Source organism: Diabrotica undecimpunctata, chromosome 1, assembly GCF_040954645.1.
Source record: "Diabrotica undecimpunctata isolate CICGRU chromosome 1, icDiaUnde3, whole genome shotgun sequence".
NCBI lineage: Eukaryota > Metazoa > Arthropoda > Insecta > Coleoptera > Chrysomelidae > Diabrotica > Diabrotica undecimpunctata.
The window spans coordinates 153,757,212-153,901,390 of record NC_092803.1 but is presented as its reverse complement, the minus strand read 5'-3'; the positions used below and the strand labels follow the sequence as shown (position 1 = coordinate 153,901,390).

At 33.4% G+C, this 144,179-nt stretch overlaps 2 protein-coding genes and 2 long non-coding RNA genes across 4 annotated transcripts; 3 read left to right on the top strand and 1 right to left on the bottom strand.

Moving 5' to 3' along the window:
• The first annotated feature begins 42,711 nt into the window (after positions 1–42,711).
• On the top strand, positions 42,712–43,939 carry LOC140440928 (uncharacterized). The gene is made up of 2 exons (XR_011950953.1): positions 42,712–42,896; positions 43,613–43,939. It is a non-coding gene; the product is annotated as an uncharacterized lncRNA (long non-coding RNA).
• An 11,605-nt stretch (positions 43,940–55,544) lies between these two features.
• On the top strand, positions 55,545–69,406 carry LOC140440921 (uncharacterized). The gene is made up of 3 exons (XM_072531280.1): positions 55,545–55,701; positions 60,939–63,583; positions 68,564–69,406. The coding sequence occupies exons 2-3, from the start codon at positions 63,573–63,575 to the stop codon at positions 69,195–69,197; spliced, it is 645 nt and encodes a 214-aa protein (XP_072387381.1). The 5' UTR covers positions 55,545–55,701; positions 60,939–63,572; the 3' UTR covers positions 69,198–69,406.
• Positions 69,407–71,070: 1,664 nt separating this feature from the next.
• On the top strand, positions 71,071–143,272 carry kdn (citrate synthase). The gene is made up of 7 exons (XM_072520274.1): positions 71,071–71,228; positions 111,938–112,099; positions 121,521–121,907; positions 128,273–128,605; positions 135,605–135,808; positions 142,346–142,450; positions 142,530–143,272. The coding sequence occupies exons 1-7, from the start codon at positions 71,181–71,183 to the stop codon at positions 142,692–142,694; spliced, it is 1,404 nt and encodes a 467-aa protein (XP_072376375.1). The 5' UTR covers positions 71,071–71,180; the 3' UTR covers positions 142,695–143,272.
• Positions 105,702–110,581, bottom strand: LOC140440915 (uncharacterized). The gene is made up of 3 exons (XR_011950952.1): positions 110,524–110,581; positions 109,550–109,683; positions 105,702–106,065 (listed from the first exon to the last, which is right to left on the bottom strand). It is a non-coding gene; the product is annotated as an uncharacterized lncRNA (long non-coding RNA).
• Positions 143,273–144,179: the final 907 nt, after the last annotated feature.

Below are 144,179 nucleotides of genomic sequence, written 5' to 3'. Positions count from 1 at the left end.
AATAACACGGCGCCCACTCCATATCCTGAGGCATCACATTGGACAACAAAAGGCAAATTGTAGTCAGGACAATTAAGTATCGGAGCAGAAACTAGACATTCTTTTATTTTCTGAAAAGATTCTTCACAACTCGGGGTCCAATTGAATTTTCTTCCTTTCTTCAATATCGCTGTAATTGGAGCTAGTAGTGTCGCAAAGGAAGGAATAAATCTTCGATACCAGGAAAATGTGCCTATGATGCTACGAACTTCCTTGACGGATGTGGGTGTTGGGATACGTAGCATAGCCTTGACCTTATCACCATCAACATGTAGTCCATTCCTATCAACCACATGACCCAAATACTTTAGTTCCGGTCTACAAAATTGACATTTATCCCAGCTAACGGTTAACTTAGCTTCTCTCAAGCGTCTAAAGACTTCCTCTAAGATCCTTACATGTTCTTCAATAGACTTTGTCACGATGACCACGTCATCCAAGTAAGTAAAAACATAGGGTTCCAACTCCGGACCGAGGACACGATCTATCAACCTCTGCCATGTAGCCGGGGCATTATGTAATCCAAAAGGCATTCTGCAAAACTGAAAAAGACCTCGACCAGGAACCGTAAAAGCAGTATAAGGCCTGGAAGCCTTAGCAACAGGTACCTGCCAATACGCCGACTTAATGTCTATGGTGGAAAGATAATGCGCGTTCTTCAATTTATTTAAAATATTAGAGATGTACGGTAATGGGTAGCCATCCCTCTCTGTTACGGCATTAAGCTTTCGATAGTCTACGCAGAACCTCCATTTTGGTTCTTCACCTTCTGGAACCTTTTTTTTCACCAAGAGAATCGGGGACGACCAAGCACTATTCGATCGCTCCACTACTCCTTTCGCCAACATATCTTCTAGCTCTTTATCAATATGGCTTTGGATTACTGGGGATACAGGATAGTAACGTTGTTTTATGGGTGCAGATTTACAAACAATCACATGCTCAGTGACATCAGTACAACCAAGAGAAGTGCCCATTAGTTCACGACTTCTATTAATAACTTCCTCCAATTGCGACTTCTCTGCATCGGTCAAAATAGTTTGACCTCGGAGATGATCCACTGAACCTACCATTGCTGGAGCGTCCGAAAAATACCATTCGTTATGCCTCAAATCTGGAACGATACCCATAACACGCCAAAAATCAGATCCTAAAATCAGAATGTGCGGTACGTCCAAAATAACTAATACTGGCAAGACATGCAAGCGATCCCTAACCATGAAAGGTACTAAACATTCCCCCAACGATTCACACATCTGACCATTCGCCACTCTACAAACGGTCTTCTTCGAAGTATCCAACTCTAAACCCAAGTTTTGTAAAAATTTCCAACCAGTTCTTCCTACAATGGTCTTTGAAGCACCAGAATCCAATAATCCCAAAATTTCCTTTCCTAAGACTTTAACTTTCAAATATGGACGTTCATCTCCTTCGGAATGATGTAAAATAAAGTCTAAAATAGGACGTAGGTTGGTCGAGTCAACGTCGGCAACACCTCTTCGACCAGTTAGGTGCGCTTCCTTCCGTTTCCCGAATTACACGAAGGACAAGTTCTGACTGTAAACCCTTCTTTCTTACACTTAAAACAGTGAACAGCCTCCTTCTTCATTAGACACCCTACTGCCTTATGGCCTGACTGATTACAACGATAACAGATTAAAGTCCTAAACTTTCCTCTAGCGGACTCCGATTCGGATGAAACAACAGGACCCTCACTAACACTACTACAACTTTCAGCATCCACACTGATATAAGCTAGGTCCTTTTCCAAAGTATTCATTTTCCTACTATTCGGTTCAACATAGTTCCTAATACAATCACGTCTTTCCTCCATACTGCGACATAGAACACGAAGTTCCTCCAAGGTAGCTGGCAAAGGATCACGTAATCTATCTTGATAGAACGGATGCAAATTCCTAATAACTATAGACAATTTAACTTCCTCTGGAACATGACAACGCAAGCGATTAAAGTAACTATTCATTATTGCCAAATAAACTCCAATAGTCTCAGACGAATGCTGAGTTCTCCTCCGAAGCTCTTCAAAAAGCGCTTCCCCATGGTGAGCTGACAGGTACTCCCTACGAAACTCTTCAACTAATTCAGCCCAACTCCCTACACGTAGACGAACATCTTTATAAAACTGATAGGCTTTATCCGAAAATAAATCTATACCTGATTCCAAAAGTATACTATCTGGTACATGACGAGCGAGACTCAATTCATTCACCATCTCAAAAAATGCAGAAATAGACATACCCCTAGCAGAACCTGAAAACTTTTCTATTCCCCATTTATGAGGAAGTATCATCCCAGAAGAAAAACTAGAGACAGACCCTGAAAAAACATTATTACCAGCTTGTGACATCGCTCCAGGAGAAGAAGCATGAACTTGTCCTACCCCTGCCTGAAAAGACTGATTTAAAACCGAAATCACATCGAGCGCTACTGGTACCGAACCAGATCCGATTGGATGCTGCTTATCATGTAAATCCTGTGACAACTTCAAAATCTCAGCAAGAAAGTCTGACTTAACAACCTGGGCTGCGTCTGCATCATCACCTGTTGGCAATGCCATAAGATCAATTCTCCCCAAGACATGGTTAATCTGTGTCCGCAATCTCAAGGACTCAGCACAAGTAGGAGTTCCGGCAAACTTTCCAACAGCCGTATTCAGCTCCGCAAGTTTAGTCTCGATTGCAGTTTTATCCTGTGAAAAGGTGAATGGGTGCTCAGGATATCTAAAGCTTTCATTTGCTGCCTCACGACTAAGTGCATCAGACAGACTAGACCTCATAGACTCAACAGTGCCAGTAGACACTCCACGAATTTTGAGTTCATATTCCAGTTCCTCTTTCCTTAAGTAGTTGGGTACAAGTTTTCGCACCATCTTGCCAAAGTTCAAAATTTAAAAAAAATGTATCAACCGAAAGGAGCAAATATTCAAACAAAATCAAGATATAAGTAAAAATATTAACACACAGGTACAGTTTATTTTATTAATGGGAGCAAACCAAAAGCAAAATAAAAGTAATAGTCGCTTTATTCAATCTATAAAATTTCACAAAAGATTTTCAAAATTTCATTGTTTCAGAACAAATTACAAGTCACAACATAATCTCAAAAAAAGATTTTACATTCCCTAACATAAGTAAGTTAAACCACAATGTAGAATTTCGAAGTCCAACTTCTCAAAAAAATAAATTTGAACTCCAACTGAAATAGAAATATTTCAAAGTCCTAATATATCCATAATTCTTCTAAGTTCCACAACACCACTTCAAAGTATCTTCTTTTAAGTTCCATTTTTGGCTTCTTCCAACTTCACGTCACACAAAAAAAAAAAAAAAAAAAAAACTAGTAAGCACTTCTTGGCATACACTTCCACTAAACACGAAGTTCTAAGACTACTACAAAGTGCAAAACCAGTGGTAAAGTAAATAAATCAAAGTTAGTCAATTAAAGCCCAAACACGTTAGGTTAACTAATTAAAAGGAATCTACACAAGGGGTTGACAAAAAAAGGTTAATTAATTAAGGGCCCCACGTTGGGCGCCAAAATATGTGGCGTACAAAACCGAATCTATAAAAAAAATTATAAAATGTACCAAATATAAATCAGACGTACACCCGGAAAGAAAAGTACTATACGGTGACAGTCTGGGAATGGCTCGCGGCTAGACAAAACAGTGGAGATGGTCGTGCGGTCCACAAAACAAAAAAAATCCGAAGTTATATCAGGGGCGCCAGGTAAATTGGCCCACAGCCTTCCCTACGTTATTATTCAATAAACCACCAACTTACCAATAGGTTTACTACTAAAATACTAAGTAACAGTATACAACCTGAATAAATAAAAAAAAATAAATGAAATTGTCAGATTAGAATTTAGTCAATTTTAATAAATAGATTCCCAAGATAGTTGAAAATAAATACATACATACTACATATTACAATATTATTTAACTTTACCATAGGCTTAATAAAAAAATAATATAAAAATGCGGCTTCTACTTGCCTAACAAAAATTCATAAGTTATTTCTATTTAACAGAACAAAATGAAAGGTAAGACGTATCAAAAGTACCGGACGCTAAGGGGTGTGCGGTTCAATACCAACCAAAAAAAAATAATTAACGCAAATAGGACACCACGTGAGCTCAAGTGCGTGCGCAGAAAATAATATAAAAAAATAAATCTCAAATATATAACCCCCCCCTTAGACGCAGTTTACAAAATTAAAATAGGTATGTGTAAATGTTGAATTAATAAAATAAACCGCAAATTATCTTTAAAAAAATCTGTAAAGTATTGGTAAATATGAAAATAAAAACTAACAGCAAATAATCTTTAAAAAAAAAACTATTGTATTCCGCAAACCAAATTAGACGGCGCTTAAATCTTCCGTTGAAAATTAATTATTATCGATCCATACCTCGAATTTTCATATACTTCACCGCGTGGAATTCCAGTTATAGTTCAGCGTGTCTTCAATCCAAAATCCCATACGATTGCCGATGTACATACATAGACTTGTGTGACAATGTTGAAAAGTTGAAAATTACAGCCAGACGGAAAAATACGAAGAAGAAGAAGCAGAAAAAAACAAACAAACCAACCCCTTCTTAGCCAGATTAGGGGTTTGAAATATCCCAAATTGGACCGAAGCGTAGCCGGCTATTTGGACTCGTGATTAAGGCTAATTTCTTGATCTAAATACGACTCCCGGTATTCACGTGTACTGTAGATCCGCTTTTTTTAGCGAAATTGTGGATATTCCAAAAAAAAACCCTTCCACGAAGGCAGCAAATCCCCTTGAATATCCACACGGTTCGGACTAGTCCAGATCCCACATGGAACAGCAGCAAAAGCAAAAAACAAAATGCCGTTTTTAATCTAGCCCAACCTTTCAGTTACACCGTCAAACCTGGAATCACTTTCTTTCCGTCGTCTTTCCGAACACTTGACAACTTGACACACGGAGGTCACCGAATAATACCGAGATTCAAAAATTTCAATTTTATGATCCCAATTCTTCCAAGATAACTCTAGAAAGAACGATCTAAATTAGTTTCTTCACAAAAAAGAGGACGTGTTCCCTTAACTTCAGCACAATTTGCCAGACATTACCCCTATTTGAAAATTACTAATTTTATTTTCGCCACCTTGCTTATAATATATTATAGGCAACCGCTCTTACACGTCCTGAATTATTTAAATTTTGATAAAATAGAGGTGGGACTTTTTACTTTAAATTTGGAACGTAACAAAACTTATGACACGAAATCTCAATTTTTCAGTTGTGGTAACGAGATAAAAACGCAGAATTTAATGTTTTAAGAAGACGGTTTTGGAAGTAGTTTATAGCAAAAGTTTTAAACATTTTAGATTGTTTGTCATGTGAAAGTTTAAATCCAGCGCTTTTTAAGCGTATTTCAAATGAGTCACATTTGTCAATACTCAAAAATTAAAATTTCGTGCTACATGTTTTAAAGGTTATGCTCCAGTTATCGAAACTTTATAGTGGCTACTCAATAAAAGGGGTAGATTGTATTGAGCTGATGAAAATCATACAAAATGGTAAAAATCGATCGTCGTTTATTTATTTAACACTTTAAAAAATCTAAGTTTAGTTGCGGCAAAATACAAAAATTGTATCCGAAAGCTAAACTCTTAACCTTAAAAACGCAACTTGTTTTTTGTCGATAGGACACTCGGATCAAAAGATATCGAATTTTTACATTGATTTCACGCACGTAAATGACATTCAAAATCGACAGTCGCTTCAAGCGGTGTTTCTGAGAGAATTATTTTATAAATAACTTAGCTACATTTTTCAGTTGAAACATTTTTTCTGCGGCGTACAGATTCTCGGTAAATCGATTTTTTTGCGTTTTTACCCCCCTGCAAGGGGGGTTATAGAGGGAAGCCCGGGGGACTTTGTGGCATCTTTTTTTGGGTCCAAAATTAATACTCTCAGCAAAATCAGCTTGTTCGAATGAAATTTATAGGTTGAGTGGCATTTTCGTCTCTGGCGACTGGAATATGAGTAGTTTAGTGAGGTTATGGTTCAAGCCAAAAGTGTCAAGAACTATAAAAATTAATAAGAGGCCATACAAATATTACAAAATGGATCTTTATCGTTGAATTGAAATTTGTAAAGCTATTCGGTTAATAAATCAGATGAGAGGTAATGATTTACAGTTCAATTACATTCATTCATTAACCTCAACAATGGTTAACAATGGTCAATTAAAAAAAAGTTATTTAAACTTCACAACATTTATTTTGCCATCTTTGTTAGATACATATAGGAATAAATTATATATATGTACATATATATGCTTTAACATCTTTCTACACATTTCCCACTTGATGTATTTCTGATGTATCCCGGATTACAAAAGCAACCAATACTGCATGCTTGCAAACAATTTCGTTTAAATAAAGTGCTGGGAACCTCTTCACAAATGTTTTCTGAACAAGCAGATCCGCATGTTGTAAATGTTTCGTTGGGACCACATTTCGCTAAAAACAAAACGAAAATAATTAAAATATACGGTAGCGTACCTATTGTATTATAGCTGAAAAAAGGTATCAATGAGCAAATAATGTATAAGTTATTGTTAAGAATATTACGATAATTTACAGAATATAAACATATGAATACGATCCCAGTACACTCCTACAATTTTTTGTAAATATCAATATTTTAATAAGCTTTTTATAAAAAATATCCCAGAAGGTTTTATTATACATGAAAATAACCATCAGATACACAAGAAAAGATTTTCACTGCTGAAACAATGACTGCATTCTACTCGAACTGAAGTTCAAAAAATATATACATACTGGCTGACCTGACCACGCTTTGCTGTGGCTTGGTTATTATATGACTAATTTATTTAACTAAATGAGTTAAGTAAATATGTAAATATCATGAAATTCGTAATGGCATCTCCGGTATATCCAGAGATATTAAAAACTCTTTTGGATAATTTACGGCTTCGTCTTTATTAACAATACTGTCTGCTGATTTAAAAGATATTAGATCACATCGAAACAACTGTTGAATCTGAAAGTTAATTTCGTCAATATAATCATTTTTTGCCACCAAAATTGCGTGCTCAATAAGCCAAATATGATTCAAGTAAATATTCAGTATAGCTGGAAAGACACTTACCATTAATTCATGTTTGATCTCAACAAAAGTGCAGAAATTATCTAGAAGTTTAATGACTTATGTATTTGGATGCAGTTTTATTTTACCGTTTCCAATATTTAGCAAATGCTTGGAAAATATTTGCGCGGATAAATCATTTTGCATTTGTACTCTTATCTTAATGTTCAATCGAGCTGTTTCGACATTGCGCCATAAAAACATTTGTGTTAAACATGCATTAATCTCATCCACATATAAAAAGAGGGAAATATCCGGTAATATCTGTCGAAAGTCACCAGATGGTAGTAATACAGCATCTCCATGTAATGCTTCGAGTGAATCTTTATGAGCCATGGTATATTTATCCTAGATAATAACTGAACTCGTTTGCATCACTGCAATCATTACACTTCTTTTTTAATGTAACATATTGCGTTTGGTTTGTTATGAACGTCTAATGCTGTTCGCCCACCATCTAACAATTTTATGAATCAACAACTGTAATTTGTCTACATTTGGCTCAACTCGACGGCTGTATATTATTATAAATTACGATTAAAATATATTAAAATTAAGATAAAAATTAATATAGAAAATTTTATGAATTTCGTATACTCAGTATACTCAATTAAATTTTAACATTGTTTAACATTCTCAGTAGATTTTAAAACTTAAGTTTACCTAGAATGCTTTCATTAAATTTATAATTATTAAATTGTATTGAATTAATGCACAGACTTATACTTTTAACTTTATTGCAGAGAAAATGTTGAAAAATCGTTTTTTATTGTAAATAAACAATGTTGAACATTTAAAATTATTTTTAATTCTAATGATACCTATTATAATTCAAAAATAAAAATATTTTGCTCTCGAGTAAAAATCACATCTTTTAAAACAGTGTTTCACAAAGTGGGGGTCGCGACACCCTGGGGGGTCGCCATGAGGTACTAGGGGGGTCGCCGAACATTTCCAAAATAAGACAAAAGCACCACTTTGTTAGATCATGTATTTTTATTTTAACAACGCCGTAAATAGAAATTAACAACTAATTATCAGACGAAATAGATAGATAGATAGATAGAACGTTTATTGACCACTTTACATAAAGTTTGAAGTCCGTATAAAAAATACAATAAAAGATATAATAATGTAAACTTAAAATTAACTTAACCATATTGGCTAAAGTAATATACATATGTAAGTATTAGCAAAAGAATTAAAATTAAAAATTTAAGATAAAAAAATCTCTAACCAAAAAAAAAACAAACCTAAACTGTCACATAAAAAATCTTTGAAATATGGAAGTAACAAAAATGTGCAAATAATTAAGAATGTTCCCGAATCGATGACTACATAAACTAATACATAAAGCTTAGTACATTTTAATAGCAATAATACAATGTGATATGTAGATAGTAAATCGACAGTATTCTGACCAAACTGGGTACACGTTATAAAGGTGTATTGAGGTATTCTGTCTTTGAGTAAAAACAATATGTTAAAAAATGCTTTCTGATCCTATTTTTAAACAGTGGTGGAGACAAAATTTTTATTTCGTTAGGCAGATAGTTAAATATAAAACTAAATAATAAAGTCCGTAAAAATAAAAGAGTAAAACAAAGTCAAATATTATAATCTTAATGAGAGCTATGCGCCTGTTTCTGTGAAACTAATCTTTTAAATCTAGGCTGTGTATTTGAGACACACACAATTATATCATTTTCAAGTACGAGACGATTTCTAACTCTTGTTTTAATGGCAGTCATAGGCGAGAAACTTACCTCACACAAATATGATGTTACAAATGAAACCAAACATTTTACAGCTTCACTCGCCAACTGGGGGTATTCCTGCATCTTTTCGGTCCAAAATTGGTCCGAATTCTGGGAAAAAAATTGAAGCTTCAACATTCCATCACTTGATATTTCAATAAGTTTTTCTTTCATGTTTATTGGTATTTCAACATGCTGAAAGGAATCGGCTAAAAACGGATTTAGTATCCATCTGCAACTGTCGTAACTGTTTTGAATTTCTTCGGGGAAATAATCACAGAGCTGTTGTTTTAAATTGAGCAAAGTAACATGCATGTCAGCAAAAACTTTTAATCTCAAAATTTTTAGCACTGTAATTGGATACATTTTCCATAATTTCCTGAAGGCACTGGAATGAATCGAGTTGTTTTTTGCCAAGTAAGGTCGACCATAAATCGATTTTTCTTAGAACGCCTTAATTTTATATGTGGCTGTAATTATATTAATGTCGCGACCTTGTAAATTACTGTTCAAAATATTTAATTGCTCGAAAATATCAACAAGGAAACCTAGTTTTAGAAGCCAAATAGGATCGGAAAATTAATTTTCATATGGGGACTTCTCATCTTTCAAATACAGTAAAAGCTTTGCTCTTAAGTGAAATACTCTTTTTAAGACGTTGACCCTTGAAAGCCACCTTACTTCGGTGTGACAGAGAAGATTTTCAAATAAAGCACCCATGTCTTCGCAAATTTTTCTAAAAATACGGGTCTGCAAAGCTTTTCCTTTAATGGAATTTACAACTTTAATGATGGTTTTCATAACACAGTCCATTTCAGGAGGTAAAGCTTTGGACGCAAGAGCTTCTCGATGTAAAAAACAATGTCTCCATTTGGCATTAAGCATTATTACTTGTAATTTGACGACAAGACCAAATTTGTGTCCTGTCATAGCTTTAGCGCCATCAGTGCATATAGCAATACATTTACCCCAGTCAATATCATATTTACTTGTACGTTTCACAAGTGTCGAGTAAACATTTTCCAGTGGTATTGGTCTCCAATGGGGAACAAAATAAAATATCTTCTTGAATGCCATTATTTGTATCATATCTTACAAACGTAATGAATTGGGCACAGTTAGATATATCTGTAGATTCGCCTCTCTTTCCCCACACATTATATGTACCATTTCAACAGCTGCTGGAAAAATCAGATTTTCAGCAATTGTGTGCGGATTACTAGTTTTGGCAACACGATAAGCAACTTTATAACTTGCTAATAATGCTTTTTCATTAGTAGTGGTTGCCAAGGGAAAACTGCCTTGCTGTTTGTGAAGGACGTTCAGCTTTATTTCAAAGAATTCTACGGGCTTGTCTTTTTTATCTGGATGTTTGCTATTTAAATGTCGAAGTAACTTTGATGGCTTCATGCTTTCTTTTGACAAGACTTGTCCACAAATAACACATTGTGGTTTATTGGAAATAACGGTAAAACCATATTTAAGATATTTATCAATGTACAATCTGTTTTTCTTTTTATTGCTGTTACTGCCACTTTCAGACGTAGATGGTTCTGCACTTATTTTTAAAAACTTATCCATAATTTATAATTTATCGTAGACGTAAATACGTAAACGGGAATACGTAAGTCGTAAAATATTTACTCATTACTCAACACCGCGTTCGCCACCATAGGCTGTTTGGATTCGAACTGAGGTTTCGTTGCGCATCGCCGCTTATATAAAGCCAAAACAAGTAGACACAAGCTAATATGTCGCGGTGTACAATGTGCAGTCGACTTCTTATTATTTATTTTTATTGTAAATGCTACTCTGGCAGAAGTACCTACTACAAATTACTAATGGGACAGATCGCAATAATTAAAATAATTGTTTTTGATTTAAACTTAAACAGTAAAGTAAAATTAAATTTGAGAAACCATCAGATAATTGTAAATTAGGCACGCTATTTCTGTCAAATAATATTGAATAAATGAGTGGGGGGAAATTGGGGGTCGCGAACAATTTTGTTAGCAAAAAGGGGTCGCGGTTTAGATAAGTTTGGGAAACTCTGTTTTAAAACACTTCATATTATATACAACTAATAAAAGTTGATGTCTGATGGTATATGATATAGATCAGTACAGTATAACTAGGCAGCGGATTATATTTAAGTTACATATTTTTACATATATTATATTACATATTTATAGATTTTTTGAAAAAAGTGCGTATTTAAGTGATAAATACATATATTTACATATTTTCGTCACTTTACTCTGCAATGGAAAACCCGAAAATCATTAAGATGTAATTATGCAGGACCTGCAAATTTATTTCTACATACTATTTACCTGAGCTCTTAATAATTCTTAATCTTCGCAAATTGAGTTGACCGACTTGGATGTGGGGCCTGGCATTAACCAGAAATAATCATAAAATGAACTATTATTTACTTTTTAATTTATAATTTGAATAGACTTACAGCTTCCGGAACGAATTGTGGCCGATGACAAACGTTGTCGTCGATCGTACACCCACCAAAACTTAACATGTTCAGGGTTACTTTTAGTTGAGTGTAAATGTGTTTAATAAATTGTTAAGAAATTGCTCAAAGTGAAATTTATTGTGCTATGGATTAAACCGTATGCAGAACTTCAAATGGAAGGTGAAAATGTGTTCGGCACGGCATGTTTAAAAATTTTAACTAACTTTTAATGAAACAAAAGTTTGCATTTCATTTATTCCTAATTCGCGTATTTATAAAACATACATCACTTTAAATATTTATTCAATTTCTCCTTGATTCAGATTAACGTCGATACAAAATTTCACGTGCATCAGCATGTCAAATCAGCCAAACATACTGCAAATATAGAAAAAATTAGAAATCGAGAAAAAAGTCAACAATCATAGAAAAACTGTTTTAATTCGGGTTCATTAAGCAACGATAAAACAAAATTTAATGAAGATCTGTGCAAGGCAATGGTTGCTTCTAACATTCCATTAAATATTAATTACACTAAACATTAAACGTTAATAACGTCAATCTAAGATCGTTTTTGGAACAATCTTGCAAGTTTAATATCCCCGATGAATCCACGTTGATTAAATCAAGTGTTGACTCTGTATATAAATCAACAATGATCCAAATACGGAAAGTCATACTTGATAATTACTTTTGTTATTGTGGACGAACCTATAGTCGCCTGTTGAAGATATATTGTTCATTTGATAATTGTCGCACTAGAGGAACCTGGTCCAGAAAACTCATTTCTTATGTCTTCAAAACAACTTGAATAAGCCAACAATTTGACCGTTACATGATGCATTCAAGACACTTTGACAAACTTCTTGTTGTCAGATGCCATTCAATTAAATAAATTTGTCATTTTCTTATCGGATGCTGCACCATATAAGGTTAAGCTAGGGCAAAATTTAAAAATATTTTATCAGAATCTTTTTCATATTAATTGTTTAGCTCATGGAGTTAACAGAGTTGCAGAGATTATCAGAGTGTTAAAGAAGGTGTTCCTTAAGGCTCCTTTGCGAGTTCAATTATACAAAAAGAGACTTCGCGACGTACAGCTACCTCCCCAACCTGTAGTAACTCGATGGGAGACTTGGCTAAGTGCAGCTATTTTTTATACACAAAATAATGATAGAATAAAGGATGTAATAAACGACATATCTGACTCTTCACAGCCTATTATATCATCAAAAGCAGTTTTCGATAATAAGGAGGTACATAAAAGTCTGATATTTATTAAAACGAATTATACTTTTATCCTGGAAACAATTACATTACTAGAAAAAAAATCGCAACTTCTAGTTGATTCTGTGGAGCTAATTTAAAATCTTCGAAAAGAATGCCAAAAAGTAAAAGGGGACATTGGTATAGTTTATTTCACGAAAAATGGTTGAGTGCTTAATGATTGCAATAAAACCCGACCGCAAGTACCCCAGCTTAGTCAACATTAGTTGAGCAGGTAAGTATTCAGGTAAAATTGAAGCTACTGTGGAGTGTCGGGTTCTTGATTGTATAATAAATTCCTGGTAATATAAAAACGATTAAAAAATCGTATAAAATTATTAAAACGATTAGAATACATTTTATTTCATAAAGTTGTAAACATTTTAACAGTGAGTTTCACTATCAATGGTTGATCTTTTAATGACCACAATAAATTTGTTGATCGTTAAGTATTTTCTAGAATAATTATGCAGGTTCCCTTTATTCTGTATAATTTGTAAAAGTATATAAAACTGATGAGAAATTTTTAAATGTGCATTTTGTTTCATTTAGTTGAAAGTGTTACAAGTGTTACCAGTGTTATACCTATAAAACAGCATTATGTGGAGTCCGTGGAAAAACATTGATGGTGCTTCTTCCAGTGTTCCAGCAAAGAAAAAGCATTTATCTGCTGAGGCTAGAGAAATCGTAAAAACAATATATAGTCCTTTACTTACAAGAGGACTTACTGCTAATACTGCTGCCAGTGAAATATCTGATTTAACGAAAATACCTCTAACCACAGTGAAAAGAATTACATCAAATCCCATTAAGTCAAGAAGGAAGCGTAAGGATGCCGGTTCTACCAAATTTATTGACGAAAGTGACAATGACTTAATAAGACGAAAAATTTACACAATGTACGAAGAGCAACGGATACCTACATTAGATGCTTTAAAACAACGGCTTACTAATGATGATACACAAATAAACTGTAGCTGCATTAGTCTTTGGAGGATTTTGTCTAAAATGGGCTTCAGATATCGTACAATTGACAAAAGGCAAGTGCTTATGGAGTCCCATCGTTTACAAAAGTGGCGTACTCAATATATAACTTCCATAAGAAAGTACCGTACAGAAGATCGACCAATAATTTATCTGGCACTCATGAAACACCATCCAAAGGATGGTCTGATTCTTTCAACAGGCGTCAAACAAATGCTCCATCAAACAAAGGGAAAAGAATAACAATTTTACATGCAGGATCAGAAAATGGTTGGGTCCCAAATGCCTTATGGCTTTCTGCAAAGAACATTAAAGACTCCTGCGTGGACTACCATGAGGATACAATGGCAGAGCTTTTTGAGAAATGGTTTAAGAATTGTCTTATACCTAACCTTCCTCAAAATAGTGTGATAGTAATGGACAATGCAAGTTACCACAGTCGTCAATTACATAAGTCTCCAAGTGCAAATAACACGAAAAGTGAAATTCAAAACTACCTGTTAGAAAACGATATATATTTTGAAGAAAGTTATTTAAAAAATGAACTGTTAGAAGTGTTAAAATCATTTTCTATTAAAAAAGTATATGTTTGTGACGCATTGGCCGAGGACATGGGACATACAGTGTTACGGCTTCCGCCCTACTATTGTTTATTTAATCCCATAGAGCATATGTGGCACCAACTAAAGTCAAATTGGTCATAAAATGTTTCTCTGACTTTAAGTGGTAGTGTAGTCGAATTAATAAGGAAATGTGGTCATGATATCTCCCCAGAAAGTTGGAAAAATTCAGTACGCCATGTAATGAACGTAGAAAATTCATATGTGACTTTGAATCACATAATTAAACCAATTGTTATTAATCTTGAAGAGGATAGCGACAGCGAAACAGAATTAGGTATTTAGGAATTCATAAATATATTTTGGTTATTTTGGGTATTTTTTTTGTAAATATTAACTTGTATATATTTTTCTATATTTTTTTTGTAGATATTTTTCTATATTTTTTTTTCAATTTATCTATTGTTTGTACATTATGTATTTGTTTGTATGTATGTACTGTAAATAGAACTATTATTACTGTACATTTTTAACGATATCCGATTAGGAAGAGCAAAAACTTTTAAACACGCCAGTTTTTTGCTGACAGTCCTAAGCGTGTAAAAAGTGTGAAGGAAAGTACCTTTCTGAATTTAGATCCATATACTACAATTATTCACGTAGAACAAAAAAACTACTTTCTTCATGTTCAAAATTGTTTAATTATCAAGTATATTTACTTAAACAACCTGAAAATACCATATGAAATAATTTAATGAATTTTTATAATCGTGTATTACACAGCTACCAATGAAATATATTAAATAACAAACTTTCTGAAGTGCAACTCTGTGTACTTCAGAAGTTTATTGAGAGACTCTTGTATACACAATAGGATCAACTCAGGTAACCATTAAGCACTCAACCATTTTTCGTAAAACAAACTATACAAAAGTTTTGGGTAAGTTTAAGCAGGTTTTGTGTCATACTTTTTTTAAGGCTATTTTGACATAGAAGCGTGTATTGGTGAAAATCTGTTGTCAAAATTAAAATATGTCCCTATTACCTCAGTAGATGTGGAGCAAAGCTTCTCTTTATATACCGTAATTTCGTCTGACTTTGACTCACTTTCGAAGTTTAAATGTATATTTCAGTATTCTGAATATTAAGTAGATTTCTTTATTTATTTTTATTTGAGTTTTTGACTACTTTTTACAAAAATTACACTAAAATACAAAGAAGTGCTTACTTTATTATAACCTGCTCTTGTCGGGTAACTTTGTCTCAAGCTACATTTTACATTTATTCTCTGTGATTATTATTGTTTGGGCCAAAGTCACCCTACAAGATTGAGTCAGAAACAAACATTTTGTTAGGTATAAAAAATATTTATTTAAATTTCAAACAAAAAAAAAACTGAAACTAACATGAAACTTTACATAGGGCCCTAAGTTCACAAAAAACATAATTTCCTAACAAAAATTAAACAATAAAACGATTTACAAGCTTTTTTTAAATCTGGAAAGAAATATTAGTTATCTTCAAGTTCCAATGGCTCTGTGAAATCAATATTACCCAAGTGGTAGGATTTTCTTACGGTGACTTCGGGCCACTGCCATAAACTTCTTTTACCCAGTGCCATTACTTGCACCGAACCGTAACTACCTCTTACAAATCTATCGAATTTTCCTGGACGGCCGTTCAAGTAGTCGGATATAATTACGAAGTCTCCAACTCGAATGGAAGACTCTTGTAGATCTGCATTATTCCTATAGCTCTCATTAGATGCCGAATTAGACGTGGTATCTGCAGTGTTTCCAAAAGCTTGTATTTTATTGAAACGTTTTGTTTTTTTACCATCTTATGTTTAGGCGATTCACTAGAGCACTGCAGCAATGGTCGCTTGTTTAGAGATTTCTTGTTCTAGGCTACTGCCAAGTATAACTTCGTTATTAACGTCTCCGAGGACCTTATTTTGTAGATTTTCTTTCTCTGTTTCGCAAATCTGATTATTGGCTTGATTGCTTGCCTGTTCAGTTTTTCTTTTAATGTTACGTTTTGCTGCCATTTCAGTTTTCGTTTTTGATTTTCTTGTAGTGCCATTTTCTTTTACTGGCTTCTTCTTAGCCGCTTTTTTCGCAACTGCAGCATCTTGTCGACTTTTAACATCTTCAGCACAGATACTTTTTCCTGCTGCAATTTCTATTTTTCTTTTTCTTTTAACAACTCCACCATCTGTGGACTGTAATCCCTTTTTTTATGCAAGAAAATTTAAAACAGCGTCACTTACTCTCGAATGTACTTGCGCAACATCAGTTTTATAGTTTGGAATTCTGGTTAGTACTTCCTCTGCGTTTAGGGGGGAAATGCCACATTTTCTAAAGCCACTTTCCAAATTTTTTTCGCCAGTTACCCTAATTATTTCAACCAGTTTTTTCAAAAGGGTGGGAAAGGTGCTTTTTGGGATTAAGTTTGTGTTAACATTCAGTGTTTTATATTCTACCAAAATATTTCACCAAGCTATTTTTATCGGTCGAAAGTACATAGGCGACATCTAATGGCTGTGTTAGCTGCGTAGAATTGGCAGGAAGACACACGAATTTAATGTTTTCTGCTTCACAAAGCTGTAAAACTTTTAATGATATATGGGACGATAAATTGTCTTTAATTAACACTCTAATGCCAGGAATGTGTTTTAATTTTGGCAATAAAAATGAAGTGAACCAGTCTTCGAAACAAGCTGTGTCGAACCATCCGCTTTTCGATCTGTTGTACCGTACACATTTGGGCCATTTTCTACTCAAGTCGACCACAGTTTATTGGATTTATATACGACGTATGTAGGTAGCATTTTTCCAGTCGCATTTCCACAAAACATTATTGATATTGCCGATTTACTAAAATTCATCAGGATATTTAGTCCCAAGTTTTGTTAAAATTTTGTTAAAATTGGCAAAATGGAAAAAATAATTTCAGATTTTATTTTATCAAACCTGCCCTTACCTGAGAGAAAAGAAAAAATTGTTTTGTACAGCGAGGGCTGTTCGTACCAGAACCGTTCCTGTACACTAGCCAATGCGCTCCTTCATATTGCATCTACGAACAATGTAATGATTGAACTAAAGTTCTTAGAAGTCGGTCACACACAAATGGAGGCCGACTCAATGCACTCCTGCATTGAACGGAAGTTAAAAAATAAAACAGTTCGTGTACCAGCAGATTATATATCAATCTGTAAAGAGGCCAGAAAATTTCCTTCTACATATACAGTGAAGTATTTGGATTACAAATATTTCAAAAATTTTGATAGTCATTTATTTTATAATAGCATTAGGTCAGGCAAACTATTTACGTATTTACCTAATCAAACAATTCAATACAAATTGAATTTTTCTGATGAATGTGAAAATCTATCCCAAAGAAAAGACAAATTAATTAAAATCGGTAAGATAGTTTCGAAACAAATTCAGATTTCTGCTTTAATCTGAACCTTCTATAAATGCAAGGTATAACAGACGTTGATAAAGATGTTAATAGAGACATGGGGAATCTAAAATTTGCATTCCACGACATGTCTATCAACTAAGCAGAAATCCTTAACGAATTTGTTTCTTGTACTCATACAGAGTAGATCCGAATAAAATGAAAAAGACAGCAAAGATTTGATTTCACATACAAAGCGTCTATGTATCTGTTGATACGTATTTCGACTTAATAAGTCTCAGCAGAACAGTTATTCATAGCCGTTCTTAACGTGAAAAATAATCTCTTCTGTCTTTTAGGAAGCAACAATAAAATGGCTTCGTTATGGACGCAATAGCGACATCTGGTAGAAAAATCGGTAAGATAGTTTCGAAACAAATTCAGATTTCTGCTTTAATCTGAACCTTCTATAAATGCAAGGTATAACAGACGTTGATAAAGATGTTAATAGAGACATGGGGAATCTAAAATTTGCATTCCACGACATGTCTATCAACTAAGCAAAAATCCTTAACGAATTTGTTTCTTGTACTCATACAGAGTAGATCCGAATAAAATGAAAAAGACAGCAAAGATTTGATTTCACGTACAAAGCGTCTATATATCTGTTGATACGTATTTCGACTTAATAAGTCTCATCAGAACAGTTATTCATAGTCGTTCTCAACCTGAAAAATAATCTTTGCTGTCTTTTAGGAAATCTTACCGATTTTTCTATGAGATGTCGCTATTGCGTCTATAACGAATCCATTTTATTGTTGCTTCCTAAAAGACAGAAAAAATTATTTTTCACGTTGAGAACGGCTATGAATAACTGTTCTGATGAGACTTATTAAGTCGAAATACGTATCAACAGATACATAGACGCTTTGTACGTGAAATCAAATCTTTGCTGTCTTTTTCATTTTACTCGGATTTACTCTGTATGAGTACAAGAAACAAATTCGTTAAGGATTTCTGCTTAGTCGATAGACATGTCGTGGAATGCAAATTTTAGATTCCCCATGTCTCTATTAACATCTTTATTAACGTCTGTTATACCTTGCATTTATAGAAGGTTCAGATTAAAGCAGAAATCTGAATTTGTTTCGAAACTATCTTACCGATTTTTCTATCAGATATCGCTATTGCGTCCATAACGAAGCCATTTTATTGTTGCTTCCTAAAAGACAGAAAAGATTATTTTTCACGTTGAGAACGGCTATGAATAACTGTTCTGATGAGACTTATTAACTAGAAATACGTATCAACAGATACATAGACGCTTTGTACGTGAAATCAAATCTTTGCTGTCTTTTTCACAAATTAATTAATTCAACGACACTTTACAATCTTCCAAGTCTTTACACCAAAAGACTATCGATTAAATATAGGTGATATATCATATATCTTTATTTACAATCCTTAACATCCATTTTGGAACCAAATTTCTATGCCTTTTATGCTGCAATTCCTCACGATTAAACACCTTGTTTGTGTTAAACTTTACTGTAGTTTATAAAATTTATGTTTTTTATTTAGTATTGTAACTTTAAATTTGTTGGGTTAAAAATATATTTTTGTATTTTAATAAATTTAAAAAAAGACTTATTTTCTGGATCACTCTTTTTTCCATTTTAACAAATAAATGTTGGAAAATCACGTATAAAAAACTATCATCATCATCATCATTGGTGCTACAGCCCTATAAAAGAGCCTCGACCTTCCCAAGTCTATTACGCCAGTCAGTTCTATCCATTGCCAACTGTTGCCAGTTTGCTGCGCCTATTTGTCTACCATCCTCATTTACACCATCCCTCTATCTGAGTTTTGGTCTACCCCTACTTCTACTTCCCACAGGTTGTGACATAAGGATTCTTCTAGGAGGGTTGTTCTGCTGTGATCTTGCCAGATGTCCTACCCATCTTAGTCTTCCTATTTTTATAAAGGATACTACGTCTTTACCACCAAATATATGTTTATATCTGTGATATATCTCGTAGTTGTACCTCCTTCTCCAAACACCATTTTCACAGATGCCACCAAATATTCTTCTCAGGATCCTTCGTTCAAATATAAGCAGGAGATTTTCATCTGCCTTGGAAATGGTCCATGTCTCCGATCCATATGTCAACACTGGTTGTATAAGGGTTTTGTATATGGTTATTTATGTTTTTTGGCTTAAGTTTCTGCTTCTCATATGTCTACTTAGTCCAAAATAGCATTTGTTTGCTAGGATTATTCTTCGCTTGATTTCTTCCGTCATGACGTTCTCCTTGGTGATCAGGGAGCCTAGGTAAGTGAATTTGTCCACCACTTCAAAGGTAGAATTATCCTTAAAGGTAGTATTGATGCCATTATCTTAGTTTTATTTTAATTTACTTGCAGGCCCATATTTTTTTAGGCGTTTGACAAGGTGGTATACATTTCTTCTAGCTTGCGTGTTGTGCGGGCAACTAGATCAACATCATCTGCATATGCCAAAATTTGGGATGATTTATTAAAAATGTTTCCTTTGCTGTCTATTTGGGCATCCCTGACCGCCTTTTCCAAAGCTATGTTGAAAAGAAGACACGCCAGCGCATCTCCCTGTCGCAGCCCAACATGCGTTTCAAATGCCTGTGATTGTTCGCCCTGTATTTCGACTTTGCAAACAACTTTACGCATTGTAGCCTTAACCAATCTTATCAGTTTATCGGGGATGTGGAATTCATCCATGGCTTCATACAATTTATTTCTTAGGACACTATCATAGGCCGATTTAAAATCTACGAAAAGATGGTATGTGTCGATATTGAATTCATTGGTTTTTTCCAGTATTTGCACAAAGATCTGGTCTGTTGTTGATCGACTAGGCCTAAAACCACTTTGATATTCGCCAAGAAGTTCCTCTGAATATTTACTCAGGCGACCATATAAAATACTCGAAAATATTTTGTATGCTGTATTAAGGAGGGTTATTCCCCTACAGTTTCTACATAAAAAACTATAGTATAAAAATAAATACAATTGGCTATTTGAGTTAAAGGACACAACTATATATTTGATATATTTCAAACCAAAAATATGACTGCTAATATAAATAAAATTTTACAAAGTTTTTATTGTCTCCTATAAAATTTACTATGTTGGAGTTACAAGGTCTGCTAATTAAGGTTGCGAAATGGAAAAAATTGATCGAAAAACTTTTCGACGATTTTAAACCATGCATCCCACCACCTATAGAAAAATAAATAAACGAAAAAATGTTGGTTTGTCTGAGTTGATGATGCATCTATGCTGTACAGCAGGGTTGACCAATTATATTCCCAGAAGGTCCGTTTCGAAAACCTACTACACTTCCGCGGTCCGGACACTCAGCACTAAACCAGGCAGTGGCGAAACCGGTGGGTACCCAGAAACGCTCCAGTAGTTGTAGGGGTAGGGTTGTAACCCCCCCTCAGGAAAGTATCCGGGTTACGTAGTTGAAACCAGGCAACTAGGCCACCTCGTTTAGGGAGGGGTATGACATTAACCCAAGGAAAAAGATAATTACATATAAAGCTATCATATTGTTTTTTCTCTATTTGTTTAATCAATTTTTGCAGAGTAATTTTAAATATTTGTATCTTAATTTAATCTGCCTATTGTAGTTTGCAAAAAATTATTTTTAGGTAGGTACTTCCTGAAATTTTGGACAACCGTTTGGACGAAACTGATTGTTTAAATTACGAGTATTTCTATATAGTAATAGTACTGTGCATTTTAAAAATGTAAATATATATATATATATATATATATATATATATATATATATATATATATATATATATATATATATATATATATAGATTTGAATTTAATTTTACACTATAATTTTATTACCATATTTTGAATTGAACGGCGGTCCGATAAAAACAATATCACGGTCCGTATGCGCACCGCGGTCCGCCATTTGGTGACCCCGCTCTCTGGAGCTCTGTTATTTTTATTTAGTTTAAGTGAATTTACCGTTTTGTTTGCTTAAAAGAAATTAACTAAAGTGATGTATTATGAACATTTTGTGATACTGGGATTGACTTTTTATGTGGGACAATAAATTATTTGTTCGAACTGTGATAAGTTGTTGTATTGTGACCAAAACTATTGACTTTACTCTTATCAATACAGAAGTACCAACACTGTAGACTAAGCTCGTAATAAACTTAATAGGATCATTATGTAGATAATACCATAACAAGTGACCTTAAAAATTGTGTTTATTTTTATCCATGACAGCTATTAGTATATCTATGTATTGACTTGTCCTTTTTTTAATTGATTATTTGTCCTTTACTCGTAGAAAATTTTTTGTACAAACAAAGACATTGATAATTTTGTAACTCTTTTAAATATTTAGAAAGCATCGTTAGTCTGGAAATTTTGAGCTCAAGAAGAAAAACTGGGGCACTAAAGAAACGGTTAGACTACTATAGAGTCAAATTGCTGATCTTAATGGTGAGTTGGTAGATTTAAGAAGAAAGAAAATATGAAGTGTAGCATCGAAGGTTGGTACATCATGGAGGGAGACAACAGAGAAATAACTTGAAGATTTGCTTGGTTTTGGTAAAAATCCTGAATGTCTATTATTAACAAATTTTAAGATATGATTGAGATCAACAAGGAGATCAGAGAAATCAGAGGGAACAGAGCAAATCCAGTAAGGCCTTCTAGGTTAAATAGTCATACGATTGTTTGTATTCCTTGTGAGGACGTAATAGAACGTAGATTTTGTAGATTAAATAAGAAAAATTAACTTAAAAAGACAATGATTTATGTTAACAGCGAGAAATGTTCATGAAAGAAGGATTATAGATATTTGTGAAATGATCTAGTAGTTTAGAATAGTTTAAAACTTAAACGAAAAGTGTGACTTATCTCAAGAAATCAAAAACAAAATAGGGCAAGCCAGAATATCATTTAAGAAGATAAATACGGTTATTATGTTTTTATGTCTTTATCATTCCGCTATATGGAGTAAAAGCATGAACCCTTACTAAAACAAACAATGTGTAAAAGAATTGGTGCTTTTGAGATCTGGGCGTACTGTCAAATGTTAAGAATCTTGTGGACAGAGTGACGAATGAAGCAGTTTTATAGTGTCTGAACAAAGAAAGAGAGGTTCTGAACACAAAAAATTGAAGTACTTTACCCCTGTGATAAGAAGTACTAAATACGATTTACTAGATATAATTATTAATGTAAAAATAGAAGTGATATGAAGTCAACATTACAACACTATCCAGGTCCGTTGCGGAAAAAGTAAAGATCACGCAACTAGTCGCCAACGTTCTTATCGAACAAGGTACTTAACGAAAAAGAATAATTTCAAATGGTAGGACTACAGGACATCCAAACCAAGAAGTTTAAATAGTCTACGTGCAAATAAGTGTGCAATCAAGGAAAATCCTGTGCAGTTCTTCATAATAGGTGGCGATTTTAAGGCAAAATATGCACTAAGGAAGACGCCTCTGAAATAATATTTAGAAATTTTGGAAGCGAAAGCAGAAATGATAGCGGCAAGTAACCTTTACCTTTCCTTTTGGAAAACAATATCTATCAAATAAACAGCTTTAAAAAAAAACACAGAAGATGAACATGGAAAAGCCCTGATGGAAAACAAGAAACGAAATTGGCTATTTCTTAACAAACGAAAAAGAATTATTTAAAGACGTAAAAATGTTAAACCAGTTTATACAAACAGTGATCATAGGTTATTAATAGCGAAAATAACGATATAATCCAAAAAGAGAGTCTCAAAATGATAACTAAGAAACAAACAAAGAAATGAAGAAAACTAACTAATATTCCAAAGTTCGAAAGATATACTGATAATTTATTGAAAGACGTCAACATGATGTCAACATAATGCAACAGGCTCAAACTAAATATTGTCCAATATACAAAAAGGATGAAAAGCTAAGCCAACTTACATAAATTCTAATAGACCAAAGGTGGCAGGTGAAACTAGATAACAGTATAAGCAAAGAAGCGCTAAATAAAATAAATAAAAAAACAAGGACATGAAAGTTTTGAGAAAGAACGTTCAAAAGGGAAAAATAGAAATTAACAAACTAAGAAACTAAGAAGAGTGAAGAAGAAACTATAAACAGAGATGAAGTATTAACAAGAGTTGAAGAGTTCTACACAGAGCTATATAGAGCAAGAGAAAAATATAACAAAAAACTGGAGTACTAATCCAAGGATCAGATTTAATGCCTGATATAACAAAATCAGAAATCAAAGAAGCCCTAAAGAAAATGAAAATTAATTGAACCCCATGCAAAGATGAAATATAGTCAGAAGCATTAAACAATAAAGGAGATCTATTACTTGAAAAAATTAAACTAATTTTCAATATCTGCCTTCACAACGTCAATATTTCAAGAGAATGGAACAACGATACTATGATTCTATTACATAAAGCAGGAGACGAAGCAAATTTAGAGAATTACAGAACGACTAGTCTCCTCAGCCATATATATATATATATATATATATATATATATATATATATATATATATATATATATATATATATATATATATATACGAGGCTTGTTTTTTAAGTAAGTACCGTTTTGGAATTAAAAAAAGACGTGCAAAGATATGGCAATAATTTTATTTTTACATGAAAGCCTGTACCTTAATCTACTTTTCTACATAATTTCCGTGAATATTGAGGCACTTGTCATAACGAGGCACCAGTTTTTGAATACCCTCCTGATAAAATTCTGCCGCCTGACTTGTTAACCACTGCATCACAAATGTTTTGACTTCGTTATAGTCTTGAATTGTTGTTGTTGTTAAACAAATGGTAGTCGCTGGGCGCCAGATCAGGGCTGTATGGAGGATGATCTAGAGTTTCCCATTGAAATGATTTAATGAGATCTTTGGTCTGATTAGCCACATGTGGACGGGCATTGTCATGCAGCAAAACGATACCCTTATTCAACTTGCCACGTCTTTTGTTCTGGATTGCACGACGCAGATTTTTCAATGTCTCACAATAAAACGCTGCATTGATTGTCTCATTACGAGGCAGAAACTCCACTAGCAATACTCCTTTTCTGTCCCAAAAAACAGTGCACATGATTTTCCGGGCAGAAATTGTTTGCTTAAACTCCACTCTTTTGGGTGATGATGAATGTCGCCATTCCATGGATTGTTGTTTCGATTCTGGTGTGACGTAGGCCACACACATTTCGTCACCAGTAACAATTTGGTCTAAAAAATCTTCACCTTCACTGTGGTACCGCTCAAGGAAACTCAATGCACTGCCTAAACGTTGGGTTTTGTGCAAATCCGTCAACATTTTTGGAACCCAACGTGAACACAATTTCCGGTAATTCAAGTTCTCGGTAACAATGCGATACAAAACACTACGAGAATACTGAGGAAAGCAGTCGGACAATGATGAAATTGTAAAGCGTCTGTTTTCTCTCACCTTTTCGTCCACTTTCTGCACCAAATTTTCATTAACGACCGAAGGACGCCCACTCCGTTCTTCATCATGCATATTTGTGCGGCCATCTTTAAATGCTCTCACCCATTTCCTTACCATTCCATCACTCATAATATTTTGTCCGTAAACTTCAACGATCTCACGATGAATATCGATCGGTTTTACGCCTTTAGCACTAAGAAATCGTATAACAGCCCGTACTTCACAATCAGCGTGACTCACGATTATTGGAGGCATCTTAAACACTGGAGTAAACAAGTATACAATGAAGAATCAGACTGAAATGGCGTCAGTGCGTAGACAAGAGATGTAGGTAACCAGCGCTCATGCGCGGAACGCCGACGGTGGCGCTGCGGCGGCGGAATCGCAAAACGGTACTTACTTAAAAAACATGCCTCGTATATATATATATATATATATATATATATATATATATATATATATATATATATATATATATAAATTGTTTACGCGAATAATAGTTAAAAAAATGGAAAGGAAATTAGAGACTTATCAACCAAGAGAACAGGCAGGATTCTGAAAAAGTTACGGAACTAATGACGATCTAAAGCATAAAAATTCTAACAGAGAAAGTATTGGAGTAATATAAACCTCTGGTACTAATATTTGTTGATTTTTACAAAGACTTTGACACAGCTGAGCTAAGCAAAATACTACAGGCGCTTAAAGAATACATGCTAGACTATAGGTATACAAAAATATTATATAATATGTACCTACAGGCAACAACCACTATCAAATTACATACTAATAGTAATCGCATAAAAATTAGAGCGGAAGGTCAGACAAGGAGACTTTAATGAGAAAAACGTCGGTCGACCACCTACACGATGGGCTGACGATTTAAGAAGACAAAACAAACTGATGCTTAGATTGGTAATGAAATTATGGATGGGTAATTTTGACATGATAAAATTTGATGTAGCTCTCGATAGTCGCTCTAAGCGTTTGATATTATCGATCGAGAAGAGCACTTTTACAAGCTTAGTTGTATGGGGCCGTTTTCTAAAATGTTAGAGATCATTAACTATTTCTTTACAGAAACACGATCTGCAGTTTGGAAATGGTATGGTACGTCGTGATATTTGACTATGCCTGTGGCGCACCCAGGGTGGGGGGTTTGGGGGTTAAACCCCCAGGGTATATAAAGTAAAAAATATACAAAGTAGAAAAAGTAGATAAAGTAGAAAAAAATGTATATAAGAGAAAAGAGCATTTGACAACAGCTATAAAAGAAAAGAAAGGGAAAGATCAATGGAAAGATGGCAAGAAGAGTGGAACAATAAGAAAGATGTTGCCCAGTGGACCAAGATGCTGATCCCGAGCCGAAGGGACTGTGTAGATTGTCTGTTTTAGGGCGTATCTTCATAGGTTCAAAAAGACAGATACAGATAAATGCCTATACTGCGAATATTCCGACATTTTTACTCACACAAGGCTAGAGTATAATAGATGTACAGTGGAAAGAAACAGAATGTACAAAGAAATAGGTATGAACCCTGTGACTGTAAGAGAGTTGATCGTGAAGATGACGGGAAGTACGGAGGGATGAAATAGTGTTCACAATTACATCCGAGTAGTGATTAAAAAAAGAGAAGAAGAGAAACACTAACCAGGCCAACGACAGAGATAAGATCTAATTAGTATTTTAATGGGAATAAACCGCAATTAAAGGTTAAAATAAGTTTATTGACGTTTGAATCTTTGATCTTTGCTCTTGCACTGATAACTTGTATATACTCCAACAATTAATAGAAAAAAGAATAGCGGTTGGTACTGAAGTACATCTAGCATTCATCGACCTAGAAAAGGCATATGATACAGTTCCAAGACTTAAATTGTGGCAAGCTTTACAACAACTCGACATTAGTCCATACCTTTTAGGAATAATCACAGAAGTACACAGGGATAACACTACTTACCTAAAAATCGAAAATAGACTATCACAGCCAATAAAAGTAATTAAAGGACTAAAACAAGGATGCAGTATGTCACCCTTACTGTTTAATTTAATTGAGGCAGCCCTCCAAAATTGGATAAACCACTGCCAGCGAATGGGAATCTACATAAGAAATGACGTACTGTTCTCCCTGAACTTTGCGGATAGCCAAGTCGTCCTAGCTTAAGATTCTTATGATCTAGAATTTATGATAAAGCGTCTATACAGAGAATATGTAAAATGGGGGTTACAAGTCAGCATGAAGAAAACAGAATATTTAGTAATCAATTCAGATGCAAGGTTTGAAGTGTTGATAGACGAGGATGTGGAAATCAAACAAGTGGACAAATTTAAATATTTAGGTGCACATTACTAAGAACGGCTTAGGAGAAACCGAAATTAAACACAGAAATGATCAGGGACGTAAAATTGTAGGATGTCTGAACACCTTATGGTGGGATCGCAACATTTCCAAAAGGAAAAAGAATAGGGCAAACCATGGTTGAACCAGTTCTTTGTTATGGCTCTGAAGTATGGACAATTAATGCAGACCTGAAGACAAAATTGTTGGCAGTTTGGACACATTGAGAATGCCAGACGAACGTTGGCCCCAAAAACTTCACAAATGGAAGCCCCTGAAAGAAGAAAAAGAGGTAGACCTCGAGACTCATGGAATGAAGGAATTAGAAGAACGATGAAATCGAGGGGTTTGGAGGAGGAGCATGCCTTGGACCGGAAGGATTGGCAGAGGAGAACGGGAATACGGCGATAGCCTCTCCAAAATATATTGTATTTACCAGGTGGATTAATGTCAAATGTCAATAAACTTATTTTAACCTTCAATTGTGGCTTATTCCCATTAAAATAGTAATAACTTTAAAATGCCACAAGAAAATAGCTTCAGAACAATAGATAAGATCTAGATAAGAGAAAAGAGTGTTCCAAAAATGTCGTCAACCTTACAGCGGCCACTCCGCTTTCGGAGTACGGTACGTGCGACAGTCAACTGCGCACAAGTAAGAGAGGGTGGTTTTAGTTAGTAGGCAGGATAATAGATACCTAAATCTTTGGCACTGCTATCTTTAGTAATTTAATTTAAACTTAAACCCAAATTTTAGGGAATCAAAATTGAGGGAGCATAAAAAAATTTCACAAACCCCCCCCCTCAGACAAACTCTGGGTGCGCCACTGGACTATGCGATGGTGGTTAAGCAAGGCTGCATTTTTATTGCGCTGCTCTTTGGATTACTTTTTAATGACCTATACGATTTTCTAGAAGAGTATACTATATTACTTTATATAAAATTATAGACACAAGTCATTAGTTTCGTCTACCCTAATAGGTACCTCGCATTCGGCAAGGGAAACCAACACGAAAATATTTCAATAAACTTTATAAATAATAAAAAACATAATTGTACAAAAATCCTTTTTTCGTCAAACAATGATTTTGTAAAAAAAATCAATTTCGCAGAATTGAATCCATAATATTTCTTAATATCAACTTACCAGGCTCAGATCTTTTCATCAAAGACATTGTCGTATCGGCAAAGACAAGAATTAATAAGGCAAAAATTATCTTCATTCTGTTCTATAAAAAAATCCGCCACTAGTAGTGTAGATGTGCTAGTCAACCTAACTATTGATATCTACAGCAAAAACAAAGGTATATTCAGGTTCTAATGTGTTATCGAAGTCTGCTGCATGAACAGGATAGTAAGAAACGCAACCTTGAATTACTACAAAAAACACCAGGAACATTATAGTTTGCTTTTTTCGCTTAGATGTAAAATTTCAAAACGAATTGTAACGTTATAAACGTCACATGTTTGTTATTTTCTTTATATAATTATTTTATTTTAATTTCTTTCCCTTTGGTCAACTTTCTATTTACTAAATATTCTATCATCTAAATTCTGAGTTTTATTTTCATTAAATAATATAATTCCTTTATTCGGACCCTACTATGTTCTATGAGATCTAACATATATAAATTTCAATGCCTTACTTTAGTCGCAAAAGTATATCTGTCAGTTGGCAACTCTGCTCTGTCATGTCACTTCAATGTAGAAGTAGGTAGAATTCAATAGAAAGGGAGATTAGTTTTTATAATGTCCTTTGTCGGAATTTTAGTAAAAAATTCGTTTATATTTTTAAATCTTTTTAGGGTTTTTGGCCTAATTCAATTTTTATCGACCTTTTTAGGTGAAGACTTCCCGAACCACATAGTCGACCATGACCATTGGAAATAATATACTGCAGTAGGTGGCCGCTTCTATGAGAAATCAACATATCCCTGAAGCTTAATACCAATAACATCAACTGTAACTGGCAACCAACAACTACATTCTACAATCCTGTCTAACTACTTGAACACTTATTTTATAGATTTACTTCTTAGATAAGACGTTCTAACACCTGAAAGACTGAGCTAGGCGAGGCCTAACATTTGACTCCCAAAGAAAGTTGTGAGTTTTATTGTTCTATATTGACTCCCAACCTCCCATTGAATTAAAATAATTATCTAGAATAATCAGGATCAATCAGATTTCAATCCCTTTATAGTTTGATTTTTAATTAATGTGAAGAATGCTAGCAACTTACACGTTTGTACTTTGAATGCATTTGGACGACCGACACCAGATGTTTTTAAAACTTCTTTATCATTCAGCCCCAAATTTGATTAGCGCCTTGTATTTATATATTAGCATCACAGCTCTATTCACACCTGTCTCTGGTAACTCTACTCCATCCTCTAACTCCAATAGATTTTAAATTGTCTTTCTAAGTTGTCCTGTTGCTTAAGTCTCGGTCTTCCTCTGACTCGTTGTTTCATCGGCCTTCTTCGATCAAAATCTTTGCTGGCTGTTGCTCCCTCCTTTCGCCTAGTTGTATGTCCTATCCATCTAGGGCGTGCTACTTGAACGAATTTTAAATTACGTTTACCAAAACTTCTACAAAACGAAACTTAAAGTTTCAATGCCTGCGCCACAAGCCTTACTCTTTTAGTCCTTCATATATTCTTCTTAGGATTTTTCACTCGAAAATTTTAAGCAGTTTTTGGTTCTGCCGTGTAAGTGATCACGTTTCTTCTCCATTCATTAGTATTGGTCTTATTAGTGTTTTATAGATGGTCAATAAATTTTTCTATCGGTCACTTTTCTTTTTTTAATTTCTTCGCTGACGTTATCTTTAGTCAACAGCGAGCAAGTATATAAAGGTATCCACACCTTCCAGTTTGACCCTATGAACCCAGTTATGATGTCCATGTTATCTGCATATACAACAGATTTGTTAAAGATAGTGCCATTTGTGTTAATCTAGAACTGTTAAAATCTTCTTCTTCTAATAGCACTAGAACACTTTATGGGTTTTTTCCTGCTTAACGACGTTCTTTCATTCTGCCTTTCGAATACTTTCCTTCGCAACTGCCTGATATTCATGGTTTTATAATCTTACTTACTTTTAGAGCCCGATTATCTGGAATTCTTTCTAAGTGTCCAAGCCAGTTTGTTCTTTGTGATTTTACAAATCTAACGATATCTGCGTTCTGCATTCATTCATCCAGCTCATAGTTTATTTTTATTCTCCACGGACCATCGCTACAATGGATCGGTCCAAATATCTTTCACAATATTTTGCGCTCAAAAATATTCTGAATTGATTTTCATCAGTGATTAAAAAGGTCCACGTTTTACATCTATATGTGACCACTTGTCTAATTACTGTTTGTAGATTCTAAGCTTAGACTCAGGATTCAGTAACCCACTTTTCATTAAGTATTTATATGCATAAAAGCACCTATTACCGCTAAGAATCTGTGCTTGTATTTCTTGACTAATGTTTATGCTGTCATTTATTAATGAGCCTAGGTAAGGAAAGGTGGAGATATTTTCGTAGGTATGGTTGTCTACCTTCAGATTCTCATGTCAATTCGACTTTGTGCACCCCTTATATTTTGTTTACCTTTCATTTATATTTTGACCAAATTCAGCGGCTTTCCGTTTTAAATCTATAGCTTTTTCGGTTAATATTTTTCTATTGCTTCTTATTATGCCAACATCACCCGCATATGCACATATTTGAGTGGATCTTGTATTAATATAGCTGTTATCTTGAATTACTTTTTCTAAAATAAGGTTAAATAAGAAACGCGATAGTGTATCATCCTGTCTTAGTCGACGCTGAACTCTAGAGTTTTTTCGAAAATCTGCCTTACTGTAAAAATATTTGGTCCGTTGTTGAATTATTGGATCGAAAGCCACACTAATATCCCCCCACAATATAAGGGAGCTTATTTTTGTACAATACAATAAAGTTGGACAGTACTTTATATACCTGATTGAGTAGAGTGGTGCTTTTTAATTATCACACTCCATTATGTCACCGCTTTTATGAAGTGGACACATTATGCTTAATTGCCAGTCTGCAGGGGTGTCGGCCGATATGCGCTCGACTGTTTTGCGCCCTTACCTGAAAACGGCCGGTTTGCGCTCTAACACTTTCTTAATGGAGATATATAGCTAATTATTTTCTTATATCGACCGTTTTGCGCTCTCTTGTAATCGACGTTTAATTTTATTCTACCATAACGATCAGGTAACGGTTAGGCTAGTAAAATTAGTTTTAAAAAATCATAAAACTATAAAAAAATAAAAACAAACCATCTTCCCTTCACACTTTCATTCAGGCTTAGGACTGTCATATTTTATACATAATATAAACATTGGCGTGTTTAGAAGATGTTTTTTTTATTTTTTCATTTTTTTTATTTTGTTAATTTTTTTTTTTGTTTTTTTTTTAATTTTATTTGTTTTTTTTAACTTTTTATACAGTGAAATACAAAAAATTCTTGGAAATAAAAAGTTGCCATATGTAAATATGCCAATGTCCTTAAACACAACCTTAAGTCCCTTGTATCTTTATATCTCTGTAAAGTTTTGGATATTCTTTCATCAAGATTAATATATGTTTTCTTGCGCTGCTTTCCTTCTAGATTGAAAGTAAATTGATCATAAAGGTTATCACAATATTCTGCTTCTTTAACCAGGCACTTCACTAATTGGAATACATTGGGATGATTCCAACCTTCTAAAACGTTATTACTGCGATGTCTTTGATCATGGCAATTCCACATTTCCTTTTGTTTGTTTGACATTGTTTGACAAAGTAGTCATAAAACTGTTTAATTTTTTTTCAGAAATAGGAAAGGAACAACTCCAAAAAAACAAACCATTTTTATTTGTTTTTTTCATACGAAAACTGTACCCTTTATACAATGCACATGGTTTTCCCTTCGAAGTTTCAATAATTTGCACATCCATTTTTAAAACACTAACTCACACTGATTCACAATAATTCTTGATCCTACTATCTCAAGGAACGCAATAGAAATGATTGACCATCAATATGGTCATTATCATGTAGAATTTTCAGGTAATTTTTCTGTTACCATACCCTTTGTTAATGACTTAAGTATCAGGTAGAAAGGAAAGTTAGTTCCAGCGACCTCTCATTTTGAGAATTCTAGTTACTAATTATATCTAAACAATTAACTTCCAGGTAGAAGGATTATAAACAGAGGTATTAAAGATTAAAGAATACTCTGTTGTTCGACAGTATTAGAAAAATTTAATAATTTTGTTAGTTTTGATTTGACATTTTTTTTTCAAATCTAAAGGAAAAAGATGTTTCTGTTTATTTGACATGTTAGTTTGTTCATTGCAGGTTCACCAGACTTTTATTGTAGAATTAAATTAAAATTATATTGCAAGAGAGCGCAAATCGGCCAATTAAGGAAACTATAGTAGTTAGATATTTCTACTATGAAGATTGCAAAGCGCAAACCGGTCGATTTCAGGTAAGGGCGCAAAACGGTCGAGCGCAAACCGGCCGTATTCGTCTGCAGGTGTTTCTTTCTGTGATTATCTGCCAGGTCTTGTTTAAGTATTCTGTTGTTAAATGCTTGATTTTAATTATTATTTTATGCATATGCTTGAAAATGGTGCCGCTGAAGTTTTTAAAAAGATCGGCAGAAAGATTACCCGACCTAATTTCTTCTTCAATAGGGAGTAGCTCCCGGTCATATGTATTTACTTGAATCATGGGAATCTGCATCTCATCTTCACAATTGCCATAATTGCCAATAATCAGTTTGTTCAATATCATCTGTTTAATATCTGTTCCTTGTCACTAATTACAGAACCATCTCTATTTTTACATGCTAGTATTCTGGGTTTGATTTCCTTTCTACAGCTATTTATCGGTTGGTAGCATCTCTGTGAATAAAATTAAATCCAATAAATCACCAGGAGACGATAAAATTGTGATCGAGGCTGAGGCTGTTAAGAATGGCGGTGAACCTCTAATGAGGAGAAGAAAAGATCTTTTTAATCTATGTTTGATAAAGAAATCCATTCCATCTGAATGGAATAGAGCCAAAACAATTCTTCTGCACAAAAAAAGAAGAAAAACTGATCTGAAAAATACCGACCAATCAGTCTGTTAAACCATCTTTATAAATTTTTCACGAGAGTAATCACCACAAGATTAGACAAGAAATTAGACATATATCAAAGTAGAGAACAAGCTGGATTCAGAGCAAACTTTGGAACCAACGATCACCTCCAAATAATAAAACAACTCATCGAAAAATCTATAGAATATAACAAGCCTTTAGTTTTAACATTCGTAGATTTCCACAAAGCATTCGACTCAGTAGAACTCAACAGTGTTATAGAAGCACTAAACACTATATATATATATATATATATATATATATATATATATATATATATATATATATATATATATATATATAAATACGACAAGCTCGATACAACTACACGCTAACAGCAACCAAATAAAAATCCAAACATGTATCCGACAAGGTGACATGTTGTCACCTAAACTTTTCATATCGGCTCTATAAAAAGCAATCAAAACCCTCGAATGGGGTGTGTTTTGTATAAAACTTAATGAGGTCGCTGGTTAAATGATAATAGATAAATGATAATAAAGATAAAAATGCAGTATTTTGTTGGTAAATCAATTAGCGAAAAATAGCAAATAAAACTGTCAATAAATTAGGAAAGAAACTGGTCTTACTCATTATTAATGTTTGTACAGAGAATATCGACTTACCCGTTGAAATATTGATGTCGTAGCCCAGGAGATCTCCTTGGTACGTCGGGATGCCCGAGGCGGCTCTATGGCACGAGAGCCAACAAACGTCGTGTGTCTCGTTCGCTGTCTTTGGATGAAGTGGCTTGAGTTGAGACTTAAGACGGTCAGAAACCACCCTCCTAACCGTTGCGTGTGGTCTGTATACCAAGAGGGTACACCAATAACTCACTCTATTGTGTTGCGATAATTGTTCTGGTAATACGAACCGTACACTTGTTTCTATATTGGCGACACAAAAGAAGTCAAATTCTTCGTACTTCAACATAATAGATGAGACGACCAGATTTTACAATTTTACGAAATAACAGGAAATAATATGTCTTACCAAAGTCGTTAGAATAGCATTGAATTAGATAACATTACAGAACCGTAACAGAAATATTAATAGTAAAAATATGAAAAGAAATAGTACATACTTTCCCAAACATTCTCCCGCGCCAAAAACGAATGTTTTTAAGAACAGCTGAAAGGATAAGTATAAAGAATAGACATGAAAAGATCGATATACTAATAAAGAACTAAGTAAGAATAACATATGAATTGACAAATAAGCGGCGGTCATATTTTGACCACAGACCATTGTTGGATGTCGTCTGACCCTGTGCTCAGATTAACAACGCGTACAATGTCATCAATTAGAAAAGAATAGCGTCGAATCAGTAGAATTTTTTCAACCGACTAAACTAGAAAGACTGTGTCATACACAATACCGTTGGCCCCTTTTCCTATAAGAATTCCGTGGGGTGCGAAAAGACAAGAAGAAGAATAGCGTCGAAATCTCGGCGTAATGATATTTCGACGAGCTCCACGGTAGGAAAATGCCAGTTTGGTGAAAATTCTAATAATTGTGCCAGTGATAAAACACGACTAACACAATCAGAGAGGTGTTGATTAGAAGGCATTTGATGCCGAGTAAAGTGTGGTATCAGTTTTTGTATGTGTTTAATACGATTGCCAATTTGGGGTAGAAAAATTAGCTCAAGAGAGCGCAATCGTCAATATCGGAATCGGAAGATCGGACGAACAACCCTTTGACAAAAGTGACTAGATCAGCCAGCATTATGGCTGCCAGGAGTTCCAATCTTGTCGAGACAGAGCGAGCATGAAAATTGGACTAGACTCGTTGACAAAAGTGACTAGATCCGTCAGCAGTATAGCTGCCAAGAGCTCCGATCTCGCGATAGATGTTCCTGTATAGAAATAACACCAGAAATGTAACACATACAAGTACAGAGGTCAGATGTATCTGTTCAGATGTTTCATCATCCCAGGATACATTGAAGTACCACAAAGACTTTATAACACGTTTGACTTGCAAAAAGACATGGAAAATGAATAAAAACAAGAGGATAGCAACAAAAATACGACTGATTTACAAACGAATGGCCCGCTTTGTGAACGGTTTGTCAAAGAGACAAGAAGAATGAGAAAAGAAATCAGTCGTAGGATTCCATTTTAGGCCCAGTACCGTAAAAATGAAAAGTTCCTCTTTGTCAACGAACAACATGTCAAAATGCGTAAGCCAAAGCCTGAAAATAATTAGAGATGGTTGCTGACGTTGTCGATTTGTCTAGCGTAAAACCATCGAGCTTTAAAAGCTAAGCAAATTCTCACTGCAGAAGGTGAGTAGTATCAAAGAGAATCACTTGTAGCGTGATTCTGCGTAAGTGCGTCGAGATGGCTGCTAGACCACTGCCTAGCGGAAAACCATCGAGCATTAAAAACTAAGCGTTACTTTTGTAGAGTTTATAAGCGAAAGAAAACGAAGAAGTACCGTTAGCAGCGATACGTAGCAAAAACTCTTGGAGAGGTTTAAAAAGTCCGATCTCCAGAGAACCCCTTTTATAGTTCCAAAATTCCTCATTTACTTTAATTTGTCGATACGTTTGCTTTATATCGCAAATAAAACAACAACGAAGATATCGAAAATTAAGCAAAGAACGAGATGCCCTTTTAGGACCGGTATGAAAAGCGTCGAGTAGCGACACACCTCGAACGTCATATAGATTGGCGTCGAAGCTAGTACGAATTTTGGATTAAAGAAGCGAAATAAAAATTTGTTTTTTGAAAACTGTGTGAGAGATATAAGAAATAATCGATTTAAAATCGGATTCAGAAACCGGCATCATATGTTGAGAAGTAACAAAATCTTCCATGAATGCAACATATGTCTCTTTGAGATTCGGAAGTTTCCTGAAGCGATTCTCTAGCATACAAAATGAAGAGATGCATAAGAATAAAGAATAAGTAGCGAATATAAACAAGAGAAAAAGATAAATAAAGAGGATTGGGTTGTAGAAACGGTGGAATAACAGAAAATAGACTTGTTAATTTTCAAAAAAATCAACAACTAAGAAATATCCTTCACGAGCTTCGTCGTGTTGGGACAAAACTAACAGGTGCCTACTGTTTTCGACTTCCCAAAACCTTTGTAGAAAAGATCTATGTTTGTATACATAGAAGTAATGAAAGAGGTGAAATAAAATATAGAATAAGTCGTAGAAACTCGCCCTTATAGAACATAATCGAGAACGATTTCTAAAACCACAGGATGATTTGGTTCGCCAAGAATTTTGACCAAAATTTACGAAACGAAAAACCAATTCAACCCCTATAAGTATTTCTATAAGATCTGATTACTAAAATGCGTGATTTGGTAGATCACGGAAATAAAATTGGCTGTAGAGCCTGTATTTAGCAGGATACGAATTATAAGAATGATACGAAAACATATTTGATCTGTATCAACTATGTGGAAAGAAATAGACGAGGATATTAAATGTGGTTGTGTAGCAAAATAGAAATGTTAGTATTTGAAGAAGTGATTGTCTAAAGGAACAAGATAAATTCGAGCGTTGGTTAACAAACGAAGCAAAACTCGAGACCGTGATTCGCTAACCGTGCAATTCGTCGTTTCGAATGAGGTGAAATCAGGTCACGTACACAAGAAGTATGTGGATTAACCAACGAGAAAATTTCCTGAAGCCGTTTAGTCCCAAAAAATACAAACATTTACATGAATAGTGAGAACCAGAACACAAAGCACGAAATAGACGAGGACATTAAATGTGTTTGTGAAGCAAGATAGAAATGTTAGTATTTGAAGAAGTGATTGTCTAAAGGAACAAGATGAATTTCAGCGTTGGTTAACAAACGAAGCAAAACGCGAGACCGTGATTCGCCAACCGTGCATTTCGTCGTTTCGAATGAGGTGGAATCAGGCCGCGTACACAAGAAGTATGTGGATTAACCAACGAGAAAAGTTCTTGAAGCCGTTTAGTCACAAAAATACAAACATTTATATGACTCATAAGAACTGGAACACAAGACACATTTAACACCTTGATTAGCTACCTTAGAGTGCTTTGTGGCACTAACGAAACCACATGTAACGAAGATTTTATCGAAATATCGAAATAAGATAGCGATAATTGAAAGCGAGTAGAAGACAGTAAATTCAATCGAAACAAGGTTGTGAGATTTATGAAAATCTACCCTGGCTACGAATAATAATGAAGGCGTGTGGTTTTGATACTTGAATGCGTTTCATAGGCCTCCTTGAATCTAGAGAATGCCGAGTATGGCGCGAAAAGTTGGATTTGTTCATTTTGTTGAGCATTGTAAGATACAAGCACGAAAGAGAGGACAATGCAAACATAAATTAACAAATCAACACGAAGAGAATTTCTAGATTTAAAGAAGCGAACGATTTTAAACAAAATCAATTGCAAACAAATAAGAATATCGATAAAAAAGGTAAGTAACGAAAGGTATAGTAACAAAGAAAATCAAAAGATATGTGTTTAAGTTAACAAACAAGACGTACAGAATGAGTTGGAAAGTATTGTACCAGTAGAACAAAAATAATTCATAAAAATCAACACAAAACAATGTAAAAATGTAAAACAATAAATCATAATAAAACACAATAAATCGTAAATGTAATATATGTATAATTAATGTATGATATTAATCAAAATATATATGAAAGTATTTTACCTATTGAAATTATGAATTATAAAAATAGAAATAAATTTAAAAATTGCTGTGTAAATATGATCCAATTTAATTATGTAAATTAAATTTAAAAAGAATGCCGAAGGACCGATTTAAAGTTAAATTGAAGAGAAAAAAAACAATTAATTGAAATGAATTAATTGAAACAATGAAATTAATTGAATCAAAGTCAAAAAAATTATTTATCATCCGGTCTCGAAGTAACCAAATGTTTTGTATAAAACTTAATGAGGTCGCTGGTTAAATGATAATAGATAAATAATAATAAAGATAAAAATGCAGTATTTTGTTGGTAAATCAATTAGCGAAAAATAGCAAATAAAACTGTCAATAAATTAGGAAAGAAACTGGTCTTACTCATTATTAATGTTTGTACAGAGAATATCGACTTACCCGTTGAAATATTGATGTCGTAGCCCAGGAGATCTCCTTGGTACGTCGGGATGCCCGAGGCGGCTCTATGGCACGAGAGCCAACAAACGTCGTGTGTCTCGTTCGCTGTCTTTGGATGAAGTGGCTTGAGTTGAGACTTAAGACGGTCAGAAACCACCCTCCTAACCGTTGCGTGTGGTCTGTATACCAAGAGGGTACACCAATAACTCACTCTATTGTGTTGCGATAATTGTTCTGGTAATACGAACCGTACACTTGTTTCTATATTGGCGACACAAAAGAAGTCAAATTCTTCGTACTTCAACATAATAGATGAGACGACCAGATTTTACAATTTTACGAAATAACAGGAAATAATATGTCTTACCAAAGTCGTTAGAATAGCATTGAATTAGATAACATTACAGAACCGTAACAGAAATATTAATAGTAAAAATATGAAAAGAAATAGTACATACTTTCCCAAACAGGGTGATAAAGGAATAAATCTGGACAGAGAGATGCTACACCACCTAAGCTACGCAGACGATATAGTCCTGATTGCAGACGATTTGGGACAAATAAAGAAAATGTTGGAAGAACTTAGTATAGCCTGTCATAAAATAGGTTTAAAAATAAATATAACAAAAACAAAATATATGACGAACTTAGTATCAAGTAAACACCTTGAAATACAAAATGAAGAAATAGAACTGGTAGACAAATATATATATATATATATATATATATATATATATATATATATATATATATATATATATATATATATATATATATATATATATATATATCTGGGTAACGAAATTAAGATAAGTAAGGACAATCAAACAACCGAAGTATCCAGAAGAATAATACAAGGATGGGCAGTATACGAAGCTCTTAGGAACGTTTTTAAGAGTGACATCCCAACTAATATGAAGAAAAAAGTTTTCGACCAATGCGTGCTACCGGTGATGACGTATGGTGCAGAAACATTATCGCTCACAAAGAAAAACGCACAAAAACTAAGAGTAGCGCAGAGAAGAATGGAGCGATCAATGATAGGGGCCACTCTGCGAGACAGGATTAGAAACGAAGATCTACGAGCAAAGACCAAAGTCATAGACGCCATTGAAATAAACTGTAACTTAAAATGGAAATGGGCTGGACACGTTGCCAGAATGAAGGACGGAAGACGGACTCGCAAACTAGTTGAATGGAGACCAAGAGCCGATAAACGTAGCAGAGGAAGACCACCAACACGATGGCAAGACGACTTACGAAAGACAACAAAAAACTGGATACAGCAAGCACAAGATAGAACACTTTGGAGACAAACAGGGGAGGCCTATGCCCAGCAGTGGATTGAGAGAGGCTGATGATGATGAGCATCTCTGTGACTGCTTTCTGTTATGGTGATTTACAATTTAGTTTAGAACGTTTTCGTATTCTCGTATTGCTCAGTCTTTTTGCTTCTAAACGTTCTTTTTTCTTCTCGTCAATGATTTTCGCAATCTTTCAGTTCTGCTCTACTGAAGTCACTTATATTCATCTTTTTTTTTTTGTTGATTAATAGATTTACGTTGTTTGTCGAACCAATCTTTATTTCTTCTGTCCTTACTAGATTTTAAAACGCCGCTGTGTATATAGCTTCTTTACATTTTCTCTTCTATGCTTAGATTTTCTTTAATTTTTAATAACGCTTCGTTTAAAGTTTGCAAGTGACTATCTCTAGCGGTTTCAGATTTTAGCACCTCAGTATTGTACATATTTCGTAGATTTTGTTATACATATTATGTATATATATGTATATATAATTTTATATTATATTATATATATATATATGTATATATATATATATATATATATATATATATATATATATATATATATATATATATATATATATATATAATATATACATATATTAGGAAAATCTTTTAAAAATTATTTATGGAGGAATCTGTTTTAGAATTAAGATATAAATAAGGATATTTTTGTGCTCTAGTGAAACGTGCGACATAGTGTTTAAAGAAATTACTATTTAAATGGGAATAAGCCACAATTAAAGGTTAAAGTAAGTTTATTGACGTTTCAATTTCCACTTCGGAAATCATTCTCAAAATACAAACATTAGTAAATTAAACAAATTTTGTTTTTTGTTACTTGGTAAAAAATTCTTCTAATAATTTAATTTTATCTCACTCATTTATATTGTCAATTCAGACATACATTATACATTTTAAAGTAGACGAATTTAAATGATATTGCCAATATTGTTGAGTTGCGTTCCTGGAACGACTTTACTTGTAAGATAGTTCATTCGATTACATGAAATCAACTTTAACTTGAGAATATCCGTCAGTAAAAATCATAGCATGTATAATTTTTTAATTCGTCTTTAAAAAGACAAACACATGCCATGATAACAATAAAGTTCTCTTGTTAGTGATTTCATAGTAAATTATGAGGGAAAAATCAGGAAAAAGAACCTCATAATACTATCCCGACATAAATATTCTAAGAACGCAACTCAACAATATTGGCAATAGCATTTTAAAGTCGTGTATTTCGAAATTTTTCACCAAGTAACAAAAAACAAAATTTGTTTCATTTACTAATGTTTGTATTTTGAGAACGATTTCCGAAGTGGAAATTGAAACGTCAATAAACTTACTTTAACCTTTAATTGTGGCTTATTACCATTTAAATAGTAATTACTTTAAAGTGCCACAAGAAAATAGCTTCAGAACAATATACTATTTAAAGTGATTTCAAGAACTGTTAATCTTCCATAGGTTTGAAATGACCAATATAATGACAAGTTTAACAATACAATAAATATTGAAAATTAAACTATGGTTTCGGATTTTTCCTAGTATTAAAATTTATTTGTAAGCGATTGTATCTAGAGAGAAGTAGTAAAAATTAGGATATTAAGCAATAATTTACATAATTTGTTTAGGATTCGGATTAGCATTATTCCAAAGGATTGTATTACGTAGATTTTGTTGTCAAGCCAGAAGTAGGTAACATATTGTGTGTATAATAAAAGGATAAGATCACACAGAGGAAGAGGATTGGCCGAAAGAAAGAGGGAGAAAGATATGTTTTTTATTGGATTGTGTTTATTTGTCAAGGAAGAAATTTTAGGAAATATTATGAAAAAAAAACGAGTGGTTTGGTTTTGAAAGAAAAAAATTTAAAAAAAAAGTTTAATACAAGATTTAGAAGAGATAGGTTGTTTTAAATGTCTTCGTATAATTAAAAAAAAAATAGTGTTTTTGATAAAAAGTCATTTGATGTTTTGCTTTCGTTTGTATACAGCTATTTTAATGCATGTAACGAACTGAGAGAATCGTAGTTATTACAGTTTTAACATTAGCAGATTTCAATGTATCTGTATACATGTGGTGAATCCGAAAATTATGAAAGTTTGTTACGAAACAATTGGTTTAATATTGCATGGGAGGTTTCAAATTTGCTGTATTTAGTGAAAGTTAGATTACATTGTATAGGGGATATGATCCAGGTTAGAGGTAGAGCTTTAGTTAACGCTTCGAAGAATTTTCGAAGAAGTAACTTCGAATTCTCTGGTAAAATGGAGGATCTATTCAATTGTTTTTATTGTAAATCTCTTTGAAACACTCCCCGATGGTATGATAAAGAGAAGGATGCGACTTTATCGCTTATATACTAGAGACGTAAGCTAACGAAATATACGTTTGTCTAAATTTTAAAGGTGGTTCACCCGTTAAACTTTTTATACTTTCAATCGGGCTGGTAGAAAAAGCTTCTGTAGCTTTTTTTAATGCTGTATTTGTATAATTTCGAGTTTTGTTGTCTTTGCATTGTAAATAGTTTAAATTTATTTAACTATTTATCTTTTACACTATTATCATCTTTAATAGGAATACATTACATTTTCCGATATGACATACCACAAACATCGTAAATAACAAAGAAATTAACATTAAGTCCACTAAAAGAATAGATAAATATTTAAAGCGTTAACGGAAAAATACTGTATATAATTACTTCTAAAATCTTTTTATATAAATACTGCAATAATATTTTTTTTACTATTGCTCTAGGTCTGAGTTACGCAAAAGTAATTTTTAAAATGAGGTTTTTGGTATTCTGCATTGTTTTGAGCGTCTTTGTGACTTTGGTACTTTCACAGACAGGTATGTATCTTTCTTTCGTGCTAAAATTATTATTAATAAATTGATAAAAATGGTTATAACTTTATAAAACGATCAATTTTTTTCCATTGTGTCTGACTATTGCAATAATTATTTCCTTTTATCTTTTTCCCATGTTGAGATTGTATAATAACCACAACATAATATCACTAAAAAAAATCGTAATGGATATAGATAATTTAATATTGTTTAACATTGGCAATTTAAAGTTTGGGTAGGTCTATATTTTAACAAATTTATTCGGAGAAATTAAGTAAAAATATTACCACTCTCTTTCGGGGCTCTTTCTTCATAAAAAATTTCACATATTATAATAAAAAAAAACCCTCGTAATTGTGCGTGAAAAATAACAAAAAAATAAGGTTGAAGAAAATTGAATTTCAAATATCAAAATCAGTATACTTACGTAAAAAAATAATTTCCTCGGCTTCAAATAAAGCAATTTTTTTCATCAATCATTTTTTTATTCCGTCGTAAATCAGACGTTTTAGTTTTGTTATAAGTTTATTTATTTATACGCTAGTCGTCAGAGATGAAAATATCACCGAACTTCTTAAAATCATACGAACAAACTGAATTTTTCTGAAAATGTTTTTTTTTGAGAACTTCGGGACCCCAAAAAATATGCAAAAAAGTTTACTATTTCTAACCCACGGCTGAACATTTTTTAATTAATACTAAGTTTAAATATTTTTTAGAAACGCAATGTCCTGCAAATTCACATCAAGGATGTGCCCCATGCTGTCCTGATCCAACCTGTAGTAACAGGAAACCAGGATGTCCTGACAAAATATGCACAGGCGAATGCAAATACAAATGCAGATGTGACGAGGGTTATATCTATGATGATATTGGTATTGTTGGTGGATGCATTCGTCCTGACGCTTGCCCAAAAGTTTAATTGCGACAAACTGATTTCGTTTTTTTTTTATTTGTTTGTTTGTTAAAAAGTTTGTTAAAGCGTTGATTGAATAACCCAAAAAAGTATGTTATAGATCTTGTTGCTGATAAAAAGATTTGTTTTATATTCTTGTTTTGATTATCTATTATTATTGGAAATAAAATATCGTAGGGTAAAACGCCAGTTATTGGACACGACAGTTTTTGGACATTACAGTGTTAACTTACGAGAATAAGATTTCTGCAAGTGCCAACAAGAGTATATTTCACTAGGTGGCACTACTCGTTTCTTTATTACGTTCATTCTTATGTTTATGTTCTGCCTTTAACGGGTTCTGTGATTTTGGCGGTAAATATTTTTAGGTTATGTGAGTGAAGTGACATTTAAGCATTGTATTAAGCATCTGCTCTGACTTTTTTTTTAAAACTACGTGGTATTTTTAAGGTAAGATTGTATTTTTATTTAAAAGGGTGTAGTAAAGGCACTTATAGTCCCTAAGGTAGATCTGGTACAGTAATAGGGATTTTAATTCGGATTTAATTACATCTGTCCAATACCTAAACTAGAAAACTTTCTTAATTCTATTATGGGACACCTGTCCAATCACTAGAGAACTACACTTACCACATATTTCTACAATTTTCAACGGATTTACGTATAATTAACTGGAGATAGCAGTAAAATTAATTTAGTAATCGATTTGACAGTTATTGGACAGCTGTCCAATAACTAAATTTGACCGTCCAATCACTAAAAATGGATTTTTTAGGATTGTAGTAAAATGCCTAAACTTAGAAAATATGATAAGATGAAATTTATAGAAGCTGTTAAGGATGTCCAAAATGGCACTGAATCATATAGAACAGCTGAAAAAAAATATGGAATTCCGAAGTCCACTATAGAATTTAAATTAAAACATCCGGAACATAAAGATACACTTGGACCGTCTCCTATTTTAACTTGCGAGGAGAATACTCTGGTTAGGTAAATTCATTTAATTTATCTTAACCCATAGCATTATTTTATTTTACATTCAATATTCCAGATGGATACAAGAAACTGCTTCAAAAGGTTTCCCCAAAAAGGCTAACGATTTAAAAAGCAGCGTGCAAAAATTTTTAATCGAAAATCCGCGCCCCAATAACTTTAAAGATAGTCGACCTGGAGATGGATGGTTAAAAGTAAGTCACCAAAAAAATTTATTTTAATCTGTATTCATCGTTTGATTTTTTTAGGGATTTTTGAAGCGACATCCAGGGGTTTCTAGAAGGACAAGTGAAGGTGTGACGGCAGCTAGCGCTTGTGTATCTGAACGAGACATCAAAAACTGGTTTAAAAATATTGAAACCTATGTTAAAGAAAAACATTTAGAAGAAGTTCTAACTGATCCATCAAGATTTTTTTATGGAGATGAGTCAGGATTTCAAATATGTCCATCTACTGGAAAAGTATTTGCTATGAAAGTTTCCAAAAATGTTTATAACGTTGAAAAAAGCTCTTCAAAAGAAAACGTCACTTTGATGTTTATGTTTTCAGCAGACGGTAAAATTTGCGTGCCTATGGTTATTTATCCTTATCAACGTATTCCTGAAAAGGTTGCCACAGGTATTAATCCTAAATGGGGTGTGGGCAGAAGCGATAATGGTTGGATGACGGCAGAGACATTCTATCAGTATATTGCGAATGTTTTTTACCCACACTTAATTGAAAATAATATTAAGCTTCCAGTTATTCTTTTTGTAGATGGTCACAAGAGTCACTTAAGTTACCAATTAAGTCTATTGTGTAATGAACTGCAGATTGAAGTGATTGCACTTTATCCTAACGCCACAAGGATTTTACAACCCTGTGACGTTTCTATTTTCCGTCCATTAAAAGAAGCTTGGCGGCAATCAGTGAGAGAATGGGAAGAACAGCATCCAGGAGGGGTAGTGAATAAGGTTGTATTTGCTTCTATATTGGAGCAAACTATAAAAAAAAGCTGTAAAACTGAAACAGTAGTAAATGGTTTCAAGGCTTGCGGATTGTTTCCATTTAATGCAGATGCTATTGACTACACAAAATGTTTAGGCAAAGAAGTAGTAAAAAATTTAATCATTTCAGATCATCAAAAGAACCCCAAGATGGACTATAATACTTTTGTAAATATCTTAGGTCCTGAAAAAGTTCATAGCTTAGAGAATTTAAAAGAAAATCCAAAGAATAATCTACCTAGCGATGATAATTTGAATTTGTTGTTCAAAATTTGGAATTTTTTTGAACATGATCCAAAACATTCGGATAACCCAATGGTTCTAAAAAATAGAGACACAAACATTAATATTATTCAAAATGTGGTTATCACATCTCCCGTTAAAAATACTGAAATAAAAACATCAGAACAGAGTGGTATTGAAAATGTAAATATTTCTGAGAGTAGCAGTACCAATGATATCCATTTTCAACAATATAAAACTAATGTTTATGACTTACCCTCTACAAGTAAAATTATTGTTAAACACGAATTGTTGGGTAACTTTTTAACTTCTCCTACTGTACCGGAAAGAAAAAATAAACGTAACACGGAACGACTTCCTTTTGCTATTACATCTGCACGATATCAAAAAATGTTACGGAAAAAGAAGGAGATAAAAGAAGAGCAGGAAAAACAAAAACAAGAAAAGAAACGGAAAAGAGAAGAAAAATTAACCATAAACCAGTGTAGCAAGAAAAAGAATTCAAAAAAAGTCAAATGTTTTATTTGTTCAAATGATATTCAATTGAACAAATTAAAATGCGATGACTGTAATCTTTATTATCACGAATCTTGTATTCCTGTTAATCATAGACAGCATATACCTAACGATGGTGATCTATTTATATGTCACAACTGCTTCAATCTCCAGGATAGTGATTCTGATGCTAATAACAGTAACCAAGACAGTGAGGATGAAGACATTGACGAACTTTTCACTCAATACAAAGAAGCACAAAAGCATTTATAAAATTTAATTGTGTCAACTGTATATAGGTACCCCATACCGCACAGAAATCTTAGGTTTTTCCTGTAATTTTCATTTGTTTCTAGTTTTTTATTGTGTTAAAGCAGTCGTCCAATAACTAATTTTGAGTTTCCTGTAACTAAATAAACTGTCCAATAACTATAATTTTTGTAACTATTTTTAATAAATATATATTGACAAAAAATATTTAACACCTTCTTTAAATCCTTTTATCCATATTGTAATAAACTGTTTAGACTACCTTTTGTATAAATTTCAATTCAATCTGCAGAGAACAATGTGAATTACGAATTTTTAAAGTTGAAATTTTCTTAAGTGTCCAATAACTGTATGGTTTACCCTACTCATTGTATTACGAAATAAAGTATTTTTATATTCAAAATTGTTAAAAAGAAAGATTTTTCTATTAACTACTACATTTGAAATACTACAATAAACGGACGTACGGAGATAAATCTCCCGAAATAACAAAAAAAGAAATTTTATATGCAATAGGTCCAGTAAAAACCATATCCATGTATTGCTAAATTTATTCAACAACATCTATAAATCAGAAAACTAACTAGTTTAGAAAACGTTTTGGCACTAGAGAGGCATTATTTACTGTACAAATACTCCTACATAGAACGGTATAACGTTTTCATATGTCTAGTTGACTTTGAGAAAGCCTTCGACAAAATACAACACAGAAGACTGGCAAATAGCTAAATGTGAAGCTAAATGAACAATGGGACTGCAGCCTTGAAATATAACGACGCATTGAGATAGCCAGAAGCGCTGTCAATAAGATGAAAGTAGGATTATGCAATGAAAAACTGGAAATAGAAATTAAAACGAAAGAATAATAAGATGCTACGTATTCTCTGCCTTTTATATGGAGTTAAAGCTTAGATAATTATGGACGCAACTGAAAAAGACTTACCAGCTTTAAGATGTGGTGTTATCGAAGAGTATGGGAAATATCATGGATACATAAAAAACACGGAAACATTAAGAAAAATAAAAAAAGGAAAAGAAATACTCAACACTAAGAAAAGAGCTACTTTGGTCACATACTAAGTAATTAAAAAAGTTGATGCGATTGGTTATACAAGGAAAAGTGGAAGAAAAAAGAGGACCGGTGATACGAAGCACAAGGATGAGGCACACGAAAAAAAAGAGATGAATCAGGAATTATAACACACTAATAGCTGATATCAATATTTGTATCATACCAAAGATTATCGTTCTATAGGCTTAATAGGACACACTCTAAAAACATGCCTAAAAATTATTCCTGCTAGAATATATAAAAGGCTAGAATAAGTTGAAGCTAGAATAAGCTAGAATAAGAATAACGTTGAGGTAATCGTGGACAAAGAGAGTATTTATAATACCTGCAAAAATTACATACGAAATTTATTTCTTAATGAGAGGGAGAACTAGTACCCAATACCTACGGAAACAGGACCATCTATACTAGTGGCAGAAATAAGAGCAGCCATAATATCACTAAAAGAAGGTAGAGCTCCGGGACCAGACGGAGTACAGTCTGAATTTCTTAAACTTGATGATGAATCTTTACGAATACTATGTAACATCTTCAATAATATATCTATTACACAGGCAATATTCCAAAATATTGGCTAGTTTCAGAATTTATTACGTTACCAAAGAAACAGGAAGCGAGAAAGTGCGGAGAGTAGAGCCTAATAAGTCTAATGAGCCATACACTAAAACTATTTTTTTTACACATATACAAGCTATGCGAAGAGGGAATACAAGACACACAGTTTGATTCATGAAAAGCAAAAGTACTTGTGATGCACTGTTTAGTCTACAGGTATTATTCCAAAGATGCAGAGATATGACTTGCGATATCTACATTTGCTTTGTGGACTACCAAAAAGCATTTGACACAGTTTTACACCGAAAAATGATGGATGTTCTAACAAGAGCCCAAGTAGATGATAAAGACCGGCGTATAATACAAAATTTATACTAGAACCAATCAGCGACAATAAGAACAATTCAGATTCTGCGAGGCATTAGGCAAGGATGTATACTTTCACCTATATTAAGAGGAAATATTTAGTGAAGTTTTGGAAAATTGCGAACATGGAATCCTTTTAAATGGAGAACGCCTAAACAACATCCGCTATGCAGATGACAGCGTTATTTTTGCAGACAGGTTAAATTTAATGGTCATCAGCAAAAATAAAATAAGAGATGTCCAACTGCTGATGTCCATATCAAGAATACACCAGTGGACCGAGTAAAACAGTTTACCTATCGTGGAACAATAGTAAACGAGCAATGAGATCACTCACAAGAAGTAAAATGTAGAATAGAGAATGCTAGGAGTACATTCAACAACATGCCCAATCTCTTTAAAAGCCACAACCTAAATCTGTAGATAAAAGTAAGGCTCCTACCATGTTATATCTTCTCGATATTATACTACGGAGTTGACTCCTGGAGACGCCCTGAAACGATGGAGCAAAAAATTAAAGCCTTCTAGATGTGGCTATAGAGACGAACCCTAAGGATATCATGGAAGGACAAGATAATCAACGAGACTGTACTACGAAAAATGGGGAAAGAAAGAGAAGTGATGTATACGTTTAGAAGGAGAATCAAAGAATATCTAGGACACATAATAGAACGGCCCTAAATACAGATTACTAAAAATATTCCTTCAAATCAAAGTATTCGGTAAGCCACGAAGTGGGAGAAGAAGAATATCATGGTTAAAAAAAACCTGAGGAAATGGTTCCTCATAACAACAACTAATCTATTTAAAACATCAGTTAATAAAATAATAATTATAGCCAGAATGATCGCCAATATTCGAAACGAATAGGCGCCAAAAGAAGAAGAAGTGAAACTGAGTCTGTGTTTCGAAAGGACTTAGCCACTAGTGAAATGTTGTTTGCACTTAATGTAATGTCACAGAGATGACTAGGTAAAATATAAACCAAGCTATATATTTGTGCTGCATTGACTACAATAAAGCCTTTGATAAAAAGCCTTTGTTACTGAAAAAACCTGAATACATGAGATGTCAACATTATTTTTATTCTTATTACGATCAAAGTGCTCAAGTTCAAATAAATGGAAAGAAAGTCAAAGATATAGATGTTTAAAATCAGACATTATAGATTGGTCGAAGAAATACAATGGTTATTTTGATGAACATCAGTTAAAACTAGAACTGTTACACTTCTTCTTCTAGTGCCGACTTCACTAATAAAGATTGGCTATAACCATTGCAAATTTGTCTCTATCTGCTGCTTTTCTTAAAAGCGTCTGTGTGTTTCACTCGGTCCAGTCGAATGTTTTTCAGCCAAGATATGTGTGGTCTACCAGGACCCCTTTTTCCTTCGATTTTACCCTTCAATTAGCTGCAAAAACTCGTACTTCTCATTTTTAAGTATGTGGCCCAAATATGCTGTCTTTCCCCATTTAATGATGGTCAAAAGTTCTCTGTCTTTTTCCATTCTGTGCAAAACCATTCCGTTCGTAATATGATCGGTCCATGGTATTTTTAAAATTTTTCTAAAAATCCACATCTTAAAAACTTCCAGCTTTCTCATTAAGTCAATATTAACAGTCAAAGCTTTGGCACCATAAACAGTGTGGATATAAAATTTTACCATTCGATATCGGATTTGCAGATTGAGTCTTTGATAACTCAGAAATTTCCTCATCTGATCACTGATTTGTTACAATTGTAATGTTACTGTTCTAATTGTTTCAATTGGCCAAGATAAATCGTCAATATATGCCTATTGCAGATGAGAATTGTAGAATTGATACGTAAACATGGACACGAAGTGCTTAGATTGTCACCGTATCACCCAGATTTTAATGCTATCGAATTAGTATGGGCAGATTGCAAGCCTTACTATAATACATATATATTGGCAGAGATGAATATATCTTAAGTATATGGAAGGAAGCCATTCAAAAGTGTAACGATGTCGCTTGAGCTAAGAAGTGTGTAAAACCTACTAACAAATTAATTGAACAGTGGTTTATTAGAAAAGAAAATATGTGTAATATTACTCATGTGTAACAATACGTTCAAAATCTTGCAACAATATAATTTGAGCTACATAATGTTTCACTCTTTAAATAATTTTACTGTTACCTATTATATCAACCCACTGTAAATATTATTGTATATTTAATTAAATTATATTTCTTTATAAATTATTTATTTATTTATTAATCACTAACGATATTAAAAATATTTATTAAGCTACTTAAAATGTAGCTGTAATTCTTCACCAAAAATTTTAAAGCAAAACTAACATTTTACTTACTATTTATTTAATTACGTCAAATTTTATAACATAATCCATGGCCGAGCAGTAGCCATTTTCTCTCACTTGCTGTTGCGGGGAGTAAATTTCCGACTTATTTAATTATTTCGCTTTAAATAGTGACGCACGGATAAAGAACCATGGACTCAACTGTATCTGCGATGATAAGTTAACAAGTCTCCATAGGATGCTGATGATCGGTTTGCCATAACTCGGAGAGTCTAATAATTTTAATGGGGGGCTGTAAAGTGATGAGTTCGTAAACGTCCTATAAAATTGGGTTTCATGAATCAATTCGTTAAAAGCTTGCTAATTAGGGGAGATTGTTTCAAGTATCTCCGAGCCTGTAGTTTGAAAAAATAAAGGCCAATATTTTTTATAGTTCACAGATTCGGCGGCATGTTAAAGATAAATATTTTACCAGAGCAATGTCAAAAATTGAAAAAAATGTTAGCTTCTTTGGCTTTCAAAAACATTGTTAAAGACTTTCTTGGACATACACGAACACAGAATTACACTGAAATTGTCCATCAACTCTTGGAAAGCTTTAAATTGCTCTAGGTTGCAACAGGAGCATCAAACTGCATTTTTTATATAGCCACCCTGCTGATTTCACTCCGGAAAATCTTGGTGAGCAGGAAAGAGCAGATTCAGCGATTTTATGTAAATTACAACATGAATATTTTAAACAAAAAATCGACCTGTTTGGGGATTTTCTAAAAAAAACAACCATTTTCGAAATAATAATCGTATTTAATAATTTAGCCGTTTACTCTATATAAAATCCATAATTTAAAATAAACTGAAGTTTCATAGATTTTGTGGAATCTTTTGTAGGAATATACAAGATCCCAAATATTTTCATTACATATGCAAAATATGCATTTTACATATATTTTCTAAGTACCTTGCTTTCTAACTCAATATAGGACCCTTTCAATGACTGTGTGCTAGTTGAAGGAGAAGTTTGCTAATTGAAGGAGACTATTTCAAGTATACCTTTCAGCATTTTCTAGCCTATTATTTGAAAAAATAGAGGCCAGTATTTTAGATGGTCCACAGATTCGGCAGCTTCTTAAAGATAAATATACTCAGTGACATTAGAAGTGTTACACCCAGAAGGAATAATTTTTTGAACTTATCTTTTGGCAACATGGTAGATTTACATCAAAAATGAAACGATAACGTTGTCAAGAATTTTTATTAACAAGTAATAAAAAAAATTAAGAATGTGTTTGGCGACCCCGTAGCTGAATACACTCCTGTATACGTCTAGGCATTGACAAAATGAGATGATCGATGTCTGCTTGTGGCACCTCGTTCCAAGCAACTTGAACTTTATGTATTAATTGTGACAGAGTCTGTAGAGGATGGTGCAAAGTGGACAGTCTCCTTCCCATCATATTTCATACATGTTCGATAGGATTTAAATCCGGAGCACGGGGTGACCACGGCAAAACATTAACGCCAGCTTCTTGGAGAAAGTCCATAGTTTGACGAGCAATATGGGGACGCGCGTTGTCTTGCTGAAAAAGGACGTCTCGATGGCCGTCGAGATAAGGCAGTAAAGTGGTTTTGTAAGATGTCATCAACATAACGCGCAGCTGTCATATTGCCTTAAATGATCGGCTACCATAGGCAATAGCCCCCCAAACCATTACTCCAACTGTCCTGTGTACATGTCTCTCCACAGCAAACCCGATATCTCGTCGCTTTCCACGGCGGCGTCTTACCATCCTACGACCATCATGCATTCCTAAACAGAATCTTGATTCATCGCTGAATGCTACATTACGCCATTCTGCCACCCAATGCTGCCTTTCTCTGCACCAATTCAAACGTTGATGACAGTGATCCGCAGTCAAAGGAAGCACTAGTCGTGGGCGGAATGAAACCAGTCCAAAGGCTCGAATGCGACGATATAGTGTACGCATACTAACAGGTCTACCTACTACTCCAAACCATTGGTCAGCAATTTGACGCGTAGTAGCAAAACGGTCTCGCAGAGCAAGTATGTAATCTAAAGCGCCTATCTTGACGCTCTGTGGTACGCCTCGGTTGACCAGTAGGTCCTCTTCGTGTTCCTCTACCTTTGTTTGTCCACACACGACAGACACGCATAACTGTCATTGCCGTACAATTAACGCGACGGCCTATTTCGCGATACGACAAACACATATCTCTATACGCAATAATTCTGCCCATGTTAAAATCGCTTACATTGTGGTAATTTTGATGTCTTCGAACTCGAGGCATTTTCTTACACTGAATACAATCAGACTGAGGAATAATAACTAAAAATTTTTATACAAACCGGTTTTTACAAATCGGTACCTTCACAAAAAAATTGAAAGGTAAAACTTTATTTTTACAAAAAGTAGTTAAGGCTGTTTTAGCAGTTCAAGCCAACTGCGATTTGAAATGGGCGTATCACTTACTTTTCTACACTGCTTACGCGAGACCATCTTTACTCAGTGCCGCCGGCCGACGGGTAGTTTAATGACAACAAATACATTATTCTCCATTCAAATTAGTTTTAACACGAACTAACTGACCGTACGTTCATGAGATTTGACGTCACGAAGGCGATAACGATGAAACTAAGCCCAATGATGAGTAACACGTTTCACTATTAGATTTCAGTATTTTTAGGCAATTTTCTTTAAAGTTGGAACACGATTTTCTCGATTATTACTGGACACAGAAAGGTGAAACAAAAATCAACGATTACAGAAAAAAAAACTCTTTCGAGTGATGGGCGTAAAAAGTTTGGTTATAATAGAACGTTAAACAGTATATTCCAATTTTTCAACAGAAGTTTCAAAAAAATAAAAAAAGTAAAACCATCAGTTTAAAGGCAACATAATTTCGAATAACGTGTCCAAATTTCGAGACATTTTGTCAGTAAATAACAGAGAAAACACTGTCTCTAGGTTTTGATGCACCGATAAAACAGCCTTAAGATAAAACATTGATATTGTTATCATAGCATGTTTTAAATGTTGTCATTTTGTTGCCAAAAAGTTAAGTTCAAGAATTTATTCCTTCTAGGTGTAACACTTCTAATTTCATTGAGTATATTTTAGCAGAGCAGTGTCAGAAATTGAAAAGAATGCTTGGTTGGCTTTCAAAAACATTGTTAAAGACTTTCTTGGAAATACACGAACACAGATTTACGCTGAAATTGTCTAGCAACTCTTGGAGAGCTTTAAACTGCTCTAAGTTGCAACACGAGCATCAAACTGCATTTTTTATATAGCCACCTTGCTGATTTCCTTCCGGAAAATCTTGGTGCAGTCAGGAATGAGCAGATTGAGTCATTCTATGTATTATAACATGGATATAATATTACAACAAATTTCGACCTAATTGGCGATTTTTCTAAAAAAACAAGTATTTTTGAAATGATAATTATATTTCATAATTAAGCCGTTTACTGTATTTAAAATCCATAGTTTAAAATAAACTGAAGATTCATGGATCTTATGGAATCTTTTGTATAAATATGCAAGGTCCCAAATATTCCCAGAAGGAGACTACTTCAAGTTTCCCTTTCGACATTTCCTAGATTGTCATTTGCAAAAATAGAGGCTGGTATTTTTTATGGTCCACAGATTCGGCGGCGACTTAAAAATAAATATTTTACCAGAACAATGTCAGAAATTGAAAAGAATGGCCTTTCAAAAACATTGTTAAAGACTTTCTTGGATATACACGAACACAGAATTACGCTGAAATTGTCCATCAACTCTTGGAGAGCTTTAAATTGCTCTAGGTTGCAATAGGAGCATCAAACTGCATTTTTATATAGCCACCTTGCTGATTTCCCTCCGGAAAATCTTGGTGCAGTCAGGAATGAGCAGATTGATGTAAATTACAACATGAATATTTTACACAAAAAATCGACGTGTTTGGGGATTTTCCTAAAAAAACAACCATTTTCGAAATAATAATCGTATTTCATAATTTAGCCGTTCATTGCTTATAAAATCCGTAGTTAAAAATAAACTGAAATTTTATGAATTCTATGGAATCTTTCGTATGAATATGCAAGGTCCCAAATATTTTCATTACATATGCAAAATATGCATTTTAGATATTATATTTTGTAAGTACCTTGCTTTCTAAGTCAATATAAGACCCTTCAAATGACTGTGTGTGTGTTAATATCCAATATAAGTTTTACATACTAATATGGTTATCTTTGCCTTGTCAATATTGCAAATTGATTTAGGTATTCACCTTCCTCGTATTATGTTTAATGATAATACATTACATTTCCCGATAAGGCATACAACAAACATCGTTAATAACAAAAAAATAAACATTAAAAATCCAACAACAAGAATACAGAATATGAATATCGCTTAAGCAGAATTAATTAAATAGATAAATATTTAAAGCGTTAAGGGGAAAGTACTGAATATAATTATTTCTAAAATCTTTTTATATAAATACTGCAACTACATTTGTTTCCACTATTGCTCTGAGTTACGTAAAAATAATTTTTAAAATGAAGTTTTTGGTTTTATGCATTGTTTTAAGCGTCTTTGTGACTTTCGTATTTTCACAGACAGGTATGTATCTTTCTTTCTTGCTAAAATTATTATCAGTTATTTGATATATGGTTAGAACTGGATAAAATAATCAATTTTAAACAAAAAGAGAAATCAAACGATTTCTACCTAGCGAAACCGAATTCAAATTTTTACCACTGTGTTTCCTAAAACTTTCGAAGGATGAACGGCATGTGGAATGCAATTTTAGATTCCCTTGCCGAGTAATTTATCCAGCTGTTTGTTTAGCAAGTTTTAGGAAACACAGTGGTGAAAATTTGAATTCGGTTTCGCTAGAAACCGTTTGATTTCTCTTTTTGTTTTTAGATGGCGTAGTTACGTCCGTATATAGTTATTTTGATAACTATTGTCTAGGACGGGAGAGATTTTTGTTTTGGTTCAGAGCAGTGGCTATACCGTTCTGAGGAAACCTAAAGAGGTCGAAATACGTATAAGCGGCTGTCGCTGCCCTGTATCAAAACAGAAATCTAATACCGTCATTATGTTTTATTACTTACTTCGTTTGGAGTACCAGAAACTGAATTCACTACGAATTTTAACCAGGATGAACGGCATGTGGAATGCAATTTTAGATTCCCTTGCCGAGTAATTTATCCAGCTGTTTATTTCGCAAGTTTTAGGAAACACAGTGGTAAAAATTTGAATTCGGTTTCGCTAGGTAGAAATCGTTTGATTTCTCTTTTTGTTTTTAGATGGCGTAGTTACGTCCGTATATAGTTATTTTGATAACTATTGTCTAGGACGGGAGAGATTTTTGTTTTGGTTCAGAGCAGTGGCTATACCGTTCTGAGGAGACCTAAAGAGGTCGAAATACGTATAAGCGGCTGTCGCTGCCCTGTATCAAAATAGAAATCTAATACCGTCATTATGTGATATATTATGCAATCAATTTTAATAATATCATTTCTCCATTATATCCAACTTGAGCAATAACTATTTTTAGGATAATTAAGTTAGATTTTTACTCGAGACAACTGTATAGATGGTTTGGCAATTAAAATGAATAGTATGAGATATTACAAAAACACTATCAGCTAGGGATTCGTCAATTTTTTACTGAAACCATTTTTAAATAAACAATCAAGACGGCAAACTCATTATTTTGTTCCTAACTTAAAAACTTGTCTATTTAGAGATTTAACGTTACCAGACAACTTTTTTAGAAAAAAAAGATACATAAAATGAGATATGCTAAATTAAAATCGGATGATAAACAAAAAAGTTATTTCAAAATGAACAAGAAAATCACTGTTTTTGAATATTGTTATTAATTTTTTTATTATTTATTACAATTTGTTTAAATGTACCTGAACTTAGGGTTCTTATTGTGTTTAAATTGTGTACAAAAGATGAAATTTGATTAGCTTAATTCGATCTTAAGTCGCTTTTTATTGTTATTTATTCATTTATTTATTTAAAGTATAATTATAATAAATAAATAATATTTATAAACAGCATTAAATTGTTATTTATTAACAATTTTTTCTAATACTCTTATTAACCTTGAACAAATCAACTTTAAATTCAATCAACTTTAAAATCAACTTTAAATCAACTTTAAAATCCACTAAATATTATTAAAAAAATATTTTTGAAACAAAAGATCGTATATTTATATAATATTATAAGAAATTGTAAGCTCTTAACACATTCGCTACCACCTGTCGCCAAAAGGCGTTTTTCGTGCGCGAATCAGGTGCCACTGTCGCCAAATGGCGTTTTGTCTTACTTCTGTGAGGTGCCACTGTCAACTTCTGGCGTTCACAAATTGTGAAAATAAATAGGTTCTTTTGCCAGTCAGCTTTAAGCATAATTACTTCTTGTTTTGCCGGCATTTAGGTAAAGGTTCAATTCATACATTTTTGACTCTGGTTTTTTATCTAAAGCCCTCCAATTGCTATTCATAACCCAACAACTATCAAGAATATTGCCTTTACAAAAAATCAAGAGTTACTGGTGCCTTCGCCTAGTGATAAACGCTTATACTATTTTAGACTGTTACTGACTGATGAATGTTTACAAGTTTAAAACCAATCCAACGAATATGCAATATCTATCTTTTTGCGGAAGGAATGGCAATAGAAATCTAGAATGGCATTTATTACAGGAAAAACTAAATGTTGGGCACGCTGTTTACATGGACAATTTCTACAATTTTTTCGAATTATCCAAGAATCTTCTGGATATTGTATTCTAAGATCCATTGTACTGGCACTCTAATATTTAATAGAAAAATAATCCAAAAGATGTTACACAAGAAATACTAGTCGAAGAATAGTAGAAACCATTACAAAATACAGAGATGGTGTACTATAATTGGAAAGTAAATGGATACAAGGGACGTTCTTTACATATCGACCGAAACTAGAAATAATATGCAAGAGGCTGTTTTAAACAAAAGAATCAATAAAATGAAACCAGAGCCAATAGTCAAAATGTACACATCTTTTACAAGAAATAATCCGGAAAACGAATCAGCTTATATGACTTTCGTATATCAATCAGTCATTAGAGATATGCTGACTTCAGAACTAACTGAAGAACTGTCAATTTTAAAGCAAGATATTGTAACAAAACGTCAAAAAAAGACGAGGAAAAAGGAAGAGTTATGCAAAAACGGTGTGCAAAATGTGCTGAGAAGAGATCACGTGTAGAAACAGTGTATAAATGTAAACTCTGACCTAACGCTGCCTGCTTATGTTTGGACTGTTGCATAATAGCTCGTTATTAACAACTTAATGTTGTAACAATATTTGTTTTTTATGTTCAGATATAAAGTTTTTTTTAATGTTTTACGTTTTTTGTGAAGGTCATTGTAAGTTCAGTTTTTTTAAGATGTTTGACTTCTTTCGACGTCAGATGGCATATAGAAATTATCACAGTAGTCAGATGCCAGTGACGCCCTTAGACGTCACTGGTATCTGACTACTGTGATCATATATATATATATATATATATATATATATATATATATATATATATATATATATATATATATATATATATATATATATATATATATATATATATATATATATATAAAGAAGTAACAAGAAGTCGAGAGACCTCTCTTTGATAATTAGATGAACCGCAAATTTAAAACCCCGCACTAGAGGCTGTTGAACGACACTAGAAATAACCTTTTACTCCGATTTACATCTACGGTTCAATCTTAAAAAACACTGGCTTTTTCGCTCTTCACGTAGAGAAAAAACTTTTAAATGAAAGTAAAAGATCGCATTTCATTTCAATTCGAATTCCACCATTTTTCTACACTTGTTTCGAGTTATTCAACCCCTCATCAAATACACTTGTGGAAGTTCAAACTGAAATAAAATGCAGTCTAGTATATGGCCATTATAATTAAAATAACAGCCTGGTACGCTAGCAGCGGCATCTGTACGAAGTAACAAGAAGTCGAGCGACCTCTCTTTGATAGCAAATTAGGTGAACCGCAAAATCGTATATATGCAGCTGCTAGCGTACCAGGCTGTTATTTTAATTATAGTGGCCAAATACTAGACTGCATTTCATTTGAGTTTGAACTTCCACAAGTGTCCCTGATGAGGAGTTGAATAACTCAAAACACTTGTAGAACAATGGTATAATTCGAATTGAAATTAAATTCATCTTTTACTTTCATTTAAACGTCTTTTCTCTACGTAAGAAGCGAAAAAGATAGTATTTTTCAAGGGTGAACCGTAGGTGCATATCGGAGTAAGAAAAGGCTACTTCTAGCGTCGTTCAAGAGCCTAGTAAAAGGCTTTGAATTTGCGGTTCACTTAATTTATCAAGGAGAGGTTTTTATCGCGGTTCTCAAAGAATTAGTTTGTAAGTACTTTTTTAAATTATCTTTATTATATCTATTATGAAACACACATATATATCTAACCTAGCCAATGTAAATTTAAAATAAACTATCTTTAAATTGAAATTCTTATGAAACTAATTAAATTCTATAGACAATGTAAAGTTTAAACAAACTATCTTCAAAATTGAAATTGTTATGACACTAACTAAATTATATTAACAAAATTTTGTACCTTTCTGTCACTGAATGCCTAAATGAACTGTTTTCCACTATATAGATTATAATTACCACTCAATGTCTTCGTGCTTCGGTTATCCTTGTTTTTGTGAAATTACTTTTTCCAATTATCAGCTTCCACCAATTTAAAATATATTTCTTCTTAAGCATTTATAAACCACCAAGCAAACCATCAAACAGCATTTATATTTATTCTTCTTTTCAATATACCAATATCCAATCACCAAATATATTATATATTTATATTTATTCTTCTTTTCAATATACCAATATCCAATCACCATACAATTATCATAAGTTGATTTATACTAATCTCCAATAATAATATAATTTTTAATCTTCAAAAATATTTTCTTTATACTGTTTCTTAATCTTCATTTAACTCACTATATTGAACAATTGGACCTTCTGACTGACTTTATACTGATTTCATAACTGTAACTAACTTTCTTACTAAACTTGACTGGACATCTTGAATCCAAATCACCGGGTATTTATATCTTTTTCCATGTTCCAGAATCATCTCGCAAGAAATCATGTTCGATTTGTTCCATCTCTTACCTGTCTGAATTTTCTGGAACAATCCATTTCGCAAACAAAGCCATCTCCGGTGATCTAGAGAATTCCTTACTTTTCTATCGAGAATTTTGTTGACATTTAGGCTTTTCAGATCAGAATATACACTTAAATTAGTAACTAACACTCTAATTTAATAAACTACACATTTTAAACAACATATTATTATAACCACACTTTATATTCGCAACCATTACTTAAACGTCACTTCATTGTATAGTTGGTTGCCTATGCACATGGCTCACTTAAATATATCTACAATATTATAATTATTAAAATACAACTTTTTACAATTATTATATTTAAAAATGCCCTCACATAAATATATTTTTATAAAATTCTCTAGTATATAACTTATTAAAATAACCAAATACTTTTTATATCTAATATTATCTGGTAGTGTAACTTATAAATTATTTTCTATAAACACCAATCATATATATATATATATATATATATATATATATATATATATATATATATATATATATATATATATATATATATATATATTAAAAATAAAGAATAAAATATATTATATTAAACATTAGGTTTACATTTATTTCTGTGACATAACGTTTTTTTATTAATCCACTGTTTAAATTCTTTTTAGAAAAGAAATGTCCTGCAAATTCACATCAAGGATGTACCCCATGCCCATGTCCTGATCCAACCTGTAGGAATAGGAAACCGGAATGTTCTGACAAACCATGCACAAAAGACTGCAAACCGACATGCAGATGTGACGAAGGTTTCATCTACAATGATATTGGCATTGTTGGTGGTTGCGTACGTCCTAGCGCTTGTCCCAAAATTTAATTGCGACAAACTGATTTTAGTTTTTCTTTTGTAGTTTTTTTGTTAAAAAGTTGGTTAAAATATGTTATAAATTTTGTTGCTTACTGTGTTAAATAATAAGAGGAATTGGTTTTATATTCTTGTTTTTATTGCGTATCAAAATAAAAAATCGTACTAGTTTCCAGTAAATATAAGTACAATACTTTATATTTTACAATTCAATTTTCACCAACGATTTCCTAGTTATAAATGCTGTCTTTTATAGCATCTTAATATTTTTTAATGAAAACCAGACAAGTCCAGAAAACGAAAGACAACGGGTAAAAGGCTTTCTTATACATCCAAGAATAGTACCTACAGTCAGTCATCAGCTGCTACGGCAAATCTGACTTATCACACTAAAATCTACAGAAAAAAAAAACTCAAAGTTATTCAAATGTATCCACCAATACAGATGATAATGATGAGAAAATAAATGAACCTACACCCTAATTAAGGAGTTTTCAATTGTTGATATGTTGATAGTTAATAGCAAAATTTAGTGTAGTTAACAAAAACCAAAGAGGTGTAATACTTTCAAATTTCATAGAAAACGGGAGGTCATTTTTAATAAATACTTTTTTCGACAAAAAAACACAAAGGAAATGGAGATTCCAGTCCAAATAGAAAATCAAAAAATAAAATGGACTATCTTAAGAAAATCTTAATTCTCTGAATAAATGAATCTGTAGCTAAGAACTTAAAACAGTTAACCATATCTCGCATGACTGCGAGACTTGAGATCGCAGTCGGAAACACTTTTTGGAGATGACCAAATGACTCCAAAAATATATAACCCATCACTAGACCTCTACAAGCTGGTACAGGAGTACAAAATCCTGGAATGGGTACCATGAAGAAATAATAGATGTACAATAAACCAACTGACTTCAGTACGAACGGTTTATAACAGACGATTTCGTATAAAAAATTCTAAGAAAAACGAATAATAAAAGATGTCACAGTGCTCAACTTATTAAACACTGGAAGCAGTGGCGCACCCAGGTTGGGTTTTGGAGGGTTAAACCCCCTCCAGGGCATATAAAGTAAAAAATATATAAAGAATAGTAGGAAAATGTAACTTGTCTTTCACACACAATACAAAAAATACAAAACGCTAATTTAATAATTAAATTACCTGTAACGACCTGTACATGTGAAAGGTTATTTTTATCGCTGAAAGTACTAAAGACTTATTTAAGAAATTATATTAGCGAAGAGAGACTAAACCGTTTTTTCGTAGACTTCAAATCGGCCTATGATAGTCTCCTAAGAAATAAATTGTATGAAGCCATGGATGAATTCCACATTCCCGATAAACTGATAAGATTGGTTAAGGCTACAATGCGTATAGTTGTTTGCAAAGTCGAAATACAGGGCAAACAATCACAGGCATTTGAAACGCATGTTGGGCTGCGACAGAGAAATGTGCTGGCGTGTCTCCCTTCAACATAGCTCTGGAAAAGGCGGTCAGGAATGCCCAAATAGACAACAGAGGAAACATTTTTAATAAATCATCCCAAATTTTGGCATATGCAGATGATGTCGACCTAGTTTCCCCGCATAACACGCAAGCTAGAAGAAATGTATACCACCTTGTCAAACGCCTCAAAAAATATGGGCCTGCAAGTAAATGAAGATAAAACTAAGATAATGGCATCAACACCTAACAATAGAGCCAGACGCATCGGCCACCAATTCACGGTTGATAATTCTACCTTTGAAGCGGTGGACAAATTTACATACTTAGGCTCCCTGATCACCAAGGAGAACGTCATGACGGAAGAAATCAAGCGAAGAATAATCCTAGCAAACAAATGCTATTTTGGACTGAGTAGACATATGAGAAGCAGAAACTTAAGCCAAAAAACAAAAATAACCATATACAAAACCCTTATACAACCAGTGTTGACATATGGGTCGGAGACATGGACCATTTCCAGGGCAGATGAAAATCTCCTGCTTATATTTGAATGAAGGATCCTGAGAAGAATATTCGGTGGCATCTGTGAAAATGGTGTTTGGAGAAGGAGGTACAACTAAGAGATATATCACAGATATAAACATATATTTGGTGGTAAAGACGTAGTATTCTTTATAAAAATAGGAAGACTAAGATGGGCAGGACATCTGGCAAGATCACAGCAGAACAACCCTACTAGAAGAATCCCTATGTCGCAACCTGTAGGAAGTAGAAGTAGGGGTAGGCCAAAACTCAGATGGAGAGATGGTGTAGATGAGGATGGTAGACAAATAGGCGCAGCAATCTGGCAGCAGTTGGCAATGAATAGAACTGACTGAAGTAATAGACTTGGGAAGGTCGAGGCTCTTTTATAGGGCTGTAGCACCAATAATGATGATGACTAAACCGTTTAAGCTTTGATGTTTATATATCAGGATATTCCAATAGATGAAGAAGAGGTAATAAACCATATGGCTCTAAAGCAACGCCGTTTAGACATTTTATTATAAATTTAATTTGTTTACAAATTATTATTTAAAATACAGTTTGAGATTTAAATTAATATTTTTCATTATATTTAGATTTAGATACCTAATATTGGGCTCACGATAAGAGTAGACAGAACGAGTCTGTTGCGAGTAGCATGCGCCTACAGGACTGTATCTCTGGTGGCCTTGTGAACTATCACGGGTTGTGCTCCTCTGCAAGGACTCAAAATGGAGGTAGCATAAAAAAAATGTCGGTGCCCAACCAACCCCCTCTCCCCTATAAAAATTCTTGGTGCGTGACTGACCGGAAGTGACCATAGGATATTAAAAGCAAAATAATAAACAAATTAAAAAAAAACAAAAGAAAAACGTAAACAACGACTTTAACAATCTCAGACTATATATACCATATGACGAAAAAATTAATAAAAAACAACGAACATATCCCTAAAAATTACTGGAAAATAAAATATCAAATAAAATATATTTATTCTATCCTATACAAAAAGGACACTTTACTAAATAACTTAGATTAATAAGTCTATTATCATCAATCTATAAATTACTTACAAAATGATCACGAATAGACTTTCAATTCTTTCTAACTCAGTTTGAATTCCATCCGCAATCCAAAAAACGTGGTATTTTGTGCAGATGACTCTCAAGCCTTTTAAACAGCCTTGAGATGGTACCCGAATGTCAGTTTCTCCTTGAATAGTTTAAACCATATAGGCACATACATTGTGATATTTTAATTTCTCTCCTAGTGCCTTCTCAAATCGTCATAATTTTAAAGCCAGGCAGTAATATTTCATATCTTTCATAGCTTGTGGCTCCTGTAGATGCCATTACTGCTGCCAAAGTTTTTCCCCAAAAGTTGTCCTGTCCAAAAATAATTTTGATATTTGAGAATCTTCTTCTTTTTATATCTTTATTTTCTTGCTAATTTAGAGGCCGTACTTCCACACATGTTCTCTCTAGTCGTTTCCCCATTACTAGTGATCATGGGGAAACTCTGGATCCCCATTACTAGTAGATCTGATCATACACAAGTCAAAGAACTGGCAAGACTAAGAAAACAAAATCCCACTTGTGCAATTCTGGATAGACACGGTACTGCTATAACACATACGGACGAGAAAGTACAAAGATGGACAGAATATATCGACGAATTGTTCGATGATGAAAGAGGAGATCTGGAGCACATAGAACTTACGTCAGAAGAAATAGGTCCATATATTACAAAAGAAGAAATATTACACGCATTAAAAACAATGAAGAGTGGGAAAAGGACCTGATATGATTCCTACAGAAATTCTAAAAATTCTAGATGAGAAGCACATTGATGTTTTAGTGACACTCTTGAACCAAATTTATAGTTCAGGCGTATTACCCAAAGAGTGGTTAACATCTATTTTTATTTGTCTCCCAAAAAGAAAAACGCAAGAGAATGCAGCGATTACCGCACCATTAGCTTAATGTCTCATATACTATAGTTACTACTTAAAATCATCCATAACCGAATATATTAAAAACTGGACATAGACGTTAATAATATACAATTTGGTTTTCGCAAAGGCATAGGAACACGTGAAGCTCTTTTTTCACTTAATATAGGTACTAATACAAAGATACCTGGAAGGTCAATCAAGATATATACGCATGTTTTATTGACTATAATAAAGCATTCGATAAAGTACGACATAAACAATTAATGAATGTCCTGAAATCAAAGAAGATTGACTACAACGACCTCAGGATCATATCCAATTTATACTATAAACAGCGAGCAAAAGTACGTGTTAACGAACAGCTGTCAGAAGAAATTGAAATTAGATGTGGAGTAAGACGGATGCGTATTGTCGCCAATTCTTTTTAATGCCTACTCCGAAGAGGTCCTGAAAAAAGCTCTTGAGTGTGAAACAGCTGGAATAAAGGTAAATGGAGTTCTAACAATGAATGTCAAGAAGACGAAATTTATGAGAATATCGAAAACTCAAAGAAATAACAGGAATCTTCTAATAAACGGAACCAACGTCGAACAAGTGGACAAATATGCATACCTGGGAACAATGATTAACTCCACAAATGATTACAATCAGGAGATCAAAATAAGAATAGAAAAGGCTAGAGCAAATTTCAACAAAATGAGAAGAGTGCTATGTACCAGGTATTTAAAACTGGAACCAAGAGTTAGGTTGGCGAGGTGCTATGTTTTTTCGACTTTATTTTATGGAATGGAATCTTAGAATTATTATTTTATGGAAAATTAGAATATCTCGGACATATTACACGTGGAGAGAAATACACCTTGCTCCAACTGATTATGCAGGGAAAGATCCAAGGAAAGAGAAGCATAGGGAGGCGTAGAATGTCATGGCTGCGCAACCTGAGAGAGTGGTACGGATGTACATCAAATGAACTTTTCAGAGCAGCCGTCTCAAAAGTCCGAATAGCTATGATGATTGCCGACCTCCGCCGCGGAGATGGCACTTGAAGAAGAAGAAGAAGTGATCATGATTTTCTGCTGTACTAGTATCTATATTTTTTTAGTCGGCTTCAATTCTGACTCATGGATTCAGAGAATGTCGTGCCACTGGCTTTCTACACTTAATCTGTCCATCGAGTAGGTAAGTCTGCCTTTGCAGCCTTCAACTTTTCTCGAAATTATAAGTCTCTCAAGATTTTCATCAGTTCTACTTACAATATGTCCAACAAACTTTATGGCGCCTGTTAGATTAACAGACGAGAGTTGAGTCTGAACGAAGGATTTAATGCTCTGTCCATGATATCTGAAGCATTCTCTGACACCACATCTCGAAGGCGTCAATTATTTTCCTATCGTCCGATTTCATTGTCCACGTTTCGGAACAGTTACTAATTATAAGATACCAATTTCATTCTGGTGTTCTTGGACAAGGAGCAATCTTTCCATAGTTTTGATAATCGACTCATTCTTATTTTACTTCGTATTTCGGTTTCATAAGAGTCTGCATCTCATTATCTCAACATGTATTACTTCAAGCGAGTAGAAAAAAATTTTCAGAATCTCGCACTAAACTGCTAGTCTGTCCCATGGATTCTGGGGGGACAAGATTCTGACAATTAAACATACCAAACTTAGAAAACCCTTGAAACCCGTCGCTAAAATATAATGCTAGATCCCTAGCAACAGAAGAAAGAAGCATATAGATGAAAGCAGAAATGTCGAAAATTAAATTGGATTTTATGGGCGTTAGCGAGGTAAACCAATGAGGAGAAAGCCTTTAAAATCCGAAATCGGGTCAATTATTTTATCAGATCGGTAGTAACACTAAAACAACGGGAGGCGTTGGCTTCTTCGTATAAAAAAAACATGAAAACAGCATTATATCAATAAAAGTTTCTCTACTAGAGTAGCTTCTTTAATCCTAAAACTGTGTGAAAGATATAGTTGAAAAATCGTACAAGTATATGCCCCAACAAATTGCCATGCCGACTATGAAATAAAAGAATTCTACGATGACATTACTTTAGGCCTAAACGATGCAAAAGCACACTTAATCTAAACTTCAACGTGACTTCATCGCTAAAATGGGGATAAAGGCAGATAAGACGAAAACATCACTGGGAAATTTTGGTATGGGAAACCGAAACGAGCATGGTGAAACTTTACTTTCCTGCTGGAAAAAAATCTATTCCAAATGAACAGCTTCTTCTACAAAAAAGAACATCGGAGATGGACGTGGTAGAGCCCGAATGAAAAAACTAGTAACGAGATCGATTTTATGATCACTGACAAGAGGCAAATCTTTAAAGATGTTACAGGCCTGAACCAATTTTCAACAGTTCTCGATCACAGAATGGTGAAAGCGTCGATAGAAAGATATATTAGGAAAGAAATATACCGCAGGATAAAAAGAAGTCTACACCTACCTGGACAGAGCTTAATTATATAAATGAATTGAAGAACACATCAACAGCATTATCAAAAGCTATATGAATACAGACCCAAATATCAAAACCGTGAATGGCATTATAATAGAAGCTATAGAGTATAGAGCAAAGCCAGAAGATACGATACATTGACAAAAAAAGTCATGTAACGAAAGAAACACAAACATTAATGGAAAAGAAAATAAAAGTACTAAGTAATAGAAGTACACAACATCATGAACTTAGAGAGATAAGTAAAAGAATACAAAAATCTATTAGGATGGACAACCGAAAGCATAAAAGTAAACAAAATCAACAAATGATTGAAAATAACAAGTGTCAGAGTCTCAAAGTTCTAAGGAGAAAATTTTTTTCATAAGTTAAAGGCACTGGCAAATCCAAAAGCCAGTCATGCTTTCCTATAGTTTTATCAAGCATTGCTTACAATGTTACATCGAAATACAATAATGTTAGTATGTTAATAAATGCCTAAACATTTTCTGAACTCTTCCCATACTTGTACGAGTATGTGAAGCTGTTATGTATATGAACAAGAAAGCCAAGAATATGAAGAAGATGTAAATTTTCAAACGTTTCAAGACGAAAAAGAAGAAACGTAGTAGAATTGCATTCCTATGCTGACAAAAGAGAGTTTTTTTACATTAAAATTCAAAATCCTCCTCTTAAACTTCTTATTGATACAGGAGCCACTTGATCTTTCCTTAATCCTAATATAGCCAATAAATTCTACAAGAATAATATTAAATATGAACCATTTATCGTTACATCAATTTTTCAGAATCATTCACAAGATTATTGTGTACAAATTCCAATTTTTCCCAAAATTCCAAAATGTGTAGAAATTCCAAATTTGGAGCTTTCAAATCGCACAAAATCTTCAACAGTAAATTTAAGTGTATATCTGAAATATTCTTAAAGGTTAAATCCTTAAAAATTGGATTGTCGTTATCTAGTTATACCTTAAACAGTAGAATATCTCCTGATATCAGATATAAAAGCTTTGTTTTGTTGCAGGGCCTTTGTTAATATGGCGTCTACCAAGAAACATAGGCAGGAGTGGTTGGAAGAGAACATGAATATGGCAATTCAACACATCCAAGAAAAGAAGATGGGATGGCTGTTGGCTTCCAAAACTTTTAATGTTCCGGCTACGACACTCCGTAGACGTTTTGCAAACAACTTCAGTGGAAGAAAAGGAGATTTGGGTGGCCGAAGAATTACACTACCTCCTCATCTTGAGCAAGAGTTAGCTACTTATGTGATTAATATGGAAACAAGATTTTTTGGTCTCACAACGCTAAATTTGAGACGATTAGTTTTCGAACTTGCTGAGAGAAATAACATCAAACACAAATTCAACAAAACGTCTCGTCTTGCTGGATGGAAGTGGGTGAGGGTTTTTTTAAAAAGAAGTAGTACCATTTCACTCAGAACACCAGAAAATACATCTCTCGTTGATGAATCAGGTCTTAGTACTGTTCAAACAAGGCCTCAAAAAGTGTTTGCAATCAAGGGACGGAAACAAGTTGGAACACTGAGCACTGCGGAACGAGGTCAGCATTTAACAGTTGTATGTTCAATGAATGCAATTGGTACTTTTGTACCACCTGCATTTATTTTTCCCAGAAAAAGGTTCAAACATGAATGAATGGACGCTGCCCCACCGGGAAGTGTTGCTTTTTGTCAGGAGAAAGGGTGGATGTCTTTAGACATTTTTGTTCAATGGCTTAAACATTTTATTCACTATACCAAAGCTTCGAATGAGAAAAACATATTATTATTGTTAGATGGTCACAGTAGTCATAAGAGACTGGAAGTCTTACAAGTTGCAAAAGAGAATGGTATTGTACTTTTCTGCTTTCCACCACACTGTTCCCACCAGGTGCAGCCACTTGACGTGGGCTTTTTCGCTTCATCATTGGTTACAGATAAACCTATAGAAAGCAATCAAGATCGAACTCAAAACATCCATCTAAACAATCCAGATTGTAATCTAGAAGAATACCTAGAAAGTGGACAAAATCACCCACCTAAAGACTGCCAACGGGTCCTTCTAGAAAATACTCAACAGGATACTCTTCACAAAGCAATCCAACATTTATCACCCATTCCAAGTGTTTTGCAGTCAAACACAAAAAAACAAAAGAAGCGTGGAAAAGAGGGGTAACAAATTCAACCCCTGAAATTTAAGAATTGAAAGATAAGGTTGTTGAAAAAGAAAATGTAGAACGAAGAAAACTAGCAAACAAAGTTAAACGACAAATAAAACAGAAGATAGAACCTAAAGGAAAAGCTACGTACAACAGTGGATTAGAACGGAAATCTTTGGATGACACTTTTCCTGAAAAACGAACATTATACCGAATGGCAAAAGAAGGGATAGAGAGAAATGATGAGAAGGAACAGGAATCCGCGAGCAATAACGAAAATTTTGAAGATAATGATTCCGACGTCGCTTGCTTTTTTTGTTATGGCCTGTATTCCCTCTCAAAATCGAAAGAATGCTGGAATTTAATGTCAGGAGTGCCAATCCTGATGTCACTCTGAATGCGCTGGAGTCGATAAAAAATGTAAGATATTTTATTGTGATTTATGTTCTTAATTTTTTTAATGTGTTACTTTTTTATTTGTTGTATTACTGTTCTCTTTGAATAAAATGAGAAAGTTCCACTAAAACATATTTTTTTCTATTATACTGTGCAGCCATGCCATCATAGGCAAGGAATGTGCCTATGATGGCACACTTGACATTTTTGATTTCAATTTTTTAATATAAAAATCCACATTCCGTTTGACCTTTATATGTCCAGCTTAATTGGTATATTCAACTAAACTAGAAAAAAAATTGTAACAAATATGATCATGTATTTTAATAAAAAAAACGAGAGGTGAAGTTAGGTATGCCATCATAGGCATACTTCCCCTACACTGTCCACGCGATAAACTAACATACCGACTATTTACTGATGAGTCAAGATTTCGTTTGAAAACGCACATTGTCATGAAAAGAAAATAAACGACGATAAAATGGGACTTAACGGTTTGGTAGGAATATGTTTTTATGGCCGAACTTTGTAAATGTTTTGACTGAAATGATGTCTTCTATTATACATTAAGACAGAGTTAGAAAGCCCATAATTGTATCTTTTTTGTGGTAATAGTTGATATTTATTGTTATCGATATGATAATATCCGTCCAATCGTGTGACAATAATTTTATATGCAACAATGGAATAACTAAAATATTGATTCAAAAAATTTAGGATGCTTTAGAAAAATAATTTACAAATAGTATATTATAAGTATTATACCAGTAATCAATATTGATACACGGCATAAATATTTATGATAATAATACAAGGATGCAATGTTATATACTGTAAGTGAAGTTGCCTACTTCGTGGTAGCCAACGAGTAAAAGTATTAAAATCATCGATTCAGCATTCTCCCTTATCGCATTCGTCATTCGACATCATCGATCATGTGATCAAAATCTGTCTATACCAGTGGTGTAATCCCAGACTTAGATTTTTGATTCCAATTCCAACAGTTTTAGTTGGAGTTCCAATTGGGACGAAGCTGTCGTTGGTGTTAGTTTTGTGAAAAAGGTGAAAATCAGAAATTACGAAAAATGGCATTATTCCGTCGACTAACACCTACAAAATTATCAGAAACACCAGTAAGTTGCTAAGTTTTATATATTCTAACCTTACTTTATATGAGTATATAATTTTTAATGAAGTTAACTAATTTTATTACCTATACCAGCATTTAGAATGTTACCTACAGTTTTTAGAAATATTTTAAAAGCTATTTCGTAGTCAGACTTTATTCGATTTAATACAGAAATAGCATCAACAAAATATTTTATATAGATAATATAAGTATGTTACGTAAACTGTGTAGTAATATTTTTAAACTTTGCGTTTAGAATTCTCGTACTTAAGGGAATTACCAGCACTTTTAATTTAATTAAACATATTTCTTTGACCCTATCGCCTTATAATTTACCTCGTGAGATTCGTACTAATGACCCCGTCCAAGTATTACATAACCAAAAATATATTAAAGTTCATTTGCACTTTTTAAATGCGAATGATAAATCATAGGCATGTTTGAACTAACATATTAATTTATATCGATGAAATATGGTAAATTCTCCATTTAAATCAAATTTCATGTTAAAATATTTTCTGTTTATCCTTCAAAAGCATGCAAAGCATGTTGTAGAGGTCAGTTAACAGGGTCGAACTAGGACAAATCAAATATATTATAGATAATTAATGTGGGCAATAACATAACACATTTGAAAATATGATGTATTTGTTGTATAGCTGTGCTTTCCAATTATATTCCAATTCCTTGACAGTCCTTTTCTTTTTCTGGCATTCTATTTTCTTCTTTTCTGTCAGGAACATTTACTTTTCTTTGGGTTATTGTCTTTAATATATAAGAACTTAACTGCATTATTTTCGACCAGAGGAATGGACAATTTCATGTTTCTATCTGGTTTAAAAGGCATCTTGGTCTTAGTTCTTACGAGGCATATAGATGCACATACATCTATATTCCTTGGTTCTTATATTATATCTTGCTACTTAGTTCTTATATCATATCTCTTGTTGATATGTCATAGGACTTCACAAGTTTCTTTTGGACTTCACAAAAAGTGAAAAAAGGCTTTTTTATGAATTTTGGGTAATTTTTTATCACTCTAGGTAATGTTAGCCAATTTCAATTTGTATAGTAAGAACTATATGTTGGGTCTGGCTCAATGCATTTTTACCCTATAAATTATACCAATTTATATCTTTTATATCCTTTATCAGACATGCTGATATTCTTTTCAGAAATTTTTCACATCTTGTTCCATGAGTTCTGTGGTTATTCTTCTTTCAGTACTATATTTGCTTAGCTACCATATTGGCAATCATCACCATATTAACCTGAAAAAGACTGTGTTGCTTGCACATATAATTTTCTCAGGTTTTTAAGCCACAATATTCTTTCGATCGATCGATGGATGTCACTATATCTCAAAATTTTTATATTTTTAAGCACAGCATCTGTTGTGGTGTGCAGAAAGCACATAAGGATTATGTTTGTATGAATTGAAAATAACAGTTGGTTATACAGAGTAGCGCAGCTTACCATTTAGCCTTCTCCAGGGGATCGTGACATCTATTAAGAAGAACTAATGTGTCTTATTTGTTTTTCTCTTGAGTTATTATACATTCAAAAACAAAAATATTGTATATTTTATTTTGTATAGTTATTTTATTTTCTTTAAAATTGTTCTGATTTATATTCCGAATTGTTGTTCACTTAAGTGTTTTCTGTAGGTAATAAAATAAATTTAACATTCAACATTAAACAGATTTAACATTTATAATTAATTATTGTAGGAATTATTAAAATAGCTTCGTTTTTGGCTAGAATATTTAATTGGAAATTTGACATTCATTAATTTAAAAGATCATAATAACACTTTTATACTTAATATTCCCCCCTCTCCTTCTAATCATACCTAGCACCCACCTAGCAATGTTGCACATAAGGTTTTGAATGAATCAATACAAAATGTTATTCAATGTTTCTTGTTCAGGTATATAGTTGGGGCTGTATCTGAAGTAAATTTGTGCAGTTGTTCCAACTAATGCCACCAGATAACATAATGAAACCACATCCAAAGCTAAGATTATGCTTATCCTAAGAAGCAAAGGATACAGAGTTTGAAGTGTCAGATTTTATTCATGCACTGTATATTTTACAAACTGGACCAGATAAATTTTTGTTTACCTGGTTTCATTGTGTCATCGTCTATAACAGAGACAGTGGATTGATGATATACATCCTCAGTAGCTACACAAACCAATTTAACACAATTTCTGATGTTTAGATGAGACATCTCCCTAACTGAAACTAAACTGAAAAACACTACAACTAAATTTGGAAAACATTTAGAAATATTCTGACAATTTCAACTAAAAATAATTCAAGATTTTTATTAGTATTAACCAAGATAGGCTATCTCAACAGATCTTAGAATGTCCAAAATGAAGTCCGCAGAATTGTGTACTGCCATGCTTAGCAGCTGTCTAGAAAACAACCATATCTATTTCAAATATATATGGGATTTTCAGACGGACATAGATTATGCCCATTGTCCATTCATTGTCAAGCTACAGAAAATCATTTTTGTTTTTGTTTTGAAGGACCAAATATCATTATAAAGATGTGACCCCACGTTTTAGTGTCAGTAGACCATGTAATTTCCCATAGCACAGACTTTCCTTACTTAACCTATTCATCTGATTTGATAACTCTCAAAATTTACGTATAGGTTATGCTGAAACAAGCTGTTTTTATGGAAAACCTGCAACTATTACTGAACTATTGAAATTTTTGACATCTTTAACAAGAATTCAGCAATCTCTCATTAAAACTATATTTCACAATCTAATTAAGTATTATAAATACTTTGTGGAGCACAATACGTGAGTACATTGAGTGCATTTTGAATAACAGAAAAACTTAAATTTACAGTATTTGAATTTTGATTGTTTAATTTTTCATAATATATAATGAAGCTTTAAGTTTTAGTATTATCTGTTGGCGCATGTAGTACCATTGAGTAAGAATGTATAGTATGTAGTATCATTGAGTAACAATATTAATCTACTTACCAAATTTTGCTTAAAGCAAACTTTATATTTGCAATGTTTCATCAATCTGATGATTTTTTTTAGCTCTGCAAATTGTCTTAACACCAAAGTTAACAAAAAGTATAAATGGCTGTGGTATTGACCAATTTCTTGAACTATATTAGAATTTTTCAATTCCATTTAAAAAAAAATGTTACAATAAGTTTTTAAATATGCTAAAAAAACTAATATCTCCTTAGATAACCTTGACAAAACCACCAAGAACAAGGCCATAAAATAATATTAGAACCGTACATTTAAATATGTGATAAATTGCGATATCCCATAATTATGATATCAAAATTGATTATTTTTTATTTTCTATAATTTGGACCAGTATAACTGTAAATTAGCTTGCTGATACTATCATAATTTTCAAATGATTAGATAGTGATTGTTATGTAGAGTATCTGAAAACCTTGAATTGGTGTAAATTTACATCATGTATGATAAATAATTATACAACTTCTTTCTCCTTTCTGGAAGCCATTTGTTAAATACTGGTTGTGCTGCAGTTAATTGAATAATTATTCTATATGTTTTATTTATTCATGGTACCCTTCCAGAACTCTGGAACCCTTTACCAGCTTATACAGGTTTAGTAGATGGGTACCAAATTTTTTGTAGAGGCACTTCTTGGTATTCAAAAAGTGTTTGCCATCTACAACTTAGAGCTTTGGAGCTTAAGCATTTATGAAATTCAAAATGATAAGAGAAAATCACAGTGATTTGCTGTATACCGTAGTTTAACAACCTTACAAATAAGTAAAACCTTTCAATGTATGATGGTATATATTTATAAAATCTTTAACTGATGGTGACTTTAGTGATGGTGTCAGAGACATGCAGAGAAGCCCCAATTGCATCAATCATTACTCCTCCTTCAATGACCTGACTTTATCCCTATACATTGTCAACTATTTCCTAATCTTATATCACATAGTCTGTGTGTTCAACTCAGTCCTGTCGCGATGTTTTTCAGCCAGGATATTTGTCATCTACCAGGACCCCTTTTTCCTTCGATTTTACCCTTCATAATGAGCTGCAACAACTCGTAATTCTCATTTCAAAGTATATGCCCGAAATATGATGTCTTTCTCTTTTTAATGGTGGTCAAAAGGTCTCTGTCTTTTCCCATGCTGTGCAAAACTATTTCGTTCGTAATATGATCGGTCTTTGGTATTTTCAAAATTCTTCTAAAAATCCACATCTCAAAAGCTTCCAGCTTTCTCATTATACAACATTTACAGTCCAAGCTTCGGCATCATAAAGAAGAATAGAGTGGATATAACAGTTTACCATCCAATATCGGATATGCAGATTGACTCTTTGCTTACTCAGAAATTTCCTCATCGTCAAAAAGGCTGCTCTTGAGTGCTCTGTTCTGTCCATTTGTTCAATATTTTTATTTTTTATCTGTATCCTTGTTATGACTTTACCTCTCTTACTGATAATCATGGTTTTAGTTTTCTTTATGTTTATTGTTCAACCAACAAATACTCTCTTCACATGCTTACAATAATAGGCAACTAATCTCACCATATATAAATATTATCTATCAGAATTTTCAATTCCAATTATGTCTAATATTTATTTTATCATTCTTCTACAAACATATAACATCACTAAGATAGATCACAGTATTTTATTGAAATTATTACGGGCAGTAAATTCAACCGAGTATATGGCGTCATTGCCCACTTGCAAAGATTTGATCTTATCATTATTTTATCAATTAAACTAGACTTTTCTTATTAATAACATAAATGTATTACATAATTAACTGTAAAGTACACCTTATAATTATTGTATTCATGTTAATATAACTTAAAACAATATGTATACCTAAATTTGGTTCTAATCAATATCTATAGTGGGCGTTTATCATTTGAGCATTAACCAAAAATTAACTTTCACCTGTCTTGAAGACCTAGTCACTTGTAATTAATTATACTTCATGATCTAGTCAGTTGGCTGGTATCAACCATTGGACTTTAATTTGAATGTCATTTTTCGAGCGAAGCTCTGCATGTTCCCTTAAGTGAAATCCTATAACATCGACCTCGTGTCACCACATTTTTAAAGTTTAATGTTTATCACGTAATCTAAAAGTAAAGGATCATACCTAGATATGTGTCTAGTTTCAACAACTTGTAAGATATAAGTATTTACCACATGTTCAGTTTTACGGTCAAAATTTTACCTCTTTGTATCATTGATTTTATCGTGGAAATACTTACCTTTAGGTTTCACTGATGATAGTCCGATGGGACCAAAAATGTAATAAATATATACATCAGACATATTTACTCCTTTGTAAGTTTCTTTATGAAATAGCCTCATTATGTGCAAGTCGCTCTTGACCTGGACATGTCCATTAAGGAAGAATGTTTTGATTTTGAGCTGATTCTTTAGCCCTTTAGCCTAGTAGTACTTTAGCCCTTTTAGCGTATGTCCATTTAGTATACATTTTGCCATGTGTTTAAAAGGGTATACTTTGAATACTCCTTTTATGACAACCGCCCATACCAAAGTGCCGCTGTTATGATCTGACACTCTATTGAGTTCTTCTCGGCATTTATACACTAGCATAGAGTTTATTCTAAGGTTCCTTACAGCGCCTATAGTAGGTTGACTATCAGAGCATAAGTTCAAAAGCTCTCATGTTAATTTTTCTTGCACAATACAAGATTGAATAAATTTCAGCCTAGAATACAGAAGCTCTTAACGGAATGGAAATCTTCATTTGTCCACCATTACTGAACATTCCTACACCCGACTTCGCTCTGAAGTTTTAGGTCCGTATGTGTACAAGTGATACACCTGCAGCCTGGGTTGTGTGTTTTCTCTACCCATTCCTCTCGTGAACAGATACACACTTGGAACGGTATTTTAGGCATGTATCTGGGTACCAGGTCAGAAATCGTCATTCATTACAACCTAATTCCATTAATGATGTTACTATGCCCTGATTTAACCGGTATGTTGCTCAGCTTTTGTCGTAATCTGTATATATTCTGCCATCCCCTTTAAGGATTGAAAAGCTGCTGTGAAAATCTTCCTGTTATTCTTTCTTATGTGGCGCAAATAATTCTAAATTAAGTGTCTCGTGAATCAGTTTAAGTGACTATCACTGGTGTTTCACAGGATACTTTTGTCCAAATTCGATATATGTAACGCCAAAATGTATGATAAATGAGTGCCGACAGTACCCGCTTATTTAAATACGTCGTGTCGACTAAATCTTTTAAATAAGCTAAGATGCTATAAAAAAAAGGGTATTACAAGGATGGTCTTGTAAAATAAGATAAATAATTCGAAAAATATATCCACAGCATATCGTCAAATTAAAACATAAGAGCCTAGTACGCACCTGTTGCAATTTATCTGATTGTAATTTCAAATTATCCTTCATGAATTACCTTTTTTTACTATTATGGTATAATTATTGTTCAATGCTGTAATTTACCAGACTAGGTTGCATGGTCAGCTTATGTTCCTCAATATTTACGTTTTAACCAGCAAAAGAATATGAGATGCATATATTAGAAGAATCGTTTCAAAAACTATTTAAATATACAAGGAATTTTCGAAAACTTACTTTCTGTGTGTTTGTTATAAATTATCTTATGCAATTTTGAAGAGGCCATATTGGTACTATTTTAAAGGGTTTGACTTATCAGTTCAATATCCATGGTGAACAATCTTCTACTTCTTCCTTTGTTTTTTTTTGTATAAGCATATTTGTCCTTTTATTATTCAGATTATATATGCGTGGTGTATTTCTTCCTATTTTAACTATTCCGTGTGCTGTCATGCTGTCGTGCATTTTAGGTGCTGATTCCAATTTCTATTTTTAATAGGTAATTACATGCATTAGTTCTCATTAATTTCTTTGTATACGTGCCTTAAATCTTCATTTGTAGTCAGTCCTTTAATGTTTTGTCTGTTATTCTGCATAGTAGTCTTATTGATGTTATTTCGAGTAAGCGTTATGTTCCATTCGTGCCTGGTCGGATCGACACTAAAACATTACCGGTCTAATCACCGTTACCGAGTACTCGGGAAGAACCGCGTTGAGAATTTAATATTTAAAACTCGACGTTTGGGCGCCCATTTTGAAGCCATTATCAAGAGGGATATGGTTATGTTCGAGTTCGGGGTCTCAATAAGCCTACTCCCCTCACTCCGGACGTACTAGTATCTTGTTCTCCAGAAATACGAGAATTTTCAAACGGCACTGAGGTCTCAGTCTGCCTACTCCTCAGTGTCTAGTTAGTAATTTTTATTTAAGTACTTGACCGCGGAAATCTTTCCGAACATTTCAAGAAACAAATGGTATATAATATAATGTTTTATGTCATGTCTCATCTCAAAATGATACAAAATTGACTCGTTTAGACACCCAGGTAGTGTTTTTGGTTTTATTTATTTGCTGGTTTACTTTTCTTCTAAAATTTTACATTCGCTAGATAATTTTATTCCTAGATAGCACACTTCCACAACTTGTTCAATTATTTTACCAAAATAATTAGTTACCATGGTATGCTGCAGGGCAGTGTTATTAATTTTTTGTTGTTCTATGCCTCTTTTGTAACTAGTTCTATCATTTCACTGTCTTTCATAGCAGTTACTTTGTTATGTTGTATATATTTTCTACAGTTATCATTAAATTTAGTGCTACACCTGTCATATATTAAGTGTATCATATCTTGTGTTATTACACAGATAACTACTTACTTAATTGTTGAATCAATTGAATTATTCCTTTCTGGTATCTTAAGGGTACGCAATTACTTTATAATTTTCGTAATGTTTAATTATCCAAATGAATGTCGATTTTGTATCTCAAAGTACTGGTTTGTAGCTAATTCTGGAAAAATATTGGAAATAAATTAAATCACAACTTAATAACAAACGGGATGTGGCACTCCGGGAGTGACTGAAAAGGAGAAGCATAGCTTTCTTATCGTCTACACATGGAGCGAGGGATTTTAATTTAATTCAATTAAATCGATTCGATTTTATTTTATTTTAGTTATTTTGTTTTAGTTTAATTTATTTTAATTTAGTTTACTTTTGTTATTTTAGTTATTTTTATTTAATTTTATTTAATTTGTTTTTATTTTATTTTTAGTTTATTTTATTGCATCTGCGACTGCGTTTACTACTCCACGTAGTGATCTGTCGTTACAGTTACATTGCGTTTCTTTTAATTTTATTTTTTCACACCGCCTCGCTATCCATTGCATTCTGTTCGTAGCCCTTGATAAGAAAGCTATACTTCCAATAAATTAAATCTTTAAATATATAGAAATATTCTTAGGTTTTGCGGTGATAAACAGATGGAAAGTAGAAAATTAATTTATAATAATGAAATACACTTAAAACTTGCTGTATAGATGAATAAGCTAAATTCTTTTTCGTTACTTCCTACATTGGTCACTGTCCCTGATTTGTCTTACACTTTTTACAAAAACGCGCTATCGCCTTTTAGCTATCGGTGTGCGGTGCTACGGTGATACTCGTGACCAAAAATAACTTGATAGTTGATCCGCGCGACGTTGATTAGTAAATTCTTCTAACTAAGTAGTGAGCAGATTGAGAAGAAAATCAAATTGAAGGATACTTAGTTTTGATTTGTCACTTCAAATATTATATCTTGTATCTTTAGGCGAGCGGTTTACCGCTATAAGCAGAGCAACTAACTTTTTTGCGTTTCTACCAGTTTTTTGTTCGATTTTATAATTTTTTTCAAGTTCAAATGTAATTTTTTTTTACTTTTTAAGTGCGCCGGAAATTGTTATTTACAAATAACTTATAACAAAAAAACAATTTCCCGAATCGCTTCGAGTAAAATTTTTTTAGGTGCATCTCATCGCATCAATAAATATCTTTTCTATCTTGGTAATTTCTCGAAGATGCTTCTTTTTCGAATTATTTGCAATTTTTTGTTGAAAAAATGACTTAATTAGTGATTTTTGGAATTTTTTTCTAAAAAACTACTAAATTAATAGCAATTCTATAAAAAGCTTTATCATTTTTCAACCTTCAAGTAGTACAAGTAAGAATATTTTAGCAAGGATAAGTGGATTCTATATTGCTTAAAAAATGGAACCAAATATTTCGAATATGCATTTCGAGTAATCTACCGCTGTATACGGTCGCGACGATACCGGCGCGCCGGCTTAGAAACCTTTGTTTAAATTTAAAACTATGTTTTTAGCCAGATAGTAACCACTTATACTTGTCAAAATATTCTTACTTATATGTGAAGGTTTAAAGAATATAAAGCTTTTTGTAGAATTGTAATTCATTTAGTAGTTTTTTAGAAAAAAAAATCCCAAAAATCGCTAATTAAGACATTAAAAATAACTTGCAAATAACTCGAAAATGGAGTATTTTTCCAAAAATTGCGAAGAGAGAAAAAGTATTTTTTACTTCGATGAATTACAAATCAATTTTACTCGAAGCGATTTGGGAAATTGTTTTTTTTTTGATAATTGTTAATTAGTTATTTGTTAATAACAATTTCTGGCTCACTTGGAAAAATAAAAATAATACATTTGAAATTGAAAAAATACATGGTATCGAATAAAAAAGGATTGGTACGGTAGAAATAGAAAGGAAAAAAAATAGTCGCTAAAAATAGTCCTTCCATTGAGGATTTCGTGTATCATTCAGCAGATTTTGTAGCTTGAAAAGAAAGTCAAGGAATAGAAAAAAGAGGAAAATATATTATAGTTATTCCCTTTTCTATTGAAAGAATAAAAATCGGATATTTTATTATAAAGCGATTTTTGTAAAAAATGTTCACTGTTGATAGTCATGTACAAACACTTTTGATGTCAAAACATATTTTCTGAAAAAACAGACAATTTCTTACAGCCAAAAAATCACTAATCAAGACATTAAAAACAACTTGCAAATAACTCGAAAATGGAGCATTTTTCCAAAAATTACGAAGAGAGAAAAAGTATTTTTTAGTTCGATGAATTACGAAAAAATTTTACTCGGAGCGATTCTGGAAATTGTTTTTTTTTTGGGTAATTGTTAATTAGTTATTTGTTAATAACAATTTCTGACTCGCTTGGAAAAATAAAAAAAAATACATTTGAAATTGAAAAAATACATGGAATCGAATAAAAAAGGTTTGGTACGGTAGAAAGGAAAAAAAATAGTCGCTTAAAATAGTCCTTTCATTGAGAATTTCGTGTATCATTCAGCAGATTTTGTAGCTTGAAAAGAAAGTCAAGGAATAGAAAAAAGAGGAAAATATATTATAGTTATTCCCTTTTTTATTGAAAAAATAAAAATCGGATATTTTATTATAAAGCGATTTTTGTAAAAAATGTTCACTGTTGATAGTCATGTACAAACACTAGTGATGTCAAAACATATTTTCTGAAAAAACAGACAATTTCTTACAGTGACTGTTTACAATGAAATTGTCAAAGCCCCAAAAAATTACTTGTATGAAAAGGAAATATGCAATATAAACTTTTTAAAAATAATTGTTAGTTGGTCTTAAGAAAATTTTGGAAACGTAAGGAAAATTCAGGCAAGAGATAATTTGAGACATTTTGTATTACAAAAGCTTCCATAGGTATTGAAACAAAGAAGTTTATTCGGAAGTACAATTCATACGGCCTACAGTATAGGATGATACAGCAACGGTGGATACTTAGTGAGAATAGTTCACGTGTATTATTATTGTTTGTTAGGTTTTTTGCCTGAGGAGGCATAAAACAGGAAGTATTGTTGTGAGCCACGTGCCTCCTTAATACTACGCTGTATTGCGTTTACCTATCTGTTATTGTCACTTATTTACAAAAAAGGATTTCCTCGTTGTTAACGTCACACATGCTCGTGACTTATAATGAAAAACAAATCTAAATAATGGAAATATTCGATTGATTTCTCTAGAGTAGGAAGGACATGGATGAAACGTGCGTTATTATTTTTCAATGGAGCATTAAGTATAATTATGTAGTAAGCTTATAACCTCATTGGAAGACGTTAATTAACTACGAGGTCTAAATGCGCGGCCTAACAAAGAGAGTGTAAGTTTAATATCCAAAAAATATTTAATTTTTCAATGTTTATATAACAAATTTGAATAGAAGTCGTCAATCCCGTATGCCCTTTATACTAGAGTATTTCCTAGTATATGAAAAAGCTAACAACAATATACTACAATAACATAAATATGTCTTTTATTTAAAAAATCCTTTATAAAAGGTATATACATTCTAAAATTGCCCTTTCGGGTTACATCACAGAACGTTTTCGGTCTAATTAGTCCATCATCAGTACAGTTACCAAGTATACATGAGTGAAGCTACTAAATATGTGGGTACAAACCCTTTAAATGATGTTAACTTTGTTAATTAATACATATTCGTAGATAAATTTAAATTTAAATGATGTTGTTTTAAACAGATTTAATTCATGGCAACGCAATACTCTCAGGGGTTGCTAACCCGAAACAAGCTGTCTGTATGGGTCCTCGATAGGAACTGATAGCAATGAGTGATGTAACACGAAAGGGCATTTTTAGAATATATATACCTTTTATAAAGGATTTTTTAAATAAAAGTTTTTATGATTCACGGTATACAGCCAACTACAGGAATTTAATTTTCGTTGTGGATTATAAATATGTCTAATAAATACAATAGTCAATTAATTGTTCAAATGTAAACAGAAATATTGCCAAACGTAACAATGTACGGATAACACGGAGAAATTGTGAATATTAAATACCTGGGTTGAAGATGAACAATATGAGAATAACCAGTCACTCAACATCAGTTGACGCGTACGTTTCGCTATGTTTACTCACCACTTCTCTTATATGGCTGTGAAATCTGGACGCACAAAGTAAACACTAAGACGCTTAGAATCCTGTGAAGTAAGGATTTATAGAAGGCTACTGAAAGTCCCCTGGGTGGGACATATAGGTACGTAATGAGGAGGTTCTTGAAAGGATAAATAAAGAAAACGAGTTGATTTCTAACAAAAAATAGACAATCTTTTTACCTTGGAAATGTTATATGAAGCTGTAGAGTAAACCTACTTAGATTGTTGTCAACCCTCAATGAATATGGTACCCTAAGAAGAAGATAAGTCAGTGCCTTGATAAAAACATTTGAGATGTAGAGTAAGGATGATTTTTACTGGAAGACTACTTCATGCTGAGAACATTTTGACGACAGAGAAAATTTGACCAAATTGTGTCCCGGCGTTTTTATACGATAAAAAACCTATCACCACGACTGTGTGTTAATCATGTTAACTTTGAAAAATTGTAAATAACAACTGTGCAATTTTATTGTGTGTGAAGAGTGATTTGGTTGCAAATATGGTAACCGACATTATTCTTAATTTGCAATATTAGTTTTTATGATTTTAATGCTACAAAATAGTTTGACTGTTAGGACCAATATTTACTATTTATCATATGGCGTACACATGGTTTGAATACATTGGTGTATTCCATAATTTCATCGAATAGCCTCCTTGGTCACCAGATTTGTCCACCCTGTATTTTTCTTGTGGGGACATCCTAAAAAGTAAAATCTATAGAACACCACCCATATCTTTGGAAGATTTACGTCAACGAATGTCTACGAATCACTCAGCAAATGCTTCGGAATGTGGAAGAACGTTTCGAACAAACCATTATCATTGTATTGACGTCGCAGATCATCAGTGTGACCATTTGGTCAACTGAGAAATAAGTAAACAGCTAAAAATTTTATTTAATTTTTTTTTTCAATACATTAATTTTAAAGTATTGTACCAAATTTAAAAATTTAAAGACTAATGTACAGGGTAACTGGCTTTAAGGTAAAAGTAAAATAATCGAAAGTACTGGAAAAATGTAAAATTGACTCGTCGCTGGGTTTTCAAAACGTTGTTCTTGATCACGCCTCTGTTTTGTTTTAGTCCGGCCACCATGTATATACGTAATACACACAAACATATCTATATACAAGTAAATAAAACAAGTAGATATTGCAAGATAGATATACAATAACATGTAGATAAAACCCTTAAACAAACTTACGAATACAAAATAAAAACAAATAGGTTCGTTCCCTTTAAAAAACAAACAGTAATTATTTAAGTCTTAGTAAGAATATCAAAAGAAATCCATAGATTTCTTAAAAAAATCCTGGCGGACAAAATGTTTTGCAAATCAACGACTCGGAACAACATAACAATTACTCTTACAGTTTTTAAACAGTTTAACGCGATTTGAAATGTCGTCACATCGCCTACATCTCAAAGTTGGAACGATTATTCAATACTTCTACTACTAAATATAAATTTCACGATAAAATAACTGAATACCGAGGCATGATTAATTGTAATGGTTTTGAGAACTATGTTCTTCAAGCTGTGGTTTTAACTGAGAAGTTAAAATTAGGTTATTTGGGAAACTCCATTTATCCCTAGGGGCAGATTTGAACATCAGGTACGGAGCTCTCATTTAAGCTTCATTTTCTGTTAAACCATGTTTCTCTCTGACAATCAATAAGATTCTAGACAAACAGAACAATCTCAAATTCAAGCTAAAGCTCGATGCACACTTGCGTCTTTGCGTAGCGTGCACGCTGCGAGTAAGATGCGTGAGCTTGGCTTGTTTGTTTTCCGTCAGTCAATACACAATGAGCAGTTTCTCGGCGTCTTCAGTATCATTACTCCTCCCAAGCAGCATAGATTATCACAGACAACGTGTTACATTTGCGTTTACGTATTTATATAATAGAAAAAAAAACAAGTACGTGGCTCCTCTCTTCTTAATCCTGTCATGGTAATATTTTGATGTCGTATCCCATATAGCAGGCTGATTTTTAACATCATCGCAGCATAAACGCATAAACGCAATAAACAGTTCTGTAACCACGTTGCTGATTTGTTAAGCACAGGCTGCCAAGCCGCCTGAATAGCAGAAATTGGAGTCCTTCTGGGCTTCCGGCCCACGTCGCTTATTAGTGGCTTACAAGCTGCGGCTCCGCTCGAGTGTGCGCTGCCCAATTCGGCAATTACAACTGAGTTCAGTGTTCAGTGGCGTTTCAGCAATATACTGCTGAACCGCCAGCGATCGCACGCGTGCACGCTACTTGCAAAGACGCAAGTGTGCATCGAGCCTAAAGGTCAGATATTGTTACACAATTCGTTTCGTTAATACAAAGTGATAATTAAATCTCATAGTCGACATTCGTCAAATGTGAACAGTTTTACCATTTTTAGTATATAGATCTTAACCGACCGAATGACATCCTAGTCTCCGACCGCGGATTTGTTTCGAGATTATTTTTATCGCGAATTAACACCAGTTATAACTCAGTTCCGCAATATTCCAGCACTCTGGGAATAAACAACTTAAATAGATGAATTTGGTGAATAAAACTTTACGAATGTGTTATTTGGGATTTACAATTTACTGTTTACTTTTTTAGAAATATGCAAAATATGTTCTGATCAACATACATTTGTGAGTCACATTATAAGGATATTTATGCGAGTAATACATATTAAAATATGCACATATACAGGTATAGAATTAAGAATTAGTATTACTCAGTTTGGATTTAGTCTTATAGTGTCTTGGAACAAAATATGCCAGACCTGTGATTTACCTCAGGAAACGAGGTCGAAAAAGCACTGGAATAATGGAAAAATTACTGGGCGCTATTTTTAGATGCAAACTTTTAACAGACGACTTTCTTGAAAATACTTAAAATGAGATTTTCTAAATTAAAAAATTTTTATAAACAAAAAAGTTCTTATAAATTAAGCTTTTTTTCAATTTTTTATAATTATTTAAATAAAAATATTTAAAACACATTTCACAACGTGAGTTTTTATGTAGTTACTATATTATGTACAAAAGACGAGCCCGATCGGCCGAGTAGTTTTGAAACAATTGTATCGTATTTAAGAAAAAAAAAAATGTCATTTTCAAATGGCTGTACAGGTGCTCTAGGTACTTCAACACTTACAAGGGTTTTTTGATCTCATTCTCTTGGTAAGGTCTCAATTTTTTGTATTTTTAAAAAGTATATTAATTTTGAATTGTTTACTTACAAATAATTAATGCAGAATGGAGTAAAATGTTTTGCCTTATAAATTATCTACGCAGTTTTAATCTTTTAACGAAAAAAACGAAAAGTTTGTACGACTCATAGATCCGAAGATATTTTTTTTAATTCACAGCGCAATTGTTTATAAACATTAAGAGCTGAAATTTGGTCAGTTTGTCAATGAAGTGTTAATAAGTTTAAAGTTAGTAAACCAAAAGAATGGTGGCCATGTCCGAATGGTGAAGGGAACTTCTTTCAAGATCATGAAAACTGAAAACGAAGCGCGCTTGAAAATTTGCAATATCTCCGGTTCTACGTAACAGAGAGCTTTCTTTTTCTGATTTGGGGTAGTTCGCCTAAGTTTTACTAAGTAACATATATTCACCCCTATAAAAACACCACCATCACTAATATGTTATTAATCAATTAACTTTTCTTTATGTATTTTGAAAGAATACAATGTATCCATACCCATTAAAAACCAATTTTATTTATAAAAAAACCTGTCTCTTTATAAAATGGTGTTTTGCTTTTATTTTTTTTATTGTTAATACTAGGTACTTTCTTCCAAACAAAAATAAATTCAAAAAGGAAAAAGACAGTCAAGATTTGATTTCACGTACAAAGTGTCTATGTATCTGTTTATACGTATTTCGCCCTAATAGGGCTCATCAGAACAGCTATTCATAGGCTTTCTCAACGTGAAAAATAAATCTTTTATGTCTTTGAGAAGCAACACTAAAATGGCTTCGATATGGACGCAATAGCGACATCTGACAATAAATCCGTAAAATAGTTTCGAAATACAATTCAGATTTCTGTCTTAATCTGAGCCTTCTAAAAATTGCAAGGCAAAACAGACGTTGATAAAGATGTTAATAGAGACATGGGGAATCTAAAATTTGCATTCCACGAAATGTCTCCTCAACTAAGCAGAAATCCTTAGCGAATTAGTTTCTTGTACTCATACAGAGTAGATCCGAATAAAAAGAAAAAGACAGTCAAGATTTGATTTCAGGTACAAAGTGTCTATGTATCTGTTTATACGTATTTCGCCCTAATAGGGCTCATCAGAACAGATATTCATAGGCTTTCTCAACGTGAAAAATAAATCTTTTCTGTCTTTAAGAAGCAACACTAAAATGGCTTCGATATGGACGCAATAGCGACATCTGATAATAAATCCGTAAAATAGTTTCGAAACACAATTCAGATTTCTGCCTTAATCTGAGCCTTCTAAAAATTGCAAGGCAAAACAGACGTTGATAAAAATGTTAATAGAGACATGGGGAATCTAAAATTCGCATTCCACGACATGTCTCCTCAACTAAGCCGAAATCCTTAGCGAATTGGTTTCTTGTACTCATACAGAGTAGATTCGAATAAAAAGAAAAAGACAGCCAAGATTTGATTTCACGTACAAAGTCTCTATGTATCTGTTTATACGTATTTCGCCCTAATAGGGCTCATCAGAACAGATATTCATAGGCTTTCTCAACGTGAAAAATAAATATTTTCTGTCTTTAAGAAGCAACACTAAAATGGCTTCGATATGGACGCAATAGCGACATCTGATAATAAATCCGTAAAATAGTTTCGAAATACAATTCAGATTTCTGCCTTAATCTAAGCCTTTTAAAAATTGCAAGGCAAAACAGACGTTGATAAAGATGTTAATAGAGACATGTGGAATCTAAAATTTGCATTCCACGACATGTCTCCTCAACTAAACAGAAATCCTTAGCGAATTGGTTTCTTGTACTCATACAGAGTAAAGTAGACCGAATAAAAAGAAAAAGACAGTCAAGATTTGATTTCAGGTACAAAGTGTCTATGTATCTGTTTATACGTATTTCGCCCTAATAGGGCTCATCAGAACAGATATTCATAGGCTTTCTCAACGTGAAAAATAAATCTTTTCTGTCTTTAAGAAGCAACACTAAAATGGCTTCGATATGGACGCAATAGCGACATCTGATAATAAATCCGTAAAATAGTTTCGAAACACAATTCAGATTTCTGCCTTAATCTGAGCCTTCTAAAAATTGCAAGGCAAAACAGACGTTGATAAAGATGTTAATAGAGACATGTGGAATCTAAAATTTGCATTCCACGACATGTCTCCTCAACTAAACAGAAATCCTTAGCGAATTGGTTTCTTGTACTCATACAGAGTAAAGTAGACCGAATAAAAAGAAAAAGACAGTCAAGATTTGATTTCAGGTACAAAGTGTCTATGTATCTGTTTATACGTATTTCGCCCTAATAGGGCTCATCAGAACAGATATTCATAGGCTTTCTCAACGTGAAAAATAAATCTTTTCTGTCTTTAAGAAGCAACACTAAAATGGCTTCGATATGGACGCAATAGCGACATCTGATAATAAATCCGTAAAATAGTTTCGAAACACAATTCAGATTTCTGCCTTAATCTGAGCCTTCTAAAAATTGCAAGGCAAAACAGACGTTGATAAAGATGTTAATAGAGACATGTGGAATCTAAAATTTGCATTCCACGACATGTCTCCTCAACTAAACAGAAATCCTTAGCGAATTGGTTTCTTGTACTCATACAGAGTAAAGTAGACCGAATAAAAAGAAAAAGACAGTCAAGATTTGATTTCAGGTACAAAGTGTCTATGTATCTGTTTATACGTATTTCGCCCTAATAGGGCTCATCAGAACAGATATTCATAGGCTTTCTCAACGTGAAAAATAAATCTTTTCTGTCTTTAAGAAGCAACACTAAAATGGCTTCGATATGGACGCAATAGCGACATCTGATAATAAATCCGTAAAATAGTTTCGAAACACAATTCAGATTTCTGCCTTAATCTGAGCCTTCTAAAAATTGCAAGGCAAAACAGACGTTGATAAAGATGTTAATAGAGACATGTGGAATCTAAAATTTGCATTCCACGACATGTCTCCTCAACTAAACAGAAATCCTTAGCGAATTGGTTTCTTGTACTCATACAGAGTAAAGTAGACCGAATAAAAAGAAAAAGACAGTCAAGATTTGATTTCAGGTACAAAGTGTCTATGTATCTGTTTATACGTATTTCGCCCTAATAGGGCTCATCAGAACAGATATTCATAGGCTTTCTCAACGTGAAAAATAAATATTTTCTGTCTTTAAGAAGCAACACTAAAATGGCTTCGATATGGACGCAATAGCGACATCTGATAATAAATCCGTAAAATAGTTTCGAAATACAATTCAGATTTCTGCCTTAATCTAAGCCTTTTAAAAATTGCAAGGCAAAACAGACGTTGATAAAGATGTTAATAGAGACATGTGGAATCTAAAATTTGCATTCCACGACATGTCTCCTCAACTAAACAGAAATCCTTAGCGAATTGGTTTCTTGTACTCATACAGAGTAAAGTAGACCGAATAAAAAGAAAAAGACAGTCAAGATTTGATTTCAGGTACAAAGTGTCTATGTATCTGTTTATACGTATTTCGCCCTAATAGGGCTCATCAGAACAGATATTCATAGGCTTTCTCAACGTGAAAAATAAATCTTTTCTGTCTTTAAGAAGCAACACTAAAATGGCTTCGATATGGACGCAATAGCGACATCTGATAATAAATCCGTAAAATAGTTTCGAAACACAATTCAGATTTCTGCCTTAATCTGAGCCTTCTAAAAATTGCAAGGCAAAACAGACGTTGATAAAAATGTTAATAGAGACATGGGGAATCTAAAATTCGCATTCCACGACATGTCTCCTCAACTAAGCCGAAATCCTTAGCGAATTGGTTTCTTGTACTCATACAGAGTAGATTCGAATAAAAAGAAAAAGACAGCCAAGATTTGATTTCACGTACAAAGTCTCTATGTATCTGTTTATACGTATTTCGCCCTAATAGGGCTCATCAGAACAGATATTCATAGGCTTTCTCAACGTGAAAAATAAATATTTTCTGTCTTTAAGAAGCAACACTAAAATGGCTTCGATATGGACGCAATAGCGACATCTGATAATAAATCCGTAAAATAGTTTCGAAATACAATTCAGATTTCTGCCTTAATCTAAGCCTTTTAAAAATTGCAAGGCAAAACAGACGTTGATAAAGATGTTAATAGAGACATGTGGAATCTAAAATTTGCATTCCACGACATGTCTCCTCAACTAAACAGAAATCCTTAGCGAATTGGTTTCTTGTACTCATACAGAGTAAAGTAGACCGAATAAAAAGAAAAAGACAGTCAAGATTTGATTTCAGGTACAAAGTATCTATGTATCCGTTTATACGTATTTTACGGAAAAATAAATTCATTTTAAATATAAAATAAATTTTAATCAAATCAAAAATGCTTACTTTCGGGTTTAATTTTTTAATTTAGAAAATCTCAATTTAAAGAGCCAAGCATTTTCAAGAAAGCCGTCCGGTGAAAGTTTTCACCTACAATGCGTAGTTTTTTCACAATATTGAAAGGAATGAAAAAGTCGCTTTTTTGCTTAAATTAATGAGATAAACTATGACGCAGTAAAAATTTCGATAAAGTACCCACTTGATTAAGGTACGTACGCTTTTCTATTGACTTCCAAATGTTGTATTGAAAAATAGCGCCAGTGACATTTCAATTTTTAAATGCTTAGTTTTCTGCGGTAATCAGTATGGATTAAATAAAACTCAACGTTAAGGAACTAAATATAATACTTTGCTATCACAAATAAAAATACAGAATGACAGTATTACAGTTAGGATTTGTAGTACTAGACAGAGTAGAGAAACTCATGTATCTCGGAAGTAATATCAATGATAGCTAGGATCCAACCATAGATATTAAAAGCCAGATAGAACGGACTCAAACAATGATTGTAAAAATGTGACACGTTCTTGGCTACCACGATCTTGGTATTGACATTCAAGTTAACAGGTCGTGTGAAGGTTTTCGCGGCGAATGTGCGAAGAAACGATTCAGTTTTTGCTCTGGTAAACAGCTGTGACCACCATGCAATTATTAGTGTTTTTGTAGTCTTTCTCTTTTTCAGTATGCCGTTGGTATCGCTTGTTACAAACAAAGGTTATCATGATTACGTCATTCCATTTGGATATTTATATCGTTCGAATAGAATCGTAAAGTATTGTGGATTATATAACGTTGTATATAAGCTTATTTAGCCCCTATGCAAATCGAATTTATATTTTCTGTATAAAGGACACATTTTAGGTTAAAAAAAATCTTCCGAAGTTCAACTGATTTTGTATCATTATATAAGTATAAACAAATATTCTTTAATTATTATGTAAATGCACTATGTTTCTGCGTATGAGAATTTCTCATTAATAATAACTTTTATTTTGATATGTACTTTGTGTAGTAGAAATATATTTATTTGTTTAAAAGTTATTATCTGTGGTTTTCTATGACGCTATAGAGAGATCGTTATCATTTTTATAAATCTCCTTGGAATGTTTTATATTTTGAAGGATACATTAGAATCCACGAATTAATGATTTATGCGCTTTTGATTATAAGATTAAATATAGAACAAACTCGAAACAATGCAACCATGTCGTCAGAAAAAATGGAAAAATATATTCCCGATACTTAAACAATTCTATAACGATACATACTATACTTCTACATAAAAAAAATCGGTTGCCTGTAAAGTCGGTTTTACGGGCGAAAATTTTACGTGACAACGTCTTTTTCTCGGTAGAATATTTATTGATATGAATATTATTAAATTGCACAATAGGAACAAGGAATTGAATGAAAATAAGAATTGCACAAATTTTAACTATAGAAATATATTTTGTTTACTAAAACATTGTACATGTAAACTTAAACTTAACTAATTTCTATTTGAGTGATTTTGTTGAGGATAGGACGATGATAGGAGAAATATGAAATGAAAGGAAGTGTTTCTGCTGTAATGTGTCTTGAACGCCAAGAACGCTCGAGAAAGACAGAGACACAAGCACGGAAGCACGCACCGATTCAACGCGCCTAATTCTCTAGTGCTGCGCGCGCAGCGGACCGATCATGTTTGAGTGGGAGAGAGACGCAAGGCATTCGCCGGTCCGGCGGGCCTCTCTCTCGTTCGGTGACTCACTGTAACAGACGTGAGCGGGCGTTACACTTTTTCATGAATGACTCCGAGCCACAACCTAATTTAAGACGTTGTCACGTCAAAAATATCAGGCCTTAAAACCATCCTCCATTAACTCTTTTCAATCTTTTCTACAAATTAAGTTACTCACTAAAAAAAAATATCAAAAGAAGCTAGTGTTAAGAAAAGTATTTAGTAATGCTGATTGTTTTCTACCGTTAAAAATATAATTGAGAAAGGTAATGCTTATCTATTATACCACTGTTTACTGCACTCGTCGATTTCGAAAAAAATTCTGTTTTGTAGAAAGTTTGGCCATAGTAAATAGTCTGAACCTTGACAAGAATTTCATAAGACACTATTTTCCAAAAGAAGGTGATTTATGGGAAATAAGGATTAAAAGAAATAAGACTATGTCGAAGACTAACTCGGGGAAGGAAAGGCATTTTAAACAAATTATCCACTTCATGGACTGGTCACCATACGTACCGCCATCTACATATTTTGAATGACACTGCTAAATTATTTAAAAATACCTCTTTCTTCACCTCTGACATATTTTGGCATATATCATACAGTGATAGATCATAGACAAACATAATAAAATGAAAAATAAAACGCTTATTGCCTTAATAAAATCTACATTTCACACTTAAGATATTTCACGCTTACGACATTTTAGCCTTCTTTCTTCCCACATTCCGCATCTGCATCTTCTTCTGTTTGAACCTCACCCTCTTAGGGTACCTGATTATTCCTGTCGTTGTACTTAACTTCCAGATTGGTTGTCTTCAGCAACCACCCGGCTAGGCCCTGATCAAATGGTCGGTGTTCTCTGTACATTCTCTGAATGTGGTTCCTAGCTTTAGGAGTCTTCTTGCGCCTTGGTGGAAGAAGTTCCTTGTCCGGTTCTCAGCTACCTCCCTCAGTGGTATGTACTGGACCCTTTCTCTGATGGTTGCATTTGTCACTCCGTCTTCCCATGTCGACCCGTCAATTGGTCTGGAACATGGCGCCTCTGTTCTTTCTAATTTCTTCCAGTTGGTTTATGCTTTAGAACTCCAGACTGGGGCTGCATACAGTATCACCGACTTAACGTATGCCTGGTATAATTGAATCTTCTTGGCCTTCGTTGGGGGACTGGTCCTGAAAATATAAGGTTGAATTAGTCTTTTTGCCAAATTTGCTGTTACCTTGAGTCCTTTCGTGTGATTCTTGGAATTTAATCTTCGGTCGAGGAGGACTCCCAAGTAGTTGACGTATGCTTCTGATTGTATTACGTTTCCTCTTATTGTGAGTTCAACTACTGGTGGATTTATTGCCTCTTTTCCGCGTTGATTTTGATTGTGGTTAAATCCAATCTAGGTTTAGGGATTCTAGAATCCCCCCCCCTCAATCGACGAGGGGGGAAGCGATCAAGAAGACAATTATTCCAAACCGCGGTCTATAAACCCCGAAAGAAAACAATTAGCCATTAGCTATTGTTTTCGTTCCGTGTACATACATTTTTAATTTCATGTTAAGTTTAGCAGGTTAATAAAACTTGTCTACCCAAGTGGGTGGACATCTTACCTTTTCAGTGAAATACAAAATCAATCTGTACCCAAGTGGGTGGACAAAAAAGTATAGCTGATTCAAAAATATTATTTATTTATTCGAATTATGAACATTTTTAAAATACGCAAAACATAAAAATGGTTTATCTGGGCATGTATTACAAAAAGTGTTGACTCTTAGATTTACTTTTGACTATTGTTCTACCAGCTGAAATTTTCTCATAGCAATATTTGCATTTAATTTTAAATGTATAAATACTTTGATCACAAAGTTTAAAAAGCTTTGTATCATATTTATTATGTGATTTTCCTGGGATATATTGTTTAAAATTTAGTCTGACAATAACAGGCACCATTGACTCATCAATTACTAAGTTTTTTCCAAGTGTTTTGGTATGTTGAAAATGTTCTTGTATCAAAAAGAGTAGTGGCCGAATCTTACATAATCTGTCCCCTTCGATATCTTCCCTCAAAATGCCAAAATCTTAACAGAATCTTTTTCAGAAATGCCAAAATCTTTAACAGAATCCATTTGTAGTCGAAAAGGAACACATTTTTTTATATATTCTATTATTCGACCAACATGATTAAATCGAGAGAATATTTGTACCAGTCCCATCCATATTAAGACCCAAGAATACTTTCATTTCTTGGACATTCATATTTTTTCATTCTTTATACCTACTACTTCTTCTTACAGTATTATTTTGTAAAAACTTTTGAGCATTTTTGTTTATTTATCTTACCGTCAGTTCAATTACATCCTCAGATAAAATAACTGAAAATAATCAATTGGCATAGCAGTCTTTCCGTCAAGCAAAACATTTATTTTTCCTTCGCTTATTAAAGACATTTTTTTTATTGGAATATCGAAGTTCACTCCACTGTTCATTGCTGGCATCACCAATAATATCCTCAGTGTTAGATAGATCAGTGACTCTGTGGTTATTTCTGATGAATATTATTGGTCAGAAACTGGCTACAAACTCACTCCCTTACTCTTGAATGGCTCTTCATCGCTATTCACTCCTCTTCTCATTGCTATTATTTCTTTCATTTCTTTTGTAGTTACCTTATTTTTCCAATGCCTACTTCCCGTAAAGGATAACTTACGCTTTTCACGTTCGATTTCGATTCTAATTTAGTTGTGAATAAATATCTAAATAAACCAGTAATATTTAGCTAAACGGTAGGTACTAATCGTCACACATGTGTGACAATGAAATAGAGTTTTTTTACTACATACCCATTTGGGTGTACACTTTCCTTTAAAATTAACGGTTTTTTGGTAATGCAGATTTCTGTTATTTCATTGTACTTTTGTCTACGCATTAGCATTGATTTAAAAACTAAATGGCATTAGGTCAAAACGTAGTATAAGGATCTGTAATATAAATACAGGCTATTTTCTCGACTTAAATAAATAAGTCAAGAGTCTTTTCGTAGTGGAAGATCGTATACAGATGCAATATTCGTTATAAAGCAAATTACTAAGAAATCACTAGAGTATAATAGACCAGCATTTCTGTTTCTGATTGACCTAAAGAAAGTGTTTGACAGAGTAAGACTCAAAGATGTAATCCATCTTCTGTATAATAGAGAAGTTTCCCTAAATATTATAAAAACTATCGATAACATCTACCAAAACAACAAAATGGAAGTCAGAATAGATAGACAACTTACAGAACCTATAGAAATAGGTAGCGGAATAGGACAAGGGGATTCATTGAGCCCCATGCTCTTCAATTTGATCATGTATGAAATCTGAGTACCATGCTCTTCAATTTGATCATGGATGAAATCATCGAAACTGTTAACAAAGGAAGAGGATACAGAATGGGAAACAAAGAAATCAAAATACTCTGTTACGCAGACGACGCAATATTGATAGCCCAATATGAAGATAGTCTGCAAAGACTAGTCCACAGATAATATATAAGAGCAAAAGAATTTAATATGACAATTTCATCTCAGAAAACTAAAACAATAGTAGTCAGCAAAGAACCAACCAGATGTAAAATAAAAATGTATGGCATCAGTATTGAACAAGTAATGGAAATAAAATACCTGGGAATTACACTGTCTAGCTATGGATACCTGGACAAAGAAGTGCGAGATCAAGTACAAAAAGCAAATAGACTGGCAGGATGCCTTAATAACACTATATGGCGAAACAGACACATTGACACTGAGATGAAGTCAAGAATTTATAAAACCTGTGTAAGACCAATAATGACATACTCCTCAGAAACAAGACCCGACACATCCACAACGCAAAGGCTACTGGAAACGGCTGAGATAAGAGTACTGAGAAAAATTATAGGAAATACGCTGAGAGATCGAAAGAGAAGTGAAGACATTAGAAGAAAATGTAACGTACAGTGTATAAATGAATGGACACAAAATAGAAAAAAAGAATGGAATGGAAATGAACTACTGGAGACGATGTTGCCAGCTCACTAGACTTGATAGGGTGAGAAACGAAGATATTCGGAGAGAAATGGAAATCGATCTAGACATAATAGACACAATCGAAGCCAAAAGACTTAACTGGTATGGACACCTTCAGAGAATGCCTGAAAATAGATGGCCAAAAAAATAGAAGAATGGACTCCGCCAACTAGAAGAAAACGAGGTAGACCAAAACGATCTTGGAGAGACGATGTCGACGATGCAATGACCGCCAGAGATTTAACAACTGAAGATTGCTTCGACAGAAAACGCTGGCAATTAGGATGCGAGAAGCGGCGCCAGCTGTAGAAGACTCGCTTGTTATATATATATATATATATATATATATATATATATATATATATATATATATATATATATAAATGGTTATGAATAACCACATAAGCAGAATGGAGGAGACCAGTGTCGCCAAAATAGCAAGAGATAAGTCACCAATCGGCAGAAGAAGTATCGGATGACCACGCAAAAGATGGTGTGACAACCTTCCATAGAGGTATTAATCCGCCAATGAACAAGCAGAATTGCTCATAAAGAGGAAGAAGAAGATTTCTTGAATTGAACCACATATGTCTTCCCACTATTTACTTTACTAAATCATTGTTCTACAGCCAATTGGGTGGACAATGGACATGGCAAAAAATTTGAGTTTTGTTGTCCACACATTTAGGTAGAGATACACAATATTTTGAGTTTATGGAAAACACGCTTGACACTTTACTTATTAATAAAGGTCTTGGAGGCACAGAAGGATGCTATGAATCTTGTTAAAATATAGGATAGCTTTAAAATTGGAAAACTGTTGTTTTTCATTCTACTGCTTTTTCTTTCCAATCGGAAGTCCTATGTTTTCGAAATGGTCTTGTACTCTATGTTTGTTTGTTTGTTTATATTTTAGACATCCCTGTTCCATTCATTTCCATCACATGATCCAAACATCTTAGAGTATGTTTTGGCAAATATACGAATATCAGATTCATTATTCATTTCTTCTTACGTCTGATTTGTTCCTCGTACACAACTATCCTTTGTGGTTTCCCCTGTGTTTACAGTTTTGAAGGTCTTCCTTTCTCGCCTCTCCAACTTTAGCATATCTGTTTTTCATTATTTTTACCTCTTTGTGCCTTTTTACCGTCTTAAATGTGTTAATATGTTTCCTCTACATAGATACATATTCAGGTTTTATTATTAGTGTGTCTTTATTATTATTTTATTTGACTTAGGTCTACATCCAAACCAGATAAGTAAACTGCTGACTTTTTCAATGACAATATAACACAAAACCTTCAAAAACTGGAAAAACTTGCATCAGTTTATAGGTTGTACTAATTAATATACAAAAATTTATGAAGTAAAACCATAAACGGTTCATTAACATTTCAGTTAGTCATCAGACGATATATTAAATCAGTTAAATCAGAATTTAAATTTCAGGCTCGATTATGACGTAACAACTAACCGACGTATTTTAACTATCATCTAAAATGTTCACACTTCACACGCCCATCTAAAAATAACACATTAAAAATTTCCAAATCCAAACTTTAATTTAAATCAGGGGAATTATTGTTTTTTTTTTAACTTCAGGCTACATAAATTTATGTAATTGCATGTGTTTTTCTTTGTAGTTAATTGACTATTAAAAAACGGGGATTTTGTTTAAATTTTATTGTTTACTTGTGGATATTTCATAATTTGGTATCTGAGTCTGTGAACATGAATGCTTGGATGAGAATATCATTACACAAAAAATAATGTAAGAAAACTGTCATAGTAATTGGAATTTTACGATATTAAAGGAATTTTACGTTAACATTAAAAATTGTAATAAAAACGAGATAAGATCAATTATTTACATCATTCTGATGACTCACCGTTACGGGGAGCGGTAGATAATTTTAAAGATATTGTGATACTTATTTAAATTGTTTAAACTGGCTAAATGGCCAACGATTGGAAAAAAAACTCACTTGAAAAAGTTAATTGCTAAAAAAGCGAAAATACTAAAATATGTATATTTTATCTTTTAATATCTATTTCTACATCCGTCATCATCATTATCATTATGTTATGCACTTCCCAAATCTCATTAATATACAATTCCACCACCTCGTACTTGTACTGTACTGTCACACGTATGTCCCATAGGCATTGATAATTGGATTCCCATTACGCTAAACTTTTAACCACGGTTTCGATCTTCAATTCTGCTGTGTATAATAGATGTCATTACTTCGGTTTATTTTGAAGCCCAAATTTTCTGTGGCAGTTGAGCAGGAGGCAAATGATACTTCCGTCGAAGTTTTTGGTCATTGCGAACTATCAGGTCCTTATTATTAACGTATGCTATAATAATAACGTATGCTATATTGAAAAGCACACCCGAATTATACATCTAAGTGTATTAGATAATGAATTTTATTATGGAATAAAGATATTTTTCGATTTGCATATAATCAGTCATTCATTATATGTTCGAAATCCGGGAAATTGTTTATGCCTTCGGTAATGAGAAACGAATTTATGAACACTGTTTAAATACTTTTGTGGTGTGCGATAAATAACACCATTTGATTGGGACTTTTAGTTCTATGATATTTCTTAATAAAGCGGTGATAAAAAGAATCAAAGTAAGTGTTTACATCTTCTTTTTTGTAGACATGACTGTCTGTTTTTCAATCTACCTTCAGTAAGTTGTCGTTCCATCGTTTTCCGTGGTCTTCCCACTGATCGTCTTTCCATTGGGAAATCGTCTCTCGGCGTCTTTACTACTCTATTTGTTGTCATTTGACTTATATGATCGTTCCATTCTACTCTTCTATTTCTTACCCAGTCCTTGATGTTCTCCACCTTCCACCTCCCTCGTATATCTGTACTTCACGCTTTGTCCCATAGTGTCTTACCATCGATTTTTCTAAGGCTCCCTGTATTTCTGCTACGTGTATCATTATTGGTCTGATGACTGTTTTGTAAATTCTGCCTTCCATTTCCTTCCCGATATTTTTATTTCTCCATATTCAGGCAACCTGCAGATCTGTTTGCTCTATTCACTTGATCTTCCACTTCTGTTTCGAGCTTTCCGTAGCTAGCGAGTGTGATGGCTCGATATGTAAACTTGTGATACACTTGTTCTTTATCTGACCTTCCAGCTGTATTTAAATCTTATTGAATTTGCTGTTATAATCATGCATTTGGTCTTTTTTGGGGAAATCAGCAGGTCAAATTTTGTGGCGGTTACATAAGTTGGTGCCGCATACATTGTAAAACATCTTCACTTTAAGAGATTAGTATTGCGTCGTCGCCATAGCAGATTATTTTAGTTGTTTTTCTCCCATTTCTTATACTTTTTTAGTACTTATTTTTTTTATTATTTCATCTATGGTCAGGTTAAACAATAGACTACTCAGGAAATGTCTTCTCCCATTGCCAGCTAGTTTTTCTTCTTCTTTTACTTTTATTTTGTTGTTTTGATAGATATTTTCGATCGTTTTGGTTAATATTAGAAGTAGCTCTCTTGCGTACAATAAGTGGATAACGTCCTTTAATTTTACCATGTCAAATGCCTTCTTAAGGTCCACGAAACATAAGTATGCAGGTTTCTTGTATTCCAATGATTTCTCTTGCACCTCATTATAAATATAGCGGCGGTGCATGATCTTCCCGACCTAAATCCCTGTTGTTCTTCTGCTAGTGTTATAATTTCGTTCGGTTTATTTGTTATCACTTTGGTTGTAAATTTTAGTGTTGTGTTTAATTCCTCGGTAATTCTCCAGGTTCTATCTGTCTCCCTTTTTGAATCGAGGTAATAGGATGCTTGATCTTCATTTTTGTGTTATTCTTTTTGTTTTTTTCTATTATTTTTTAGATTAGCTTAAATAGTTGTTGGTGAGATCTAGTCCTCCGTACTTTAGGAGTTCATTCGGTATTTTTTCCTCTCCTGGTGATTTTCTATTTTATAATTTCCTTAATTCCTCCTTTACTTCTCCTTTCGCAATGTTTATTTCTTCATTTGGCGTCATTTCTGGTGTTAGTGGTTCGTTATCGTTATCTTTAGCAAAAAGAGATCGGAAGTAGTCTGCCCAGGTTTCCTTCTGAATGTATTTCGTTTTTATTAGTTCGTTCATCTTTGTTTTTGTCCTCTGAAAGTGTTAGCGAAAAATGAAATTAGGTTGTCCTTTGTCTTGTGACATTTCAATTCATCTTGTTTGTTTCTTCCATTGTCTACACATATGTCTCTTCCTTATGTCTGGAGCATAAGACAAATAAGTCATTAATTTAAAAGTCATGCAATCAACTTCGTTCACTTATCTTCCTTCGTCTGTCTTCAGTTTCTCTTTATTGTTGTTGTTTCTGTTAAGTATTCGGTTTTGTTTGCGTTTATCTAAATTTAGTTTCTTTTGTACTCCTCCTTTAAATGCCAAATCATAAAGCTGAGTTCCTCTTCACCTGGTGCGATGGTCTCAACAAAGTCGGGGATGTAGAACGTTCCAACCTGCTAACAGTGCTTTTGTTCTCTTAACTGTATTATATATTTTGTTTCTGATTATTAAGGTTACTTCATTTTGATTGTAAAGTGACATCGATAAATCTTAAGGAGGCTGTTATATGAGCGTTAATGCCGTCGCGTTGATGACGCGGAAAACAGGGCGCATAATTCCCAAAAATACGTGATTGTATGCGCCGCGTTGATAACACTTTGTCGGCGTTGTTAGCGCTACTTATATTTGATGCGCGCTCCGTGCAACGCGTGAACTGCTTGGTACCAACGCGACCGGCCGCGCTGACAACGCTTGTCGTCAGGGTAACGCGGACTCGCCGACGGGAATGTTGTTCGTATAATTTACTCCTTGTAAGTGCCATTATCAGTGACATTAGCGTTAAAGGGTCCTAAATGGACTGGTTCATTTTTGGACATTCTATTTGCTGAGTTGTAATCCATATTATTTTAAACAATGCTTGATCTTCTCCAATCGTTTTCCGAATATATGTTTCTAACATCTTTAAATTTTTTTCATATACTGTGGTTAAACCTTTTAAATTAAAACTCTCTTCTACTTTCAACTTATTTTTTATTTGTGTACAAAAGAAACGAAAAGTTTCCTGTGATGTTTTCTCAGAAACAGACCGACTGGTAGATCATTCTGTATGTACGTCTTCTCTATTCCCTTTAATTATCATCTGCACAAATTTGTAACTATCGTTTCTAAATGTATTTAACTTTTATAATCTCATGTATCCCAGAACTAATGGAAAAATTTCTTCTGAAATACAGGTTAAATAATGATGAAGAAACTATACAACCTTGTATTTTCCATTTTTTGTGCTAACAAAACTCTTGGTTTCAGTAGAGTGATGTATTGATGAATAATTCAGACCCTTCTTTTGCTAGGATTATTTTATTTTCCATGCTTCATTTTGCCAAAAGCCTCTTCTTAGTCTATAAACACACACACAATTTGATTTGTGTGTTTGTTCCGACACTTTTGCCGATGTAAATAAAACTGAATACAACGTTTCGGGGTATTAACTATCTCTTCTTAGTCCAAGTATTTGGAACAATTCTAAGAAGCCTGTATTTGTGAATCCTTTCCCTTGGTTTATATTTAAATCCTTTCCCTTGATTTATATCTAAATCACATTCCTTGGTTTTGTTTCTGGCTACAATTTTCATCTCAACCGCATATTATGAACCTTTATGTATATTCCTTTAATAAGACCTTTTTGTTTCACATTCTCTCAAGGTTCATTCTTGCATTAAACTTTAAATAAAACTGATAGACGATCTAAAAAGTTATTTATTGTAGTATATAAAAAAACATTAAAATCTATGAATAAAAAATATGTGACCTATAACTTTTTTTCTCAAACATTTTTAAACAAAATTAACCGGTTTTTCAAGACACCTACTAACAAAATGTTTTTGGTGCCGTTAATATGTTAATGTTAAATTTTATATTCAATTTGAGGCTCCAAAAATAGTGTTAATAGTATTTTATATGCTGTATGTACTTATCTTGTTATACACTCATGATATAACGCACATAATTTGTACTATTTATGAAGCTTGGTCATAGTGTACACAGATTTAGACCCTATAAAAAACATTTTTTGTTGAATTAACTGACACAAAATGTCCCGCAAATTATAGTTTTTTGAATATCTTAAAAATATTGTTGTTTTTGGTCTAGATGCTTTAACTCGAGACTTTAACTAAACTAGAATGTTTATATTATGCACTCTGTAATTATTCTGTTATTGATGTCATTCGATTTTATGACGGTTTTTAACCATGATATCAGTCATGGAATTATTTCTTCTTGAAAAGTTTCACACATAATTGCAGTAAACATTAATTTATCAAAGGCTATGCGGAAATGAACAACCTAACGTTGATCGTTAACACAATAATTCCCGAAAATATGTGCCATTTATGTATGTCTTGATCTGCATCCCGGGCGATGTCGGTTGGTCCGAGTCGGTATTTGAATTTTCGTTTTGTATGTAGAAAACTCTTACATTTAGTAGGACAGTCTAAATTTGTGTTTTTGGATTTCGATGGCATCGCTGAACATCTATGAATAGTAGTTTGGATAGCCTTTTTGTTAAACAACAGTGCATGATTGCAGACGAGGGGTATAAATAATATAACCTAGAGGTATTATATAATAACTTATGTAAGTACTTCTATTGTCTAATCCGATAGTAGAATACCGGCAGCGGCGATCATATTTATAAGAACTGTTAAAGGATAGACAAGAAGATAACTAATAAGAAATGAAGATATATGTAATGAACTAAGTATAAACATTACAAATGACAAGACATATTATAAATGATGAAATGTTTACAAGGCGGGAAACAGGAGATCTCCAAAAAATACTCAATTGCAATTTAAAAGCCAAGAGAAGTTGTAGGAAAGTCACAAAAAATGTGGTGGTAAGTTATAAAAGTGGTAAAATGGAACAGAAACACCATCAGTCTGTAGTAATGAAAAAATGTAAAATGGTGATCCCACGTTTCGTTCGAAAAACGAACGAAATTTTCTATCAGTGCGTATTGCTGAAAACATGGGCTTTTAACAACAACATAGTCCACAAACTTCAAGTGACTCGAGAGAGCTATGGATCGGAGAATGCTCAACATCAAGTTCAGCGATCGCAAATCCATTAAAGAAATAAGAAGTAGATCAAAAGTAACAGATATAATCCAAAAGATTGCATTGTTAAAATTGAACTGGGCAGGTTCAAGAACAAATAAGAGAAGTAGAGCCTCAAACCAGATGGACTGATGACAGTGAATTACTGGCTACGAATGGATGCAAAAAACAACAAACAGGAATGACTGGACACATCTAAGGGAGGCTTACATCCAACAATGGATGAAATAGCTGTTGATGGTCATTATTTTGCGAACGATTTCCGAAGTGGAAATCGAAACGTCAAATAAACTTATTTCAAAAGTAAAATTGTGATGTATTCCCAACAAAATAGTAAATTATGTTAAAATAACATGGGATTGTTGAGAGAGCTAACCACTCCCTTGTTTCCAATCAACTTCTTCAATTCATTCGATGAAGAATAGCGATTGTTTCCTCCCTATTTTGTCCGATAATTTGCAGATTTTGGCATTTCTTATTACCGTATTATTTTTTCTTTATAAATTGAATGAAGTTGAGATTATTTAATCAGGGATATTCCCCCTTTTTTTTTCATTTTTTTTTAAGGAATTAATATGAATATTGCTTTTTTCTAGTTCGTACATAGTTGGGTTGGCTTTTAACATTTAACTGATAGGATTGATTCGGTAGATGCAGTTAAGGCTAGTGATGTTCAATGTACGGTGAATGTAGTGATCAATTAATTTTGTTTTGAGTGTTTTCAGAATGTTTTGGTCTTCTTTGTTGTAAGCAAAAGTGTAGAATGCAGCTTACGTAGTACAGGAACCAGATAAAAACAAGGTTCTAGAGCGTCAAAGTGTTCTTCCAAGAGATCATTGTCCACTGGGTTGAGCAAGGTGTTCAGCAAGATTGTAAAATGAACTGGAAATGTAACTTTCATTTTAGAGGTTCTGTCTAGTCTCTCTCTCTCTCTCTCTCTCTCTCTCTCTCTCTCTCTCTCTCTCTCTCTCTCTCTCTCTCTCTCTCTCTCTCTTTCTCTCTCTTTTTTCTCTGTCACTTCACAACCCTTCTTGGGCCTTTGCTGCCTATAAACGTTGCCTCCATCATATCTTCTCCCTAATCTTGTATTCACCTGGTATTTAAACGTTTTAAGATGTTATACGTCCATCTGAGTCTGGATCTGCCTAAGGGTTTCTTGCCGACTGGGTTTTCCTCCCATATCCATCTAATGAGCCGTTCGTCCCGGGCTCTCTGTACATGTCAATCTGCACTCTATCTCCTCGACATTTCGAATCATCCTCAAAACGTATCTCTTGCATTTTATCCTGTAAATCATAGGTGGCTCATTGGTTACGCTATGGATTCATGCTACCCGTATTAAAAGTAATTCTTCATTATGGAGGAGAGTTCTTGATTAGTGGTACCGAATTGGGCACATAACTTCCCAATGAATCTGACTTTTTTTCTCACCCTGTCGAGGGTGTTAATATCGTGCTTCCAAGTGAGGATAATCGTTTAATTGAACTTACAGGTAGGTGACGGACTATTTACAATCGAGTCTTCCGATTTTAGGTGATGCTGGTTGTCTCCAATTCTACTGTGCGGGTCTTTTAATAGTATTGCCTGGGCACATAACTTCCCAATGAATCTGACTTTTTTTCTCACCCTGTCGAGGGTGTTAATATCGTGCTTCCAAGTGAGGATAATCGTTTAATTGAACTTCCAGGTAGGTGACGGACTATTTACAATCGAGTCTTCCGATTTTAGGCGATTCTGGTTGTCTCCAATTCTACTGTGCGGGTCTTTTAACAGTATTGCCTGTTTTCATGGATTAAAAGTTACTCTCCATAAGTTGACGGTGTGCTAAATCAAATATCTTTAGGATTTGCAGAATATGTGGTATGGATTAGACAAGTGGCTTATATAGACTAACTAAATATAGAACCTCACATTTCTAGGATAAATAGTTTTCGAAGAAGTGATCTGACCTAGATGAAGTCGAAGTCTCTTCTTTCGAAGGATATAATGAGCTTCCTTGAAGTGGATCATCTTCAATCGACATTTAAACTCCTTCGTCCAATTATTTAATGTTTATAACGAAGATTACAAAGTGGAAAATGACGGTGCATATTTAAATTATTCATTTTGTTAAAAAAATACAACGTGCAACAACTGTAATAAACAACACATTCAGTATTTTATACAACTGTAATTTATAGAATTAACAATCTAATCATGTAGTTGTTTACCTTGTAACGTACTTATTCGACTAAATCGTATAAAAATAATTCCACTTCATTTTAAATATTCCAAATTGTCTACAAATAATTTTGATACCGCTACCATCGGTACCATCTAACTTTCGGATAAAACCGCAATGAAAAAACAAATTAGTCTTCTCTTATCTACAATTGATACTGACAATTTACCGAAAGCGACCATGAATTCGAACGTTTGTTAGATAATTGTGGACATAATATCACCTAATTTCCTATTGGATAACCTACAACATTAACATAGTAAATTGATTTAAAAAATGTATCTCAAGGTAAAATTTCGAATGATTGACTTTCGTTAAAATAACAAATAACACATTTTAAACTCTTAGACGACCAGGAAAATGAGGGGAGGGTATTGTCTTGGAACGTACTAGAGTAAGATCCCAGAGCGATCAGACATAACTTATTTTCACACAGATGAAACCTTAGAGTCTCAGTCTCGTCTCGCGTGCTTTGAATACCTGCGTATTTATGAAACTTGCTGAGTGACACCTGGGCAGGTACCAGGTGAGAAAGGTAACTAAAAATAAGAGCTATTTAACTTAAATTTACATAACTGATTTTTATACATATTTTGTAGAATATTATTTTGAAAATACTGTAATAAGTGTCAGACACTTGTCATGGACCAGAACTTTTGTCAGACGCTTTAAAGCTCCACTAAAATTAAATGAACTTTACTTACTTTTACATGTCTGATTTTTAAATATGTTATTGATGGAACTATAATTATGTTATATTTAATCAGTCAGACAAATTAGAATGACCAAATATCCCTCAAACACAAAAAATAGTTAACCAGAAGTATGAGCGCGAGAGTGCTGTGCTTGCATTTCAGAGTGAGTGAGACATTGCGATAATTATGTAACGATATATGCATAATTTAAAAAATGATGATTCGAATGTATGGTTAAACGCAGGCACCGGAAATAATCAGAGATACATTAATTTGACAAAGGTTTACGAGTACTTGGGACCATCTTTATGTAGAAGTTTGCCAGGGTTTCACGCTCTAACGGGATGTGACTTTAATTCCGCCTTTTTTTAAAAAGGGTATTCAATATATTATTGAAGAAACATGAATATCAGCGAGCTTTCATGCAGTTTGAAGAATCAGAGTTGTTTACCGATGAAGCCACCCAAAACTATATTTTCGAAATAATCCAAAAATTTATCTGCGAAATTTATAGTTTTCCTGATACGTGCAACATTAATGCTGCCCGGCTTCAATTGTTTTTAAATAATTACAGCGTATCTAATATTAACGAAGAATTCGATCGCAAAAATTTAAAAAATTTTGATGCTAGCAGTTTACCACCATGCTAAAGTGAGTTATTCCAACAATTCCGCCGTGCTAATTACATTTTTAGCATATGGAATAATGCAAATGCAAAACAACCAACCATTTTAACTCCTGAACACAATGGGTAGAGATTAGAAGAAAACCAATATCACTTTCATTGGTTTGATGGTGACCAATTACCAGCAAAAGTTAGTGAATTCCTTCAAACTTCAGGTATTATACTTTGATTTCAGGTTTAGAATTTATTATGTTTGTGATTTTCTGCTTTTTAATTCTTTGAACTATATTTTGCAGAACAACCAGCCAGCAACAACATAACTGATAATGATGAAGATGATGACTCGGATGAGCAGCATCATGATTGGTTGAATGATGAAATTTGTAATAATTGCGACAATGAATATGATGATTAAAATATAGAAAAATATTTGTTTCAATCAATCCCAGTTGAAGATTTTTTACAAAAATTATTTTTTTTTAATTATCCTAACTAGTATCTTTTTTACAATAAAGTAAATATAATTTCTTATGAAACCAAAGTGCTCCGAATTAATTAATTATCCCAAATATCAATACATTAATTTACTTTAATATTTATCTTAATGCTAGAGTTCATCACATTAAAATAGAGATGCAAAAATATTTAATCGGATCGAAAACAGTAAGTATTCTTAATGAATTTGAATTGTTTACTTTGAGGCTCATGCGCACAGCACTCTCGCGCTTATACCTCTAGTTAACTAATTTTTGTGTTTGAGGGATGTTTGGTGATTCTAATTTGTCTGACTGATTAAATATAGCTTTATTATAGTACCATTAATAACATATTTTAAAATCAGACATGTAAAAGTAAGTAAAGTTCATTTAATTTTAGTGCAGCTTTAAAGCGTCTGACAAAAGTTCTGGTCCATGACAAGTGTCTGACACTTATTACAGTATTTTCAAAATAATATTCTACAAAATATGTATAAAAATCAGTTATGTAAATTTAAGTTAAATAGCTCTTATTTTTAGTTACCTTTCTCACCTGGTACCTGCCCAGGTGTCACTCAGCAAGTTTCATAAATGCGCAGGTAATCAAAGCACGCGAGACGCTATTGAGACTCTAAGGTTTCATCTGTGTGAAAATAAGTTATGTCTGATCGCTCTGGGATCTTGGACTATACGAGGTTTATTCGATGTCTACATTGGGTAACACAGGTATATTATAGTAAAGACCATATCTCATGGCCGGTTTGGGATTAAGCGATGATCAGTGAGCCTCAAACAGTTGTTACTTTAAAATTTAATTCCCCGTCATTTCAAAATCGATTAAATTATTTAATTTCCTATATTTTACGTCCAATAAGAATGTTGGATTTTGTTTTATTAAAAGCAATTGAAATCCATGTAATGAAATAATATTTATATATAATTTACCTATTACACACAATAAAATTTATATTGGTATTATTAATGATTGTGATGAACCGATTGGAGGCCTTTGAAATGTGGGTATTTAGAAGACTACTCCAAATTCCCTGGACAGATCACACAACAAATGTCGAAGTATTAAATCGAATGGACAGAGAACGAATATTGCTGCCAATAATAAAAAGAAGAAAAACTGCTTATCTTGGTCATATATTTCGAAATTCCAAGTACCAGTTCTTAAAGCTTATTATGGAAGGGAAAATAGAAGGAAAACGGGGCATCGGAAGAAAGAAATACTCATGGCTTAAAAACATAAGGGATTGGACAAACTTCGATGCCCATGCACTCTTTAGAGCCACACAAGACCGAAAGGAGTATGCCAGAATTGTCGCCAACATCCACTAATTGGATAGGAGGATAGGGCACCATAAGAAGGAGATTATTAATGATATTTTAAAAACAATAATCACGTTGTTTACTAATATATAATTCAACGACCATATACTATTAGCTAGTATCACGAAGACATGGTTTACCTAAATTATCTGAGTGAAGATTAGCCATTATATGCGAGTAGATTACTATACTTTGTGCACGACAGTCAAATAAATTTATCCAAATTTAGGTAACACTTTTTTTCATGAAACCATTTAAATTCATCTATATACTATAAATACTAGTTAAGAATACTACATAAATTAAATAATAAATAAACTGAAACTAAAAATAAATTAATCAGCTTTATTTATTGATATTTATCGTGACGTCTTTCGCTTTCACATTGGTGTAAATTGAATAATAATGCCTTTTATTTACTTTATGACATCCTCCAATGAAAATGCTTCTTTTCAATATCTGATAATTCATGTCAATGTCTGATCTGACATTAACAAATTTCTGATGAATCCTTAAAAAGTATTACCTAATCATTTAAGTGTAATGGATTTTAAATTTGTTTATATATGCAACTAATACTAATTGCTTATACTTACCCAGAAATTTATACCTCTAAATGATCAAGTTTAATTTATATAAACTTTTCATACCTCTAGAAAGGTGATTCCGCCATCATGTGACACTGTAGTCCGTTTTTTTTTCTAATAATAATATGTTCATTGAAAATATCCTACGAAAATAAGAACTTTGATTATTGGGTAAGCCTATATTATACACAACATGTCACAACAAGAAATTAAATAAAAATCATTCAAAAATGACGATATTATATATTTAGCAGTGCTGACTGATACAACAGAGCAGTAAAATGTTATACATAGAGATGTAAAAGGTATCTCCACTTACCTGGTCCAATATTAATTAAATTATCAGAATTTAATCCCAAACCGGCCATGGTAAATGGTCTTTACTTTAGTAGTACAAAGAACAGTCTAACCAATTGAGACAAAAATTCCCTATCACCAAAGAAGAAAACAACTATTTTGTCAGTGGAAAAGATTAATGTCTTCTTCTTTTTGGCTTTTATTACGTGTTTCGAGGTTATTTGTGACAATATCTGGGCCAATTGTTTAAGAGACGTGGACACAATTCATGACAGTATTAACTATGCCAATTTATTAGAATGACGTTCCAACATAATCAAGGAAAAAGTGTCTCATTGATACAGAAGAAAGTGCTTCTCCTACAGGATAACGCTTCTCCAAAATTTTTTAATTGCAAAAGCCAAAATTGTTGAATTGTGTTTTGAATGATACAGTAATACGGTAGCATCATGATACATTGAGAAGGAGACATATATCTCTTATAATGATACAAGTGAGTACTATTAGTCTTATTCCAAAGTAGGTATATTTATCCCATTTGGGCCCAAAATACAATAGTGTTATAAAGTTAATTTCTGTATAAAAACGCGTGCTAATGGACCACTGATGCGACATTGGCTTAAAATGATATTAAGATAATTTATTAATCCTTAAAAGAAACAATAGGAAATAAAAAATTCTCTTACAGCATCATGCTATACGTGAAATTACATGAATTGTTCAGAAGAATTTAGGAAAATCAGCCCGTTATTCTCCAGATACACATTACACATCAATTTTTATTCACGAACTGTGTCTCATCTATAGTCACAAAACGTATAGGTATGTACTTAACCTAGACAGAAATTTCATCATTTCACAGAAACCAAATATAACCGTTAAATTTGTTTTTTGTTATTAGTTTTATTGTTATGATGGACGATTTCAAATCGCATTATAATATAAAAGTAATCGACAATAACCAAAAGGTACAAGAAGTTGTCGACAATAACCTTAGGATTTAAGGAAGCACTCGTTAGCATCAGTGTAGAACTCATCGATTAAAAATGACCAAAGCGGCGATCGTCAATGAACAGAGAGTCGGAGAGCATGAAAAAGTTCAAGAAATCATCATAAATGACCGAAAGGTGGTCAGGAGTATCACCGTGTATAGTTAGTGCAGAACTCGCTGCTTATCATTTTATTTCTTATTCATTTCATCAGAGTTGTAGATGTTAATGCTGTTTCAAATTTAAGAAAGAAAAGGGTTGAGAAATAAATTTTTGAGTGGGGAAAAACTTTGCATTGCAAAAGAGTAACCTTCGTCGTGTAAAATTTTTTGTACTTGTATAATTGATCGGAGCCTAGCTTCTGATCATTTATGAGCACTTCTTCGCTGATCCTCATTGATTATAATCTCTTTGAACCATGTAGCATTATGTGGAAAAGGAGAGATGAAGACATAAGCGATGGGTTCTGCACTGAAACTACTGAGTAGGTACTACCTAAATCCTATGGTCGTTGTCGACAACTTCTTGTACGTCTTTAAGTACACTCTGGCCGTTGTCGATTACTTTTGGGAAATTCTCTTAGCACCTTTGGTCATTGTCGATAACTTCTTGAGCTTTTGTTGACGAAAAGGTTATGGGAGAATACCTCGGGTCTCTATCATCAGTCACCCTGATTACATGGTTACCAAATAGGTCCATTAGTCCGCTTGATCTGCTACCTACATTTTCACAAAAGTATCGAAAGTTGAAATTATGTATTGTCAAAGTGCGAAACTGTTGAGCCAGAATTTACCCAGAAACTGAATCAAATGATGTCAACATTTAAACTTCATGTCATATTTATATCTGAACACAGTTTGCCCATATATGAACATAGTTTGTAGATATGTACTTGGTCTATACCACTAATGGATAACACAGTTTGTGGGAAAATTTATATACTATTTATAGTAATTTATATAAATATATATAGCAAAGTAACCAAACTGTTAAAATATAATTATGTCATTTTTTAACACAAAAACATCTACAAATTTACATTGATATAAATATTAGATCAGCTGCATTAAATGACGTAATTTATCTAATTTACATCTATTTTTTTTTTCAGAAACTAAAATCTCAAATTGCCGTCGTCCTCAGACAGTTAAGTGATAGTTCAACGGACCTCAAAGCTGTACTTGCAGCGAAAATACCAAAGGAACAAGAACGGGTCAAGAATTTCCGTAAGCAGCATGGAGGTTCTAAAGTCGGTGAAGTTACCGTTGACATGGTAAGTACAAGGATAGTTATTTGATAGTTTAGAGGAATTTGAACACGACATAAATGTATTGTTAGGCAAATTAATTGATTTATTATGAATATTTCGTTCAGAAAACGTCTGAACGAAATTAACGTTGTCTATTGTTGGAATTTAGTTCTATTTATCTATCGTGCATTACCCTAAAAAGTTGGAACAGAGGTCTCTTATAACGTATAGTCCTAAAGTTTTGGGAAAAATTTCAAAAGCATATAACTCTGACCACAATAATCTTATATTTTTATTAAATTATTCAACAATTTAACTTAACTATCCTTATTATAAATCAAAATTCAAATGACAGACAAGGATTATTATTTTCGATTTGCCTAATAATTCCCCTGACACGTTGCATCATACTTTGGACGACCTCGGCGTCAATTTTTCTAATTTTTGTATATATGCGACGTCTTAACTGTTCCTGATTTTGTGCTTCCCATCCGTTATTATAGACTTTCCGACTTAATATTGCCCAGAACTCTTTTGAATTTTATTTCATCAGGTACATTTTCGTAATCGTTCGTGTAAAACCCATCGTTACCCTTCATCTCAGAGTTGGACAAAGTAAAATATTTTTCATCGTCCATCACGATCAACTTGTTGACAAAATGCACTCGCCTTAACGCGCGGCAACATCTCGGAATTCTCTCTAATTGATCCTCTGTGTATTTTGGAGCTTTCCTTCTTTTCCGGTAGATAATATTGTTACTCGATAGGGTCCTGTATAACATGAAATCTTCTGGCCAGTTTTCGCTGTGAGACCCCAATTTTGTTCTTAGCTGCTTCAATCAATCTTGCCTCTCTTATAATGTTCAAAATCCGCGGTCGGCCACTTTTACGCAAGTTAACACATGGTATCCCTTCTTCACATTCTCTGATTGTGCGATAAATTGTCGATTTGCTTATGTTTTGATCTCGATAAATATTAACAATATCTCGTTTCGACATTCTCCCAACCATATTATAAACACCTCGACGAATATCAATTTTATAAGACATTTTGCAGAGCACAAACCAAAATATTGTGCTTTGTTTATTAAATGTCAATAACTGATGACATTTAAATTCCATGGCCTTCTTTGTTAAATGCATTTTGCTTCTCAATCAGACCAGGTGAAATTTTTCCCAAAACTTTAGGACCATACATTATTGTCTTTTCTATTGCCCATCTCTCTCCTATCCAATATTACTGTCATTTATCTTGTCCCAGTATAAATATTGTATTTTTATGGGTTTAAGCCACAATTGATTGTAATGAGAATTACATTATAACTTCTTTTTAAAAAGGATTTCCAGTGCGAAAATCTATTTCAAAAAAATTTTTATAAATTAAGAATTGGTATTAACCTGTAAATCTTTATCAGTTGGTGTTTTATGGCAGCCAATTTGAAAGTCAAAACAAATGTAAAATGTAATTATCATATGATTTATTCCCATATAAATATAGTATTTTAACTTAACGTGTTACAAAATTCATAATATTACTTTTTTGTATTCCCATGGTTTCCAATATTATATCTTCCATCTTTTCATCATTGTTAAACTTCGATTATTTCTATTGTCATATTCGATAATTTTCCATTTTGGTATTCTAATATTGCAAGTTCATATTCACTATTGCAAGTTCTGCAATGACGAATTACATGAGAAAAGGAAGACATATATGAATAGTATTGTAAGGAGTTAAAATGTAAAACTCAATAGAGTTCGCTTCTGAATGCCGAATGAACAAATGCCACAAAATCTTAGATGTAGAAGCAAAAATCAGGCATAATAATACTGTGGAGGGTGAAAGGGTGAAAACTGGTTTGGAATGAAAAATAGGAAAAAGTATAAAACAGGTTAAGCAACAACTGTGGTAATGCGCTCTTTTTCTGGTATTCCAGATTTAATTGTTAGGAAAATTAATAGAAACAACAGTGGACAAAGTGGTTCAGAAAATCAGTACTCCATTAATTATGGATATATTCAATAACCACCTTTCTAGATATAGAAAGCGCATTTAATAATGTACTATCAAATTCTATGTATGATGCGGCAGCATCAAAAGGGATATCCGCTACCGTAGACAACTAGATCAAAGCAATGCTAGAAAATAGGCTGATTCTAACAGGTCTGCAAGGAGAGGAGATTGTGGCCAAAACAGCTAAGGGGTGCCCACAGGAGGGAGTGCTTTCTCCCCTCCTGTGGTCACTCCTGGTGGATGACTTGATCTCGTTCCTTGACGCATAGGGGCTAGAAGTGCAGGTCTGTGCGAATACTCTAGTAATTATGGTAAGAAGAAAATATGGTGTTCTATTCAGTACACTCCTAAGAATATTAAATATCCTTACTAGGTAGTGCGACAAAGAAAATTTTCTGTCAATCCTAGTATAACGGTAGTAGTTATTATTACAAGGAGACGGAACCTAGATAACATCCAGGTGCAGGGTCTGTATGGAGAAACTGTCAAAGAGGCGAATGAGGTCAAATATCTAGGAGTAATACAAGATAAGCGGCTAACTTTGAACGCCCATTTGATTAGAATAACCAACATAATTACGTATGATGCACTAATAAGGTTGTCTAAATGCCTACAAAAGACCACCAAAGAAAGGTTGAATAAGCTTCAACGACAAGCATGCTTAATCATAACAGAAGGGATATCGACGACCCCAATCACCTCTATGGAGGTCATGCTTGATCTCCCTTCATTACATATGGATGAACAAGGAAGCTAAGGTAGAATCATACAGAAGGCTAATACGACAGGAAGCAGGGACACCGGTCTCAAATCTGGAGAGAATATTAAAACATCACCCAGAGTTGGAAATGGTACCAGATGTAATGCAACCTAAATATAATTTCGAAAAAGACGTTTATCGTCCTCCTCCCGGAAGGGACGAATGGGAGTCAATTAAAACGAATCTTATAATGATAGATCAATGCAGATGGCTCTAAAACCGATGAAGGAGTTAGAGATGAGGTATACAGCGGTAAACCTAGACTAAGCCTTGATGAAAACCTAAATTATCACTCTACTGTCTTTCAAGCGAAAATTTATGCTATAGAGATGTGACTGGAGGAACTAATAAAGGGGAACTGCAGGAACAGATGTATAAAAATTGTATCTGATAGCCAGGCGGCATTAAAGGCACTGGAATAAAATCGGATTGACTCCAAGTTAGTTTGGAACTGTCTTTAGAATCTGATTCGGTTCGAATAAAGATAACAAAGTAAGTTTACTCTGGTGCCTGGACATACTAGTATTGAAGGAAACGAAAAACCAGACCTACTTGCCAGGAGAGGAGCAAAAAAATCATACATAGACCCAGAACCTGTCGTTGGCATAGCAAGAAGCGCCACCAAAAGAGCAATATCGGACTGGGTGTAACGAATAAAACGTAACAATTGGTACGACCAAATGGGTCTCAAACATTCGAAAACTTCGAAGAAGAGATCCAAAGATCTACTAGATATGAATAGGAAGTATCTGCGTATCATCGTAGGTCTCCTAACAGCACACTGTCGCCTCAAGGGGAGCACGAACAAAATAGGACTAACAGAAAGTGCGAATTGCAGATTCTGTCAAGCTGATGACGGAGCGGCGGAACGCGATGAATTATCAGCTGGAGTCCTACGACTTCTTAATAGTGTCAGCTAATTTTTATTTGTATGGGAAGATTGTATCACAATATAAACATAATGGGATTATTATCATATTTATTATATTGTTATGATATCTGTTTGATGTAATATTCCCATTTAACCCGAACCTGATTGGAGTGACCTTCAGTACTTGTCAAGGCAGTCTCAAGGAGCTTCTTTTCGAAGGTTCCAGGATTCCTGGGTCAGTTGTTAAGGTATTAGACATAGTGCTCCACATAGTGGGACCATCCAAAAGCCTCCCAGCCCAACTTCTCCTTCTAGGTTGTAGAAGATTCTCTCTGGTGGTCAGTATGCTTACCATCCACTGTAGGCTCAGACGACATCTACATCTGCTTAGATTGGCGGATGGCAACGGTGCTGTCTATGTGATGAGGAGGAGAAACCCTCCTCGCGTGTCCTCTGGACTAACACTAGCCTATCAGAAGTGGCAGATCATGGATTCGGCCTTTATGCAACCGAGCCAAATGAAGGAGTTACTCTTAAAGAGACTTGTGGCTTTCTATGAGGCCACAAGGTTACTGAAGGATTGGAAGTTTGGAACGGCAAGAAGAGCTCAGATTTGGAGCCCTGTTGATTCTAGCAGATATGGAAGCCCGGAGCTGCCTGGACCGCAGAAAAGCCGAAGCCAGGTTCTTATGGCTCTAGTCCGTATTATAGGGATGATACAATGGATCTTCGTTAGGTCTAAATGTTTGAAGAGCTCACAAATCGACACTCTCCCGATCTACCATATCCATAACCATAATAATCCCATTCAAATTGAAATACTCTTATAAGCGCCTTTCCAGAAATTGTCTAACAAATTTGGTATATAGAAATAGGAGGATTGTTTCTTTTTTTTAAGTTCACAAATAAGTACTATAAGTTTTTTTATTTTTGTTTTTTACTTATTCATTTGTAGTAATTTTTCTAGTGTATAAATGTGGTATAAACATGTTCTACCTATCGTAAACCCTTTCTGATCTTCAGTTATTTTGCTATTTGTAACTTTTTTTATTTTATCCGTCATCGTTCGTATTGATGATTTACCTTTAGTCCTTAGTAATCCTCTCTTGCTTACTATCTCCTTTCTTAAATATTGATTTTTATATATTCTTCTACATTTGTATTTAACTGTTTTTGCTATATATTTACTACCTTCAACATAAATATTGCGAAAATCCAATGTATTTATTATGTGACTTCGAAATTTAAATATAACTCAAAAGCAGCTACAAAAAAATATCGTTCTGATAATGAATGAAGTGCTTATAAATCAGCTTGTCTGGTGATGTTCCAAAGTTGTTTTTCGTTTCGTTCTAGGAGTATATTTAGCTTAGTTGTAAATTTTGTTTTCAATTATTTATGCGATAATCTAAAGCTGGTTTCCTTTTTATTTATGGCTGATCACAGGATTATTTACACTATGGTTGTAAAATTATCAAATTGGAAATACTTTAAAATTACTGAACGTAAATAATAAAAATATTACTAAAGACAGGAGGATAATATAAGGCATTAATTAACATTTCAGTTGCCGAGATATGGTAGAATTCTTCGAGAGGTTCTGTGGTAGAAATTCAATAAGAGTTCCCGGTGAATATGTGTGGATTGTGAGAGACATAAATATATGAGGAAGTAACAACTAGTGTTTGGACAGGTTTTAGAGAGATTAACAAATTTCACGTGAAAGTAAGATTGATGTGGGTTCGGTTCCTAGTACTTGTTTATTCTCGTTAGTGTTAGATAGGAAAACAAGGAAACTATATGGTAACATTCTCTGGTGCTTAACGCTGATGATGTGTATGTAGGAAATACTGAAATAGGCTTAGACCAAAAAGTATTGACGAGCTCTTGAAGAAAAACTTTTAGAACAAAAATAAGAATAAAATGGTAACTTGGCATATTGAAATGTTTGTCAACATTCATAGTTTTACGATCGGTATTACAGAGTAATGGAGAAATAGATAGAAATGCATGCAGTAGACTTAGGGCGGGATGGATTATGTGGAAGGAAGCGAGTGGTGTGTTGTGAACAGTAATATTCCGATGAAACTGAAAATTCTACAACTGTGATTAAACTAGCTATGGTGTACGAAACTAAATATTGGCAGGTTAAAAAAAGAGACAAGAACAGCGAATGCATGTGAAGAAAATGAGAATGCTTAAATGGATAAGTCTCCTTCTGATGACGCTACAACCATTTGTGGGTCTTGGCTTGCTTAACAACGTTCTTCCATTCTGTCCTGTCGGAGCAGAGGACGCCCACCAACTAGATGGACTGACGACCTGAATCGCGTTAGCAATAACTGGATGCAAGCCGCACAAGAGAGAGACAGATGGAAAGAGCTGAAGGAGACCTATCTCCAGCAGTGGAAGCATACAGGTTGATGATGATGAACCATCGCTACAAAGGGTTGGTCCAAATATCTTTTTCAATCTTTTGCTCTCAAATATTCTAAATAGATTTTCATCACTGGTTGAAAAGGTCCACGTTTCACATCTATAGGTGACCACTGGTCTAATTACTGTTTTGTAGATTCTAAGCTGTTCCATTATTCCATGTGAGGCAGAAAATCGAGAAGCCTGCGCAAGGGTGATCGCCAACGTCGGATAACTCTTATATGGCACGTGAAGAAGAAAATTCTAAGCTTATACTTACGATTCAGTAACTTACTTTTGATTAAGCCTTTGTATGCATAGAAGCACTTATTACCGCTAAGAATCCGTGCTTGTATTTCTTGACTGACGTTGTCGCTGTCATTTATTATTGAGCCTAGATAGGGAAAGCTGGAGGCATATTCGTTGGTATGGTTATCTACCTTCAGATTCTCATGTCGATTCGACTTTGTGCGCTCCATATATTTTGTTTTCCTTTCATTTACATTTATACCAAATGCAGCTACTTTCCATTTCAAATCTATAGCTTTTTCGGTTAATACCCTTCTATTGCGGCTTATTATGGCAACATCATCCGCATATGCGCATATTTGCGTGGATCTTGTATTAGTAAAGCCGTTCATATCTAGGTTTCTGATAATAGATGGATAAATGGAGTTATACAAAAGGAGTAATACGATGATTTTATTAGAGGACCACAGACCATGATCACCACAACCACAGATAATCAGAGACAGAGATATTTGGAGACGGACAATACATGATGACCACTACACTCCCTCAGGAGGGTTAGAACTGTAGAGAGAGGTATTAGGGAAGGTCTAGGGGGTAGCACCAATTGATAACAAAATGAGAGAGCGTAAATTAAGATGGTTCGGGCATGTTTAAAGTCGTAAGACCTAATATTTGGTCAGGGCCATCTATTCCGAAGTGCAAATTCGCGTTAACCTTGCGTAGCTACGTCACTTGCAGCGTAGTATTAACATTGCCCTTAGTTGTATACATACGCACTCTTAACTTAGTCACCCTAAATATGGATATTTTGCATATTATTTTACTTTCTTCATACATTTCAAATAAAAACAAATGTTTATCATGTTTTCTTAGTCAAATATGTTTTTCATAAACTTTTAAGAAGTAACAAAATTTTTATATTATATATAATTGATGAATATATACTTAAATTTAAATAAAACAACAGTCACTTACAGAAGTCCGATGCCAATTTTTAAAATAAATGTTACGATGGCGTTAATATTCTTGCTAAATAACTATATATAAAACATTTTTTAAACAATTTACGTTTAAAAATATAAAACTATATACATTATGCGATAGTTTTTTGTATTTTCTTTTATTAGTACGTGGCTAAAACCATTTTTTTTATTAAAATCTTTTATACGGAAGTACACACGTAACCGAAAAAATATTTTCTTAGCATCTTGATGACAATCAATATTAACACTTGCGGACAACAGACTTGAAATATATTGCTTGCCAGTAAATATGGTATCTCCAGTTTTTCCAAATGAGCCATAAATTCGTTAGAAGGTTTATATAGTCCACCTTCTGTCAAATGATTGGTCCAGACGTAAGAAGTCGACTTTTGGTTAGTTAAATTTGGTAACTTGCGTTTAAACTTGCTACAAATAAATCCTCCTAAATGCCCTAGTCCATCATATCCTAAATCATCGAGTTCTTTACAGGACTATGTCATCTCCATCCGTAAAATTCGTGTCAATGATTGTTTTTTTTTTTTTGAAGCAAGCTTTTCTACCATACTACTGCCAATAGTTAATGTAGGAGTACTATCGTCTTCTACATTACAGTAATTTAAAAAGACACATTCGTTTTTTCCTATTAAATAAGAACGCAGTCGCTATTTAAAATCTAAAGAAGTTGGATGATCGTTTAAACCACCTTTCGCTCTTATGACCCCAAAAGAATTCTCCAAGGGATCTTGGTCTAAGCGCCTTGTCAAAAGGTAGTATATATTATATTGTTTGTCTACATCTTCAAGAAGCAACTGCAAAGCCTTATTTGATATAAGAATACCTACAATATTTTGGAAAATGTTATAAATGTGTTTTTACTTTGATATATTGTGTTACCTTTTTGAAACGAAACCCATGATTTCTTGCCTTTAACTCGCATTGTTGAAATCATGTCAGACATTCTTTTCAAAATTTATTTTGCGCTTATACTCCAACAGAGCTCAGGTTTCATCATAGGCAAATTCTTGTTGGGAACAACATCTTTTTTCAAACCCCGATAATTTTTCGCCCGATAATTCAGCAGTTGATGCTTAAGATTTACATAAAAGTCAGTCTCTGTAAAATGTTTTGAACAAATATAAGCCGTCTTTGGGTTAAATTTATCTTTCCTACCGGTGGCATGCACCCATTGTTTAATTAGATTTTTCTCTTTAGGGAAACGAAAAAACCTCGTGTCAGGGCAACGATTTCGCTTGATCTTGTAATCAAAGGAACAGTCAAAAACCGCTCAACGCATATCGTAAAAATTAAAAATATAACTGTGAGAAAACTTCGAAACTGATAATTCCACTCTAGAGATGCTAGTTTTTAACTGATTACGCTGCGGGTGACGTCACTCCCTGGCCGACGGTCATGCGGCGTGCGCAATATGTTACCTTCGTCGTTTATTATACCATGATATTTGGTAGATACAGGATAAATTTTTTGATTGAACGGTATTTTTGAACCGTTTAATAAACTGACGAATATCCTGGTGAAACCTAGCTTTAAATTCTGTATTGTCATTAAGTTTTTCTAGATTTCAATGACTTTCGCGATTATTGTGGAAAAAAGTGAAGCAGAATATAATTGTTTTTGCTGTACTGGTGATTAACAGAAGGTTAAAAGAATTACGGTTAATCGAAATTTTGTTTCCACGAAAAAGTGCCACTCACAATTAAAACTTACAATGGAAAATTCAAAGGTATCAAATTATATTAGTTTATTAAGCTAGAAAAATCTAACTCTATAATCAATTAATTCTATGTTTTTCTTTACTTTCTTCCTATAAAATTCGTGAAATATTGGTTTTTTCTGTAAATTGGCATAATAGTTCATTTAATTATACCTACACATTACATTATTAAAAATATTTTTATAATCTGAAGTTAAATTTTCAGAGAAGTAATTACTTTTGAGGTTTACTTAACATTAACATAATTGATAAAAATAAAAAAAATACTATAAAATATACTGTTAACAACGCATTTCATCCACATTGAAGTAATTAATATGTCATCTATTCAAAATTTATCTCCTTTGATGTCAAATAACCGTAATATATGAATTAATTTTACACCTCTGTAATTATCATGTTCCGTGTTTCATTACAGATGTACGGTGGTATGAGAGGAATCAAAGCCTTAGTAACGGAAACCTCAGTCCTCGATCCCGACGAAGGTATCAGGTTCAGAGGCCTTTCCATTCCAGAATGCCAAAACGTTCTCCCCAAAGCACCAGGCGGCAGCGAACCACTCCCAGAAGGTCTCTTCTGGCTCTTGGTCACCGGTGACGTACCTACCGAAGCTCAAGCTAAAGCACTATCCAAAGAATGGGCCGAAAGGGCTGAACTGCCCTCACACGTCGTTCAAGTCTTGAACTCACTACCGACGTCAGTGCATCCCATGTCACAGCTTTCCGCAGCTATTACCGTGATGAACAGCGAGAGTAAATATGCCAAAGCTTATGCCAGTGGAGTACACAAGTCCAAATACTGGGAGGTAAGTCTAATTCACATTGATATATATATATATATATATATATATATATATATATATATATATATATATATGCTGTTTTGCATGACATTTGTTGTCTTTTATGACTTAAAAGAAACTCTCCTGAATATTTTATTATACAGGTAAAAAGAGTCCAGAAAATTATGAAAGACCTGTATAGTGAGTCTTAAAAATGTTAATAGTAATGTTTCTTTAGTGATATTGTAGATTGAAAGTATTTATATCCCATGCAGGTTCGTCCCGATCAAATTACGTGTTCTTATTGAATGTCTGAAACTTCTGAATCTCTTCTTTTGCGGAAAGTTTTTCAATAGACACGAACTATTCGAATATCTTGTTATTTTTCCATTTTAGGTACCTAAGACATCTGATCCTGATCTTTAAGAGAATAAATTATCTGCGTTGTTCCTGGCTCTTAAGAGCTTAAGATCTTTAGCGTGTTTCGTGAACGCTATTTTTGATATTTCACACATTTCTGCCCCAGTTGTTAAGAGACGAAAACCCTACTGAAACTCTAAAAAGCATACGAACAAGCTGAATTTTGCTGAAAATGTCAATTTTGGGACCTCAAAAAAGATGCAAAAAAGTTTCCCACTCCTACCTTCGGGCTTTCTTCTAAAAACCTCCCTCGTACGGGAGAAAATGGAAATCATTGATTTACCAAACGTAAATCGATATTTATTCGTTTTCCCCCTACCAGATGTGTTTTAGTGGGAAGCTCGGGGGTAGGAGCGACAAACTTTTTTGTATCATTTTTGGGGTCCCTAAATTGACATTCTCAGCAAAATTTATCGTGTTCATCTCGTTTTTAGAAATCAAATCTCTGACGACTGGACTATAATGAATATCGTAGGTATCGTAATATTTTTAATTTCAGAGTTCCTCGTTTATGTAGTTCTTCCCTTATCCTTCCTTATTTTTTAATGACAGTATAATATGTATGTAAATGAGCGTTTCCGAAATGCTGTCAAAAAAGTCACTACATTTCCTGGGGCAGATATTGAATCTGATCATCAACCACTTGTAGCAGATATTAAACTAAGGTTAAAACGAATTCAGCGACAAAAACCAAAAACCAATGTACTTGACGATATAAACATAAAGCATAACATTAAAAAAGAATTTAACAATAGAATAAAAAACATCGAAGAACAACTAGAAGATCCAGAAGAACTATGGAGTGAGTTTAAAAACCAAATTAACGAAATCTCCACAAACAATGATTATAGAAAAAACTTAATCAAGAAAAATAAATGGATGACAGACTACTTCTTGAAATTAATGGAACAACGTCGACTGATAAAATCTAATGAAACAGAATATAGACACCTGCAGAGAAGAATAAAAAACGAGATCAACTTAGCCAAAGAAAAATGGATGAGAGAAAGGTGCGACGAAATGGAGGATGTAATATCTAAACACGACTTATTTAATATGCACAAAAAACTAAAAGAAATGAGTAACATATTTAAAAAACGAGTTCCCTCTGTACTCCTTGACAATAATAACAAAATTATTGTAAATGAGCACGAAATAAGAAAATAATGGCAAATAATGTTTATATCAGAAGGAGGAAGATAACAGGAATGCCGAATTCTACCAAAACTGTACTGACGGCCCAGAAATTATGAAATGCGTGGTAGAACACGCTATAAATAATGCTAAAATTAGAAAAGCTTTTGGTCCAGATGATACACCAACTGTTGCTGAAACTAATAGAGGATGATAACATAAAAGTAGTAGTAAGACTTTTTAATTCAATATATAACACCGGAGTGATTCCCACGTATTGGCTCAAATCCATCTTTGTCGCAATACCTAAAAAACTCAATGTGATAAAATGCTCAGAATATCGATTAATTAGCCTAATGAGCCACACTCTTAAAATTTTCATAAGAATACTTCACAACAGAATTAGACGCAAATGCGAAGAAGATCTGGAAGATACCCAATTTGGTTTTAGAAATACTATGGGAACCAGGAAGACACTTTTTGCGCTTAACATCCTGTTACAAAAATGCCGTGACCAAAGAAAATATGTTTTTGCATGTTTCGTGGACTTCGAAAAGCCATTCGATCAAGTACAGTATGTAAAATTAATGCAAATACTAAAAAATATCGGAATAGATGACAAGGATATTCGTGTCATTAAAAATTTGTACTGGAATCAAACTGCTATCGTAAAAATTGAAGATAACTACACCGATGAAATCTCCATACAACGACGAGTTAGACAAGGTTGCATTTTGTCGCCAACATTGTTCAATGTTTACTAGGACCAGTTATTTAAAAAGTCACTTGAGAGACAACCATATGGAATATAAATCAACGGGAAACTTCTTAATATGATTAGATATGCAGACCATACAATAATTCTGTCAGATAATATTGAAGGTCTCCAAATTCTGCTTGATCGTATTCATGAGGTAGGAGAGGAAATGGGCATTAAAATAAACTCAAACAAAAACAAATTTTTAGTGTTTAGTCGTGACCCACATCCCGATGCAAAGCTTCAATTAAACGGAGTCCAAGTTGAGAAAGTTCTCAAAATGACATATTTGGGAACTGTGATAACGGACCCACTAGATCCAGATATAAAACGTAGAATAGCAATGGCTAAAACTATTTTTATGAAAATGAAGTCATTTCTTTGCAATAATCATCTCAGTTTAGAACTAAGACAAAGAATGGTTAAGTGTCATGTATGGTCCGTGCTTTTGTATAGTGCAGTAGTGTGGATGCTAAAAGTATTGATCATGAACAAAATTGAAGCATTGGAAACGTGGGTTGATAGATGAATGCTGAAGATACCTTGGACAGCAAGGAAAACTAATGAAGAAGTACTAAGGAGCGTCAACAAAGATAGAGAACTGCTAAAGACTGTTTAACATCAAAAATGTCTTATCTGGGACATATAGTATAGTCTATATAAAATATTACAACTGATCGTTAAAGGCCGTAGAGGTGTAGGAAGAAAACAAGTTTCTTGGTTAAAAAACATTCGTGAATAGACTCAGATATCAAATACAGGACAATTATTCCATATTGCAGAAGATCGAGAAGCCTTCGCAATGGTGATCGCCAACGCCGGATAATTCTGATACGGCACGCGAAGAAGAAAAAGATAATATGTATTATTCTCTAAATACTTCTGTTCTTTTTCTTTATTTCGTTCTTTTTTTTTTATTTAAAGTTCTTAATTGTAATAAAGATATCTAGTTAAAAAATATTTATATAATTTTTGGGAGAGTTTGTTAAATTGGTTTGTTAAAATTTTAAGCGATCTTTCTAGTTTTTCAGTGGTACACACTGATTAGTTATTTTGTTAAGGTAATATATTCCCTCACTACCAATTTACCAATATATTGAATAGTGAGAGAAGAAAATTAAATTTGAAAATTTAAAGTGAATATTACTTTGTTATTTTTTTTCACATGTATAATCCACAATAGTATTTACTTTGAAACAATGACGATGAAGATCAGTATCAATATAACAATGATGATTTGAAATAATTCCTTCGAAAGGAATTACCTAAAAACTCAGACTTGACAGTGATTTAGAACATGACTATATAATAATATTCCACTTGCCTTTAAAAAGATTTTCTGAACGGATTAGATCGTTTAGTAATGGCTTGTTAATGATAATATATATGATACTTTGAATTCGTCAATATGATAAGATAATTATTTGTCTGTAAATTTTAGTTGTTTTGTGGAGATATTTAATCATTCATGATAAATTTTGCGGTTCATGTTTAGAAAGTTGTCCAGGTATGTCTGTTTATGAGAAATTGACAATAGAGTCACACACAAGCCCAATAACTGAAAGTTATGTAAATAATTTATAAATTTTTGTTTACTTTCAAATAATACCCTAAACAAAACACAAATATCAAGGATATTTGGGCTTGTTCTAAAAACTCGGCTTGTTTGTGTTACTTTCAGTTTTAATACCCAAGGAACAGGGTATTATTTAATACTCTGTTCCTTGGGTCACTTTTTCACTTCGAAATCACATCGAATTTACCTTATATATTTTGCATTTAACAGCTTCTTAAGTCTAACTTCGACTCGATATATTATGATGTTCGCTACAAAGGCTACAGGCTTTTTTGTATTTTATTTACTATTTTGTTCAAAAGCATTCTGCGCAGTTTTCTGGTAACCACCTAGTCTCTTTTCATCTTGTGTAAAAAATTTATCTCCTCGCTATTTTGTAAAATGTTTTTCCAAGTATGTATGTGTATTTTTTTTTTGTTTGTGACCTTCGATTCCTAGGTTTCGACGGAAAAGATTTGATTTCACTTTTAGAGCTTCTGTACAAGTTCCTCTATGAATCCTGGTAGGATGAAATACGTATAAGTGAATATACAGAGGCACTATACGTGAAATCAAATCTTAACTGTCTTTTCTTTTATTTCGGTTTACTCTTTATGAGTATAAGAAACCAGTATACCAAACATTTTTGCTTATATGAGGAGACATGTCGTGGAATGCAATTTTTAGATTTCCTATGTCTTTCTTTACATCTTTTTCATCGTCTGTTTTGCCTTGCAATGCATAGAAAGCACAAATTAAAGTAAAAATCTTTAAGTTTGGTGTCGACTAACAAGAATTCTTCGCATTTCTATCTCGGTGTTTTATTCTCATATGTCACCATACCGTCCATACTGAAGCCATTTTATTATAATTTAAAATATTTACTATCTTCTGTCAAGGCTTTTACAAATTTTTTTACGAAGTCCATGTACATAACATATAAAGGATAGTATATCAATACACCACTAGAAATGAACTAGTCAAAACAGAAAGGGCAATGGAAAGAGCAATGTTAGGTATTTGAATGTCAGATAAAAAGAGAAACAAACGACTTGGTAAGATCAAAAACAAAAGTTTCAAAGTTTAAAAAAAGAACAAAAAAAGGAAAGAAGATCAATACACCATCACTATCCAGTCACAATCTTTCACTACTGATTATATTTCTTCCCCCATATTTCCAACCGTATTTATTACATGCGAGTCTTATCCAGTTTTTATTAAGTTTGTTCAGTAGTTCGGTCACTCTTCTCTAGCAACCCTTTGTACCATCGATTGTCCTTCTTTCTCGCTATGTGTTTGGTCCACCTCCATTTGTGTCTCATAATCTTCTGTATGACGTCGCACACCTTAGTTATTTTTCTTAATTTTTTAGTTCATTTGTCTAAAGCTATTAAATTACAAGTATAGAACGCTCTATTTTTCTTGGCGTTTCTTTCAACTTAGTAGCTGAAGACTTTGTTAGGATCAAACACTCTTCTTTTCAGCCCTCTGTTTTCATATGCAGCCCATCCTCGATAGTTATTTCGTGTGTTATCTCCCGCTCGCTCGCTCTTTTTCTTTCTCTCTAAGTTGATTTGATATCACAGATATTTATATAGGTACATTCACCAGTTCTGTTTATTCTCCGTTGATATTAATGTGCTGGTTCAATACTAAAGTTGTCATCCTAGATATTTTTATGTTTAAATCAAACTTTTCAGTTGTCTGAATGAGTTCATATACTATTTCTTTTGCTATTCCTAAATATTCAGCTGTAATAACTATTTTATTGGCGAAACGATAGTTCAAATATTCTCGATTTATTTAATTTTCTTTTTTCCAATTTTCCAGTCTAGATTTTTGGTATATCCTGAACCATGTGGAATAGGTCATTTATATTCTATAAATACTGTTGTTAGAGTACAAAAAACTAGTTTAAGTTGACTAGAACAAAAAAGTAGCTTTCTAGTTCCTATGCCTTCCAACTATAACTTGTTGCTACTTTCTTATCCATATTTTTGGACTCTCCTCCAAAACCAGAAGAATTTGGCAAGATTATTTAGAAAATTGGTCTGTATTATTTTTGTACATTCCGTCTGGTCTAAATCCACTGTGTTTCACAGTTTTTTCTCCTGACATCAATTTCTTCTTATATTCTATTCTACAGTAATGGCCATACAATGTACCCAATGTAGGCATGGCACTGATGTCCCTGTAATCTATATATTCAGTTTCCCCCTTTTTTTAATATTGACCAAATATATATTCATTATCGTCAGTTGGCGCTACAGCCCTTCGTGAGCCCTGGTCTGCTTGAAAACATTTTAGTTTTCTCGTTCGAGTGTCTGTCTTCACAATCCCCTTGCTCCAATCTCGCTTAAATAATGTTTATTTTGATCGTTTCCACCAAAACATATATGTGCTTATTGAAATTCTTGAATATTTTGTGGCACCTTAAGATACAGTCAGTGGTTTGATGTTTAAGTAAATGAATTTTCTTTTATTATGTACCGGATGTTATTATATTATAAAATTTCATTTCAGTACACATACGAAGATGCCATGGACCTCATTGCAAAACTCCCCGTTGTCGCAGCCACCATCTACAGAAACTCATTCAGGGACGGTTCCGGAATCGGCGCCATCGACACCTCCAAAGATTGGAGTTATAACTTCACAACTATGTTAGGATATGATGATCCTACATTCATTGAACTAATGAGATTGTACCTGACCATCCACAGCGACCACGAAGGTGGCAATGTTTCTGCTCATACTGTGCACTTGGTGGGCTCAGCCCTCAGCGATCCCTACCTCTCATTCGCTGCTGGTATAAATGGATTAGCTGGACCACTCCACGGATTGGCCAACCAAGAGGTAAGTCAATACAAAATAACTATCTATTTAGAATAGAAGACAGCTACAGTTCGCGTCTCAAATACGAGACACTCATTGTTTCAGTCTGAAACAAAGCGTATCCGCAGAACTCTTTAGTACGTCCTTGGGGCGTCCTGAATAAAATATTATTCCTTTCAACTAAAGTATAACATACACTTTTACCTACTTTCCTATCAAGTAAGATATGCTAGAAGGTGTACAAAACCTCATGGATAAACGTGTCACAACACAGCTCATTAGATTTTAATTCATTTGTAACAATATTATCCTTCGTATTTGACTCAAACATACTGGTCTTCATTGAGGTGTATTACAAACAATTACATGGTATACCCATGGGAAACGAAATATCACCATTCCTATGCCACTTTGTACTGGATGGCTCAATTGAAAGCTGTATTAGCCAATAACCGTTTAATGTCCCATTTTTAATGAGATATATGGATGATCTAATTCTTGCACTTCCAAAAGACAAGATCATGGACACACTACATATCTTTTAACAGTCACTGTCTAGACTTGCAATTTACAGTAGAATTAGAAAACAACAACTGCATCCCAGTTCTGGATATGATGGTGCACCGCGATACAAACAACGTTCTAAAATCAGAATGGTACAGAAAGCCAATATAGAGCAACATGTTTATTAAAATTACTTTTCAGCACATCCATCTACGATGAAGACCAACTTAGTATTAAATATGACAAGTAGAGTTCTAACCTTGTCACATCCTGAGTATTGAACAGCTGGTCTCACAAAACTAAAAATGATCGTGTTGAAGAATTCATTCCCAGCGAACTTTCTGAACAGACTTATTTTTGGTGTCTCAAAAGTCCAAACAGCAGATCCAACAGAGATCTCTACAAACAACCAACGAACGGTTTACTTCTCTGTACCATATATTCCAGATTTAACAAAAAGACTGTTAAATACATTTAAAAAAGTACCTTATATCAAAAGAAATATAAAAACGCTATCGAAGTTACACACCAAAATAAAAACAACCTTAAATATTAAAGAAAGCTCCAATGTGGTGTACCCTGTACTAGTTGTGATAAGGTATATATTGTAATAACGTCCAGAAATTTTTCGGGAAGATTAACATCGCACAAGAGTGACATTAATCTGAGTAAAGTACAAGCCTGTGCATGAAGTGAACATTTTGTCACGATGGGCTACACGCCTAATTATGACCAAGTAGAAATATTGAGAAGGGAAAGAAATCAAAATTTCAGCTTCATTGGAAGAACTAAGATAACGAATAGTGCATGAATGTAGTATAGGGGTCCAATAAAGAAAGAAGGCATCGAAGATCGTTTAAAGATGAAGTAGTCAAAAAAAGAATGAATATGCAAGAATAAGAAGGGACAGGATAGAGATAGCTGCAAAGAACGTCTAAGTTGATTGGTTTAAAGTATGTATCGCGCCTCAGTTTCTACATAAACAAATGGCAGTATTTTATATCCATTAACCTCTCTAATATTTTCATACTGACTCTCTAGAACTGACCAAAAAACATGAACTTACTATTATCATGGGCGATTTCAATGGCAAAATAGGACAAGATACAGTCGAGGGGTCATATGGTCTTGGCATAAGAAACGAAAGAGGAGAAAGACTGATCCAGTTCTGCCAAGAGACGGATATGGTTGTAATGAATACACTTTTAATCTACACCCAAGAAGGCTTTATACATGGAAAGTACCCGGTGATAACCCAGGGAAAATCATAAGAAACCAAATTGATTTTATCAACATAAACAAAAGGTTGAGAAATTCTATCACCTCAACAAAAACATATCCAGGCGCAGATGTCTTCTCAGATCATAGTCTATTGGTTGCAAATATCAACATACGACTCAATCTAATTCATAAGAAAATGAGGCCCAAGATAGGCGTATATCCTGGTTGGCTAATCTTAGGAAGTGAAGTGGTCTAACGTCAACTGATTTATTTCGAGCTGCTGTGAATAAAATAAGATGGGTCCATGTGGTCGCCAAGAGCTCTAGAAGATAGGCACATTTAGAAGAAGAAGAAGAATATTTTCATCGTAAATGTAAATGATCAAAAACGCTAAATCTCTTTCTTAAACCAGTTGTTTTCCCGGACTGATTCAAATCAAATTTTACTGTTGGTCTAGTGGTTAATATTTTGGCGAATAACCTGCAGAAAAAATTAAGTCTCCATATTAGACGATAGTGTCCTAATCTCAGGAACTAGCATTTTCGTTAATCCCACGCTTTGAAATTTAAAAATGATTTATCAAGGCATGAGGACACGGATTTCTAAGGTAACATAACATGAGTTTAACGTACCCTTGAATTTTCCCCCTATCTACATTTTAATAATTGTTTGATATTTTGACTGATATCTCGAATTTTTCACAAAACTTTGACTTGTCGAGATTAAAACAAGCACGTGAAGATAACATTAATCTTGGCCTCTGTTATCTCAAAGTTGCCAATGTCATGAACACTATTTAAGTGAGAAAAATCTTGAATTAGTGTCACGTGAAAAAGAACAATTCTATAGGAATACGTTAACATAAATATTGTAATATAATAAAAGTCGTATCTGCTTTACTGGAATAATAACAATTTAATAATGATAAATTATGTAAGCATGTAAAGGTCACAGAAGCAATTCACAACATTCGTGATATAATCGATGTAATTTTGCATTTATCTAGGATACCAGATGCAAATTGAATGAATGTACCAAATTTTTATCCAATTTTGGATATATCATGAACTAAAGCGTTGAACTCTATTTTGTGGCCGTTTCAGCTGATGTTCACTGTTGTGATTTCAGTTCATATTTTTAGTTTAGGTGCAATAGGACCGATCATTCCCAGGATTTGATGTTTTGACGGACGAACATTGATATTATAATCTTTTACATATAGAATTTAAAAGTATTTAAGTGCCTCGGTTATAAGTTTCGACACCTATATTGAAATTTAACCCTCAAATCGGGGATTTGAGTCAGTAAGACTACCTCCCACTATTTAAAAAATAAATATTCCGTTGCTGTGGTATTTAGTAGTTAGCTACTGTTTGACTCCTGTTAAGTGCCAAACAACTAATTGTTACCAAATGTTTCTCATTTGGCAACAAAATTGTTTAATTACTTCATTGTGTTCACTACAAAATGTCGGGATACTCTATTGCATAAATACATTACATAGTAATTATTAGTACCAGCCAAGAATTTGATAGGAAACCGAACCGAAAGGAAATGGCTAGGAAATTTAGACAAGTTATGTTTCTGACATTATACCCCAAAATCATATTATATTGATTGAATTGTATTGAATACAACTTTGTTTTTACCAAGAAACATTTTTTGTCTCAATATTCCAATATAAGTTTAATATCAACTAGTAAAAGAAATATTACCCAACGGCATGAAGAATTACAGGAAATACGCTGTGAGTCCGAAAGAGAAGTTAAGCTATCAGGAGAAACTATATTATACATACAGGATATAAACTAGTACAGTGTTTCCCAAAGTGGGGGTCGCCATGAGGTACTAGGGGGGTCGCCGAACATTTCCAAAATAAGACAAAAGCACCACTTTGTTAGATCATGTATTTTTATTTTAACAACGCCGTAAATAGAAATTAACAATTAATTATCAGACGAAATATAAAACTAAATATTAAAGTCCGTAAAAATAAAAGAGTAAAACAAAGTCAAATATTATAATCTTAATGAGAGCTATGCGCCTGTTTCTGTGAAACTAATCTTTCAAATCTAGGCTGTGTATTTGAGACACACACAATTATATCATTTTCAAGTACGAGATGATTTCTAACTCTTGTTTTAATGGCAGTCATAGACGAGAAACTTAACTCACACAAATATGATGTTACAAATGGAACCAAACATTTTACAGCGTCACTCGCCAACTGGGGGCATTCCTGCATCTTTTCGGTCCAAAATTGGTCCGAGTTCTGGGAAAAAAATTGGAGCTTCAACATTCCATCACTTGATATTTCAATGTTTATTGCTATTTCAACATGCTGAAAGGAATCGGCTAAAAACGGATTTAGTATCCATCTGCAACTGTCGTAACTGTTTTGAATTTCTTCGGGGAAATAATCACAGAGCTGTTGTTTTAAATTGAGCAAAGTAACATGCATGTCAGCAAAAATTTGTTCAAAATTTGTAGCACTGTAATTGGATACATTTTCCATAATTTCCTGAAGGCACTGGAATGAATCGAGTTGTTTTTTGCCAAGTGAGGTCGACCATAAATCGATTTTTCTTAGAAACGACTTAATTTTATCTGTGGCTGTAATTATATTAATGTCGCGACCTTGTAAATTACTGTTCAAAATATTTAATTGCTCGAAAATATCAGCAAGGAAACCTAGTTTCAGAAGCCAAATAGGATCGGAAAATTGATTTTCATATGGGGACTTCTCAGTTTTCAAATACATTAAAAGCTCTGCTCTTAAGTGAAATACTCTTTTTAAGACGTTGCCCCTTGAAAGCCACCTTACTTCGGTGTGATAGAGAAGATTTTCAAATAAAGCACCCATGTCTTCGCAAATTTTTCTAAAAATACGGGTCTGCAAAGCTTTTCCTTTAATGGAATTTACAACTTTAATGATGGTTTTCATAACACAGTCCATTTCAGGAAGTAAAGCTTTGGACGCAAGAGCTTCTTGATGTAAAAAACAATGTCTCCATTTGGCATTAGGCATTATTTCTTATAATTTGACGACAAGACCAGATTTATGTCCTGTCATAGCTTTAGCGCCATCTGTGCATATAGCAATACATTTACCCCAGTCAATATCATATTTACTTGTACGTTTCACAAAAGTGTCGAGTAAACATTTTCCAGTGGTATTGGTCTCCAATGGGGAACAAAATAAAATATCTTCTTGAATGCCATTATTTGTATCATATCTTACAAACGTAATGAATTGGGCACAGTTAGATATATCTGTGGATTCGTCCATTTGAAGAGATAAGTACGTGCATTTATTAAGATTTTCCACAACTTGCGCTTGAATATCTTCTGCCATATCACTAATTCTTCTTTGGATAGTATTATTTGACAGAGGTATTGTATTTAATTTTGCAGCCTCTCTTTCCCCACACATTATATGTACCATTTCAACAGCTGCTGGAAAAATCAGATTTTCAGCAATTGTGTGCGGATTAGTAGTTTTGGCAACACGATAAGCAACTTTATAACTTGCTTATAATGCTTTTTCATTAGTAGTGGTTGCCAAGGTAAAACGGTCTTGCTGTTTGTGAAGGACGTTCAGCTTTCTTTCAAAGAATTCTACGGGCTTGTCTTTTTTATCTGGATGTTTGCTATTTAAATGTCGAAGTAACTTTGATGGCTTCATGCTTTCTTTTGACAAGACTTGTCCACAAATAACACATTGTGGTTTATTGGAAATAACGGTAAAACCATATTTAAGATATTCATCAATGTAGAATCTGTTTTTCTTTTTATTGCTGCTACTGCCACTTTCAGACGTAGATGTTTCTGCACTTCATTTTAAGAACTTATCCATAATTTATAATTTATCGTAGACGTAAATACGTAAACGGGAATACGTAAGTCGTAAAATATTTACTCATTACTCAACACCGCGTTCACCACCATAGGCTGTTTGGATTCGAACTGAGGTTTCGTTGCGCATCGCCGCTTATATAAAGCCCAAAACGAGGCGAGAACGTTCCAGAGTGCCATCTAGTAGCGAGCGCTTTCGCGATTATCATGGAAGAGTTTTGCGATGTAGACACAAGCTAATATGTCGCGGTGTACAATGTGCAGTTGACTTCTTATTATTTATTTTTATTGTAAATGCTATTCTGGCAGAAGTACCTACTACTAATTACTAGTGGGACAGATCGCAATCATTAAAATAATTGTATTAAAATAAAATAATTGTTTTTGATTTAAACTTAAACAGTAAACTAAAATTAAATTTGAGAAACCATCAGATAATTGTAAATTAGGCACGCTATTTCTGTCAAATAATAGTGAATAAATGAGTGGGGGGAAATTGGGGGGTCGCGAACAATTTTTTTAGCAAAAAGGGGTCGCGGTTTAGATAAGTTTGGGAAACTCTGACCTAGTAGATAATAAAGCAAAGATAGTAGTCAATATAGCAATAGTAAACCATCAAACGGTAGAAGTATCGGTTAACCACTTAAAACTTGGTATTTTTATACAGGTATTAATCAGCCAATGAATAAGCCGAATTGTGGGGAAGAAGAAGAAGAAATGTTTCATCTAGACGATGCATGCTGGACCATATTAATAAATCAAGGATATCTGATTCAGGAATTCCGTCGAATATTAAATTATTCATATACACCCGTACTTTCCCTAAAGTTTGTATAAAAACATACATTCTTTTTAGAATATATATCTTCCGTGCATATTATTGTATAGTGTAAATTGTCTTGATTATCTCTCCCTCTTCCTCTCTGTCTCTCCATTTTTCTCTCTCTCCCTTTCTCTTCCTCACCCTCTTCCTTTTATAACTACAAGCTCTCTAAAATAATAAAACCCCGAAATTTCCTTTATGTTTTTCGTACTTGAAAAACAGTGAAAAGCAGTTATGGTGAATAGGTCGATTGGTATTGTGATTTCAAGAAACTCGTCAACTTTGGACTTCCTGGAACTACATTTCTGTATGAAAATCAAATAAGTCTCACCTCACACGGACAATTCCGAGGTGAAAATTTAAACGTCAAATATAAACATTTTTAATTAAAATTGTGGTTTATTTACATTAAATATATGTATATAATAAATAAAAAGTCATACGATGTATGAAGTAAATGTAAAAAGAAATAAAATTAATTGGTTTCTGAACAGTTCTGTAAATTTTCATAATTTATCACTAAAAGCATTTTTTAATAAATTTTACAATAATCACTTAAAGTTGTCACTTTTTCTTATTTTTAATTTTATTGGAACTTAATGATTCATTTTTTTCAGGTACTTCTCTGGCTCCAAAAACTGCGTCAACAAGTCGGCGACAGGGCGACAGAAGAAGAACTCAAAGATTTCATCTGGAAAACTCTTAAATCGGGACAAGTTGTTCCTGGATATGGACACGCTGTGTTGAGGAAGACTGATCCTCGTTATACTTGTCAAAGAGAATTCGCGCTCAAACATTTACCTGACGATCCATTGTTCCAAGTAAGTATCAAGAAAATGTGTTTTCAGAAATCTTCATATTAAAGTCTAACGTCTATGTGATTCAGAATTATGAATAATACAAAAAATTATGCTGTTTCATGCATTTATTCGCTCCGTGCGTGACTGACGCGACACCTACCGCCTTCATTTGACAGATTTGGACCTACCAATTTTAAGGTTTAAACATATGACATATGTCATATGTTTAACATTGTTAATTTCGCATGTTAATACATGCGAAATTGACAATTATTAATAATTACCTTTTTAATCATATTTTTTCAGTTTATGTATAAAATAACTGTAGTATTAAAAACTGGGTTTCTCAAAATTCATCATAATATATCTTTTCAACCTCAAACGGAAAAGAAGGGAAAAATCTAGTACTGGCAAATCAAGTTTTTCACGTGAAAGAGCATTATAATTAAACACAGTAATAGTAAAAGTTATGATATAAAAGCTAAAGTCATCAGGCACTCTGCAGTTAGCTTGAAGCCTTATAAAATATCATTTAAGGTAAATGATTTAAATTTTTCCTATTTCAATTGCATAAAAATTAAGTTATGTGATATTTACTTTTTCATATTAATAGCACGGATCTATCTTTTTCTGTTCTCTAATTTATATGTAATCTTTGGGAACCTATAAAAACTACACTTACTATTTTTGCTATTATTAGCACAATTAAATACGCAACATGTATTTGCACACATTTTTGATAAAATTTATGCTTAAAAAGGTAGGTCCAATTTTGTCATATTTCGCCGCTACGCACGCTGGCATCGTTTCAAGGTACCCCTACCATGGTCACGCACGGAACGAATAGATGAAACGGTTTAACTAAACTTTGGAATGTTTTAACTAATGTAAACCTATGGAACGGGCTTTGTAAGGCATAAAAGTATATGAACTGATTTGTAGTATGAGTTTAGAATCACAGTTTTGCCGTCCAAATTAATATTCTATATCATGATTTGATAAAGTTTCGTTTATGGATTTGGAGAAAAAAAAGTATCCTTTCAAGGAATTAACAAATTCTTTGATCCCACATCTTAAAAAAATGTTGTTCAGTAAGGGAGAAAGATAATTACGGAGAACCATGTAGGTGACTACTGGTATTTATTATTGAAAAACAATAACTACCTAAATCAGCCTAATGGCTTAGTTTATATTCTCTAGTATTTGTATAGCAATCCTCAATAATAAAAATCCCAATTTAAATATCTCTTTGTCTTATATGTATAAATAAGTTTTCATCTAACATGCCATCCTAATCGCGCGAAATAACCTTATGTTTTGGTAATTTGTACTGTACAATGTCGTACACTACCGTACTACTAAGACAATTTGGTAATAATGTACAGTCCTCGCAACATAAATTTCAACGTAAGTACGAGGCTTGTGTTTTTACAATCCACCCACAGATGGCCCCAATACTGATTTTGGCTTCAGTAAACCAGTGAAAACTTAAAAATTGAACAAGTGGGTTGTCGATAGTTATCGCTAAAAAGAATCAAGTTTGTGCAAAAATCGGAATCACCCGTGAAGGTTTGCGTTTGATGATTTTTATAATTTTAAAAAAAGGCATTCTTTAGGAGACAATACATAGAATCGTTTCGTGCAACTTTTGGTAATGGAGCATCCATCATTAAAGAAGACTGCATCCGACAGTGATGAATGTTACGATGGTAACCAAAATTGGATAGAGACGTCTCTCTATATTTGGCGTATCTCAGACTTCAATATACACATTTAGATGTTTGAGAAAGATCTGTTTCAGATGAATAGCGAATAATTAAATCGAAGACCAAAACAAGAACCGAATCCCACTAAAGTTTTTCATTCACAGAGCACGTCCAAGAAAATAATCGATTGTTTCATCAGTTATACTTGTAATGATCGTAATAACTTCGCAACCATTTCTTTAAAGTATGCGCGCACTTGACCGCAAAATCACGTCAACTCAGTCAGTAGATTTATATATGTCATGAAGGATTTAAAGATTATTATTGTTAGTTTTTTGTGCAAAGAAGAGGAACAACAGAACCAATTTTCAAAAAGGGAGTGTAATAAATGGGTGCATGAAATTTGTGAAAAGTCACGGAAACACGCAAAATGAATTTGGTACTTTATTTCCTGATTTAATCGTTAATCAAGACAAATTTTATCAATAATTCAGCATGAGTATAATAGAATTATCCGACTTGGCGATTACCATTTTTGGCGAGAAGCCGTTGGCTTCTCAATCTTCTGCCACAGATAATAATTGTCCTGCATTTGATATCTGAGTCCATTTAGGAATGTTTTTAACCAAGAAACCTGTGTTCTTCCTACACCTCTACTGCATCTTTTGCCTTTAACGATCAGTTGTAGTATTCTATATCGATTTCCCCTTACTAAATGTTCCAGATAAGACATTTTCCGGTGTTTAGTAATTCTCTATCCTTGTTGGCCCTTCTTAGTACTTCCTCATTAGATTTTCTGACTGTCCAAGATATCATCAGCATTCGTCTACGAATCCACATTTCCAATGCTTCAAATATGTTCATTCTTGATACTTTTAGTGTCCACAAGAACTCTTACCTATTGTAAAAACTAATCTCAGAAATTAAAACACAACTGACAGGAAAATCTACGAAAATACTTCACTAAAACAACAACGTTTACTACAACCGTGGAAATATTCCATTCCGAGGTTTCGATGTGAGTCGACATGTGAAGTTTCCGTAAACTGTGATGACAAAATAATTCTTCACACGCAAAAACTGCACTTCAAAAAGTGCCCGGAATCACCTGATTTATTGCATAAGGACTTTTTCTTTTTCCAGAATCGTTTTGAATGCATGGAAAGAGGAAAAAAACATTTTGTTTTGAACTTGCTTGTTCCGTTTTCGCTTTTCAAAAAAAACTTATCAGACCACCCTCAAAAATATTTTTAACCTGATGTAAAAAGTTTGATGTAGAAAATAATAAATTATTATCTATTTACTGTATTCAATAAAGGGGATATGGCGAAATGTCAAATATTTGATCGATCGATTTGAAATTAACAAAATATTGTGGTGTGATAGGAAATAAACCATAGAAAAAAAACTAATAAATATTTCCTATCTATTGTGGACACAAACGTTCAATAAACTGGACTATTTATAATTATTTCTTAATTAAATAATACCCTAATAATAATAAAGTTTCTCAAATGCAATTCACAGTGATAAAATTGATGGAAAATCGTAGTTTTCAGATTCAAATAAGTTTCAGATTTATTCACGATTTTTTTTAATTGTTCTGAGAGTATCCCGTTCCAAAGTAAAATGTCCTTCATGTTATTTAAAAATAATTTTCTGCGAAATCGAATATTTGTTATACTTGGTTCACTGATCCCGGTCCCAACTGTCTAGTAAAGTTGGTAATTAATTTTTTGCTATGTCAACATATTGTCAACTGGCTATAATAGTTTTCATAATCTCCGTTTTTGTGTGTATGGGAAATTCCCGGTGGTTGGCTGTATACCATAGTTTAAAACTTACAATGAACTAATACCTTCTTTTTGTAAATTGGTATAAAATTTTATTAATAAAATTTTTTTAAAAATTATCCAAAATGGATTTAAAAATTTTTCAGAAGTTTTTAACATGACTGACTTATTAACATAAGGATTTTACAAAAATTAACAATGATAGGTTGAATTTTGAGAATATACTGTTGAAAATATGTGGGTTTTATAGACAAGACCTAAAACTGGACATTCTGATTTAATTCAAAGAGCGTTGATGGTTGCCTATATGTGAGTATCTGTGAAAAGTTGTGAACATTGTGAAATTGTAATTATTTATAATGTATAATTATAATTATTTATAATAAATGTGTTGCATATGAAAACAAAGAGGGGGAGGAACATAATATATACTAGTACTTCGGGTTATTCAATCAACGCTAGTACCAACAATGTTAGTTAAAAATACTTTAGGCAGTTTGGATTCAAAATTCTGTTCAAAATAAATATGTAAATGTGTACATGCTTGATCAACTCAATGGGGTCCCTGTAGACAAGAGTTTCTGTATGTTTATAGAAAAAAATAACATGTTCTAAATGAGCTCCTCCTCTCTCAAGACAGACTTCGTACCGATATTCCAGATTTCTCGTAATGTTATGGAATAAAGGTTGTCTCAAGTCCGCGAAGAAGGCTCTGACGGCATCCTTTAACTCATTGATGGTTTGTGGTGCCCGTTTAAAAACGGCAGTTTTAGCCATGCCCCAAATATATGCGTCTGGATGTGAAGTCTGGAGAATGTGCAGGATAAGGGAAGTCAGTAAATCGTGAAATGAATTTGTTTGGAAAATGTCCCTGAAGAAATTGACGAACTGCGACAGCAATATGGCAAGTTGCCCCACCCTGCTGGAAAAATTGGTCTCGAAATGCCAAATTACGTGCCCGACAAAATTGACGTAGATCAGAGATAAAGCGTGTTAAAATTTATATGTACCTCTATTGATTAAGTGTGACTTGCCTACCATTTTCTTCGATAAAGTATGGACCAATGATTCCGTGTCCCGAAACTGCACACCAGCCACTCACTTTTGCGCTATGTAAAGTAACTTCTTGAACTTCATCTTGTCTGGCAAATCCCAGAAATCGATTTGTGCGACGATTTACATGGCTTGACAAATGAAAATGTGCTTCGTCTGAACACCATACATTTTTCAAAAATTCAGGATTTTCATACTGTAATGCAAGAATTCTGGCACAATATTCCACTGTACTGTGATAATCCCTGGGATATAAGTGTTGATGTACCTGAATCACATACGAAAATGCATCCAGCTCCTTCAGGATTCTTTGCAAGGAAGTTCGTTTTAAGCCAAGATGCAACGCCGTTCTTGTCTGGCTGGCTTTAGGATTTTCCAAGATTCGCTCAAAAACACGTTCATGGTTATCGTTGTTGTTAACTGTCCTGGTACGCCCTGAGTTTCCTTTTCGTTGGCACAATGCATTACCCATATTTCTAAACTTTTCAAAAACCTTCAAAATTACATCATTACTTGGAGAACGTTTAGTAAACCGTTGTGTGAATGGATCACACACGTATTGCAGACTTGCACTATTACGTCGGCCGATTCCGTATGAGCGAAAATAATGCTCCACGAGAAATTCACAAAGAAAAAACACTTTCTTCTCTGTACTTAACACCATTTTTAACAATTGGGCCTTAATCATTAATTGTTTAAGGATTACTTGACAGGTATATACTAGTTAATTTCAATATGACAGCGCGCACAAAGAGACATCTATGTTTCAGTTTCAGTACTGTTTATTTTGGACAATACTGTATTTTTATCTGCCCATACTTTTGAAACGGTATGATTTTCGTTTAACCAGGTTTCATCTAAATAGAAAATCCATCTTCCTTCCAATCTAAATCTTATCGTTCTCAAATGTTGCCTTCGCCAACAAATAATCTCTTCTGTATGGTTCCATACAGGTTTTTTTGTGATTTTCATAGCAAAAACTGATTTCTTTAAGTAATTTCTATAACTTATCTCGGCCAAATTGAAGAAAATTAATAGCTCGTATTGCCTTAAACATTGTATCCAGTGGAATCTCCTTGTTTAAATAGAACGAATTAACTTTTCTCCCAAGGACGTTTCTATGAAAGTCATCAATTTCCTGTTTGTTTTTCTTCATGTCTTTTTGGCCCAGTAATGTTTCCTTGTTTCCTTTCCCTTAAAAATCTGTAAATGGTTCTTTCACTAATACCTGTAATACCGGAGCATATAGTCACTACATTATTAACTGTTGTTAAAGGTTGTTGATGAACAAGAGAGTCATGAACATTTAACACAATAGTTTTTTCTATCAGACAATACGTGCCGTTTTTAAGTTTAGCAGCAAAAAATTGAAACCATGATGCATTTTTAACGCGTGGACTGAAATGATAACACGGGCGGTATCAAATTTGTCACAACTTTCCCTTACTCGGTCGGCAGCTAGGCAGATACCCCAAAGATGATTTGTCAAATTCCTTAAAGTCATTAATAAAGGATTATTCCCTAATGAAACAAATATTATATGAATGTAATAGTATAGATATGCCTTATAAATCCAATGATAATACTACATACTATTAAAATTTAAAGAGAAAAATTGCTTCGTAAAAAAATTAAAGAGCGGAAAGAAAATATAGGTAATTATCTGCTTAAGATACAACTTTTACAAAATTCGTGCTTTTTATTTTCTTATTATTATTATTATTAGTATTAAGTGTTTTTAATTCCATTGGGTTTTTAATGTATATGTAACTAAACAAATTAATGCATAACTCTTAATTAAAAAAACCTTATTGGTTTCAACTATGTCCGTACGGCAATGGTTTATGGCCTTGAAGGTAACCCTTAACCTGTATTTGAAAATTTGTATTTCTAATGAGTTGCCAGTTACAAGCAAATAGACTTTAATATGAAAAAATAATGGTTAATATTGCAAATAGGCTGTAAAATATTTATCTCCTCTAATTGTAATTTTTGTTCTGTTTTAGTTGGTCTCCAACGTATACAAAGTTGTTCCTCCAATCCTCCTCGAGCTTGGAAAAGTTAAGAACCCATGGCCAAATGTAGATGCTCACTCCGGTGTTCTCTTACAGGTAAGATTTAATCTAATTCAATCTAATTAATTAACTATGTAAAATAGTTTTTATAAACTTTTATTTTTTTTCCTTTCAGTATTATGGACTTAAAGAAATGAGCTATTACACCGTTCTCTTCGGAGTATCGAGGGCTCTTGGTGTAATGGCGTCGCTCATCTGGGACCGTGCTCTCGGCTTGCCCATCGAAAGACCAAAATCCATGTCAACGGATGGTTTGATGAAGCTCCTTAAGGCTAAGTAAGAGACTGGAAGAGTCAACTCATCGTTAACATTTACAGCGGCATTGTAGTTTGAACTGTTACTTGAGAACTATATGAGTTTTAAAAAGTGAACATAAGACCAAAATTATCACAAAACGCATATACATTTAAAGGAAACATAATTCTGTGAATATGAGGGCATTCTTGTTTTATTATTTGCATTTTGTGACAATTGTTTGATACATATTACTACAATATGTATTTTTTTTATTTTTAAGCATGTTAGTGTATATTTTTGTTTACTACTTGAAGGGTTTATTCATTTTTATACGAATTTATTGATAATTTAGGCAAACCGTGTCTAAATTTTAACTTTAATTATAAGTATTCTTTATTTTAAAGAATCCAACAATTGTTCTGTTTATGTTCTGTTCGATGAACTGTTCAAGTAGCTCTTAGATTCTTCTAGGCTCTCAAGTATCAGTTTCTCCATTTTTTGTTGAACATTAGTATTTTATTTATTTATAATTGTACAAAGGAATTAGGTGTACATTTTATTCTGAGGTAATTTATTTCTCTCTCTACTACTTATTCTCGGTACACATTTTAAAGTAAATATTATAAAAGAGACATTCTTTGTTAAATTATTTAAACTTTGTAAAAATTGTCCAGATGTATTTGAACATTATTTTGTTTTTTATTTTTTGCAGAAGTACAATCAGTTGTTCTGTATTTTTGTTTTTTTTTTGTCCTGTTTTTTTTAATATTCCGAATATTAGGAACATAAAGAATAGACAATAAGGTGTAGAAGAATGGGAAAAAAATAAAGAGTATGGTAAGATTATAGCTGTTCTAGCATGCAACGTATTATACCTTTCGGTTCTTTACAGTTGTCTTTGAATATCGTACTAACGTACTTTCAATCCAAGAAGGTCTCAATAAGAAATACATTTGGAAATAAAACAGGTTTTATGTCCTTCACTATAGTATTTTTCACAGCAAAATCATTTCACGTTACGATTTATATAAACTGACTTTTATTTAAAATAACCAACAGATTTCAAATTTCCCTAACACAGCTAAAAATACGAAACCCATACGAAGCTGCTCGATCTTTCGTGTGCGTCAGCATGGTATTATAATAAGAAACAAATAATCGTGATTACATTGAGTATTTTAGAATTATGTTGATTAAATATAGAAAAACATTTCTTATTATTAATAGTATAAATTGTCAGCGGCGGCTCGTGGCCTAAAAACTGGTGAAGATGAGGAAAGCTTGCCGGAGCCAAAAGGAGTTTTGATACCTACGTCGCGCCCAAATCTCATTAAAAATTCGTTAAAAAAATGTATAGAGTTTAGGGCCCTAATAACTTGAAAACAGTTTTTTAGGTCACTTATACTAGATACGATTCGTTCTGCTTGCCTGAGGTATTTTAGTTCTGAACCTTGACATTTCATTGAGGATTTTTTGGCGATTAAAACACCCCGCCTGCTGAAACGGGTTGGTGAGTTTCGATTCAGCC

Coding starts and splice junctions, on each gene's coding strand:
- kdn (XM_072520274.1), top strand. CDS start 71,181: ATGGCATTATTCCGTCGACTAACACCTACAAAATTATCAGAAACACCA. Junction 71,229..111,937: donor CAAAATTATCAGAAACACCA/GTAAGTTGCTAA, acceptor TTTTTTTTTCAG/AAACTAAAATCTCAAATTGC. Junction 121,908..128,272: donor ACAAGTCCAAATACTGGGAG/GTAAGTCTAATT, acceptor ATTTCATTTCAG/TACACATACGAAGATGCCAT.